The sequence below is a fragment of the Mirounga leonina genome, unplaced genomic scaffold (genome assembly GCF_011800145.1).
Source record: "Mirounga leonina isolate KUSES-001 unplaced genomic scaffold, KU_Mleo_1.0 Mir_166, whole genome shotgun sequence".
Classification (NCBI taxonomy): domain Eukaryota; kingdom Metazoa; phylum Chordata; class Mammalia; order Carnivora; family Phocidae; genus Mirounga; species Mirounga leonina.
In genome coordinates this window covers 32,897,874-33,028,762 of record NW_023270418.1, presented here as the reverse complement: position 1 = coordinate 33,028,762, position 130,889 = coordinate 32,897,874, and the positions used below count along the sequence as shown (strand labels likewise).

The 130,889-nt window shown below is 58.0% G+C and overlaps 13 protein-coding genes and 1 long non-coding RNA gene across 31 annotated transcripts in view; 6 read left to right on the top strand and 8 right to left on the bottom strand.

The window, feature by feature from the left end:
- Positions 1–2,228: 2,228 nt before the first annotated feature.
- On the bottom strand, positions 2,229–9,189 carry CABP4 (calcium binding protein 4). Its single transcript, XM_035013403.1, has 6 exons — positions 7,898–9,189; positions 7,479–7,509; positions 7,252–7,395; positions 6,096–6,205; positions 5,599–5,746; positions 2,229–5,488 (listed from the first exon to the last, which is right to left on the bottom strand). Exons 1-6 carry the CDS (start codon positions 8,270–8,272, stop codon positions 5,460–5,462), a joined length of 837 nt encoding a protein of 278 aa, XP_034869294.1. The 5' UTR covers positions 8,273–9,189; the 3' UTR covers positions 2,229–5,459.
- Positions 9,190–9,341: 152 nt separating this feature from the next.
- Positions 9,342–11,708, top strand: GPR152 (G protein-coupled receptor 152). Its single transcript, XM_035013757.1, has one exon. It carries the CDS (start codon positions 10,182–10,184, stop codon positions 11,706–11,708), a length of 1,527 nt encoding a protein of 508 aa, XP_034869648.1. The 5' UTR covers positions 9,342–10,181.
- Positions 11,709–16,187: 4,479 nt separating this feature from the next.
- On the top strand, positions 16,188–21,428 carry CORO1B (coronin 1B). The gene is made up of 11 exons (XM_035013401.1): positions 16,188–16,281; positions 17,056–17,258; positions 17,497–17,619; positions 17,699–17,828; positions 18,002–18,183; positions 18,271–18,390; positions 19,021–19,125; positions 19,207–19,352; positions 19,610–19,667; positions 20,526–20,804; positions 20,952–21,428. The coding sequence occupies exons 2-11, from the start codon at positions 17,058–17,060 to the stop codon at positions 21,075–21,077; spliced, it is 1,470 nt and encodes a 489-aa protein (XP_034869292.1). The 5' UTR covers positions 16,188–16,281; positions 17,056–17,057; the 3' UTR covers positions 21,078–21,428.
- Positions 21,429–21,816: 388 nt separating this feature from the next.
- Positions 21,817–24,011, top strand: PTPRCAP (protein tyrosine phosphatase receptor type C associated protein). Its single transcript, XM_035013402.1, has 2 exons — positions 21,817–21,931; positions 23,175–24,011. The coding sequence occupies exons 1-2, from the start codon at positions 21,929–21,931 to the stop codon at positions 23,793–23,795; spliced, it is 624 nt and encodes a 207-aa protein (XP_034869293.1). The 5' UTR covers positions 21,817–21,928; the 3' UTR covers positions 23,796–24,011.
- Positions 24,012–24,120: 109 nt separating this feature from the next.
- On the bottom strand, positions 24,121–29,714 carry RPS6KB2 (ribosomal protein S6 kinase B2). 6 transcript variants are annotated; one of them, XM_035013397.1, is made up of 15 exons: positions 29,581–29,714; positions 29,214–29,254; positions 28,996–29,116; positions 28,645–28,713; positions 28,002–28,149; positions 26,903–26,960; positions 26,699–26,799; positions 26,475–26,565; positions 26,300–26,390; positions 26,060–26,167; positions 25,414–25,476; positions 25,195–25,272; positions 24,998–25,105; positions 24,773–24,885; positions 24,121–24,544 (listed from the first exon to the last, which is right to left on the bottom strand). In XM_035013397.1, exons 1-15 carry the CDS (start codon positions 29,650–29,652, stop codon positions 24,355–24,357), a joined length of 1,452 nt encoding a protein of 483 aa, XP_034869288.1. In that variant the 5' UTR covers positions 29,653–29,714; the 3' UTR covers positions 24,121–24,354. The 6 variants fall into 6 exon arrangements, 4 of the variants coding, with proteins under 4 accessions (XP_034869288.1, XP_034869289.1, XP_034869291.1 ...); XM_035013398.1 differs by having other exon boundaries at positions 24,998–25,102; XM_035013400.1 differs by lacking the exon at positions 29,214–29,254 and having other exon boundaries at positions 29,581–29,668.
- A 1,135-nt stretch (positions 29,715–30,849) lies between these two features.
- CARNS1 (carnosine synthase 1) lies at positions 30,850–40,383 on the bottom strand. 4 transcript variants are annotated; one of them, XM_035013392.1, is made up of 10 exons: positions 40,335–40,377; positions 39,939–39,965; positions 38,314–38,587; positions 37,410–37,499; positions 36,663–37,150; positions 36,289–36,463; positions 36,112–36,197; positions 35,175–35,406; positions 34,784–35,064; positions 30,850–33,050 (listed from the first exon to the last, which is right to left on the bottom strand). In XM_035013392.1, the coding sequence occupies exons 2-10, from the start codon at positions 39,939–39,941 to the stop codon at positions 31,824–31,826; spliced, it is 2,856 nt and encodes a 951-aa protein (XP_034869283.1). In that variant the 5' UTR covers positions 39,942–39,965; positions 40,335–40,377; the 3' UTR covers positions 30,850–31,823. The 4 variants fall into 4 exon arrangements, with proteins under 4 accessions (XP_034869283.1, XP_034869285.1, XP_034869284.1 ...); XM_035013394.1 differs by lacking the exon at positions 38,314–38,587 and having other exon boundaries at positions 40,335–40,383; XM_035013393.1 differs by lacking the exon at positions 37,410–37,499.
- Positions 40,384–42,556: 2,173 nt separating this feature from the next.
- TBC1D10C (TBC1 domain family member 10C) lies at positions 42,557–51,325 on the bottom strand. Its single transcript, XM_035013391.1, has 10 exons — positions 51,301–51,325; positions 50,859–51,037; positions 50,061–50,160; positions 49,738–49,845; positions 49,545–49,651; positions 49,228–49,342; positions 48,614–48,679; positions 48,301–48,490; positions 46,395–46,549; positions 42,557–46,091 (listed from the first exon to the last, which is right to left on the bottom strand). The coding sequence occupies exons 2-10, from the start codon at positions 51,008–51,010 to the stop codon at positions 45,744–45,746; spliced, it is 1,341 nt and encodes a 446-aa protein (XP_034869282.1). The 5' UTR covers positions 51,011–51,037; positions 51,301–51,325; the 3' UTR covers positions 42,557–45,743.
- A 1,163-nt stretch (positions 51,326–52,488) lies between these two features.
- On the top strand, positions 52,489–55,809 carry PPP1CA (protein phosphatase 1 catalytic subunit alpha). Its single transcript, XM_035013390.1, has 7 exons — positions 52,489–52,649; positions 53,158–53,289; positions 53,448–53,678; positions 54,273–54,377; positions 54,842–55,065; positions 55,149–55,283; positions 55,358–55,809. The coding sequence occupies exons 1-7, from the start codon at positions 52,595–52,597 to the stop codon at positions 55,466–55,468; spliced, it is 993 nt and encodes a 330-aa protein (XP_034869281.1). The 5' UTR covers positions 52,489–52,594; the 3' UTR covers positions 55,469–55,809.
- On the bottom strand, positions 55,586–61,535 carry RAD9A (RAD9 checkpoint clamp component A). 3 transcript variants are annotated; one of them, XM_035013388.1, is made up of 11 exons: positions 61,383–61,535; positions 61,225–61,295; positions 60,648–60,776; positions 60,094–60,208; positions 59,906–60,005; positions 58,193–58,305; positions 57,985–58,094; positions 57,839–57,903; positions 57,610–57,747; positions 56,654–56,858; positions 56,015–56,567 (listed from the first exon to the last, which is right to left on the bottom strand). In XM_035013388.1, exons 1-11 carry the CDS (start codon positions 61,414–61,416, stop codon positions 56,472–56,474), a joined length of 1,176 nt encoding a protein of 391 aa, XP_034869279.1. In that variant the 5' UTR covers positions 61,417–61,535; the 3' UTR covers positions 56,015–56,471. The 3 variants fall into 3 exon arrangements, with proteins under 3 accessions (XP_034869278.1, XP_034869279.1, XP_034869280.1); XM_035013387.1 differs by having other exon boundaries at positions 55,586–56,567; positions 57,839–58,094; XM_035013389.1 differs by lacking the exon at positions 61,225–61,295.
- A 12,099-nt stretch (positions 61,536–73,634) lies between these two features.
- CLCF1 (cardiotrophin like cytokine factor 1) lies at positions 73,635–84,108 on the top strand. Of its 2 annotated transcripts, none has more exons than XM_035013384.1 (3): positions 73,635–73,837; positions 80,121–80,287; positions 82,140–84,108. In XM_035013384.1, exons 1-3 carry the CDS (start codon positions 73,822–73,824, stop codon positions 82,632–82,634), a joined length of 678 nt encoding a protein of 225 aa, XP_034869275.1. In that variant the 5' UTR covers positions 73,635–73,821; the 3' UTR covers positions 82,635–84,108. The 2 variants fall into 2 exon arrangements, with proteins under 2 accessions (XP_034869275.1, XP_034869274.1); XM_035013383.1 differs by lacking the exon at positions 73,635–73,837 and adding an exon at positions 74,443–74,519.
- Positions 84,109–90,988: 6,880 nt separating this feature from the next.
- On the top strand, positions 90,989–92,783 carry POLD4 (DNA polymerase delta 4, accessory subunit). Of its 2 annotated transcripts, none has more exons than XM_035013385.1 (4): positions 90,989–91,305; positions 91,559–91,648; positions 91,768–91,924; positions 92,282–92,783. In XM_035013385.1, exons 1-4 carry the CDS (start codon positions 91,209–91,211, stop codon positions 92,304–92,306), a joined length of 369 nt encoding a protein of 122 aa, XP_034869276.1. In that variant the 5' UTR covers positions 90,989–91,208; the 3' UTR covers positions 92,307–92,783. The 2 variants fall into 2 exon arrangements, with proteins under 2 accessions (XP_034869276.1, XP_034869277.1); XM_035013386.1 differs by having other exon boundaries at positions 90,993–91,305; positions 91,813–91,924.
- A 15,036-nt stretch (positions 92,784–107,819) lies between these two features.
- On the bottom strand, positions 107,820–111,033 carry LOC118016123. The gene is made up of 2 exons (XR_004680760.1): positions 110,814–111,033; positions 107,820–108,220 (listed from the first exon to the last, which is right to left on the bottom strand). It is a non-coding gene; the product is annotated as an uncharacterized LOC118016123 (long non-coding RNA).
- Positions 111,034–114,086: 3,053 nt separating this feature from the next.
- SSH3 (slingshot protein phosphatase 3) lies at positions 114,087–121,993 on the bottom strand. Of its 4 annotated transcripts, none has more exons than XM_035013379.1 (14): positions 121,807–121,993; positions 121,282–121,322; positions 120,471–120,702; positions 119,454–119,572; positions 119,300–119,371; positions 118,886–118,951; positions 118,598–118,786; positions 118,422–118,515; positions 117,884–118,012; positions 117,755–117,801; positions 116,918–117,064; positions 116,521–116,721; positions 116,151–116,424; positions 114,087–115,081 (listed from the first exon to the last, which is right to left on the bottom strand). In XM_035013379.1, exons 1-14 carry the CDS (start codon positions 121,870–121,872, stop codon positions 114,818–114,820), a joined length of 1,941 nt encoding a protein of 646 aa, XP_034869270.1. In that variant the 5' UTR covers positions 121,873–121,993; the 3' UTR covers positions 114,087–114,817. The 4 variants fall into 4 exon arrangements, with proteins under 4 accessions (XP_034869270.1, XP_034869272.1, XP_034869271.1 ...); XM_035013380.1 differs by having other exon boundaries at positions 114,818–115,081; positions 121,282–121,319; XM_035013382.1 differs by having other exon boundaries at positions 114,825–115,852.
- A 983-nt stretch (positions 121,994–122,976) lies between these two features.
- The window catches only part of ANKRD13D (ankyrin repeat domain 13D), a 9,526-nt gene continuing 1,613 nt past the window's right edge, over positions 122,977–130,889 (bottom strand). For all 3 annotated transcript variants that reach the window (XM_035013376.1, XM_035013378.1, XM_035013377.1), the window contains 12 exons: positions 130,637–130,682; positions 130,407–130,550; positions 129,955–130,144; positions 126,228–126,294; positions 125,745–125,826; positions 125,466–125,527; positions 125,232–125,362; positions 124,325–124,482; positions 124,110–124,226; positions 123,867–124,030; positions 123,694–123,785; positions 122,977–123,346 (listed from right to left, as the gene is read on the bottom strand). In XM_035013376.1, the coding sequence (XP_034869267.1) occupies positions 123,133–123,346; positions 123,694–123,785; positions 123,867–124,030; positions 124,110–124,226; positions 124,325–124,482; positions 125,232–125,362; positions 125,466–125,527; positions 125,745–125,826; positions 126,228–126,294; positions 129,955–130,144; positions 130,407–130,550; positions 130,637–130,682 (1,467 nt within the window). In that variant the 3' untranslated portion in view covers positions 122,977–123,132. The remainder of the gene's footprint in view (positions 123,347–123,693; positions 123,786–123,866; positions 124,031–124,109; positions 124,227–124,324; positions 124,483–125,231; positions 125,363–125,465; positions 125,528–125,744; positions 125,827–126,227; positions 126,295–129,954; positions 130,145–130,406; positions 130,551–130,636; positions 130,683–130,889) is intronic.

Here is a 130,889-nt window from a genome sequence, read left to right as displayed (position 1 = left end):
AGAGCTGGGCTTGGGACTCTGTCCTGCAAGCCTTTTGGAGGTCCTTCCAGCCTCCCATCTCCCTCAGCCCTTAGCAGAGTTGGCCCTGCCCATTCTCTACCTGGAGGCCCTGGCCAAGGGCACTCAGATGACGCAGGCCTGGGGCCTGGAGGCTGGTATCCTGGTTGCAGCCTGGCTCTGGGGCCCTGGGCTGCCACAGCCAGCTCTGAATGTGGGCCATGACGAGGCTGCAGCCCAGCCCTCTCCGCCCACTGGCCTACTTCCCAAGTCCTGGGATTGGGAGAAGTAGGGGCAAAGACTAATGGGAAACAGGGCCCATATCACAGAACCTCAGTGATCAAAGACTCTTAGAACCACAGAACATTGGAAACACACCATCTCAGACTTTGGGAAAACCCAAGCATCTCAGAATCTTGAGAGCCAGGAAATAGAATCTTCGAGAACCCTGAAATCTATAATCCTAATAGCTACCATTTATCAAGCTCTTAGAAGGCAGCAGGTCCTGTGCTAAGCACTTAACACAGGTGATTTCTGGTAATTACCACCTTTGCCCTATTTTACAGATGACGAAACCAAGGTCCAGAGAGACTGATTCACGTAAGGGCAGAGTTAGGAACATAACCCAAGGCTTCCCTGACACCTGGGTGGGGGAGGGAGAGGAGAGGATACAGAGCACGGGTGTCCCCAGCTGACCACCCAAGGGGCTGGCTGAAGGACTATGGGCTGAGGTAGATCCTGTTCATATACTTAGATGTTTACAGTACACCATGAGTGCGGTTGAGAAGAGATGCGGCCTGGCCCCCACTGTGCCTGCAGCAGCCAAAACAATATCTATAGGTTTCTGTGACTTTGTTGAAAGAATTAACCCCCAGACCTGCTCTCCTGGCCCACCCAGACTTCCCACCCTCAGCCCCTCAGCCCCTCAGCCCCCAGTCAAGGCACTTTTAAGGGCACCAGTTGGATGCAGGAATTCCTAAATCCGTGGTTCTCAAACTAGCTCTGGTAAAGGGCCAGTTTTCATTTCTAATCCATCATGGACCAGTACTCTGGCAAGATAAAATAAAACCTGGGAAAGTGAAATAAAAAAAGACAGATAGAATATAAGCCCACAATCTGTATTACCAGACTAATCAGACATAAAATTACATTTCAATGAATATAATCAGAACAAACACAGGGAAAAAGGAAAATTATGGAAACCATTCATTGTGAGCAAATAGGCGATTAATACAGAGTTGCTACTATGCTCATAACTTTTTGTCGTTCCACGATCTTAACTAAACAGGAAGTTATTGCGGAGGTTGTGAGTCTCCGTATTATAAGACTACAGCAGGTGTCAGCAAGTGAGAGTCCACAGACACAATATGGTCCCCAAGCTAAAAGTGGTTTTTACATTTTAGTAATGGTTGGGGGGGAAAGTAAAAGAATAATACAATTTCATGACACATAAAAGTTGATAAAATTCAAAGTTCAGTGTCAGTGAATCAAGCTTAGTCAATTAATTACTAAATTTCCAGCCCAGCCACACCTATGGGTTTCTGTGTTGGCCATGGCTGCTTGGGGATACAGAGCTGAGCAGTCATGACAGAAACCATATGGTCCTCCAAGCCTAAAATCTACAGTCTGGCCTCTTACAGAAAAAGTTGACCAATCCCTGGTCTATGTGAACACATTGACAGAACACTAAATCACATTTAAAGTTTCAACATGACCAATGTGCTTGATTTTTTTTTTTTATAGATTTTATTTATTTATTTGAGAGAGAATGAGATAGAGAGCATGAGAGGGGGAAGGGTCAGAGGGAGAAGCAGACTCCCTGCCGAGCAGGGAGCCCGATGTGGGACTCAATCCCGGGACTCCAGGATCATGACCTGAGCCGAAGGCAGTCGTTTAACCAACTGAGCCACCCAGGCGCCCCAATGTGCTTGATTTTTGCTGGTTAATTTATGTAATCCAAACTGGATTGACACTAACACTATTCTCAGGGAATAATGAATATCTAAACTCTAACTTCTTTCTTCATTGAAAAATACATCGAGGGGCGCCTGGATGGCTCAGTTGGTTGAGCGACTGCCTTCAGCTCAGATCATGATCCTGGAGTCCCGGGATCGAGCCCCGCATCGGGCTCCCTGCTCAGCGGGGAGTCTGCTTCTCCCTCGGACCCTCCCCCCTCTCGTGCTCTCTCTCTCTCACTCTCTCTCTCTCAAATAAATAATTTTTTAAAAAAAGAAAAATATATCGTTAGTTGTGTCCAGACGAGGAACATTAGATTTCCTCAGTGAATTGTGATTCATTTTATCCCTAATGCTTTTTGCCTCGTAGCCCATTTCTGTCTGCTAAGCCTGTATTTATATGAGCTTCCTTTGGTTCATTTTCTCCTAGTAAATCTGTTTTCCAAGTCATCACTTTCAGCCTTTCGATTCTTGTTATGCTCTTAGATCCTGCACTCAGCTGTGGGGAAGAGCCTAGTATCTGCCCTTTGGTGTCTGCTCTCTGCCCTTACAGTAGAAGGACCTCTGGTCTTTAGCTGGGCATGTGGCCGCCCCAAATAAAGACCACATTTCCCAGCATCCTTTGCAGCTACGTGTACCAGGTGAGGAGCCCTACCTAATGGGGTATGAGTGGTTCACATCCTTTGTCCGCCTTTGTCCTTTGTTCCTGCCTCCAAACCTGCCACCTGGAAAATGAACAAACTTGGGCATACCCCAGGAATGGCAGGGCGGCTAACAGGAGCTTGGGTCCCTGAAGACCATACAGCTGGATTTCACTTAATAAACTTCTATCCTTTTAAAGCATTGTTATTTGGGATCTCTGTCAGTTACAGGAAAACCAGTCTCATACTGAAACTTTCCTCTGGGGCTGAGACACTTTAACCAAAAACTTAATCTACTCATAATTATTGGAATTCTTATTTTTTAAGGATTGTCCCTACCTTCTGTTTTTTGTGTGTGTGTCTTTTTTTTAAAGTAGGCTCCATGCCCAACGTGGAGCCCAACTCGGGGCTTGAACTCCTCATGACCCTGAGATTAAAACCTGAGCTGAGATCAAGAGTTGGATGCTCAACTGGCTGAGCTACTGAGCACCCCTTCCTACCTTCTGTTTTAATGTTTTCATGGACTTTGTTTTTCTTTACCTTTTTTCCCTCTTCTGTAGCCTTCTACTGGTTCAATCGAGAATTCTTCAATTTTGGGGCACCTGGGTGGCTCAGTCGGTTAAGCGTCTGCCTTGGCCCAGGTCATGATCACAGGGTCCTGGGATCAATCCCCGCGTCGGGCTCCCTGCTCAGCAGGAAGCCTGCTTCTCCCTCTCCCTCTGCCTGCCACTCTGCTCTCTCTCTCTCTGTTAAATAAATAAATAAAATTTAAAAAAAAAAGATTTCTTCACTTTCCCTCTATGGATTTGACTCTTGAACAAAGCATTCTATCTCTCTTTCTATACATTAATGATTACCTTTAAATGGTTAACAAATTCTAAAGCTGATCAGTGAATCTATCCTCCTCTAGGAAAGACGAGAAAAAGATTTCAGCATGTCTAAAGTATCCCCTCCCATCTTCCGTTTTATTTCGTCTATTATTTTAGTCCCTCTATTTTTAAAATCCTCCAAATTAACTTTTTTTTTTTTTTACAGTTAATGCTTCTTTGGATCCACCAATATGTTTACTGATCTCTTTCCTGACCATAATTTAGTACATACTCTGCCTTCGTTCTGGTCTGAACTTCCTTCTTACTGAAGCCATCCCTTCAACGAGAGCATGTGGGTGGGAAACTCTTCCCAGCCTTTGTTTCCTGAAAAAAGTAGGTGTTTTTGCCTTCATTCCTGAATAATGATTCAGTGAGGTATAGGCTTCTTGGTTGACAATCATTTCTCCTCTGCATGATGAACAGTTTATTTCATTGTCTTCTGACATTTACTGTAGCCAACGAAAAGTCTTCGCAGAGCCTAATTGCTGTTCCTGGATAAGTCATCTGACTTTTGTCTCAAGTTGATTGTTTATAGGGTTTTCCTTTTGTGTTCTGCAGTTCCACCAGAATGCATCTAGATATGCATTTGTTTTTATTTCTCCTTCTCAGGCTCTAGTGGGTACCTTTGATCTGGGTGCTTGTCTTTGTGGAAGCCTTTATGGAAAAGTTTCAGCTATCATGTCTTTGAGTATTGCCTCCTGCCCACTCTGTGTAATTTCTCCTTCGGAGGCTCCTAATGACTTTTAACCACTCTGTAATATTATCCCTCGGTGCTACCTTATGGGTGATTTCTCAGATGTAGCTTCCAGTTCATTAATCTTCTCTTGAATTGTGTCTAATCTGCTGTTTAACTTATCCCTTGATTTTTTTTTTTTTTCATTCCAATGGCTATATCCTTTATTTTTAGAAGTTCTATTGGGTCTTTCTTTTTAATCTTCCTGTTCTGTTTCAGACTATCCTGCTACTGCATATTGGCCTCTCTCCCTTCTTTTATCTCATTTTTGTTTGCATTTACTTTATGGTCCCTTTCAGATTGTCCTATTATATTCTGGGGTGCTGATTCTCCTGTTTGTTGCATCTGCCTAGTCCCCCCCATGGTGACTTGTTTTCTTACGTGATTTGTAATTTTTTATCATGAGTTCATCTTCAGAAGTGACAGGGTTGTTTGTTTAAGTCCATTGCGTCCTGGGTTGAAGACTGCCCTTCCAGTAGTTTCTCCCTATTTCTTCAGCCTTCTTGCCTAATGTGCAAGCCTGAGTTTCAGGTTCCTTAGGGCAGCTTTTTCCACTCAAGGCCCTGGACACCTGTACCCTTGCCATTTCCTCAGGCCAGTAGGTGGAAATATATTTTGATCCCCTTTTCAAGACCAGGGTAGCCCTTTGAGACCCTGGAAGGTACTCGGGCTCATGTTCTGTTCCTCAGCCTCTCACAGGTCTTCTGTCACTCATAAGTGTCAGAGCCCAGGCTCCCGAACCTCTCCATGGCTGAGGCCCCCATGGTGTCCCCTCTCTCCCCCCACCCAGCTCCAAGTTCTTGCTTTGTCTTTAGTACCGGGGGTTATCCCTGGCCTTCTTTCAAGTTAAGCTTTTTTTTTTCTTTTTAACATTTTTACACAAGTAGTGGGAGGCACCCAGCCACCCTCCCCATTCGCCATGTTACCAGAATCCCCCCAACTCTGTCCCCCTGTCTTTGAATGCTATAGCGCCAGGGAGCTTGCTACCTCCCAAGGGTCTGGAGAGATCCAAATCTTGCTCATACTGGAGAATGTTAGGCCACTGGATGCAGGTTTCCTCCAGGCAGCTCAGGTGGGAGGAAGGTGAGGATATAGGTGGGTGGGTGACATCACAAGGCAACTCTCCAGCCAGATGTTGTCAAGGTTCTGAAGAAGCCTGGGAGCTGCTGGGTCTCTTCCATTCGGGGGCTTCGTGGGGAGGGTGTACAGCATGAACCCTGCTGTCCTGGGGCCAGAGGGGCAACACATTCTCCCTTCTGGAGCCTCAGTGGGTGAGAAGCATCATCACAAACTCTGGAGGAAAGAAGGGGCTGGGCTTGGGCCAGTCCTGGTCAGGAATCGCAGGAAATGCTGGGCTCCCCCTGGGCGCTGGAGGGGTGGGGTTGTCTGGGAAGGAGACTCACCATCAAAGTCTACGGTGCCATCCCCATTGAGGTCCACGTCTCGGAGCATCTCGTCCAGCTCAGGACCCACCAGTGGCTCCCCCAGCAGAGCCGGGGCTGCCTGTCGCAGCTCTGCCACTGTGATCCGTCCATCTCTGTCCCTGTCAAACTAGGGTCCAGCAGGGCTCAGCCCCTCCCACCCAAAGCTGGCTCTGCCTGGACATGTCTTCATCTTGCCACATCCTGTGCCTAGATGCTCCCACCTCCGCCCATCCAAACCCTCCACCTCCTCCCAGGCCGAGACACAGGCTCCCCCTGCTCCAGGAAGTCTCCTTGGGTGGATCCCACAGCTGAGAGTGAGCTGGACCCCCTCCAACCCCTCCCTGGCCCTAGCCCCACCATTTGCAGGGCTGTGGGCCTCCAGAGGTTGAGGGCCCCGTCTCTCTGGCCTGGATGGGAGACCAGCAAGTCTGCTGTCCAGCCACCCACCCAGCACCCGACTCGACCACTCTCCACACCTCTCGGAAGGCGATGCGCAGCTCCCGCACCCCCAACATGTGCGCCGTCTCCTCCCTCAGCTTTGGGCTCATCAATTCCACAAACTCCTCGAAGTCCACGCGGCCACCCACTGTGGACCCAGGCAGAGCATCACAATGGAGAGGGCTGGGCCCGAGGAGGGACGTCACAAGTGTCACAAGCACCAGCCCCTCCCCAGCTCTGCATCCAAGCCCTTGGGGGGAGGAGGGAGGAGGCGGGAGTCCCGTTCTCCATGGGGATGACGGGGCAAGGTGCTTGGGTGCTCTCAGTGAAGCACCGAAGTGTGGGGGAAGGAGACCAAGGTTTGGAACCAGGCAGCCCCAGGTTCAAACTCTGTCTCTGCTGCCAAAGGGGCATGGCCTTGGGTGACTCATGAACCCTCCTTCCTCATCCTGGGGCGAGGATGAGAGGACCCACTCTTGCGTGCCATTGGGGTTGCAGTTCATGGCTCTTATGTGCTGGGACCCCATTGGCAGCAATAAATACCCTTTAAGGAACATGCCCATGTAGTTCCTTGATTCTAATTGTAAAAAGCACCAAGAGCCAAATAGCAGGTTTGGGGGAAAGAAAAGAAGCATCGCACTTAATGTTCACATCAATTGTAAGAAACCATAGAAAAAGCAAAGGCAGGTGGCCTGGAATGAAGGGAATCTGATATTTGACAAATTAGCTAATGATAATCACAAGTGCCTGTCCATCCGACACTTAACCACAAGGAAAGGCCAGGGTTTGGTCACACTAGGCCTCACTGAACCTCCGGAGGTTCTTTTCAGGGGCCTCGGGAGTCAGAGAGACAGAGACAGAGAGCCAGCTGCCTAGTACCAGCAGGGAGCATTTTACCACATGTACCACAGGACAGAGGGAGTCCTCAGCTGAGCCCCAAGGGTCTCTTGGATCACTGGTACGTTTCACGACCCCTGCATCTGCCAAGGCTAATGTCAGACGGTCAAAATGCCCTAGAAACCGTCGCACACTCCCACCATCACCCCCGCGGACTCCCAGAGCCACCTCCCGCCACCCCCTCGTCGTCCCCCAAACCATGAGACTCAGAGAGGCCCAGGGCTGCCCAGCCTCGGCACAAAGCCAGGTGACTCGTGCCCCACCCCGCCCTGGGGTGGTGGGGGGTCAGCCACTGACTCCGCATCTTGACGTGCTGGGAAACCTCGATGAGCTCCATCTCGGTGGGCATGTAGCCCAGAGTCCGCATGCAGGCGCCCAGGTCCCGGTAGCCGATGTATCCATCACAGTCAGTGTCAAACTCCTGGAAGGCGGCCTGCAGCTCTGCAGGGGAGGGACGTCAGGCCCAGGCAGTCCGGCTCAGGGATACCTCCCACCTGCCACTGCCACCTGCAAGGGCCACTCACCATCCAGCTCCTCAGGGCCCAGCTCGCGGTCCTGCAGAGGCACAGTCCAGCATGTCCCTGGGGCCCATCCTTCCTCCTCCTCCAGCCCTGGGCCACAGCGGCCTGGGCAGGGCCAGTCCCACCAGGGCAGGAGAAGGCAGCTGAAGTCCCATAGGCCCCCAGAGAAGAGATGACCACCCCCCCTTCCCGCTCCTGGGGCCCAGAGCTCTCACAGAATGCTGGGTTTGAAGTCTAGCCCTGCCCACTCCCCAACCCTTCCCCCAAACCGCAGAAACCCTGCCCCTACAACTCAGGCTCCTGGGTCTGGAGCAGAGGTGGCAGGAGGCCCGAGTATCAGGGACAGGGTGGGCTAAGTCCAAGGGCACAGGTGTGATCCCCACTCCACCCCCACCCCCGTCCCCTGCCCAGGCCCCCCTGACCTTCCCGAAGATGCGATTGAGTAGGGGCCCGTAGGTCTTCTGAGCAGCATCGTGCTGGGGGATGGGGCGATGCCGGTGGGACTGGCGACGGGAGGCTGGCTCAGAGGCTGCAGGACCTGTCTCCCCCTGTCCTTCTCCAGTCCCAGAGGGGTTCTTGCTGCTCCCTGGGGCCTCGGGGCCTGGGATGGAGGTCTGTTCCTGAGAACCGCCAGCACCCTTCCGTGACCCTCGGAGCCCCCTCTCCTTCTTGCTCCTCTTCCTGGTCAAGGGGAGGCCCTCAGCACCACTCCTGGAAGGCCCGACCCCCACAGGAGGCTTCTGAGGGCCGGGGGCCTGGTCTGGGCCATGCTGCCCCCTCGCCTGGTCTGTGGCCATGTGGGGAGGGACAACGGGGCTCAGAGATGCAGTTCCAGGGAGCACCCTTGGTTCTCAGGAACCATAAAGCTGCTTATGCACCCCTACGGTGAGAGCTGATGGCCTGGGATGAGACTTGAGGGGGATTAGGGTAAGTGAGGCAGGCAGCCCAGGCCCTAATCCCAGCCGTCTGCCTGGGGGCAGAGCCAGATGCGTGAAGAGAACTGTCCTCAGCCACAGCGGTGCCAGGACACGGGGTCACAAGGAGCATCGGACTCTGGCTCTGCCACTCATGAGCTGGGAGGCCCAGCAATTTCACCTCTCAGTCGCCTTATCTATAAAACGGGGACCATATTGCTGAAGAGTCGGGAACTCTTTGTTCTCGACTCCAGTCCCCAACTCCAGTTGCATGACGTGGGCGGACTTAGCTAAGAGAGGACAAGGGAAGTCATGTCAGGAGGCAGAGTGTGGGCAAAAGCTGGGAGGTGGGAAAGGATAGGACGAGTTGCCCACTGCAGCCCCTCAGGGGGGTACATCGTGGCCGGAGTGGAGGGTGTGTGAAATTGAGGAAGCGAGGCCAGATCGCAGAGGCCTTGATGCCAGAGTGAGGGACATGGGGGAAATATCAGAGGAGGTGGACCATGGGCTGGGGGGGGACCCAGAGCCTGCCCGGAGGCAGCAGGGCCAGGGTGAGAAAGTTTTAGCCATCTGGCTCTGTCAGGGATGGGGTGGCCTGGCTGGTCACTCGGCTCTGCTAAGCCGGGGTTAGGGTTTCCCAGCGAGCAGCCCCATGAATGATTGATGTCTTCTCAGCTTGGGTTTCAGGCCCGCCGCCTTAGCGCCGCTGGGCACCGTGCAGCAGGCCCCGCCGGCGTGGGGCCCCACGGATGGCGGGACCACTGTGCAGGCAGGCACGCCCTACTCTTTCCACCAGCAGCCCGCACCGCACAGGTAAGCCAGGCCTCACCTGTTGGGGCTCAGGGGAGCCCAGGGCTCTGATCCAGTAGAGGCTGGAGCTTGCAGAGCAGGGTCTGCCTGAGGAAGAGCCCTAGGGAAGAGGAGAGCCGAGGGGCTGGAGTCACGGGCCACAGGTAGGAGCCAGCCTTTGGGGGGCATCTACTTCCTCCCCTGACTCAGCGCTGCCACCAGCTCTCTCTCCACCCTCGGAGGGAAACTCCCTCGGCCTGTGAGGGAAGGTGGGGGCGGAGAGGGAGCAGCATCAGGCCTCTGGGTCCCAGCCACCCTATCCTCATCACGCTGCTGAGCCCCCGACTCCTTCCCTGTCTGGTGGCCTCAGAGGACCGCTTTCTGCCTGAGCTGTGAGAATGTGGACAGGGCCACAGGTGGGAGTCGAGGATGATGAAGAGGCTCGAGCTGCTTCCAGGACAGGTCCTGGCCTGAGTTGCAGACCTACCCCTGAATTCATGAACCGCACTTGCTGGGGGGACGGGCCTTCTCTGGCCCAGGCTCCTGGGACTGCTACGAGCCCATGGGGCCCTGAGCCCCCCACCACTGGGAATCTTAAAACCCTCGAGCCCCAGGATACCAGATGGGAAGGGGCCTGCAGCAATGTGACCAAGCAGTTTGCACAAACTGTCCTCCCTGGAGCCCCAGGGGTGCTCCCCCTCCTCTAATCTGAGCACTCCCTTCTAGTTCATTGGGAGCTCCACTGTAATATTTCATTTGAAGAAAACATTCACCAGCTTTTAAAATTTGTTTGAAAGCCAAGTCTACTTGGGCACGCTGGGATTCCGTGTGGCAAACTGATTAGGTCTGAGGTCCAGGCCTGGTGCCTCTGTCCTACCTCTGACCTTGGGCAAGTCACCGATCCTCTGAACCTTCCCCTCCTCACCTGTAAAACGGATTGTATGAAGACTAGGTGCCGTCATCTACTTAAAGGCTCTGGCAGAGGCTAACTACCCCAAAGGTGATGACGATGGCTCAGAGAGGGACAGTGACGTGCCTGGAGAGAACACAGCACCCTCTCTCTCATACTCAGTCCCTCATGATTTCATTGGTTCATCAGGCCCCCGCTCTGCAGCCGACAGCACACTGGGGACCTCAGAAGGACACTGCGATGGAAGCTGACCTGGGTGCCGCGGGCCTCGGGCCCCGCACAGAGCTGGACGATGAAGACTACTATCCCCAGGGCATCTGGGACACGGTCTTCCTGGTGGCCCTGCTGCTCCTGGGGCTGCCGGCCAACGGGCTCATGGCGTGGCTGGCTGGCTCGCAGGCTCGGCAGGGAGCGGGCACGCGGCTTGCCCTGCTCCTGCTCAGCCTGGCCCTCTCGGATTTTTTGTTCCTGGCGGCAGCGGCCTTCCAGATCCTGGAGATCCAGCGCGGAGGGCACTGGCCGCTGGGGACGGCGGCCTGCCGCTTGTACTACTTCCTGTGGGCCGTGTCCTACTCCTCTGGCCTCTTCCTGCTGGCGGCCCTCAGCCTGGACCGCTGCCTGCTGGCACTGTGCCCACGCTGGTACCCGGGGCACCGCCCGGCCCGCCTGCCCCTCTGGGTCTGCGCCGGGGTCTGGGTGCTGGCCACGCTCTTCAGCGTGCCCTGGCTGGTCTTCCCGGAGGCCGCCGTCTGGGGGTATGACCTGGTCATCTGCCTGGACTTCTGGGACAGCGAGGAGCTGCCGCTGCGGATGCTCGAGATCCTGGGGGGATTCCTGCCTTTCCTCCTGCTGCTCGTCTGCCACGTGCTCACCCAGGCTGCCGCCTGCAAGACCTGCTGCCGCCACCAGCCGAGGCCCACGGCCAGCCGTGGCTTTGCTCGTGTGGCCAAGACCATTTTGTCAGCCTACGTGGTCTTGCGGCTGCCTTACCACCTGGCACAGCTGCTGTACCTGGCCTTCCTGTGGGACATCTACCCGGGCTACCTGCTCTGGGAAGCCCTGGTCTACTCCGACTACCTGGTCCTGCTCAACAGCTGCCTCAGTCCCTTCCTCTGCCTCCTGGCCAGTGCCGACCTCCAGGCCCTGCTGCGCACCGTGATCTCCTCCTTCGCGGCAGCTCTCTGCGAAGAATGGCCCGCCAGCTTCACACCGGCCGAGCCACAGACCCAAGTGGATTCTGAGGGTCAGACTTTGCCAGGGCCTATGGCAGGGGCCCAACCCCAGGTGACCTCCACGGCCCAGCCACAGGCAGACCCCACAGCACAGCCACAGTTGGATTCTGTGGCGCCCCCACATTCAGATTTTGTGGTCCAGCCTCAGCTGAACTCCTCAGCTCAGCCACAGGTGAACCATGAGGCCCAGCCACAAGTGAGCCCTAAGGCCCAGACCCCCCGACCCGCTGCCGGCTCAGCCCCCAGTCCCTGTGATGAAGTCTCTTCTGCTCCATCCACAGATCCCACCCCAGAAGCCCCTGCGAACGCAGCTGTGCCTGCTGTCTCTGAGGGAGAGAACCCCAGCAGTGTCCCCCCAGAGGAGGCCCCTGGAACAGGCCCCATGTGAGGTTCCAGGAAAGCCCAGGCCCATCAGGGCAGTGGAAGAGCTTGAAGGAGACAGACTAACCAGCCAGCCGGAGAGGAGGGGAGCCGCAGAGGAAGTCATCATGGAAAACCCCACCCAGTCCCCTGGGCCCGGCAGGAGGACTTTGGGGAAGTGAAAATGAAGCACCAAAAAGTCCCCAGCAGTTTGTCATGAGCGTCTTGTCCCTACCCAGGTCCCACTCCGGTTTTCCACGCTTGCCCCCTACACCCAGTGGTCCAGCAGTCAGAGCTGACGTTCTCCTGCTGGGCTCTGCCCCTAGGCAGCCCGGACCCCACCGACCCTAGTCTACCCCTAGCCTCAGTCCTGCAGGAGAAAACCAGCAGGGGTGACTTCCCAGGGCTTGAGCTGACCTCCCTTTGATCCTTCCCTCCGCCCTCTCCTCCCTCACCCTCTAACTCAGCACGAGGATGCCAACGGAGGAAGTCCCTGCAGAGAAGGCAGGCATTCAAGAGCCAGCAGGAACCTGGGGCCCTAGGAGCCCACACAGGCTGGCCTGGCCCCCTGCCCCCAGCAGGTCGCGAGACCGCGGTGGCGGCGGGCCTCCATCAGCAAGGCAGTGGGAGCGGGAGAGGAGGCCAGAGCTACCAAGCCCGGATTCCACTCAGGCGCTGGTGACTCCGGAAAAGCCGCTTCACCCTCTGAGCGGCTGTTGCATCCGCCATAGGGAGGGTTCAGTCAGAAAGCGTGTGAGGCACTCGGCTAGAGCCTGGCACACAGTAGGGCCTCAGTAAACAGAAGTGGTTCCCTCGCTCCCATCCAGAGATGTCCCTGCAGGGGCTGGAGTCGGACGGGAGGAGGCAGCGCCTAGCCTTGGCCTCCGGGTGGGGGCCTGTGAGCTTTGGGGCAGATCAGCTGTGCCCACGACCAGTTTGGGGCCTGAGAGAGCACGGGGCTGACTCTGTGCCTTGGATGGCTCCAGAGGACTTCAGCGTCTGCTCCCTCCACTCAAGGGTTCAACTACTGTCCACCTGCCCCCCCCCCCCCCCCCGCTTGGTCTAGAGAGTGCCCTGGTCCCGCCTCCAGCAGAGCCCCTTCTATGCACTCAGCCCCCGGGGCCGAGAGGGGGCTGTCCAAACAGAGAGCTCTGGGGACTGAGAGCCAGTGGCTCCAGAAAGGGTACAGGCCCCCAAGAGGTCACATAGCATCTCCGGGCAGAGCCCCGCTCTTCCCTCTCAAGCTGCAGACAGTGCAAGAAAAAGTAGGAAGCGCTGAAGTTCTCATCCCTGCCCCCTTCCCTTTCACACCAGCGCTTCCTTCTGGTGCCCCCAACACCCAGCTTTCTGTCACCCCGCTGTGTTCCAAAACCATGAGCCCTTCACCCTTTTAACGCCCCCCACCCCCCCACCCCCGGCCCTTTGCCACTGCCAGTAGCCGAGCGCTGCCCTGACCAGCAGGTGTAGATGAAAAGACCTTTCTGTGCGGCCCTTCTAGGGCTGCTTCTGTCTGAAAAAGGCAGCGGGCAGGGCCTGCGGTCTGGAGAGGTGCAGGGTGCAGGTCCTGGGCTCTGGTTGCTAGCTCCCTCTTCACTTCGGTGTTCTCCTCTGTGGAATGGGGTGGTAGAGTTCCCCTTGCAAAGGCTGCTGCTGTCATGAACGGGGCCCTGGGGATGGAAACACGCTGAATGGTGACAATGCGGGGGCTGGGGGGCAGAATTCTAGCATTTCCTGCTGATGGGACTGTGGATGCTGAGGCTGCCGGAGAGAGATTTCTGAATGGGCACAAATTTGTTGAATTCATTCATTTATTGAGCACTCGCTAGGTAATCTTCCGGCCAACCCTCCATTGTGGGGACACATGAGTGGGGTGAGGGGCATGGCCTCGGGTGCCCCTTGGGGGTTTTTTGAATCCCAGCTCCACCACTCACCAGCTGTGTGATCTTCAGCAAGGCTCTTGGCTTCTTTGGGACTCCGTTTCCTCATCTGTAAAATGGGGATCATATCAACGGTCCCCATTTCCTAGGAGTGTTCATATCTATGAAGTACTTGGATCCTTTGCCTGGCACAGAGTAAGTGCTGAATAATTATTAACCATTAATTTAATTATGCCAGTGGGCATCCCCAAACCTCACCCAGGCCTGGGACCAACACTCACCCAAGGGCCAGAGCCCACGTGGCAGCATCCTGCCCACTAGGCATTGTCCCCTCCACCATACTGCCTCCTGTTCTGCAAGAAATGCTTTCCCACTGTCCCACCCCTTTGGGTGCACACTCCCTGGAGGCAGGGTCTGGACTGGTGTCCCCCTTGGGGCACTCTGCAGCGCTCCTCCCTCTTCTCCCAGAGAGGGGTCCCAAAGCTTTTTCAACAGGACAGGCAGATCAGACACTAAAACCCAAGTGCCCACCACCTGCCTTCAACTCTGGTCCCCATTCCAAACCCAGCCTTTGGGAGAGTGGGCTAGCCCCACCTCCAAGGTCCCTGAAGGGAAATCTCACCCAGAACGGGGAATTGTTATCCAGGAGAAAGAGCAGTGCTATGAAGGGTTTTGTGGGATAAAGAGGAATTCTACTGGTGACCCCAGAAGAGGGTTTTGTGTTAGAGGAAGCATGCGCACCCAAGGCCAGAGAGGTTGAAGGGAGGGCTCATCCCTGACATTCCACAGTCCATCTACCTCACCCCTAACACCCCAGAGGGCGGGGGCTCCTGTTGCCTTCTAGGAGACTCACCCCTTCTCCAGCTGAGAGGTATGTTTATTCTGAGTTGTGAATATGAACATTTTCAATTCTACATTCGGGACTGCTGTTCATTCATTCATTCAGGTACGGGACTTGACCCCACGCTGTGTGCTAAGTCTCATTCTAAGTGCTGGGGATACAGTGGGAAACAGGACAAAGTGCCACCCACAGTTTGCTAACATTCTAGTGAAGTGGGGCAGACAAAATGCAAACACACAACTAATTACATAATAGAACATCAGATACGGATTAAGAAGGATACAGGAGGAACAAGTAAGGGCAAGAGAGTGATCAGTGAGGTGTTGGTCTGAGACCTAGAGAAAGTGAGGGATGGGGCCTTTTCACAAGCTGGGGGGAGAGTTTCCAGATGGAAAGAACGGGACGTACCCAGGTCCTGGGGTGGGAAAGAAGGTGGTTTGTTTCAGGGACAGGAGGATCTGTGTCACGGGGCCACATGCAGGGAGAGGACAGAGGAAGGTAACATATGGGGGGGACGGGGCACAAGGACTATGGGGATTATTTCAAGCATGACAATGAGGAGCCGAGGGGAGGGTTTGGGGTACGGGGTCTGGTTTGGGCTTTAGACAAGCCCTGGCTGTTGCCTGGAGGGCACAATGGAGAGAGAGGCTTAGTGGCAGCATTCCCTCTTCCAAAGCACCCTCATTCCTCTCCTTTTTTGGAAGGGCCGGCCTGTCCCAGGGTGTGTGGAACAGAGGAAAAAGCAAGGACTTTGGAGCCAAACAGATGGGGGCTAAATCTTGGTGGGATGACCTGGGGCAGGCACCCTTCCCCTCTGAGCTGTTTCCTCATCAGGGAGTGGGAAGCGGGGTGAATAGGGTATAAGCCCCAGCCAGCGTGAGACACACAGTGGGGCCTCCTGCTGCCCCAGATAAGACTCCTGGCTTTGCTCTTCTCTCCTCTTCCCCCCTACCTCTTTTTCTGGGAAAGAGACCCTGACCATCACCTCAAGGAAGATGAGGGAGGTGGCCAGTGTCCCAGGGACACCAGCCCCAGGCAGAATGGACAGATTCTGCCTGTCAGACCTACAGGGACACCCAAGTCCCCCCAGGGTGGGACACGGACAGGGATGGGGTAGATCTGAGGAGGCCAGTCTGGGCTTCTGTCCCAGGAGCTAGCTAGGAGGGAGACATCTGCGGACAGACCACTAGGCTGGGATCTGGCAGGGGGCATGTCCCCATTTCTATTTTTAATAAAGAGGCCCAGCAGGCCCCAGGGGTGTTCATCGGAAACAATGAGTTGGCTGGGCCTTCCACGCGCCCCTTAAAACACCCTGTTGTATTTACATTGTTCATCACGAGCGTGTACTTTTTTAACCTTTAAAAAGAGACACGTGAATATATCGACTGTCAGCCTGGATACTGTATTTTGGAGTCAGGGGTGGACTGGGGCACCCGGAAGTATGCACTGGGATGGGGGCTTGGCACCGCGGGCTCCACCCAATCCTGGTACTCTCGAGGGCACCGCCAGAGGAGCAGGACCGGGAAGGGGCCGCGGTCGGCGGGCGGGCTGCACCCCGCACCTACAGCCCCTCCGGCCCGACCCCCACCCCTCTCCCTGCCCCTTCGCCCCGGAGGGACCCGGGCGCCTGAGGGGCGGGGCTCGCCCAGGCGCCGCCCCTGCGCTCCTCTAGCCCCGGCGCTCGGGGCCTCCGGGGCTCCGCTGGCAGTCTCCCGCCCCGCCCCTCCGCGCGTGACCTCGGCCCCGCCCCCGCGAGCCCCCGCCCCGCCCCCCCCGCCCCCTGCCCCCGGCTCTTCTGTCACTTCCTGATTCCCGCTTCCTGCTTCCCAGAGGCCGGGATCCGGAGCCGCCCGAGGCCGGTGCCGCAGCCCCCGGCGTCCCCGGTGAGCGCGGCTGGCCGGAGCTGGGGGCGCGGGCGGGGGACCGGGCGGGGCTGCGGGGCGGAGCCGCGGGAGGCTGGGGTGGGGGGTCGCGAGTCCGAGGAGCCTTTACCCCCTGCGGCACTCCACCCTCAGTCCCAACTCCCTGTGGCCGCCCAGCCTCTCCGCGCCCCCCCACGGTTCACCTTGGACCCCGCTCCGAGGGCGCCCTGGGATGGTCTGCGGCCGGGAGCGGCATCCAGACCCCTGCCCCCCAGTCCTGCCAGGCCCCCTGGACTGGCCTGGGGCTCCCTGCAGCTCCCTGCACATTCCTGCAGGCGCTGCACATTCCCCGGGGCTCAGAACTGGGGCCTGGCGCGGCTCCACACTGGAGACCTTTCCCCATCACCCAACTTCCAAATCCTGGGCAGGAAGGAGTCTGCTTGGAACTGACTGGGACCCACAGAGGAGCTAAGCTTGCCCAGGCTTCGGCACCTCCCACCTCCCCCACACATACCAGAGCCAGGGAGGGGCCTGGGTAGGGTCCTGCAAAGCCCCTCGGGACTCAGCAGTGTGGGCCTTGGGTCAGTGCACTCCCCCCGCTCCACCTCAGATGCCCCCTTGGTGGGTGGCAGCTGGGGGCTGCCCCTGTGACCCCATTCTGTAACTGGGGAAGCTGAAAGTCAAGAGGGTTACCATGACCGGGTTGCAGCCTCCCCGCCTCCCTTCCTGCAGCCCTGGGAGGGTTGGGGGTTGTTGGGATGGGTGAGGGCTGATCGAAGTCTCTCCATCCTACAGACATGTCCTTCCGCAAAGTGGTTCGGCAGAGCAAATTCCGGCACGTGTTTGGACAGCCAGTCAAGAACGACCAGTGCTATGAAGATATTCGAGTGTCCCGTGTCACCTGGGACAGCACCTTCTGTGCCGTCAATCCCAAGTTCCTGGCTGTGATTGTGGAGGCCAGCGGTGGGGGTGCCTTCCTGGTGCTCCCCTTAAGCAAGGTGGGCCCCATCAGGGCTGGGGGAAGGACTGGAGACTCGGCCACATCTACCAGGTCTCTGCTCACCTCACTTTCCGTATCTTGCCCACGCCCACACTGCTGGGCAGGTGTCATAACCCAGATTTATTGTCTAAAAGAGGTGTTAGCCCAGATGGAGGTTTTTTTTATTGCCAGCGAGTCAGGGTCAGAGGCAACAGGCGCTTCCCGCTCACCCTTGACCGCCCCTCTCATGCCCGCAGACGGGCCGCATCGACAAGGCCTACCCGACGGTGTGCGGACACACGGGACCCGTCCTGGACATCGATTGGTGTCCCCACAACGACGAGGTCATCGCCAGCGGCTCAGAGGACTGTACAGTCATGGTGAGGCTTGGGGCTGCGGCCGCGCCTGGGTGGCAGGTGTGGCTCCAGGCCTCAGCTGGCATCTCCATCCCTCCTGCAGGTGTGGCAGATCCCGGAGAACGGGCTCACGTCCCCGCTGACAGAGCCGGTGGCGGTGCTGGAGGGACACACCAAGAGGGTGGGCATTGTCACTTGGCACCCGACCGCCCGCAACGTGCTGCTCAGTGCAGGTCCGCACCGCCCCCCCCCCCAGCCCCCAGCCCCCCTGCCCCCCTCTGTGCACAGCCCCGGAACCCACACCCTCTCCCAGGCCCATCTGACAGGTGGTAAAGCCGAGGCCCACAGAGGTCAAGGGGCCAGGTGTGGCCCCCGGAGGGTGGGCTGATGGCCCCCTGCCCGGCAGGCTGTGACAACGTGGTGCTCATCTGGAACGTGGGCACGGCGGAGGAGTTGTACCGCCTGGACAGCCTGCACCCCGACCTCATCTACAACGTCAGCTGGAACCGCAACGGCAGCCTCTTCTGCTCTGCCTGCAAGGACAAGAGTGTGCGCATCATCGACCCCCGCCGGGGCACCCTGGTGGTGGTATGTGGCCCGGGGGGCCTAGGATGGTAGTGGGCAGGCCGAGGGGCTCTGTCGGGTGCCGCACTGACCACTCTGTCCCCCGGACAGGAGAGGGAGAAGGCTCACGAAGGGGCCCGTCCCATGCGGGCCATCTTCCTGGCGGATGGCAAGGTGTTCACCACGGGCTTCAGCCGCATGAGCGAGCGGCAGCTGGCGCTATGGGACCCGGTGAGTGGCCATGGCCAGCTGATGGGACAGGCTTGATTGAGCCTTGGACCCCACCCTGGGCAGGGAGGGCGGGAGTCACCCCAGAGAGGCCTGTGGGCCGCAGGTTCTCAGCCTGGCAGCTGAGGCTCTCGGGACGTGGAACTCTTGTCCCTCGCTCTCCAGCCTCCCCTGCTGCCTCCAGCTTCCTCCAGGCCTTAGCCCACGTTGTTCTTCCAACTGAAAGGCCCTTCCCTCCTTTGCTTGCCTGTTCCAATCTGGCTGTCCTTCGGGGCCCAGTGCCGAGGCCCTCTCCCCCAGGAGGCCTCCCAGCCCTTCTCCTGAAGTGTTCTGTCCCACAGCCCTGTGGCTTCTGTATAGTGACCTCCGTGGATCCCTCTGAGACGGGGGGTACTGCTGCCCGGCACCCTCCACTCCCACGTGGTAGGGACTAAAGGCCTGGACTAGGCCAGGGAAGAGGGATCCTGGGAGTGGAGGGGATCCAGGAGGGGGGAGAGAACCCATCTGGCGTTGGTGGGGACAGTGCCCGCCAGCATGGGAGGCTGCCTGGGGCCAGTCCTGATGAGCTGGGACGGTGAGGAGAGGGAAGGAAAGTCCTGGCCTGGCCTCACTGCCCACCACCCCATGTGCCAGGAAAACCTTGAGGAACCCATGGCCCTGCAGGAACTGGACTCGAGCAATGGGGCGCTGCTGCCCTTCTACGACCCTGACACCAGCGTGGTCTACGTCTGCGGCAAGGTGGGGCCAGGCAGGGTGGATGGGGGCAGGGAAGAAGGCTGCATGCCTGAGTGCTGACCCCTGCCGCCTCCCACTCCACAGGGTGATTCCAGCATCCGGTACTTTGAGATCACAGATGAGCCCCCCTATATCCACTTCCTGAACACATTCACCAGCAAGGAACCCCAGAGGGGCATGGGCAGCATGCCTAAGAGGGGCTTGGAGGTCAGCAAGTGCGAGATCGCCCGGTAAGAAGGGCCCCCCCGGGTGGCTGGCTGCAGAGGGATGAGTTGGCCCCAGCGGCAGAGGCCCAGCCATGGCCGGGCAGGGTGAGAGGTCAGACCTTCGGAGGCTGCTGAGGAGTGGGAACCAGCCCACCGCAGGGCCAGGGTCAAGGTCCGACCGTGGAGGGGCTAGGGTGAGGCCTGGAAGTGGAGAGTGCGGGGAGCCAGGAGAGCCTGTGAGGGGGAGGTTCCACCCACGGTCCCTCCCTCCCCTTTCCCAGGTTCTACAAACTGCATGAGCGCAAGTGTGAGCCCATCGTCATGACTGTGCCAAGAAAGGTGAGGCCACCTGGTCCCCTGCCCACCCAGTCCCTTCCTCAGCGGACAGGCCCTGTGGGGGTGACCGGGCTAAGGCCTGTGAACGGGACGTGGTTGAGTGTGGATATGGTCAATGGGCTGGACAGACACCAGCAGGGGTTTGGCCTGCCGCCATGCGTTGGACTGTGCCAGGCGGGGGATAAGACGGGGTGAGACAGGGTGAGCTGAGGCCCTGCTCTGGAAGAGCCACAGGAGACAGATGTCAGGCCACCGTGAAGGGCTCCCTGTGGCAGGCAAGGCAGGACCCAACAGCATGGCTAGGGTGGGGCCCGCCAACGGTGGGTCAAGGCCAGGCAAAGGGCACAGAGGTAAGAACAGAGAGAGGGACGGGAGTCTGGCTGTGGTGGAAACTCCCATGAAGAGGGGATCAGTCCACGTGTGGCCTGGCCTCAGATGCCCAGCCAAGAACCTTGGACGAGCTTCGTTCTTCTCCAGCCAGCGTTCACCGAGTGAACCATTCGGCGTGCCAGGCACATCCCAGGGAGGAGAGCCGTGAATGAGGCTGGCGGGGTTCACAGTCCCTGGGACACAGACAGGGCTCCCAGAATCCCATGAAGCCACGTGGCTGACCTCTGCTTAGGAGTGTTAGGAAGGCTTCTGAGAAGAGTTGTTGGCCATATCCCGAAAGGAAGTGAAACGAGAGATTTGTGCTTTAGAGAGGCTATTTGGGGCCAGGCCATTGGAGGATGGGTTGACAGGGTTCAGGCCTGGAGGCCAAGAGAAATCAATGAGGAGGTGGCTACCCAGGGTCCAGACAAGAGAAGAGGACCCTGCCACTGGGCCCCCGGCTGATCCAGACTTCCCCCACCCCCTGCCCAGTCGGACCTCTTCCAGGACGATCTGTACCCTGACACAGCCGGGCCTGAAGCGGCCCTAGAGGCAGAGGAGTGGGTGAGCGGGCAGGATGCCAGCCCCATCCTCATCTCCCTGCGGGAGGCCTACGTGCCCAGCAAGCAGCGGGACCTGAAGGTCAGCAGGCGCAACGTACTATCCGATAGCCGGCCTGCCGCGGCCCCGAGCTCGGCCCGCCCCGGGGCCTCCATCTCTGCTGCGTCCATCCACACGACCGTCCCCAGCGGAAGCCTCGCGGGAGCCACGGTACGTTCCCCGCCCAGCTCCCCCCAGGCGGCACCCCAGTCTGCTGTGCGTGCGCCTGAATCCTTCCCGGGCTTAGGCCCTGGCCTGGTAGGTTGGGGGAGGGCTGCAGCTCCGCACCCCCTGACTCGTGCCCTCACGTCCCTGCAGGAGGCCGGGAAGCTGGAGGAGGTGATGCAGGAGCTGCGGGCGCTGAGGGCGCTGGTCAAGGAGCAGGGGGAGCGCATTGGTCGCCTGGAGGAGCAGCTCGGCCGCATGGAGAATGGGGACGCGTAGGACCACTGGCCCAGGGGATCCCACTCCCCCCCACTTCCTCCTCCTCCGAGCTCCCTCCTCACCCAGCCTCTGCTGGCAAGTCACACCACTAGCTGGCTGTCTCCTGCCCCCTGCCCCCTGCCCCCTGCCCAGGGCCTCTGGGGCAGGTTCAGGGGCAGTCCACCCCAACCCATCCTGTGGGCCCCGGGCTGGAGCCCCCGCCTGGCTGTCATTGTTACTGTGGAGGATTTTTGTATCAAGGCAAACTTATACTCTGAGGGACCATCTCCCCCCAGCTCCCTGCTCCCTCCCGGAGGAAGTGGGAGGGACAAGCTCTATATTTTCATTCCAAATAAAATTCTCTTTCTAAAAGCCAGGTTTGCCCTCTGCAAAAGGTGGGGCTGGGAAAAGAAGTCTGCAATGCTGGGGGCAGATGAGGCCGGCCCACAGGGATCACAGATGGGGGGAAGGTCTTGGGGGCCATGAGCATCCCCCCCGCCCCGCCAAGTCGTTGCTTCCCTGAATTCTGCCAGCTAGAGAAACTGAGGCCACAGAGCTGTGGATGCCCAGGACTGCATCCTGCTTTGAGCTGGTGCCTGGGTCCTCCTTTTGGAGGCCTGGCCACAGGCTCCACAGCCCCGGCCTCACCTGGCGAGAGGTCTGTGAGGCCCCCTAGTGTAAGGGTTAGGGTGGTCCCGAGAGGCCCGCGGCCCCCAGCAGGGGCCTATGGCAGGGAGGGCCGGGTGGGGTACGTGGGCAGGAAGCGGAAGCACCCAGTAACCCCTAGCTGCGGCTGAGCGCGCCAGAGCTCACTTCCACTCAACACAGCCAGAGCTGGTGGCGGGCGCCCAAGCACCGAGGCCGGCGGACTGATGGTGAGCACGGGAGCCCGCTGGGTCCTACGGTGGGGGCCACAGGAGGTCAGAGCCGGAATGTCTGGGCCCTGGGCACTAAGGGAGGACCCCCACATTGGAGCCCAGGAGCAGCAGGAGCTGGCCTAGGGCAGAGAAGGGAGACCCAGGGCAAGCGTGGGGCAGAAGCTGGGCCTTTCTCTTACTTCGCCTCAGAGGTGGGCCTCCCCGGGACTCAGAGTGTACCCCCCAGCACCCCTCTCCAGGCCCGGCCCCCCTTCAGGAACCTCTGACAGACCCTCTCACCTGTTCTGCTGGTGAGCTGGGACCTGGGCACAGAACCTACCTGCGTCCCTGGAGCCTAGGCAAACAGAGCCCGGGGTGAAGGGGAGGCTTGCTTGAATCTCGGCACCCCTCCCCCCACCAACACCTCCCACCTGCCTTGTTCCAACCGCAGGCTTCCTCTGGTAGCGACGCCCGCCTCCCCCAGCCCCCGAGCCCTACAAGCCTGAGGCCCCGGGGACGGGAGCTGAACGGAAATGCTGCAGCTGGGGCAGTCCTGTGGGTGGGAGAGGAAGAGGGGTGTCAGGGACGCCCCCTCCATCCTGAGACCTGATCAAGTGGAGGGTAAACAGTTGTCTCAGAGTTGGCCCCTCCATTCCCACGCCTTAGGAAGAGCCAACCCCAACAGCAGCCTCGCTGATTCCTTCCCTCCCTCCACATCCCATCCCCACCCCCAGCCCGTCAGTCTTGACACGTCCGACCAGTGTTTACTGGGCACCTACTGTGTGTGCCAGAAATGAGTGCTTGAGCCAGGAAGACCCCCGTCTCCTTGCTGCTTGCTCCGGTGGGGCAGATAAGGCAGGCTGCGTGAGGAGTACGAGGGAGAGCCAAGTAGAGCCCGGCCGGGCCGGCCACAGAGCTGAGAGGCAGGGCAGTACTCCAGGTCAGACTGGGCCTCCCGGAGAGCCTCTCGGGGACGGTTTGGGCCGAGGTGAGCCGGCAGCCGTGCGGCTCTCGGGGATGGAGCATTCTGGGTGTAGCCAGCACGCAGGCCCGTGGCAGGCGCAGGCTCATGCAGGGCGCAGCCGGGGTGGCAGGGGGGGCGGGGGCGGGGTCAGAGGCTCCAGGGCCACATCTCGAAGGACCAGGGCCTTGCGGACCCCGTAGGACGTGGGCTTTCCCGCTCGATTGTCCCCACTTTGCCCAAGAGGCAACCAGGGAGCCGGTCACCTGGCCTGACCGCCCCCTGCCCGTCTCCCCGCAGGACCTGCCCTGTGCCCTAGGGCTCGGGACACTGCTGGGCCTGCCAGGGGTCCTGGGCTCGGGCAGCGGCGCCAAGGACAGCGGGAGCTCCAGCGCCGTGGCCGTGGCCGTGCTGCTGCTGGTGCTGCTGCTGCTGGTCGCCGGCCTGGCGCTGGCCTGGCGCCGCCTCAGCCGGGACTCGGGGGGCTACTATCACCCGGCCCGCCTGGGCGCCGCGCTGTGGGGCCACACCCGCCGCCTCCTCTGGGCCAGCCCCCCGGGCCGCTGGCTCCGCGCCCGGGCCGAGCCGGAGTGGCGCGACGGGGCCCTGGAGCGGCGGCAGCACGAGCAGGACGCGGAGGAGGACTGCCGGGCGGCGGGCGGCCCGGCGGAGACACCGTCCCAGCAAGGGGAGCAGCGCGGCGGACAGGGGCCCGGCCCCCAGCAGCTCCGGGAGCCTGCTGAGGACGCGCGTGACAGCAACAGCGAAGGGGGCCTGGGCCTCAGCTGCCAGGGGCCGGCGGGCTCAGGGGGCAGCGCCGAGGCCCTGCTGAGCGACCTGCACGCCTTTGCTGGCAGCGCGGCCTGGGACGACAGCACCAAAGCCGCCGGGGGCCGGGGCCTCCACGTTACCGCACTGTAAGCCAGAGTGGCGTCCCGTCCCCGTCACTGCACCTGTGCGTCCCGAGCTGCCCTGGACCCAGCGTCACCCACACCTGCGCCCCCCCATGTAAGAGTCTCAGACGATCGCTCCCCCACCGGTTCTGTCCCCCAAGCTGTGCATCCCTGTCCCCACCAGGAAGGCCGCCCACCCCTGGGGCCCTGGGGTCATCTGAAATAAAACCCCTCCAGCCCTGTGGCTCTGTGGTCCTGCAGCGACCCTTCCCATCTCGGAGCAGGGGCTCCTCCTGGCACAGCCCCAACCCAATCCTGCCCCCAGAGGTCCAAGGGAAGAGCCAGGTCAGGGCCATGATTCAGTATTTTAATTCTCCAAGGGCACAGCTCCACTGCGGGCCAGCTGGGCGGCGAGGCCACTCCCCTGACAGCCAGAGCCTGTGGCCCTTCGCGGGCATGGTTCAGGGCCACAGCCACCCCCGACAGAGACACGTTCTCACGCACACTCACTCCTGCACCCCTAGACACACCTCCAGGTCTCTGGGACTGGCCCAGGGCCCCGCTTGCCCTCATGGCCGCCCATCCTCCTAGCGCCCTGGGCGCCCACGGCCCCTCTTAGACTTCTTGGTCCCTGAGGGGGGTCGGATGGGGAGGGGAGCAGTGCTCGAGGGTGGCGGTGGCGGCGGCGGCGGCAGGAGAGGAGGTAGAGGGGGCTCCGAGGGCTCCAGTGGGCCAGAGCCGGGCCGGAATCCCTCAAAGGGCGAGAACTTCAGCGGGCTGCAGGGGAAACCAAGGTGAGTCAGCACAGACTGGCGCCGGGGTCAGAGGGCCGATGTCCCCCCACCCCCACCCCCAGGCACAGAGGCTGTGAGGTCAAGCGCCCAGCCAGGCAGCCCCCACCACAAGGGGTCCCCAGCTGTGGGTGGGAAAACAGAGACTAGCACTGAGAGGCAGCCCTGGCCGGACCCCTGCCTCAGCTACACGCTCCCCTCCGTCCTGTGGTACCTGACCGGGGTCCGGGGGCTGCTGTGGAGGCGCCTGGGGGAGCGCAGCTTGGGCTGCAAGGAGAAGCCCTCCTTGAGGCTGTCCAGGACGGAGGGAGCCACATATGTGAAGCCCTGGGGGGGTGGGGGGGGGGCGAAGGCAGGGCCGATGACACTCAGTGTCCACCACTCCTTAGCCACAATCCTGCCCGGGCCCCCATAACCCTCAGGCCCCCCAGGACCTCACCAGGAAGGCCTGGTTGGCGCTCTCGCTGAGGGCCGTATCATCGGGACTGTCCACTGGCGTCTGCCGCGTGAAGTGGGAGTCAAACTGGCTCACGTCCTCCTCTGACTGCTGTGGGTAGACCCGAGCGGGGAGGAGGGGTCGGGGGCATCCAGGACGGGTCCTCCACCTGCCCCCAGACTGATGGGTCCTCCGCTTACCAGAGAAGGCCTGAAAGGGGGGTCGATGCGGCGAGCCAGGAGGTCGTCCCAATTAATGTGCCGGAAGAAGGGGTGCCTCTGTGGGTAGAGGGCCCCCAAACATCTCATCATTTCACCCTCCTTGGCTCCCTCAGTAACTCCCTCTGCCCTAAGGCCTTGCCTGCCCCCTGGCACCTTTGGGGGCTCAGCCCTGCCCCCTCCTGGTGGTCCCAGACCCACCTGCACATCAGCAGCATCCCCAGGGCCACCCCCGATCCGTTGGCCAGGATTCCGCTTCAGAAACTGCGCGACAAGGGCAGAGGGTGAGGGTCTGTCTGGGGGAGAGGCACTGACTATGTGTTCCTCCATTTCCTGGAGACTGGCCTGGGCAGGGAAAGGTGAGCTGTGTGTGTGTGTCTGTGTATGTGTGTGTGTGTGGTGGTGGGGAGAAGGCCTCCAGAGTGTGGTCTCCACCTACGGACAACCTTAGGCCTTCCAAGGTTTGGTCTAACGGGCCCTTCCGCATGAAGCCTCCGCAAAGGCACCCGGTCACTGGGGGCACTAGGGCACTGCAGTGGGATCCAAACTCCAAGCCTCGCCTCCCACTTTTACCCCCAGCGAATGCCTTCTCGATGGGAGAGCAGCTAGCTCATCGTGAATGTTCTACTGATTAAGACTTGGGACTAGGGGTGTGTGCAGCAGGGTCATCAGCTGGTCTGCAACAGAGTGAAGGCCCAAGCTCAGCGTCTTGGACCCCAAAACCAGTGCTCTTTCATCCCAAAGGCATACTGCACAGGCCGGGGTGTCCCACAGCCCAGAGAAACTCAGGATTCCATGCAGGGCCTAGAAGACACTGGGGGCTGGGCCAGGCACTGGAGGAGCCCACCTTTTTGACAAGGTCCCGGGCATCCGGGGTGAGGTAGGGGGGCAGCGTCAGCTTCCCTTTGATGATCTTGTCCATGGTTTTCTTCCGGTTCTCTGCAGTGAAGGGTGGCTGGAGAAAGCAGAGGGTGAGAGGAGACTTGCGGGCCTCCCCCCAGGCCCCGGCCCTGGCCCTGGCCCAGGATGAGGACCCCCCTCCCACCCCCCTCCCCACCGCCCCTCCTCCCAAGGAGGCTGGACTTGCCGATCCAGTGAGCATGTCATACATCAGGGCCCCCAGGCTCCACCAGTCCACCGCCCGGTTGTGGCCACTGCGTACCAGAATCTCAGGGGCCCTGGGGGCCAGGGGAAACCATCAGCCAGGCCGGGCCCTTCCTGGCAGTCCTCCCAACCCCTGGTCCCAGCCAGCTGCCGCTTACATGTACTCAATGGTGCCACAGAAAGTATGGGTGACGGCGCCCTCATGGATCGACTCCTTGCAGAGTCCAAAGTCTGTCAGTTTGATGTGGCCTGAGGAAGATGTTGGAAGGGGTGGTCAGGGCCCTGGCCTACTGTGTGGTGCTCCTCAGCCCTCCCTGCAGATTTCAACCCAACATATGCAGCTACACAGGGTTGGGCGGGGCGGGGGTGCACACATGCGCACCCTGGCTGTTGAGCATGATGTTCTCAGGTTTGAGGTCCCGGTAGATGATGCCTTGGGAGTGGAGATGGCCCAGGGCCAGTGTGATCTCTGCCAGGTAGAAACTGCAGAGACAGGACAGAGTGAAGGCAAGGGTAGGCAAGGGACTGGGCTCTGGGGGAAGGGGATCCCTGGAGCCCCTCCAGAGAGGCAGGAAGGAACACCCACCAGGCCGTGTCTTCCAGGAAGATGCCCTCTCGCTCCAGATGCGTGAAGAGCTCACCGCCTGTGATACAAACATGTCAGCAGCTGTGTGCTGGGAACAAGCATCTTTGCTCTCTGAATCTCGGTTTCTTCTTGGGGAGAGTGGGACTCATAATTCCGGCCCTACCTGCCTCACAGAGCTGCCGTGGGGATTCAATTCAATTCAGCAAACATCTACCGACGCCTACTCGGGTGTCTGGCCCTGTGCTGGGTGAAGCTGGGGACACAGAGATGAGGAGACCCAGCCATTGCCCTCAGGATGCTCAGTCTAATGGGGAGACAGACATGCACACAGGTGCTCTAATATGCCAGACTGAGGCAACAGCTCCAGGAGCTTAATGCAAAAAATATCACAGAGGAGGCAAAGGACTCCCAGCGTGAGGGGACACAGCCCATGGTAACAGTGAGAATCGAGGGGCTGCTGAGATGGACACGGGCACTGGAGCTCACAGGACTCATCCGTGCAGACAGGACCTGGTGGCGAGTGGGCCCCAACCGCTTCACGGCCAACAGGGAGCACCAGGCCAAGGAGGCCAGGCTTCACCGGGGCAGTTACAAAGAGCCGTGTGATTGTGAGTAGGAGGGTCGGGGCCAATTCCGTGGTGAGACGATGACCCTGGGCTTTCATGGAAGAGGGTGAGCTGAAGGCCTCAGGCCCAGTTAGGAACAACTGTGACCCCTGCCCTCCCTCAGGAGAGTGGAGAGTATGAAGGACACTGCTAAGAATGAACCAGCGGGATCTGAGACCCAACTGGGCACAGGGCATACAGGAGAGAGGAACAGGCCATGAAGGGGTAGTGGAAATGGACAAAACAAGCCACTGGATTTCTGCACGAACTCCCACCGTTCCCGTCCACCCCCAATACAGGTGAGGGACAAAATAGGTGCTGGACAGACGTTTGCTGAATGAATGAATGAAGGGACGGATGGACACACGAATGGATGGGCGTGGGGGCCCCCTAGCCATTCTACACACCACATCTCTCCAGGCTTCCCCCAGAGCTCCCAGTGCTTCCTGGCTGGTTCCCTGGCCCTGGTTCCCTGGCTGGGCCCCTGCTCATACCACTGAGACACTCGAGGATGAGGTAGAGTTTGCCACCAGTCTGGAAGGCATAGGCCAGTTCCACAATGAAGGGGTGCTTCACTGACTCTAGAATGTTCCGTTCAGCCCGCGTGTGTGCTGTGTCCTTGGCGTTGCGCACAATTTTGGCCTGAAGAGGCGGGATCAATCAGAAGGTGGGCACCCGGGGCGCCTTTAGTCCCTCCAGCCATTACCCTCCTGCCATCCTTTATCGCTCCATTCTATTTCTCCATAATTCCGCTACCAGTGATCATCCTTCTCAAGGACTGATTTCTCCTCTAGAGGTACCTCTCTGCTTTGCCACTAATGACATTTCAGGCAGATAATCCTTTGCTGTGGGTGCTGTCTTGTACATCGTAGGATGTTTAGCAGCAGCCCTGGCCTCCACCCACTGAATGCCAGTAGCACCCCTATTTAGTCGTGACTCAAGAATGTAGAGGCAATATTGCCCACGGTTGGGAATTACTGCGAAACAACACAACCACAACTGACAATAAACCAGCCAATGCCCGAGACAGGGGCCATCTCCTCCATCATGTTCACTACTGTCTTCCGGAAGCCTGGAGTAGTGCATGGAGGACGGCAGCCACCGAGCAAGGATTTGTTGGCTGAACAAATGACTCACCTTCCTCAGGACTTTCATGGCATATATTTTGCCCAAGTTGGTGCCCTGCACCTTTCGCACTTGGAACACCTGTAGGGCAGGGGAGACAGGATCAACCTCCCTCTCCACATCCTGTCTTCAAAAAGCTCCACCCTGAAGCTCTGGCATTGAGACCCAGAGGCCTAGGCCCACCCAAGGGTGGGGCAGTAAAGATGTCAAGTCTGATTCTGAGAGGATCGGCCTTTCCCTGCTTTATGTTTTTACCTCAGCGTTCTATGGAGGCTCAGCTGATTTACAAGTCTAATTTGTTTTGAGACCCTTTGCTGCGGCAAGACTGAGGCAGGGAGACCAGTGAGGAAGGAAGGCCAGTACCTTGCCATAGCCCCCCTTGCCCAGCACACGCAGCAGCTCAAAGCAGTGGGGCCCGATGCGCTCAGGGCCTAGGTTCACACTGGTCTCAGTCAGCTCCACCTCCTCACAGTGTCCCACAGGCCTATTAACACAAGAAGTTAATGGGGGCAAGGCTCCAGTACTCCCCACGTCTCCCTCCCCAGCCCATACCCTCCTCCCCCAACACAACCCTCACTCACTCCAGGCCAGCCGCCCTCGACTCGGCAAGGGGACACACGTCCTGTGAGAAACCGAGGGGTAAGAGCCAAGGAAGGCACCGGGATCCCTCCCCCTCAAGCTGGACTGCTTGGCCCAGGAGAGGAGGGGGTCAGGAATGGGAGCTGGCGGGCGATGGGCCAGCAATGGGGAGGAGAGGTCCGGGGCAGAAAAGGGAGAACCAGGGTAAGGGCTGGGGCCTGGAAGACAGATCGGGGCGAGTGAGGGTGGGTCAGAGCTTAACAGGGGCCGGGCTCAGAGACGCTCTGGCTGGGGGAAGCCAGGGCGAGTCCACCGCCTGGAGGATGGGATCGGCTCCGGGATCGAGCCGCGCCCGGGAGGACCACTCACCGAGGGGCTCAACTCTGGCTCGCCCTCGCTGCCTTCCTCCGTCTCCAGGTCCAGGTCAAACACGGCCGCCATAGCGGCGCCGGCCCGGCGGGCCCCTCGGCCCGTGCTTGGCCGCGCTCAGACTGACAGCCCGGGGGGCGGGGCGGGGGGGGTTGCACGTTATCACTCCGCGACCGCGGCCCCGCGCGCCGATGACGCATGAGGCTCCTCCCTCCCTCCAGCCGGCCCCTTAGTCTGGCGGGGCGAAAAGATGGCGCCCGGCGCAAGGCCTCTCGGGAACTGTAGTCCCAGAGTGCCGGGCTGCCAAAGCCGGTCTAACACTCTTTGACGGGACCCTCAGTCTTCGCAGCACTGCTCCCCGGGGGTGGCACCGGACAAGGGAAGCCTAGACGGCGCTCATCTTGGTTCTGGGGAGAGTTTGAGTTTGGATGGGGCAGAAGCACGTGCGGGTATGTGTGTAAATTTAATCCCCAGCCCGGTTTAAGCTGTGCGCTGGCTGGGTGGCGGGGCCGCGAAAGGCAGGTCGCGTCTCTCTGTTCGCCCGAGAGGCGGCTGCATCACAGTCTCCCTAACGTGACACCTGCCTCAAGGACCCTGCAAATCAGAACACTTACGGGGTGACTGCCCCACGCTCAGGTCAGGCTGGGCTTTTTTGCCAGGTTCTTGCCAGAAAGGGTTTGGCTCTCACTGATAACACCCGTAAATATGGGTTTGTGCTGGAGTTTGCTTCGTTGCCAATTTAAGTACATTTAGTAATTTTGCTATCTGATACAGAATAGGCACGTAATAAAACTTCGTTAAAATAATGAATGAATGAATGAATGAATACACAAAACCTGGTCTGTGATTTAGATTTGGGCATGGATTCTCGTTGCCTGGAGCTCTGTAGGGGTGAATTTGGGCCACACTAGGTCTTGGATGAGTTCTGACTGTTGGAGGCTGTCTGGATGTGCATTCCAGTTGGATGGGAAGGCTAAATATGAACTCAGCTGGACAGAACTCAGGAGTCTCCAGGCTGGAAGAGGGTTGTTTAGTTGGATGTGGCCCTCTGGTTGCAATTCCACCCTCCAGGGACCCTCAGGTTTGGGTCCCGTTGTGAGTGACCATGGCAGGCCCCTCCAACACAGAGGCCTGGCCAGTAGAGTGTTTTATCCTTAGCTCCAGATGCTACAGGTGTCCCCTAGCCACCTCTCCCTCCTCCCATCCCCAACTCCCATCTAGCTGAGCCTGAGGGGTATTGTCCAAGTTGCAAGAACCACATGCCAGACCTTTCATTAGTTCATAAGCCTTTATTTGGAGAGGGATGCTTGTGGAGCGAGCCCCAGGTCCTGCGCTGCACAGGGGCAGAGTTATTGAAGCAGACTCCCCTGAATCAGGAAGGGAGTGTAGACTCTCCTCTGCCAATGCCGGTTAGTTATGCCAGAGGCCAAAGCACCAAAGCTTGGTGGAGAAGGTGTGTGCTGCATGGGAGGGGGCGTTCACTTGTCTTAAGGTCACATATGAATGAGGGCAGGGAGGTGAGTGGGGTTTAGAAGCTGAGCGGGCACATAAGACTTAGTAAAAGTGGAAACCTGGACCCTGTATCTTGTCCCTTGACCCCCCAGCTACTGTGGTGTGACCTTGAGGCAATGGTTGTTCCTCTCTGAGCCTGTTTCCTCATCTGTAGAATGGGGCAATAGTGTCTGCCTGGAGAGGAGATGGTTCCTGCTGACCCCAGGGCACCTGATTCTACTGCTCAGGCCAAATGAGGCAAGCAGGGCACTGCCAAAAGTTGTCAGCGGGCTCTAGAAATATCCTGGAATTTGTTAAATGAGGGTTAAGAGTAAGAAGACAGGGCGTTTCATCTCAGGCTTTTGTGGGATTTGTCCAAGGCCAGGGGCCAGCCAGCTTCTCTCTTCCTGTAGGCTGCAGGAGGAGAGACAGACCTGGAGGGATGACAAAGAGGGGCTGAGTTTGGGCCCACTCCCGCCTCCCTGCAGTGTGTGCGTGCGCGCGCGTGCGTGTGCTTGTGTGTATGCACGCAGCTGTTGCTGTTTCTCCATGGCTAGACTCGTGGGGCAGGACTGGGGCCTGTGCTGGACTGACAGCAAGAGGGGCCAGTGGGCCCCCCCCCCCCAGATACTTTTTTTGTGGCCCTCAAGCTCAGGAGGCCTTCGTGTCAAAATGCCCTGTTATTCTGGAACAGACCTGAGGCCTTGGGGGGGCCAGGCCAGGGTTGGGGCAGGTGTCCAGGAAGAGAGGCACTATTTGAAGTGGGACAGGAAGTGGGCAACAGGGTAGTGGGGCCCATCGATGCCCAGACCCTGGCAGAGGCCCAGCAGGCGGAGGCGAGCCTCAGCCGGGCTGGACCCAGCACACGCCACACTGCAGTAGGGCTCCTCGTATTCGCCCGGCACCAGGACCTCCTCCAGCCAATTGAGGCGCAGCAGGCCCTGGTCATGAAGAGCCTGCAGGGTCTCACGGCTGGCGGTGGAACTCAGCACCTGCAAGTGCTGGGACACCAGGCACATGACCCCCACCAGGTGGCCACGGGCACGTGGGTGGGTGGGCAAGGCAGGCCGCAGGCCGCAGGCCACCATAGCTGCTGCCAGCAGCAGGTCCACACCATAGAGCTCCAGGATCCAGTCTCTCAGGTAGAAGCCGCCCATGCGAGGGTTGATCTCGATGAGCTTCGGCCCAGCCCCAGTCAGCTTGAGCTCCACGTTGAACACCCCATCCAGCAGCCCACAGCCCAGGCAACAGCGGAAGGCTGCCTGCACCAGCTGGGCCTCCTGCTCGGGTGCCAGCCCAGTGGGCATGCAGGCTGCCGTCTCCGTGAAGCCGGGCAGCCTCGTGGGGCCGTTGTCGGACACGAAGGCAGCCAGCAGTCGCCCACCAAACAACACCAGGTCCACATCGTGCTCGGTGCCCTCAATGAACTCCATCAGCAGCATGGCGTTGCCCCAGCCCAGCCCAATGCCGGGGTGGTCGGCCTCCCCCTGCAGGTCGCGGGCGATCTGGGAAAAGTGTTCGTGGCACTGTGGCGCGTCCTCCACCAGCCGCACACCCACTGCGCCTGCCCCGAACTCCAGTTTCATGACACCTGGCAGGGGCACCTGGTGGACGGCCTTCTCCACATCGGCCTCACTCTCCAGCGGGCAGCAGGGCACAGCGTGGAGGGAGGGCGCAGGCCAGGGTGGGCCATGGCAGCGCAACAGGTGCAGCTGGGTGCAGCTCTTCTGCTTGGCCAAGCGCATGGCAGCTGGGGGGCTGCAGGGCAGCCCCAGCTCCTGGCAGAGCAAGGCCGTGAGCACTAGGCAGTCATCCCAGTAGGAGAAGCAGCCATCCAGCTGCAGGCCACGGGCCCGCACCAGTTCCGCCAGCAACCGTGCATTCTCTTCATCCCGCCGGTGCTCCGTCACATCAAAGTGGATGAAAGTCTGCACCAGTTGGGATGCAAAGTGGTTGGGGTCCGACTCCACCAGGTGCAGCTGCAGAAAGCACCAGAGCACAACACACCCAGGTCAGCCTGTGCTGGACACTGGGGAGATTGGATGGGGCCTAGAACATGGTTTTGGCCCTCAGCGGAGACCGACTCACCAGTTCTAGGGGCTCAAAAAATATTTGTTGATGATTGACTAAATGGAAGGTGCAGAACTGGCACATCTAACCCAGCCTGGAGGGGAGGGAAGGCAGCCGAAAGGAGGCAATGCTTAGGCTGGGAGCTGAGTAAAACTCAGCCAGAGGAAAGATGGCGGCACAAGGGAAAGGGTGTGATCTGGGCAGGAGGGGCTGGAGCAAAGAGAGAGGGCTGGTGGGCTCATTCTCACTCTGATCACAGTTTGTAGGGGAACCACCAGGTTGGGGGTAGGGACAGGTGGCCTGGTGTCTTTGGGCATCATGCTCTTGGTCGTCATTCACCCAAAGAGTTCTGACCCCAGGGGTGCCCACGGAGGAATCCAGTGGGGCCCTGTGCCCCAAATCTCACTGCCCGCTGGGGGAACACAGACACAAAGCAGCTGGTTCCCCGGGCAGAGGCTGCTCCTGAAGAGACAGGGGAGCGTGGCTGTGAGCACTGTAACACTTGGCGGCATGAGGAGTAGAAAGACGTTCCAAGTGGAGAGCACAATGTGCAAGGCAGGGAGTGAAGAGGCATAGGAATGGCTGGAGGGGTGGATTCCCAAGGGGGTGTGGTACTGTAGAAGAGGGGAGAGGAGACCATTGTGGTAGATTAGAGCCAGGAAGAACCTGGCCTCTGTTTTCTTATCTGTTCAATGGGGGATAAGAATGCCTACTCTGGGGGAGGCTGGGTGGCTCAGTCGTTAAGCGTCTGCCTCCGGCTCAGGTCATGATCCCAGGGTCCTGGGATAGAGCTTCTCTCTCTCCCACTCCCCTTACTTGTGTTCCCTCTCGCCTGTCTCTGTCAAATAAATAAATAAAATCTTAAAAAAAAAGAAAAGAAAAGAATGCCTACTCTGCCTGCATGGATGGCTCCAGATTCTTTAATGTGAGGCCACTGCTGTGACCTTGATTCGGGACCTGTAAGCTGCTCTCCAGCACCCTACTCGTGCCCTCAGGAATTCAACCTCGAAGGGCCTGCCCTTCCTGCAGGATAGGCCAGGCTCCTTAGCCTGGCATTCAAGGTCCTGGTTCTGGTACTAACCCTGAATGACGCCCCCGCCCCTCCAGCCCATCTGCGCTGGGCTCTTTTTGCCCTGGAGGGGGCTCTGTGCCCTTCCCGAGGTCCTCTTTCACCTCGCTGAAACAGAATTCGGCCAGAGGCCAAAAAGAGTTTAGACTTCTGGGGTGCCTGGGTGGCTCAGTCAGTTAAGCCTCTGCCTTCTGCTCAGGTCATGATCTCGGGGTCCTGGGATCCAGCCCCGCACTGGGCTCCTTGCTCAGCAGGGACCCTGCTTCTCCCTTTCCCTCTGCTGCCGCCTCCCCACCCCCGCTTGTGCTCTCTCACTCTCGCTCTCTCTCAAATAAGTAAATACAAAAAGTTTAAATTTCTAACCCCGGTGGGGCAGCGGGCCCCACCCCTACTCCTGGGCTCTAGAGCCCCCAGCGGGCACGCCCAGCGCAGGCTCCGCCCCCAGCGGTGCTGGCCCGGCCCCGAAGCTCTCCGCGCCCGGGCGCCCAGGTTGCCGCCTCCACCACAGGGGCCGGGACTTCGGACCGGCCCCGCCCGCGCCCCGCCCCGCGCCCCGCCCCGCGCCCCGCCCACCTTGAGCCCGTAGTCGCGCGCCGCCTCCCACACGAACTTCTTGCTGACGCCGCCGGCGCCGATCAGCAGCAGCTGCTTGCCCTCCACGAGGCAGTGCGCGGACCGCCGCAGCATGGTCTCCACGAGCGGCGCGGCCGCCGCGTCCTCGGCCGCCGACCGCGGGCGCTGCGCGGCCCACAGCCCCTCGAGCGCGCCGCACGCCTCCAGACACAGGCCGCTGTTCAGCTCCAGGGCCACGGGGGTCAGCACGCGGCCTTCCACCGTCAGCGCGAAGTCCACGCCTGGGCCGGGCGGGGGGCGGGGGGCGCGGGCTCAGCGCGGGCTGCCCTCGGCCTCGCCCCCGGCCCCCGGGCCCCGGGCCCCGACCCCCGCCCGGGCCGTGCGCACTCACCGAGGAAGTCCGTGCGGGCCCGGCGCCCCCCGCGCTGCTCAGCGCTCAGGCCGGCCTCCAGGGCCAGCACGGCGGCCAGCGCGGCCTCGGCCGCCGCCTTGACGCGCCGTCGCACGACCGCCACCTGTCCCGCCTCACCCAGGCCGCACCGGGCCAGTGCCGCCTCCAGCGTCTGTGGCAAGGAGCTCTGGTGCCGCAGAGGCCGGTCCTCACGGCCCACGCTGCACACCACCTGGGCAGGGTGTGGCTGAGGGTGTTGGCCCAGGAGGAGCCGTCCCAGGACTAATACCACCCCCCACACCCTTCCCCTGAACACCTACCCTGGTGCCGAGGTCCAGGCCAGACCTCTTACTAGCCATTCAAGTAGCCCAGTCCTCCTCTGTGACTTCCGCTGCACAAACCACTTTCCCCCGCCACTGCCCCTCTGGTCCTTAGACCCTAAGGGGATTCTACCCAGGCTTCCAGGCCCAGCGGGGTCTCTGCTCCTTGAAGGCTCCAAGCACGCTTGCTCCTAGCTCCTGCAGGCCCTGGGGCCTCTGCCACCCTAGACCTCCACGAGGGCAGGGTTGACAGACTGTCCCTCAGGTTGGCTCAGAGCTGTGTTCCCAGGAGGGTCCTCAAGCTGCCTTGAGTTCCCCGCTTGGAGGCCCCTCCTAAAGGACTCCAGACACTGGCAGTTCAGAGACCCTGGGTCAGCCTCTTCTGTGGGTAAGAGGATTCAGCCCTGGGCCCTGGTACCCCGTACCAGGCAGAGCTCCTGAGGCAGGAAGGGTGGAAAGGGAGGGGAAAAAGCGTCAGACCCAGGAGTCCTCCTAGAGGCCACCAGGATTCCCCCCCAAAGATTATGCCTTCTCTCTGCCCGGGGCCCTCAGCAGTTCATTAGGGCTGGGCTGGGGTGTGGCGACAGGGCCAGGACCTAAACCTGGGCCACGCTCACCTTGCTCAGCAGGGGCCTGTCACCCTGTGTCCGACATACCACAGCACAGATGCGCACAGCCAGCTCAGGGCCAGGTGGGGGGCTGCCTGGGGAAGGACGGGGAGGCCTGAGCCCGGCACAGAGCAGCCAGGAGGGCGAGCCAAGCTCCCACTCCCGGCTGGCCCAGGTGGCTCTCACCTGGGAAGGGTAGCCGGGCAGGCGGGCACACAGCCTCCACCAGGACACTCTCCTCCTCCTCCAGTTTCTCCAGCAACGCCAGCACCGTGTCCACCACTGTGCTCAGCTCCACTCGAGGGTAAACACGCAGTGCCTGCCGCCCCCGCCAGCGCCAGCCACTGAGCTTCACGGCCACCTGCAGCAGGGAGGGGAAGGGGGTCTCCTTACCACGCCATGGACCTGTGGGGTACCGTAGGATCCGATGTGTAAACGGAGGTAAGAAGGGAGGGGATTGCCCCAGAGAGAGACGCCAGCAGGAGGGCTCCAAGTTGGGGACAACTGCCCAGCAGGACTGGGTAACCGTGCATGGGTCCTCGGAGGCAGGAGCCTGTTACCTGCAGGGCATCAGCCAGGGCCCCGGAGTGCAGAAAGGCCCCTACTTCCTCCTTCACCAGTGTCTGCTGGTCCTCTTTGCCACTCAGCTCCACCAGCCGTAGGCCCGGGCTGGCCTCCCACCCCCGCAGCAGTGCCGGGGGCTTATAGGTGAAAGCAAGGGTAGCTGGTACAGCCACACCTCCGTGCTGAGCCAGCAGTCGCCTTGTCAGCAGCCTGTCCTCCAGCAGCCGGGCCAGCTCAGCCGAGGCTCCGGTGGGACAGGTCAGGTCACGGGCAAGTTCAGCTGCCTCTCGACCCCGGCCAGGTCCCAGCCCCAGGCCCGCCAGGAAGTAGGTGGCTCGGCGTGGGGGGACAAAGTCATCCAGGAATGTCAGGCCCCCTGGGTGGAAGCTCACAGCCTTGGACACCAGCAGGACCGCCTCGCCCGGCTGCCCAAGTGCCGGCACCTTCGTCAGCCAAGTAGGGGACAGGCAGAGGAGCATGTTTCCTGTGGGCAGAAGGAGGAGGGTTGCTGGCCAGGGAAGGCCGGGGAAGGCTTAATGCCCCCATGTCCTTCGCCTCCAGCCCGGGGCCCTGGGTAGTGGGGGGCAGCTGCTCCCAGAACCCACCCCCACTCAGAGCATGGCAGCCGGCCCAGCAGAATGCAGGCACTTGCCAGAGTCAGTGGGTATTTCGGGATGTGGCCGGGCCAGGGCAGGGCTGCCCTTTCTGTAGGAGCGGGCGGGGGAACTTGGGCACATACTCACCCGGGCTCTGGACCCCACCCTCCAGCAGCACAGACAGAAAGGTGCTGGGGGATCCCAGAACGCATAAGGTCACCTCCGCACCAGGGCAGCCTGGGGGTGGGGTGGGGGTGGGGAGAACATTGCCAAGCTCAATAGGGACTCCCCCTGCTATCTTTCTGCCTACCCTTCCCTGCCCATAGCCCCGCCCTCCCCCCCCCAGGGGCCCCCAGGTCCTTGCCAGTGTGGGATGAGAAGGGTAGAGAGGACAAGAAGACGCTGGAAAGGGAAAGGGAAACTGCCTGCCCATCCCGCCCGGTGAGGCTGCTCCCTCCTCTCTGCAGCTAGCCTGGGAGGTACTGCAGGCTGAGTGACTGGAGAGCTGGGTTCTAGCCTGGGCTTTGACACTGACTTTCTCTGTGACCCGTGGCCCCCATGCAGTGCGGTGGGGGGGGAGTCCCTGTGCCTCAGTTTCCCAGTCTGTGATTTTCATGTATTCTGGCTGTGAACCTTCTGTCCACACAAAACCTTTGTGGCCACCCAATCTTTAAAACAGACGTAAAAATTAATAAATAAAAATAAAACAGATAAAATAGGGAAGGAGTTTTGGGTCCCAACTGTTAGCTGCTTCCACAGCAGCTCCCAAGACACGTCTATAGAAGCTCTGGCTCCACAGAACATGGATGACAAATCCCACGGCTCGGTCTTCTGGGGACAGGAGGGAAGCCTTGATCTCTGACTTTACTGGTGCCAGATGCCCTTTGAAACAATGCTCGTCTGCCGGAGGTTGACTGGCCTTGCCTCCCTGGCTCCAGATCCAGCCAGAGCCTGGGGGAAGGGGCTGACCTTGACAGGGATGGGAAGCAGGCTGGGCTGGGGGTGCCCCCCTCCCCCCCAGGGCTCCCCCCTCCCTGGAGCCCTTGGGCACCTGTGCGGGGGACCTGGCTGCGGTCCTGGGTCTCCGGAAGGCCGGCTTGCTGCAGACAGCTCTGCAGGAGGCTATAGTAGTAGACAGTCCAGGCCCGGGCCTCCGCCCCCTCGAGGGAGCCCTTGCAGTCCAGGCCCACGTCCTGGTGCCAGGAGCCAGGGAAGCAGCCTGGGGGCGGCAGGCCAGAGCCTCCTCCCCATGGGCCCTCCTCTTCCTCCAGGTCCTTGGAGCCCAGGGGGCAGTCCCACTTGGGACCCAGCGGATCCAGGGAGAGCTGAGAGGGGCAGAAGTGGTGGGTCTTGGGCAGAGTGGGCAAAGGGCACATTAAGTCACCCAAGGGTATAAGCCCTCCACACCCCTAACCTTGGGTTATGTTCAGGGCAGACACTGTCCTAGGAACCAGGAGGGGATGGAGTTGGGCTAGGGGATGAAGGCCTGTCACCAGGGACATGTAGGTAGAGGTGGTTTGTAAAACATAAGTGCAGTGCTCTGGGGGGGGGGGCGTAGAAAGCAATGTGCGGCTGGGGGGGCCCCTGCCCCCCCCCCCCCCCCCCCCATCCCACGCCAAGGTCTGCCCTAGCTTCGTTCTCAGGACCAGAGGTTTTGGTCTGTTTTGTTCATCGAAGCAGTTCTAGCACACCATAGCTGCTCAATAAACGTTGATTGAGGATAAATGAACGAACGAACCAAGCAATCACTTGAGCTGCTCATTTCTCTCTGGCCTTGGTAACCTATCTACCACCATCATGGAGCTCTGCTGAGACCTAAATGTGTAGGTGAATCTTTCCACTGCCACCTAAGTAGGCCTTGAGGACCTACTGTGTGCCCAGCCCTGTGCTAGGCATTGGTAGGGGAAAAAGCCCGTGCCCTTTTTTCAGATGTTCTGAGTCATGGAAATGCTTTCTTTGGATGAAATTTTACACCCCTGCCCCTCTCTGAGGCTGGCTGACTCCCACATGAGGCAGCTCAGAGGCTCTTTGTGACCACAGGTGGGGACAGAGGTGGGCCTGTCCTCCGGGGGACAGCCTGGGTGGGCTACCTTAGGTAAGTTACAAGGTTTCTTTGGGCCTTGTGGGGGCCTGGCACCTGCCCTGTCCCACCCCAGGAGGCCGGTGAGGTTTCAGTCATGGGAAGCCAGTGTGCTGTGGCCGGGAGGGCAGGCCTGCGCTTGAGATCTGGGCTGGACTCCAGGCTGACCAGTTCCAAATTCTGAGCCTCGTGCCTTCTCTTAGAAGGTGTGTATGTTCCAAAAAGAAGAAGAAGGTGTGTGTTCCCTGAGAGCCCAGACTGTTCATGCATTGCTATGTCCCCAAACCGGGAATGGTGTCAGATGCATAGTAGGGGCTCAGTGAATGTTGCAGAATGAATGAATGCCAAAGGGGACCAACAGTGCCCATCCCCGGAGCTGGTGGGGGAGAGAGGAAGTGCCTGGCACACAGCAGCTGCTTGTCCCATGTCACCCGGAGCGGAGAGTCAACCACAGTGCGGGCCGCTGGTCATAGGTCTGAGCTGTCTGCACAGGGGAGCCCCCAGGGTGAGGCTTTTGGGTGCCAAACCCTGCCCTCTGGGCCCTCCCTCTGGCCAGGGGCTTGGGCCTTTTGGGGGAAGGAGCAGAGGAGACTCACCATCTTACAGGTGCAGCGGCTGAGAGACTGATGGCAGAGACGGAGGGAAAGAGACAAAGGAGGGAGTCAGGGCAGCCGGGTCTGTACCCCACTGCCCAGCCCCTCAGACTCAGGGGTGGAGAGGTGGCCCCCAAGGCGCCTGTGTCCTGTCCCTGACAGGTGTCCACGGCTGCCCCACCCCCACCCAAGGAGGCGGTGGGATTTCTGCCGCCGGGACCCCAGGGGTCCTGACACCCCTCCCCCGCCCCCCAGCTCACGCCTCGCGGGTTGCGCCAGGCAGCGCTGGGGTCCTAGCACCCCGCCCTTCCAGCGGGGGGCGCGCTGGGTCCCCGCGACCCCTGGCCCCGCAGCCCCCCTCCCTGGCTCTCCCCGGGGCGCGGGCAGGAGCCGGGGTACCTGGAGGGCCGCAGCGGCTCGGCGGGGCAGGCGGGCGGCGCGGAGCGGCCGGGGCTCGGCGGCGGCGGCGGCGGCACAGCGGGAGCGGGCGGCTCCGCTTTATATAGAAGCGACCGGGACATGCCCATTGCGGGGCGGGGGCGGCGCGGGGCCCCAGCCGGCACCCCCCCCCCGCCGCCCCGCCGCCCGCGTCCGGACACCCGCCCCCCAGCCCGACACCTGGGCTCCAGGGTGGGGCCAGGGAGAGAGACCGACCAAGTGGAACAGAGGGTCACAGCCACAGGGCTGCGGTGAGGGAAAGACGGAGCCCGGACGGGGACAGGAAGAGACAGAGGGAGGCAGAGGGAGAGACAGTGCCGAATGGAAGGGGGATGGAAGAAAGAGAGAGGGAGAGAGGAGGAGCGGAGGGAGAGAGCTGGAGAGGGCAGAGACCGCGGCAGCGCTGCCCTTGGCCTTTCGGGGAGGGGTGGCCAGGAGAGCAGTCGGGGCCCACAGTCTGGAGTCCTGCCCTTGGATGGAGTCCTGAGCTCCCTAGCACACCCAGCCCCCAGCAGTCTGCCTCAGCCATGAACACTCTGCCCTGTGGCAGACTCTCCCAGAAAGGCCGGGTTGGGCAGGGGTCCCGTACATCTGTGGGGTTCCTGCCTCACCTCTCCTGGCCCCCACCAGAGTAGGGACCAATCAGTAAGAGGACCCCACAAGGGCAGTCCCAGTTTCCTGGGAGACCCTCTGCCCTGCAGGGGGCCAAGAGGGAAGGGGGTGCCCAAGCTGTGGGGTTCCAGTGGATGTGAGCCCAGGAAAGGGGGTGTGTACGGGATCTGTCTTGCCCATGGACACCCACGTCTGCTGGACACCGGCAATTACACCCAGTCTCCCCAAGACACACAACCTTACACCCAGGTGCATTCACCCAAGCACCCACAGAAAACACCTCAAGAGACCTGGCTCACGGCCACAAATTCGGAGACTCACACCCTCTCCTTGAGTGTCACAGTAGGCAGGTGTCAATCCTAGCTCCAGCCATAGGACCTGGGCACGTCCCCTTTCTGGTCTGAACCTCACTTTCCTCCTGCCTAAAATGGGGCTAGTTCCCATCTCACAGGGCTGTGGGGAGGATTAGTACATGGTCCTGCGTGCACCCACCACATGCAGGCTATTATGACAATTCCTCCACCTTACAGCCTCGAACCCACACCTTCTCCCTGCCTGTCTCAGAGCTGGAGACTGACTCCCTGGCTGTTCCCTGGGCTCGGGGGAGAGAACCGAGGGGCCTGTGGCATCTGTAGGGGCAGAGGGGACAGCTTTGGGTATACAGAGGACCCACCCCTGTCTACCACTGAAGGGACTCCGAGGGGAGAAATGATTCATCCAGAGTCCGTCCAGCCCAGCCCACATTCCCCACACAGCTTTCCGGGGCTGGCTGCTCGGCGCCCTCCCTGGAATTAGGTGTGGCCACTCGAGAAGTCCATTCTCTTGCTGCAGGGGTAGCCTGAGCACCACGGTGGGAACAGAGGTAGGGCGCAGATGTCATCAAGGAGCATGAGCTTTTGGCACTTAACAAGAGTTAAAAAACTGAAATTCAACTGAATAATTTTAAAGATTTGATTGGCTTTATTCAACGATTCATAGGAGCTGTGCAGAATGAAAGACTTATAGGCAGAAGGGAGCAAAGACAAGGAAGTTGTACTGGGCAAAACAGCGGATTGGGTTCTGCAAGGTCGCTTTCCTTTAGGGGATGGCAGAGGTCTATCAGACGACCTAACTAGTGCTGATAATTGAGTCCTGATCCTGGTTTAAGATTCCATTTCTGGGGGCACCTGGGTGGCTCAGTGGGTTAAGAGTCCGACTCTTTTTTTTTTTTAAGATTTTATTTGGGGGCACCTGGGTGGCTCAGTTGTTAGGCATCTGCCTTCAGCTCAGGCCATGAACCCAGGGGTCCTAGGATCGAGCCCTGCATCGGGCTCCCTGCTCAGCGTTCTCTCTCTGTTTGTGTTCCCTCTCTCGCTGTGTCTCTCTCTCTCAAATAAATATATATTTTTTTAATTTATTTGAGAGAGAGAGAGAGTACACAAGCGCGGGGAGGGAGAGAGAGAATCTCAAGCAGACTCTGTGCTGAGCAGGAGCCAGATGCAGGCCTCGATCCCACGCCCCTGAGATCAGGACCTGAGCTAAAATCAAGGGTCAGACATTCAACCGACTGAGCCAGCCAGGCGCCCCATGTGTCCGGCTCTTGATCTCGGCTCAGGTCTTGAGCACACTGCTGGTGAGAGGCAGAGCTGGGGTCTTCCATCTGCCAGAGCGTGTGCACACATGTATGGAGAGCAGTGTGGTTCTGTGCCCACTCCCAGAGGGCCTTGGCCGGGCACCAGCTCTTGTGGCGTTTGCCTTGTGCTTGCAAGGAGGAAAGGTAAGGTCTGGGACTTGGGGCAAGCGGTCTGGCAGAGCGCTTCTGCTCTGTCTCTAGCCAGCTAGTGGTGGGGTGAGGAGAGGCAGCGTGTCAGCTGTGGCCCGGATCAACTGAACAATCATCCTCATAATACTGTGACTGATAGAGCGATCTTGGGGCTGGGGTGGGAACTTTTATCTCGTTATCTGTAGGAGAAAATCAAGCTCAGAGTGCAAGAGGACAATTCCTATGCAGGGACTTTGCAGGGAGTCTGAGTCTGGCTTCTGGACAGCGTGGGGATGGGGAACCTCAGGGGTGGGTGGCAGTGCAAGATGGAGACCATGGGCCCTCCCCACGACCAAGGTGGGGATCCATCTGCCCTTCTGCTTTTTAAAAACGTGTATTTATTTATTTTTAAGTAATCTCTACACCCAACATGGGACTCAAACTCAACGACCCCAAGATCAAGAGTTGCATGCTCTTCCAATTGAGCCAGCCAGGGGCCCCTGTCCTTCCACTTTTTTGCTTGGCCCCCACTCCTGTCCCTGGGGCTGACCCAGGCCAACAGACATCTCTGGGTGCCATCCCAGCTTCAGTGCCTGCAGGCTGAGTGCCATCAGATACATGGTTTGCCTTCCCTGAGCCGCCTTCCAAGCAGGTTTGTTGGGAGCGGGGGCTGCCAGGTTTACTGACTATGGTTGTTCAGATTGCTCACTGCACAAAGGTACCCAGCTGAGTGGTCACTTCCCCTTTGCCACACAGGGCTGCATGTGCCTGGAGGAGAGGTGTCTTTTCCCAACTAGCACACGGGTGCTGTAGGAGCTAGCATGGTCTTGTGAAGATAATGTGTGCAGAAGTGTTCACATGAGGAGGGTGCTAGTTCTCTCCTGGTCTGACACCCCCACACCCTACCCAGCTCAGGCTCCCCATGTAGATGTTTGATAATGGCACCTGCCCAGAAAATGCTTCCCTGAGCTGAAAAGGCATTGATTCAGCCCTAGCTGGAGGAGTCCTGCCGGAGACCATTTGCCCCTAAGGTCTATAACCAGTGGGACCCACTGTCACCATGGCCCCCCTCCCAGCCTCACGACAGATTCCGGGGCCCAGGGCCGAGGCTGCTGCTTTCCTGCTTCCCCACCCTCCGAGCAGAAGAACTGAGCCCTTGGAGGGCAGGGAGTCTAGGAGCAGACCCCAAGGGTAGGTCCCCCCACCGTACCTGCTACAGAGCCTGAGACTGCATTCGATGCCCTAAGGCTAAGGTGTTATCCAGAAGGCACAGAGCCCTGAACTCTAGGGGCTCTGCCCTTAATGGTGATCTTGGGCTGGGCACTCCATTTCCCCTTTCTCTAGTGAGGCGATCTGTGCTGCCTGCAGAGGGGGAGGGGATCTGAGAAAGAGTTCTGGGAAGTGCAGGTGAGTGGGTTATCGTTAAGCTACAGGTACCTTAGTGGGGCAGGGAGGAGGGAGGGAGGGCCCTGGAAGCTCTCTTTAAGGCCAGGGGGCCCAGCTGCTGCCCCACACTCCGAGGGGCTGGGACTCAGGCTGGGGCAGGGCCGGGGGAGTGGGTGGGAGCAGGAGAGAGAGCACCCCCAGGAGGACAGACCTGAGTGGGCGCCCAGTTGTAGGGGGCAGCTTCATGGCTGCTGATGTGGAGGCAGGGGTAAACCTGGGGTCTGCCACGGGCAGCGAGATCTTGGCTAAATCCCCTCCCCTCCTGAGCCTCAATTTCCCCCAGGAAACTCCGCAGACTTGGGTCTAGACCTCCGTGTTCCCTCCTCCAGGTGGTAGGCTCCTTGGGTACGGGATGGTCTGCCCCAGAGCCGGGCCCTGGCCAGGCACATACTAAGCACCAGATGAACATATGTTAAGAGTGAGTGTACCCCCACAACCTGTGGTGCTTTCACCAGAACATTCCAAATCAGGGGTCTGACCAATGGCCAGGCCAGTGTTCCAGCACAGCCACTGGGACGAGCAAGGTTGAAAAATCCACGGTGGAAGTGGGAGTCCAGATGCTTTCTCCCAGTACTCCGGAGTCCTACCATGCCCTGCCACCCTCCCGCCTGCAGGGCAGGGCCCCCAGGGAGGCAAGGCACCCGGGAAGGGGCACTGTAGGGACACAAGCCGGCATCGGAGCCAGCCCCGTTGTCCTGGTGATGGCTCATGTCTCAGGCACCCCAGGCACCCACAGGGGCAATTATCAAGTGTGGGAGGGAGTTTCCATGGTGGCAGTCCCGAGGGGGTACGACCAAGGCTTTGGGAGTGGGCAAGGGCCTGTGGGACCTTTCTCCTTTGTCCCGGCACAGTAGGCTTTTGTTCTCGCCTGGCTGTCTCTGAGGACGGGAGCAGCACCATGGGTGGGGGGCAGACTTGGGTTAGAGTGCCCCCGCCCTTGGGAGGCCTGAACCAACCTGGGAGGAGGGGAAGAACAGGGGCTAGAGCCCCACTTCTGGGCCCAGCATCCACTTGGGGAGCCTTCCTCCCACAAGCGCCAGAGCCTTACCTGCCCCCAAGAGGCTGCGCGAGGCGGCTCGCCATTGGCTCCTGCTGCGGGTAAACAGCTTTCAGGGGCCAATGGGCAGCCGCGGTGCATCCCGTGGGAACCCGGGCCGGCCGGACCCGCAGGGCTGGGAGGGGGTGAGGTCTAGAGTTGGGGGTGGAGAGCGTTCAGTCCAAATCCATCAGGCTTCTGCTCAGTCCGACTTTATTCGAGGCCTCCCCAGGAGCGCTCCGGGGTCCGCTGGCCCAGCCAGGTGCCCTTGACCCCACACCTCTTCAGCGCCAGCTTCCACGCTTGCAAGGGCCCGGGCACCAGGACGGCTCCGTGGGAGGATGGCAGGCCGGGGCCCCTGAAACCGCACTCGGTGATCTTCCTTCATCCTCGGGTCCGACAGTCCCTGGGCAGGGAGCTGAGCCGCCAGATCCCAGCCGTAAAGTGCAGTGCCCATTTATGAGGCGGCCATCAGTCGATCGGGCAGTTGGGGTTAGGGGACACTGAGTCCATGATGCCCTCAGAAGTCGAACCTTCAGAACCGGGTATCCAGGAAGGAGGCGGAGCCTCGATGAGACCTGGGGGGGCCCTCGAGAGGGGGGCCCCTGGACCGAGTCAGGAGCCCGTGGAAAGTCTTGCCTCGGGTCTGGGGCTTGCGTCGCGGCGGCCTGGGCTCTTCTGGGGGCTGCACCACTATCTGGGGCACCTCGGGCCTGGTGCCTCCCTGCACCCCTGCCAGCTGCTGGGCCTCAAAGATGGCTTGGGCCCCAGGCAGGCGGGCCTGAGGCCTGGGGGGTGGCCCGGACGTCGACTCAGGCAGCCGGGCCAGCTGGACCTTGATCTCCCGCTGCAGGTCCTGCTCAGACAGCGCCACGCTGTGCACCTGCGGGGAGTGGTTGGTACTGAGTGTGCCCAGACTCGGGGAGGGCAGGAAACCATGAGGTCCCCACAGGGCGGGCAGGACACAGCCCCAGGAAGTGGCTGAGGGCTGAGGGACTGAAAGCCAGACTCACTAAGGGAACCATAGAAATCTACTTGAAGCCTGGGGTTTTCACATTCTCTGCTGCTCAGAGGACAGGAACTGGGCCCCGGGTCTCACACTGACTTCCAGCTGTGAGACTCGGTCTCCCCACCTGAGCAGCAGGGGCTGGGCCATTGTGGAAGGCAAGGCAGGGGGGGCACCCACCTGGGACATGAAGACCTCCTCCTGCAGCTGGGTGGGGGGGATGGCTCGTAGGGCACCAAGGGTCTCCAGGAGCCCGGGGCAGGCCAGGCGCTGCTCAGTGGTGCCTAGTGCCAGGCGCACCAGCGTCAGCCCCACGCGGAACAGCACCTTCACACCTGCCGGCCGTGGGGCTCACTCAGTGCAGGGCCAGCCCTGCCCCTCCTCGGTTCTGTACCTGAACCTGCCCTCCGCCAGGCGCCTTCCACCCCCCTGCAGCTCCGCAGCCGACTCAGACCAGGAGCAGTGAGTGACAGTGGGACTGCGATGTGGGGGTATTGATGAGTGGGTGACTGCGGCCGCAGGCGCTTCCGGGCAGAGCAGCCTCCCAGCAGTCAGGGGCTACGCCTCCTCACGCCCGCTCTCTGCGCCTCGGCAGCTCATCCTTGCAAGGAAGGCCTTTCTAGCTCAGATCTGTGACCTTCTTGTTCTAGAGGGATTCTCGCCAGCCTCTTCACGGCTAAGCCAAGAGCATAGTGCACGCGTGCAAACACCCATGCACGCTCGCTCACGGGCACGCGCGGGTGTGACCTCGGGCTGTTCCCGCAGCCTCAGAATCTCTTCCGGGCAGCCTCGAGTCTGGGGACCAGTGAGGTCTGGTGACAACCATGCCTTGTAAAGACATGATCACAACCATTCGTGTCATCATCATGACGAAACGGAGCTCGTGACATTGCTTGTCCAGAGGGCTCCGCCTGCCCTGCCCGGCCCCCAAGGTGTGAGGCTGGACGGGGTGGTGACACGGAGATGGCAGCTTAGACACCTGTGACCAGAGCTCTAAGGGGGCCTGGAACCAACTGGGCACACAGCAGGTGCTCAATAAATGTACTGATTGATTTCTACCATTTTTCAGTTGTAACTGCCAGACAACCCATAGAGAACAGAATGCAGGTGGGTTATCTATGGGGGTACCGAGGCCGAGCCCCCAAGTCCTAAAACGTCCAGCTCAGCTCTGCCCCGACTGCCCCCACTCTTGGCCTGACCTCTCCGGCTTCATCTCTGTCCACGCCCACACCCCCAAGTCGTCAGTGGCCTGGCCCTGTGGACAGTGTCTCTCCCAGCCTCCTGGCCTCCACATGGGCCCCGCAAGTCTGCCGCCCCCACGGAGAGGCCAAAAGCATCTTGAAAACAGCACTCTCCTCCCACTGTTCCCCTAACACTCTGGCACATCCCTTGTTGTATTTTCTTCATGGCACTTATGACAATCTAGAAATACCTTTTTTTTTAAGCTCTATGCCCAACGTGGGGCTTGAACTCGTTGACCCGGAGATCAAGAGTCACACACTCCACCCCTGAGCCAGCCGGGCACCCCTATAAATATCTTGTTATTTGGTTACTGTTGGCTCCCGTCCCCACCCCCACCAGAATGTAGGTCTCGTTCACACAGGGGTCCCAGCATCTACAGCCATGCGGGGCACCAGCGAGGGCTCCCCGAGTGCCTGTGGGCTCCAGGGATGAGCGCTCCCCCACTCCCCCCACCCCGTCCCTGCCACTGGCCGTGCCCACTGAGCCCAGTCCCCGAACAGCTGCACCGCTGGGATCTCCCCAGCTCTGCCCCGCCTCCCTGGGGGGGGGCCTCCCTGGCCCCAGCCCGCCCTCAGCAGAGCCTGCCCTCCCTCGGGGGCGGCGGTGTCTCTCGTCACAGGGGCAGGAGCGCCAGCCATCACACCAGGGACGTGCAGGCAGGGGCTGGGCTGCTCCCCAGAGCCAACCCGACACCATCGCCCTTGGCACCCATTGGCACCCACACCAGGGGCCAGGATTGGCAGTGGCAGGTGGGGCAGAGCAGAGCTGGTGTGCTCGTCCCTGTGTGCACCCCAAGGCTCCCAGGCCAGGCCGCGTCTCCCCCGCCCCCCAGCTGCCCACTCACCCTCGCTGAAGAAGGCGTCCCAGACGCGCAGCACGGTGGGGAAGGGCAGGGAGCGGGCAAAGAGGCACAGGAACCACTCGGGCAGGTAGAGCAGAGGCCCGACGCCCACCTGCTGCAGGTGCTTGTGCACGCGCGGGAGCAGCCGTCGAAGCAGGGCCATGAATACCTCGGCGTCCAGCTGCACGGCCTCCTGCAGCCACGTCCGTCAGGGCATCCGCTCCCGAAGCCCAGGCTCTGCCCCTCTCCGTCCCCAGGCCCCTGCCCGCCTGCCCAGTCCTTCCCGGTGCCCTCCGGCCCCCTCCCAGCCTCTCACCATGTGGGGCCCGTAGTAGCCGGGGAGGTAGACCTCGCAGATCTGTACCAGGCACCAGAAGGCCTCCTGGGTGGGGGCACAGAAGGAACCGCGGGGTAGGGGAAAGGAGCACAGGGGAGGGCCTATGTACCCTCTGGGGTGACTCTGGAGCCCGGAGCCTAAACAGCCTAAACTTGGGCTCTTACCAAAAGTCTCCCCACTACCCAGAGGCCTACTGATGGGTTTAGGCGGTTGGAAGTCATAGGGTTCATGATGTCGAATTTCAGAGTCACAGAGCTGGGGTTTGCTGGTCAAGGGCTGGGAGGGTCCCAAAGTTCAAGTCCTGAGCTCTTGGGGTCATTGAGATCACGGTCACAGGGCTCAGAATCAGGAGTCGTGAGGTCAAGGGGACAACGTCCAGATTCTTAGGTCACTGGGGCAGGGGGCAGGGGCGAAGGGTCCCAGGTTCCTGGAGTCAAGGTTGTTGGGCTTGAAAGTCACTGAGGTTGGTGGTCATGAGGCCCTAGGTCACTAGGACAGGATCTGGGAGTCAAGGAGCCCAGTGCCTGAGTCCAGAGTCCCTGGGGCTGGGGGTCAGGGTCTCGAGCCCCTGCAGCGGGGCCGGGGGCACTCACCTCTGGGGGCAGATGCATGAGTAACACGGCTGCCACAGGGCCTTGGGCCTGACAGTAGCCCTGCTCGGGCCGATGCAGCGTGTAGGCCTTGAGTACCTGCAGGAGCCCCTGCTGCCTGTGCCGGGAGACCCCATCAGGGGCTGGTCCTCCAGGTACCCCTTCCCCACCCTCCAGGGGCCTCTTCCCAGGCCTCAGCCCCACCCCGGGCCTTGCTGGGTCCCCCCAAGAGGTAAGGCTATAATGCTGAGGCAGGGGTCTAGGCTGAAGGCCTTGGAGGTTGTGGGGCTGGAGGTCCCTGGGTGTAACTGGCCACCTACCCGTGACCCTGAGGTGACACAAACATCTCGTGTAGAGGGAACTGACGGTGCAGGTCCCTGCTGATGGTCTCCATCCACTGTGGGTCTCCAGGGGCCTTGGCCAGTTGCTGCGGGGGGACAGGAAGGTGGTGGGCAGGGCTCAGAGTGGCGAGGGGCTCTGGAAAGGGGAGGCGGGGACCCCGCCAACTCTTACCTCATAGGTACAAGGGTTCTTGTTCTGACACACGTGGGCCCCGCACAACAGGGGCCAGCACCGGGGCCTCAGGGCCGAGGGGATGCCTTTCCGACACTGCATCTTTACCTGCAGGTGATGCCAAGGGGCCCCGTTAGATCAGCCAGGCCAGCTTCCCCTGCTCCTGTTGGCAGGTCCCAGGCCCCAGTCTGTCATGGGGCAAGGGTCCCTTTGGGTCGCAGGGGGAAAAGACAGGAGGTGCTGGGACACAGGAGGGGTACAATTTGCCAGGGTGTGGGCAGAGGCAAAGGGGGATGAGCCAGGGAGCCCCATCCTGCCCTCACCTTCTTGTACCGCCGAGACATGGTTTTCTCCCAGTGCGAAGTCATCTCTACCCACTTCATCTCCCGCTGGCGGATAAGGTCTGCAGGAGGGTGACCTGGCCTACGGGCACAAGGCACAGGCATGGAGGTGTTGGCTAGCTGTTTCCCAGGGCCCACACCTGCCACCCTCCATGCTGCCCCAGGGAAGCTCAGCTCCTGGCCGTGGAGATCTCTGGGGGGTAACCTGTAACCCAGGAGTTGCCAATGGTTGTCACAGGGACGGGAAAGGATGTGACTCTGATGTGGGCAGAAGCGGGAGAGACTGAAGGGGGTGTGTAGGTACGTGGGGGGGGAGGGGCCGGTTGGCTGTCCCCCAGGATGGGAACACAGACAACTCATAAGAGAAGAGAGGTGGACAGAGCCGTGGACTAGAAGCCAGTCCCGAGTTCTCTGTCTGATCTGCTGTGTGACCTTGAGCCAGTTCCTATCTGGACTTGTTTTCCTATCTATATATTGGGAAAGGGGAGGGGTAGAGGTATGGGTTCTTTGGTATGGTTCTGGGATTACTGGGGCAGATCAAAAGGTGACGGGTATTTGGCCCCAAGGATAGGTGCAAAGCCTGGGAGGTTGGGGGAGGAGGGACACCCCTGCCTCAGCTCTGCCAGCTTTAGGATTCCACCTGGAGCACGAAGAGGGGTGACACTGGCTGAGTCCCCACACCCCCCAGGACCCTCGAAGTTCAGCCTCACTCTAGAATTCAGCCCTCAGCCCCCAACCTCAATCCCAGCACCCTGCCGCCCCCATCCCTTCCCCACTTACCCTGGCTCTGCTGAGCTGCCCCCAATGAAGCCATAGCGGTCAGCCTGGCGATATGGGCCGGGCCCACTCAGCTCTGAGTCGGACCCCAGAGAGCTGGAGTCGTCCTGCTGCTCTAACGTTTGCACCAGGTCCTCCCCCAGGGCCTGGGCCATGGTGCCCCAGACCCAAGCTACCACGGGCTGTAAGGTGTGGAAGAGCCGGTGTGAGAGGCAGCTTCTGGCCAGCCTGGAGCCTGGGCTCCCATCCAGCCGGTCCCCAGCCCAGGGACCCGGCTGCAGTGTTCAGAGGGGAGAGGCTTCAAGGTATCTCACCAAGCGCCTTCTGTCCCCTCTTTTATTGGAGGGGGGGATGGTGGGCCCTGAAGTAGCAGAAAAGCCAAGCCTCTGTATGGAGGCCCAGCCCCAGACTCAGCCCCTGCCCGCCCCCCCCCAGACCAGCTTACCTCCCTGCTGCACCTCACCTCCTCCTCTCACTTCCTCCTCTGGCAGCTTCAGCAACCCGCTGGGGGCCCCTCCCACACTCCCACAAGTGTGGGGGGAGTCACCCCTTCCTCTCTGAGGCTCTTCCGGCCTGCCCCAGTGCCCCCAGGGCCGTGGGCTCCTCCCCTCCCCTCTCCTCTCCTCCCCTCCCCTCCCTTGGGCTGGACGGCTGCAGGCTTGGGTTCCTGCGTTGGGTGTGAAGGGGCCAGGACCCACCCGAGGTACAGAGGGCAGGCCCCCTCCAGTTTTGAGGTTATCGGCTTGTAAAACAATTCAGGATTCCAGGGACGCCTGGGTGGCTCAGTCAGTTAAGTGTCTGCCTTTGGCTCAGGTCATGATCTCAGGGTCCTGGGATCAAGTCCTACATAGGGCTCCTTGCTCAGCGGGGAGCCTGCTTCTCCCTCCGCCTGCAGCTTTCCCTGCTTGTGCTCTCTCGGGCTCTCTCTGACAAATAAGTAACATCTTACAGAAATAAATAAAAATAAAAAAATCAAGATTCCAGTGAGAATTATGATTTAATATTTGCTCTTTACAAAGTAATGCTTTGAATATGCACATAAAGCAGCATTATTATGCACTCAGCAGGTAATAATGGATCTTACCAAAAAATATTAATTTAGCGTGCCCCACAGTGTGAACCAAGTTGGGTTCAGAGTGCAGCAGCAGGTATCTGGGTCTGGCCAGCTGCCTGGGGGCCACAGAGGCTCAGGAGGTGGACGCCGGGGTCTTGGACCAGCCCCTTGTTATCCCTGAGCCTCAGTTTCCTCTTCTGCACTTCGAGGACTTAATCCGCAGTGTTTGGGGAATCGGTTATTAATGTGCTTACACCACACTCCCGCCTAGGGTGGGAAGGGCTGGTTAGCCTTCGATAGAGAAAAACAACTTCTACAGTACTTCCGGCCCCATATTCTCGGGACGGGACTCGCATCACTCCTCAGGGGTGGGACCAGACTCAACCCCGCCCCACCAAGCTCCACCCACCGACCAGGCTTCGTTTTAGATAGACCAAACTCAGCCCAAGCCCCGCCCCGCCCCTATGCCCCGCCCCCGGACCGCCGCGGCCGCTGCGCCCGGCGCCCAGCGGGGGCGCTAGAGCGCGGGGGCAGCGCGCGGGGCGGGGCGGCAGGCCCAGGAGGCGGGGCGGCAGGCCGGGGCGGGCTGGGGCGGGCGGAAGGAGCGCCAGGCCGGAAGGAGGCAGCGGGAGGGCGGGCGGCAGGAGCGGGCCCGGAGCTGCTGGGCCGGAGCGGCGGAGCCGCCATGTCCGACAGCGAGAAGCTCAACCTGGACTCTATCATCGGGCGCCTGCTGGAAGGTTGGCCGGGGCGGGGGAGGTCGGTGCCCGCCGCGCCCTGGCCCTCTGCCTGGCCCGGAAGTGGTGCGCGGGCGGGCCTGCCCCTCCCAGGGCCAGCTTAGACTGGGCGGGGACGGGCCTCGAGGTCCCGCGGCCATAGCCGCCCCCCCAGGCGCGGGGCGCCTGGGCGGTTCTGGGGACGCTCTGGCAAGGGGAGCAGCCCCTTCTCCTGGGCCGGGGGCGCACAGGTTGGCCTGTGCTCTTGGGGGTGAGGGAGAAACCTAAGAAGCCTAGCTCCACCCCTCCCAGGGGTCCTGCGCTATGGGGTGGGGTGACAGGCCCCCCCCCGCGCACAGCAGACCCCCCTGGAGGGGTCCCATCCTGGGAGGCTCACCAGCAACAGCTGCCCCTGGGCAAGGAGGGGCCCAGGAGGCCCAGGCGCCCTCAGATGTGCCCACAGGGCCACTTGTGTCGCCCACCTTCCTCCTGCCTGAGGGACCAGAGGCTTGACGCCCCATTCCGCCCCCAGTGCAGGGCTCGCGGCCTGGAAAGAATGTACAGCTAACAGAGAACGAGATCCGTGGTCTGTGCCTCAAATCACGGGAGATCTTCCTGAGCCAGCCCATTCTTCTGGAGCTGGAGGCACCCCTCAAGATCTGCGGTGAGCCCTCTGCCCAGGCCCCTTTTGCTTTCTGAAAGCGGCATTCCCCCCGCCCCGCCTCCCAAGTCCTTGCAGTGCTCCTCCTCGGAGCCCAGACTTGGCCCTGGGTTCAAGTGTAGCCCCTGCACGTCGCGCTGAACCCGTTCCCTGGGTCACAGGTGACATCCATGGCCAGTACTACGACCTTCTGCGGCTATTTGAGTACGGCGGCTTCCCTCCAGAGAGCAACTACCTCTTCCTGGGGGACTATGTGGACCGGGGCAAGCAGTCTTTGGAGACCATCTGCCTGCTGCTGGCCTATAAGATCAAGTACCCCGAGAACTTTTTCCTTCTGCGTGGGAACCACGAGTGCGCCAGCATCAACCGCATCTACGGCTTCTACGATGAGTGTGAGTAGACAGAGTATCTGGGGCTGCCCAGTCCTTAAGGGACCCCGCTGTCCAGTGAGACCCTCACGCTGGGTTGGCGGTAAAGATAGCAGCGTCCGACGGATACCTGCAGACTGGGCTCTGTGAAGCGCACGCCAGCCCGTGTCTCCCTGCCCTGCCCTCCTGGCACGGGGCCTGGCGCTCGGAAGGGGTCTGGCGAATGGCTGCTGACTGAACACTGCCCAGTGTTCTCCTGCGGGGCCCTGCCTGATGACCCTCCCCTCCGGTACATCCGGGAGCACTTAGGATGCCTATCTGGACTGGCTTCTGCCGGCCAGAAGTTGAGATAAACCAGACCTGGTCTTGGCCTGGCCCTGCTCACTGGGTGGGGGTGGGTTGTTCCAGATTGGAACTCAGGTTCCTGTGGGCTCGGCTGCCTTAGAATTCTTCTAGGAAGGCTGGTAGGCAGTGGAGTGGGGGGAGGGGCTTCTCTGGCCTGCCACTCTCTTCTCCCAGCTGTGTCTGAGGGGCCCACGGGGTGCCCTGGAGGGCCCAGAGAGCCAGGCTGGGTGTGAGGCAGACGGGCCTAACGAGGCCTCTCCTTGCCCCCGGCAGGCAAGAGACGCTACAACATTAAACTGTGGAAAACCTTTACCGACTGTTTCAACTGCCTGCCCATTGCTGCCATTGTGGACGAGAAGATCTTCTGCTGCCATGGAGGTGAGGGTGGCTCTGGGGCACAAGTCGAAAGGAATGTCCAGGAAGGAAGAGCCCCGGGCCACATCCCTGGGGGCCTTGGGACGAGGCTGGTAGCTGGGGGGGGATATAGTCCCAGTCACCTGGAACAGCTCTCCCAGTGCTCTTGCTTTGCACGTCACTTCTTCCAGGAAGCCCCCCCGCCACTCCCACCCCAGTACTCGGTTCCGCTCACCCCCGTTTTGGCCTTGGCATTGTGCATGGACTTTGTCTCCTTTGTTCAGAGAGCTCTGTGGTCCTTGAGGCAGAAGGGGATGACTTCTGCCTGCCTGGACTCCTGGGACTTTGGGAGGGAGCCAGGTGGTGGCAGGTAGAGGGGAGGCTGACCTGCAGAGGCTTTGTGGAGCGGGGGGTGGGTGGGTGGGAGGTGTCTTTGTTTTGAGGCTTGAGGAAGTGACCTGCCCCCCCCCCCCGCCTTGCTCCCCCAGGCTTGTCCCCAGACTTGCAGTCCATGGAGCAGATTCGGCGTATCATGCGGCCCACAGACGTGCCTGACCAGGGCCTGCTATGTGACCTGCTGTGGTCTGACCCTGACAAGGACGTGCAGGGCTGGGGCGAGAATGACCGTGGTGTCTCCTTTACCTTTGGGGCTGAGGTAGTGGCCAAGTTCCTGCACAAGCACGACTTGGACCTCATCTGCCGGGCGCACCAGGTGGGCTGGCAGCTCTGGGGTGGGTGGGAGCGGGGGCTGGGTAGCCAGCACCTGCTGAGCTAACTGCCCCTATCCTCATCCAGGTGGTGGAAGATGGCTATGAGTTCTTTGCCAAGCGGCAGCTGGTGACACTCTTCTCGGCTCCTAACTACTGTGGCGAGTTTGACAACGCAGGTGCCATGATGAGTGTGGATGAGACGCTCATGTGCTCCTTCCAGGTGGGGATGGGGAAGGAAGGGGCCTGTGACCCCGTGGCTTAGCCTGTGAGCCTGACCAGCTCTGTCTCTTTTAGATCCTCAAGCCCGCTGACAAGAACAAGGGGAAATACGGGCAGTTCAGTGGCTTGAACCCTGGAGGCCGGCCCATCACCCCGCCCCGCAACTCCGCCAAAGCCAAGAAATAGCCTCTGCGTGCCCGCACTCTGCCCCAGATGGTGGATTGTACAGAAATTATGTGGCCTTTGGGGGGTTCACGCTGGCCCCCCAGGCCCACCTGTCACGGGGAACACGGAGCCTTGGTGTGTTTTTCTTTTTTTTTTAATGAATCAATAGCAGCGTCCAGTCCCCCAGGGCTCCTTCCGCCTGCACCTGCAGTGGTCGCGAGCAGGATCCTGGGGCCGAGGCTGCAGCTCAGGGCAAAGCAGGGCCAGATGTGGGTTTCCAGCCTTGCTTGGCCTCAGGGCTGGCAGACAGATCCTGGGGCGACCCATCTGGTCTCTTGAATAAAGGTCAAAGCTGGATTCTCGCCATGGCCTCCGTCTCCCTTGTCCCAAATACTGGGCCTGGCAGCCCTTCTGTCCAGGGCCACTTGGGAGGATAGGCTTGCTGGGCATGGGGCCCCAGCCAGGGTAATCCCAGCCACAGGCTCAGGTACACAGGGGCTTAGAATCCCAAGCCAGGGCCAGACAGCATAGAGAAAGCAAGAAAAAGTTTGCGGGCCACAAGGGATCCCAGAGGTGTGCCCAGGATTTGGGGGAGGGACAGGTCATGATTGGCAAAGAAGGTAGACCAGCAGGGGCCAACAGCCCCTCTGTGATTCCTGTCTTAGGGAGGTACGCTTGGGGAAGGCAGGTGTCCAGCCCTAGCCACCTGGTTGGAGTCTGGCCTAAAGGCCTACTGGGAGGGGAATAATAGGTGAGGGACCTCCCATCAGGTGGTGGCTCATTGCCAAGCCTGGGGACAGACATGATTGGTTGGGAGTTGATGAGAGAACACAGGACCCAGACTAGTCACAGATAGCCAAGAGGGACCTGGGGTGGCAGCAGGACCAGCGCTCAGCTCCAGCACAGCCCACCTTGACCACCCAGCAGGGTGGAGATCAGCCCTATCCCTGGGCTGCCCCTGGGGGAAGGGGGAGGCTGTGGCTTCATCTAGTCCAGAGCCTCTGGACACAGGCTTGTTCTCAGTTCAGCCTTCACCCTCACTATCTTCAGCCAGCACAGGGCTGGGGCCCGGAGGGGAGTGTGCAGGGGCGAGGATGGAGCCAAAGAACAGCGAGCGGAACTGGAAGGTGAACAGAGGAAGCAGAGTGAGTTCTGGAGGCTGCTCCGTCCTTGCCTCCCACCCCTGCCTCCATCTCCAGCCCCTACCTTCTTGGGTGGGGGAGTCCCAGGCTGTGTACCGGCCTCAGCTTCATTGTCCTCTGAGTAGGGGCCAGGGCTACAGGGGGGCCGGAGGCCGGGAAAAAGGGAGACGGAGGGTACCGCCCGGGAGCCCTCGCTGTCCGCAGTGGTCTCCATGGCAATCATGTAAGAGTCGATGTCATCGTTGGCAAAGTCATCCAGATGGGGTGTGCTGCAGGCAGGGACAGGGTGTCAGCGAGCCACAGGGAGAGAAGAGGGTACAGAGGCAGGACCCCACTTTAGAGGACTCGGAGCGGTGAAAGCCTTGCGGCCACTGGTGACCTCTTGGCTTTATTACTTTCTCATTTGGTTGGAGGGGAAAGATGCTGTGGTTACGTGGCGGCTTCCTGCAGGGTGTGGACCTGGAATCCGTTTGATCAGAGTTCAGGTAGGGGCCTGAGGGAAGCATCCTGGGAGCCAGTATAGCTCAGCTGGGGTAGAGAAGCATCGAGTCCTCCGAGCTAGGCCACCTGGGGCCAAAGCCTCCGCCCTCCCAGGAGACAGAGCTGGAGAGCACTGGGGCCCAGGGACGTGCTGGGCAGGGGGCCAGACCAAACTTCCTCTGCTTCAGCTACACTGGGCCCATCCGCCCCGGCCCACCTGCCCTTCCAGCCACCTGCCTCCCGGCAGCCTGTTCCCTCCTTGGCCTGAGAAGAGGCTCGGAGAGGAGGCCTCAGCCAGAGAAGGAAGCCAACCCGACCTTGGGGACACTTCTTCCCTGGGTGGGAGGGCTCTCTCTGAGCACAGCTGACCAGGAAGGCTGAGCCTGCAGGGCTGGAAGGGGCTGTGAGCACCGGAGGGGCTGGGGCCTGACAGGAAGTGTATGTGCTGGGGGAGGTGCACGAGCTGCAGGCAGGAGGCTCAGGCCGGGGTCCAGAGAGATGGGAGTGGGGAGGGGCGGGCAGGCATGTGGGCAGCCTCACCTGTGAGCCTGGAGTGGAGGCGCCAGCCTGCGGAGCTCTGGGGAGCACAGGGCTGGGGAGTGCGGGTCCGACTCCGACAGTGTGGCCAGGACAAAGTGTCCATCCAGCAGAGAGTCACTGACGGCAAAGATGGCTGGCCTAGGCAGACGACAGGTCCCGGGCAAGGTCAGGGCCCTTCAGTTCCCAGCATCCCAGAGCCTCCCCTCCTGGACCTGAGGCTGGGAATTACCTGCCTGGTGCATCGAAGTAAACGCTGAGAGACAAGTTTGCAGATTCCGCAAAGCTCAGGAGTCCCTGGGAAGGGAGAAGCAGAGCAGTGAGGCCCCGGGCAGGGCAGGGAGGACGGGGTGGGGAGTGTACTGGGGGAAACCTCACCCGGAATTCCTTGAGGCAGAAAGTGATGGCCACCCCTTCCTGGGCCTGCAACTGCTGGAAATCCTCCTGCCCGATGCTCATCTCGGTCACCATGGCTTTGACAGTGCTGTCTGTGGAGGCAGGAACAGGAGGGACCTAGGCTTCTGGGCCCTACCCCCTCCCACCCCAGCTCTAACCCCCTGTCTAAGGCCATGTCCGGCTCTCTCACCTGCCTCCTCCTCCTCCTGGTAGCTGCGCAGGATGACCCTGCGGCCACAGCCAATGCCCAGTGTCACTTCTGCCAGCGCCGGGGGGAAGGGCAGAACAGCCTCCCCCAGGACCCTGTGAGGGGGGTACAGCATCACAGCCAAGGCTCAGGCCTGCCCCATGGCTTCGCGTTTGCGGAGACCAGTGTCCAAAAGGACCCACCATGTGCTGGCCCTAGCATGCCCTGGGAAGAAGGACAGGGTGAGCAGGACATGGCTCCTACCCCATCCAAAGCTTTCAGGCTGCTGGGGGAGAAAAAGTCCACTGCAAGGGACGGGGCAGACAAGAGTAGAGCCCAGAGGAGGCAACAGAAAGGATGGGCTGTTCGCACTGGGCCAAACCAGGCCGGCAGCACCTGCCCCTCCCGGGGGGAAAGCACACCAGGCCATCCCTATAAACTCAGCCTTCAAAAAAGACCTTTAATCTTTGTCTTTTAGAAACACATGTTGACAGGGGCGCCTGGGTGGCTCAGATGGTTAAGCGTCTGCCTTCGGCTCAGGTCATGATCCCGGGGTCCTGGGATCGAGCCCCGCATCGGGCTCCCTGCTCGGCAGGAAGCCTGCTTCTCCCTCTCCCACTCCCCCTGCTTGTGTTCCCTCTCTCGCTGTGTCTCTGTCTGTCAAATAAATAAATAAAATCTTAAAAAAAAAGAAACACATGTTGACAAATATATACATATGAAATAACATCTGAACTCTGTCTCACGGCAACTGGAACAGGAGCAGGGATTCGCTTTTATACATCCTTGAAATTGTCCATGAGAAAAAGAAAAACAATTGCTCATTTTAAAAAAACCACCACCAAAATCCAGACCAGAGGTGATAGATACCCTTCCCTCTTTCTCTACCCAAAGGAGTCCTGAGCAGCATCACCTCAACAGAACTCAGAAAAACAGATCATCAGGACCCAAAGGGAACTTCAAATTACCACACCCTATGGCTACGAAAAGAAATGAACGTGACCTTGGGCTACTCAAATGCCAGGAGCATACAGCGAAAGGTGGGAGGGGAGCCACCCCTCTCTACACTGATCTGCTGCAGGGACCCTTGCCTCCACTGGAATCCCCATCTCCTGGGCCCGGCACAGCCCCCCGGGTACTCTGATTTTCCTGGAACAGCCCCATCCCCACAGATGCTCATTCAGGCGGCCCTCCTGGACCATGACCACCCTGTCCAGCCTCCTTCCTCGGCCTGCGGACTCCTCAAAGCTACAGCCAAAGCAGACAGGAAAAGAGGCTGCCCTTGAGTGGAGAAGAGTCCCAGAAAGATGACCACACCAGAGAAGGATTTTGAGCCCCTGAGTCACAAAGCTAGAGATGGATGTTCAAGGCTGCTCAAGCCAGAGAAAGAGGACTTAAGAGCAACCCAAAGACATGCTTTCTAAAAGAGGAGTTGGAAGGGGTCTTAGTGGCCAGAAAGCCAAGCTGGATCTTTGGGGTGGAGAATACGGGTTCCTGAAGACAGTGAGGAGCATGGAGCGATGCCCTCCTCCATTCCAGCCTCAGCCCCTCAAGAGCCAGCCCAGGACCTGAGAGCAGACCGGTCTAGATAAACTCTTTGAGGTTGATAGAAACTCTGCAGAGAAAATGAAGGAGGTGTCTTCTTAAATTGACCCTGGAAGCTCCAAAGAAACAAATGAGACCCACGCTCAGTTGGTAGCTGGAGGTCACACTCACCGTGCTGGGGCACGGAGCACATTCGAGCACAAGGCTGGGTCAAAGACGGCCTGCAGGGACTCGCAGTCCTGGAAGGACAGGTTGTGAGTCTTCCTCACCCCTGGATGGGCAGACAGGGTCTCAGTGGGTCTTGCTAACCTCCACGCCTCCACGCCAGGGACCCCTTGGCCGGCCAGCAGCCCACTCACCGTATTTGCAGTGCAGCTGGACCACCAGGCGGCTGCTCCTGCCACCCAGTGAGATGCAGCATTTCTCCACGCTCCTCTCCACCGTCGCCAGTGAGCGGAAGACGGCCAGGAACGACTGAGTGGGGGCAACACATCAGCCCAGTGCTGTGCCTCCACCAACCAGCTCTCACCCCCACGTAGGATCCGGCCATCCCGGGCTCAGCACTGTCCCACTAGGAAGGGAGTTCCCACAACATGCAGCACATTTACGCCTTTCCAGGCCTCTGTTCATGCTGTTCCACACCTGTCTGGGATGCCTTGAAAGATCTGCTTACTTTTCGAGGACCAAGGTGAATGTCACCACTCTCTCCAGGTCCCTGGCAGAAATCAGTCTCCCTCACCGTATCTCCCATTACCCTCGGTGGTCTTTCCTATGCCCCTCACTGCATTTTACACCTGCTTGCTCCTGCATACATCCCTCTCCCCAGTTAGCATCTTCTGAATGCCCCAGGGCAGACACATTCCTGGGGGGGCAGAGGGGACACAAAGCACCGCCGATGAGGGAAGGGCCTCACCTTCATCAAGATCTTACAGCGCAGGGCTTCCTGACCAGGGGCGGCCGCCTGGTACTGCTGGAAGAAGAGGGGGGCAAAGAGGAAGCAGGCATAGGCAGAGCGAGAGGAGTTCACCGTCCGGAGAGAGAGCTGGGCCAGGAAAAGCAGGGAGAGGGATGCGGTCAGGGCGCAGAGACAGGCCCTGCCCTCTGGCCGGCTTTTGCTCACACACTTGTCCTGACGTCCTCCTCCTCCTCCACCATCACCTGTTGAAATCCTCCCTCTCCTTCCGGTCAGCGGGTGCCTTCATGAAGCCTGCCTTCCCTGAATCCCCGGCAGTGACTGCTCCCACAGCAAGGGCCCTACACAACCGTCAGCACACTCCACCTTTCCCCCCAGTTGCCCCCACCCGCCACAGGCACTTCAGGGGGGGCAGTGGCTCTCGATTCACATCCGGCCTGGGAAGATGACAGGGCCCAAACTGACGCCCCGACAACGGGAGGCGGGGGACAAACTCGGCAGACAACTCTGCCCAAGGGCATCTGGCCCGACGCGAGGAGAAACTGGCTCCCGGCTGTAATCCCACCCACCCCCTCACCCCGTCTTCCAGGGGCTCCAGGTAGAGCTCGTCCCCGATGCGGGACAGGGAATGGACGGCCTTGCCGAGCACTGCGGGGAGGAGAAAAGGGACGGGGCTTAGGCTGGCGTCTCCGGCGGTCCCACGTGCCCCCGCGCCCCCCGGTCGCCCCAACTCACCCTTCACGTTGCCGCCCGTGACCAGACACTTCATGCTGCCCTCGGCGCCGAGGCCGAGTCTGGCCTCCGACCGAGCTGAGACTGGCGGGCGGCCCGCCGCTGGGCTCCGGGTCTCACCCGCCGCCGCGGGGGCCGGGAGTTCCCTTCCCGCGCACCGCCCCCCGGAAGCCCCGCCCCCGCCTTCTCATTGGTCCCCACCCCGGCGCCTCCGTCACGTGAGAAAAACGCTCGCCCGCTCCGCCGTCACGTGACGGAGTCCACGGAGACCTGGGGCGGGGGGGGGGCGGGTCGCGGTCACGGGAGCGGGGAGCGCCCGGCCCCGGTCTTTTCGCGGCCTTGGGGAAACGGCCGGCTCGGTGGGGCCTCGGCGGCTGTGCAGCCGAACGCGAGGAGTACGGAGGACGCGGCCGCAGGGCGCGAGGCACCCGGTACGAGGCCGCGAGCACCGGGCTCGGAGCCCTGAAATGTGCGGGCGAGCCCTCCTGGGTCGCTTAGTACAGATCTTCTGGGCGCCTGGATACGGGGTTGAAGCTGGACCATCCGCACGGACACAAGCAGCAACCACCAGCTCTAAAGAGATTAAAGCAATTTGCTGCAGGATCCCAGGGTGGGAGAGTGGCTGTTCACTCTGGCTTCGAGGAACCCCATCATTGATCCTTGAAGACCAGAAGATTCTCGGGGCTGAAGGGGGTAGAAGGGTGTACCTAGCAGGGGGAAGCGAGAGGAAAGGGTCATTGGTACGTGGGCCTTGCCCCTTGTGGAGGGAAGTGGTCTGTGAGCCTTGCAGAGGGATGGAGGCTGCCAAACGAGGAGGGACGCCAGTGGGAAGCACTGGAAACGTTTTACGAGGGTGGAATCGCGTTTATGTGGCCATCTAAAACAAAACCCAGGGGGTGCCTGAGTGGCTCAGTCAGTTAAGCGTCTGCCTTCAGCTCAGGTCATGATCCCAGGGCCCTGGGATCGAGCCCCGCATTGGGCTCCCTGCTCAGCGGAGAGCCTGCTTCTCCCTCTGCCTGCCACTCTGCCTATCTGTGCTCTCTCAAATAAATAAATAAAATCTTAAAAAATAAATAAATAAAATAAAACAAAACCCAGGACTGTGCAGAAGGAGGGGATTCATCAGTCAGGGAAGTTTTCCCCTCGCCTTCGGCCCTGGGCTGCAGGTCTGCAAAGTGGAAGGGAAGTCCCAAAGGGACTTTCCGACCTCCAGCTCCCATAGCACCAAGCTTCTGTAGTGCTTTGAAGGGCCCTGGGCATCCCTGCATTCCTTAGGGCTGGCTTGGCCTTACTAACCCTCTGGTACTGTCTGCAGTGAGGAGTCGTGTTTGCCTACCAGCCTTTTGCCCTCCAGCTCCTGGCCTGAAATTCTGGACCCTGCTTCTTTGTTTCTCCCTCTCCTTGCCCTCAGTGTCCGTGCATCACCAGACTTCTCTAGAGCATTGCGGGAGGCTATTCTTGCCTTGCTGGGGGAGCGGGGAGGCAGTGTAAATGGTACTGCGTCTACCCAGGCATTTAAGTCGGGTCCGCTGGGAGTCATCCTTGACCCTGTCCCTCATCCCACATATTACAGTCCTTCAGCAAGCCCTGACTGCTCCATCTTCCAAACAGATGGCACCCTCTTCCATCTCCACAGCCACCCTCCTGGCTCGGGCCACCATCCTCTCTCACCTGGACGACTATAGGAGCTGAGTGGTCTCTTGCCTGGCTTCTGCAGTCCACTCTCCATACAGCACCAAAGTGACCTTCCTAAAATGTCCCCCTTCTCACATGCTGGCTCCTTCTCTTCCTAGGGCTCAGCTTTAGTTGCTCGTCCTCAGAGAGGCCTTCTGTGCACCGGCCCCCACCACTCATCACAGTGCAACAGTATTTCATTTGTTTCTACCTAAGGTGCTGTCGCGAAGCTTCCAGCGCCTTCCCACAGCCCCATCCTTCCCTGGACAGTAGCTGCTTCCCCTCCACACTCTGTCCAGAAAACACAACCCACAAAAAATAAATAAAACCCACAAAAGAACCTCGTGTTAGCTATTCTCTTCCTTTCCTCTCCTCTCTCAGTCTCTCTCTCTCTCTCTTTACCCCAGTGTGACTGTGCGTGGCCTTCACAGCTTTGCCCCACAACTGTTACATGCACAGCCCGACTGGTACAGGAGGCAGCCGCCAAGGCTCCCTGGAAGGCAAGGTGGGGGACAGTTACACGGTCGCACCTCTGCCCCTGACCTCTATGGGGCTGTAGGGTCCTGTGGCCTTGAGGTCTTGGAGGCAGGGCCCTGGGGAGGGAGAGGGGAACATAAACTCTTCAGGTGGTGGTGGTGGTTGTTGTTGTTGTTTATTTGTTTAAGAGAGGACGTGGGGCGGGGGGAGGGTAGAGGAAGAAAGAGTTTTAAGCAGACTCCACCCCGAGCGCAGATCCCGACTCAGGGCTCCATCTCAGACCTGAAACCAAGAGTCGGATGCTTTTTTTTTTTTTTTTAAGATTTTATTTATTTATTTGATAGAGACACAGCGAGAGAGGGAACACAAGCAGGGGGAGTGGGAGAGGGAGAAGCAGGCTTCCCGCTGAGCAGGGAGCCTGATGTGGGGCTCCATCCCAGGACCCTGGGATCATGACCTGAGCCGAAGGCATACGCTTAACGACTGAGCCACCCAGGTGCCCCCCAAGAGTCGGATGCTTAACTGACTGTGCCACCCAGGCACCCCAGACTCTTCAGGATATTTAATGAGTCTTCAGACATACACACACACACTCTTTAGGATTTTTTTTTTTTTTAAGTAATCTCTGTGCCCAATGTGGGGCCTGAACTCACAACCTCAAGATCAAGAGTTGCATGCTTTACTGACTGAGCCAGCCAGGCGCCCCTCTTTAGTATTTGTAATGAGTCTTTGGACAAACACACACACACACACACACACACACACACACACACCCTACCAGAGGTCTGTTCTCACCTGACCCTTTTGAAGGGTTCAGACACCAGAAAGGAGCTGTAATTGGCTGTCCTGCTTCCCCCAGTCTGCGGGACTGGAAGGAAGATCTCCGAAGGCAAGCAGCCTCTCCAGGCTCGCACTTGGCACAGGCAGTGATGCCTTTCAGGTCCAGAGGGAGGACGCACAGTGGAGGATGAGGGCCTCATCCCCCGCCAGGAGCACTTTGTGTTGGCAGAGGAACCCAATTTGGGGTCTGGGCCAGAAGTCGAGAGACCTGTATAGCTCCAGCCCTACTCACAAGAGTCTCAAGCAAGTCAAGGCCCTTCTTTGGGCCTCAGTTTCTTCCTTGGTAAAATGAGGGGGTTGCACGAGCTGCTCTCTCCGGATCCTTTCAAATCCCAAATTCTTAGCCTCACCCCATATTCAAGGTGGCCTCCCACAGGTACATAAGTATGTAAGTATGTGGGAATATGTGTGTGGTGAAGCAGATATGGAATGGAGGAAGGTGGTTACCATTTCAAACTTTTAAAATAATTGCCCGCTGGGAAATTTCCTCCGTTCAACCACCACCTCTTACCCAACTGGCTAGGTTTAAAAATGCAGGAATTCAGGGGAACCAGCTCGGTCCATGGAGCATGTGACTCCTGATCTCGAGGTTGTAAGCTTGAGCCCCATGTGGGGCGTAGAGATTACTTACAAATAAAACCTTTAAAGAAAAATGCAGGAATTCCCAGAGCACCATAATTTATCTATTCAACCTGTATTAGACACACTTCTCTACGGGAGAGAGTACAGGACAAATCCCCGTCCTCGTGGGCTTCCACTCTGGTGGCAGGAAGCTCTGCAGGAAGTCGGCTGGGCTGTGCACACACAGGAAATGGTGTATGTGTGGTCACTCGGGGGGACCCAAGCAGGCGAGGGAGCTCCAGCAACCAGAACAAGCTTGGCACGTAGCGGCAGCTTAAGAAGCATACGCTGGGGCGCCTGGGTGGCTCAGTTGGTTGGGCGACTGCCTTCGGCTCAGGTCATGATCCTGGAGTCCCGGGATCGAGTCCCGCATCAGGCTCCCTGCTCGGCGGGGAGTCTGCTTCTCCCTCTGACCCTCCTTCCTCTCATGCTCTCTGTCTCTCATTCTCTCTCTCAAATAAATAAAATCTTAAAAAAAAAAAGAATCGGGCGCCTGGGTGGCTCAGTTGGTTAAGCGACTGCCTTCGGCTCAGGTCATGATCCTGGAGTCCCTGGATCGAGTCCTGCATCGGGCTCCCTGCTCGGCAGGGAGTCTGCTTCTCCCTCTGACCCTAACCCCTCTCATGTGCTCTGTCTCATTCTCTGTCTTAAATAAATAAATAAAATCTTAAAAAAAAAAAAAAAAAAAAAAGAAGCATACGCTGAATGACAGGAGTATAGCGTTCAGCCAGTTGGCAAGACTCGAAGCCAGGTTGCCCGCTGAGGTGGACTAAGGGCATTCGAGGCACCGGCCTGCCTCCATCTGGCTCCACCACTTTCAGGGTGTGTGCAGATGGGACACGTTGCTCGTTTCCTCTGAGCCTCGCCTGTACGTTGGCGGAGGGGTGAGACCCAGGCCTTCCCTCAAGGGGCAGCTGTGAGGGTTCGCTCCGTCAGTGTTCATGAAGCTTCTAGGACGCCTCCCCATACTTTAGGGTCAGGACCAGAAACAAAACAAGCCCGCGTGGACAGAGCCCTGGTGCATCCCACCAGGAACCTGGGAGGAAAGTCCCCCCAGAGAAACATTCCAGAGAAAGGCCTGGAGGCCGCCAGGGACTGGGGGATACTAGGAGGACTCTAGTGGGGGTGGAAGTCGGCCCTGAGAAGAGACAAGAGAGCAGGTCTCTTCAGGCTGCAGGGTAGAGGTGGAAGGAGGGGGACGGGCTGGAAGTTTTTAAGCCCACAGCAGGGATGTGAACAGGGAAGCTCCAGCTTGTTCACCACAACCTGGCATGCTGGAGTTACAGGGCTCCCTTGGAGTGCAAGTGAGGTAAGTTTAGGACAAATCAAAGGCAGCATGCTTCACCCAGCAGGGGAGGACACCGATGGAACTCATTACTCCAAGATGTGGTCGCTGCTGGAAATATAAATAGCTTCACAAAAGGTTCAGATAAATCCATGGATGACAGCTCCATTCATGGGTTGGAAGGCGAAGGAGGCTGTTTGGGGCCTGCTGGCCTATGGGGAAGGCAGACCCGGAGGCCACCCCTCAGGGCCCCTGTCAGAGGCCCGCTGCAGGCCTCCCAGGCCCAGGAGGCAGTGTCGGGTTCCTGCGGGCTGCGGCCGGGCCTGAGTCCCCCCTGGGCCCTTTGCTCCACCCTCCAGTGCTCACTGTCCCCCCCGCTGGGGTAGACGTTGGACACCACCAGCTCTGTGGAAAGCATCCTGGCCGGGCTGTCCCTTAAGGGACCAGCAGAGGGAGACAGACACCGTGTACAGTCCCAGCTTCCAGACCAGAGACCCGGCTGCCCGGGCCTGAGTGGGGCAAGCAAGTGCCTCTGGGTACCAGCTCGGTCCCCAACGCGGTGCCACGCACCCAGGGAGAAAGGGGACCAGGAAGCCAACATCCCTGGCTGAGATGGGCTCACTGCAGTGGAGGGGGAGGGCGGAGAGACTTCGGGCCACTGGGGTAGGGCAGGGAGGAGGCCCTAATCAAGAGCAGGGCGGCTCTGGAACCATCCTGCCCGCTGTCCCAGCAGTGCCGGAGCCCCTGGTGGGCACGGTGTGGGTCTCTAGAGGTCCACACTGTTCCTCAGGGTACATAGAGGAGGTGCTCCTGAACACTGTGGCGGGGGCTGCCCCCCGTGGGCCTGAGCGTCAGCTCCGCCCCAGCCCCGGGCACGGGTCCCAGGCCAGGTGTGGCCTTCCCCTCGTCGCCACTCAGCCCCTCCTCAGCCCCTTCCCAAGCCCCTTCCCAAGCCCTCCCGGCCCTCTCCTTCCTCTGCACAGATGCCCTTTGTACACCTTCTCGAATTCTTGAGCCTTGTATCATTTAACGCGTTTTGCAGCGGGCAGCAGCGGAAACTCAGGGTGCTCTGGGGAGAAGTGCAATGGGACCTCTGAGAGGTGCCTGTGGGGGCCGGGGAGGGGTGAACTCCTCACAGCCCCAAACCACTCATGTCTTGCAGATGGACCCACGGCTGGGGAGCCCAGGACCGAGTGACTGTTCTCATCCCCTCAGAGCTTCCTGTGCCCTGAGTGTCCGCCCCCCGCTTCCCCCTCCAGCCCTCCGTCAGTTCATGGAACCCCAGTGAGAAGACTGTCTGGGATGCAAAGGCAAATGTTCAGGAATGGGTTATCGTGGGAGGAGAGTTGAACAAGGAATGGCCCAACTCTAGAACTCTCGATCCAGCCTGATGTCTGTGCCTTGTGGGGAGGGGTCGGCGCGGAGGTTGTGGGGACTGGCTTCAGGAGGAAAGCAACATCTAAAGAACAGGAAAGGTGCAGACGTGGGCATGGGGGCTTGAAAGAGGAAGGGGGCATCATTAGCCGAGACAGGAGGATAGGGCATGAGGGGCAGATAACAATAATATTCAGCACGATCAAGTGCTGAATGCCAGATTTGACTTGTATATATTTTTTAAAGATTTTATTTATTTATTTGACAGAGAGAGACACAGCGAGAGAGGGAACACAGCAAGGGGAGTGGGAGAGGGAGCAGCAGGCTTCCTGATGAGCAGGAAGCCCGATGCGGGGCTCGATCCCAGGACCCTGGGACCATGACCTGAGCCAAAGGCAGACGCTTAACGACTGAGCCACCCAGGCGCCCCCAGATTTGACTTGTATTAACGCAGTTGTCCTCAGTTGTCTGAGGAAGGTATCATTATCATCCTTTCTGTTCTATGCAGGAGACAAGTGAGATGAGAAGGGCCAAGTGACTTGCCCAAGGTCACACAGCCAGTAAAGGTGGAGGACACCCTCACTCATTGTCACTGTCCCCACAGTGCTGGGATGGCAGCCACTTGGGGTGGGACTGCGAGTCGTCCCAGGGAGGTGCTGCTGTCCTCTGACCCCTGGAGACCCTGAGGAACCCAGACACTCTGGAGAAAGCCTGAGAAGTCTGAAGGAGGGAGGCCAGTGGGGAGGGAGGGGACCAAGCGGGAGGAGCCGGCAGTGACTCAGCAGGGCAGGATAAGGATCTTCCAGCCCAGGAAGAGGTAACCCCACTCCTCTGCCAGGGGAGATGGAGTCACGGAGCCCGAGGCATGGGTTGGCCAGGGCAATGGAACATCCTGGGAGAATGGCAGGGAAAGCTCCTGGCAGGCAAGGGAGGAGTCAAGCACCTTGGGGTACCCCTTTTGCCCCTGCCTTCCTCACTCACTCATCACCCAGACATCCTTGGGATGGGAAGACAAAGCCTAGATAGGGCAGGGGAGAGGCAGGCAGCAGGACTGGGCTCCTCTCAGCCTCATAAGCAGGGGGCAGGTGGGCGCGGTGTCCCCCAGGAGGCTGAGCCCGTCCAGGTGTGGGTGGGGGATGCAGGGCAGGGTAGGGCCAGGGCTGAGGTAGGAGGAGGTCCTCAGCACCCCTGGGGTTTCCACTGACATCACTGCCAGCTCAGGGTGAGGCAGGCCCTCTGGGCTTCTGCCCACTAGAGGGAAAGGGAAAGTGGACAGCCCTGCTGCCTTTCCTCCTGCTCCTGCCCTCGGTGGCCCCCAGGCCTGCACTCCGGGCAGCGAGCACGTGGTGATGGAGAGGAGGCTGCCTCAGGGATGCGGATCCCAGGGAGCTTCCTCTGGCCCCAGCAGCCCAGGCAGGGCTTCTGAGCCTACCTAGCCCTGACTCTGCAGGGGGAAGAGTCAGGGCCCTTGGAAGCCTGGGGAAGCCCTCCCCTTGGCTGTGGGCTGGGGGCTACCTAAAAGCCGGTTCAGTCCTCAGTCCGTGATTCAAACCCACTTGGCTGCTCGTGGAGTCTAATTCTATCTGAGGGCAATGGAGCGCTTTCAGGGTGCTCTCACCGACCCAGGAGGGCCCAGGTCGGGTGCCTGGCCCAGCAGCGCACTGTCCGTTCGTGTCAGCAGTGGGCGGTGGGTGGAGGGCATGAGAGCCCAGGTCTCTGGCTCTCTTTCTGTCCGAGGATCCCGTCTGTCCTGTAAAGACAGGCTGGCCCAGCTTAGCTACCTCATAGCCAGGGGGCGCTGACAAGTCTTGTTGCCTCTGGAGCCTCTCGGCACCCAGCCCCTTCCCTTTTGGGGGGGGGGGGGGGGGGGGCATGTTAGCAGCTGAGCGGTGTAGTTAAAAGGGCAGACAGTGCTGGGTTCCAGTCCTTGTGTGACCTTAGGCAAGTGACTTCAGTGTCCTCACATATAAAATGGGTAAATCCCAGTTCCCATCTTACAGGGTTACTGTAAGAATGAAATGATACTGTCCCCCCAAAACCTGAGCCCAGGACCCAACATGTGGTGAGAGCTCAGAATGTTTAAACTATGGTCAGTATTTAAGTCTCAGAGCCCTAAGCGGAGTAAAGGCGTCACCAAGAAATGCCGGGCATGGCAGCAGGCACCAGCAGGCCCCTGCCTCTGTGGCCTGCACACGGGTCAGCCTCCATCCCTCATCCCCATGGCCCCATGGGGCTCCTCTCTGTGTACCCAGGGAATGTTTGGTGAACACATGCATGAATCAGTGAGGGTGTCCTTACTTACCTCTGTGAGCTTCTCCCACACCACACTCCTGCTCACCCATCAGGAGGACTGGACCAGAGGCCTCCCTCATTCAGGAATCCATGACATCCTCTGGGCCAGGACCCCTTCAATGCCAATCCTGCAGCTGTGTGGGACATGGTGTTTTGGGGGTGTCTGGAAGGCCTTCCCTGGGGATCCCAGTTATGGCTGTAGCGAGGGAAGGGAAAGGGAAGGGACAGGGTCTAGCCTGTCCCTCAGCCAACACTGACTCACCCCCACCCCCTGTGAAGGCAGCTCGGGCATCACCCGGTGCCAGCCCTGCCCCCCTCCCAGCCACATCCCTTGGGGCCTGGCCTGCCACCCCCTGTGGATGATAAGGCCTGGACTCTGAAAGGCCAGGGAAGGCAGCAAAGCAGCGTCCTTCTCATGAGCTCACTGATCTCCCATCATCCTGTGGTGGGGGGAGGGCATAGGTGGTCATAGCCCATTCCATGGAGAGATGATGGGCTTATCCCAAGACCACGCTGGCCAACTGGAAGCCCCTCATCCTGACTCCCAGCCTGGCCCTCTGCCAAACACAGGGAACCGCTTGGGCTAGCGTAGGATGTCACTGCCCCTCCTGCCATCCAGCCACATTTCCGCCCTGAGGCTGCACCTCCTCCCAGGGCTCTCCTGCCCTCTCGGTCCTCTGATCAGGGTGGGTTTTCCTTGTCCCCTCAGTCCTGGGCAGCGCCTAGCACCCAGCAGGGGTTCAGGAAGTGCCTGCACCACGTACCAAGACAGATGGCTCTGGGGCTCAGGGGGCAGGAGTCTCCCATAACCTCTGCCCTGCCCTCAGCAGCAATCCCACAACGAGAGTCACTTTCCGAGAGCCACAGGGGAGTGGGAACTTGCCTGAGATTCCCTAGCTGGGAATCAGAGGGCAGTCACCTGTGCCCCCACCCCACAGAAACACTGGAGGGGTTATTCCTGCTCAGCCTCTCCTTTCTTCCTTCTCCCGCCGCAACCGAGTTCCGACAGCCCACCCTATCTGGGATTTGGCAGCAGAAAGGCACGGTCTGTATTCCAGCCCCCACCCCAACCCAACTGGCAGCTCCTAGCCTGCTGTCTTTGCCCGGACATGGCAGAGGGGTACTAGCAGCTTGGAGATGGAGCTGATTTTCCCTTTGGCAGTGGGGAAGATGGGGGGGGGGCTTGGCCACCCCCTGGGTGGGGGGAGAGGGCAGGGATGCGAGTCTAGACAAGAGGCAGAGGGAGAAGGTGACTTCCCCAGCATGTGGGGTCACTGTATCAAGCTGGGAGGCAGGGGGCTGTGTGTAAAACCAATTGTCCCTGCACTCACTTGGCCTGGGTCCCCATTTCAGAGCCCTGGCCCTCAGTTCCTGCAAACCAATAGTTTCTGGACTCCTGGGGTGAACATTTGCTGTGTGTGTGTGGAGGGGGGCGGTGCAGCATGGTGAGCTTCTCTCCCCTTCCACTGCTGAGTCTGTGCCTCTTCCTCCTTGGGCTCCTGCCTCCTCCCCTCCTTCCCACTCCTACCCATTTATTTGCCTCCTTGCCTCTCCTCTTTCCTGCCCTTCCCTTCTCTCTTTTCCCTCCTCTTCTCTCAGCCCCCACCTTCCTCCTTCAGCTCCCCTCTCCCTCTTTTCCCTTTCTCTCCCGGCCCCCTCCTCCTCTCCCGTGTGGGGGCTGCTTTCTCCCTGACTCAGCAAGGTGCTTTATAAGGTGCTGAGGGGGCTCAGCCAAATCCAAACCACATTGTGCAGCACTCTCCATAAGGAGCAGGCTGCAAACCAGGGGAGGACGGACTGCACCCCCGCCCTCCCCCCCACCCCCAGCCCTTCATGGCTCCCTCCCTCTGAAACGGAAGCTGCTTGAGGACCTCATGGCTGGCCTCAGTGCCAGTCACCCACTGGGCATCTGCCTTCTTGACCTTGGCATGGGCATCAAAAGATCGCGGGGCTCACCGGCCAAGAATGTCATTGAAACTCCAGAGTTCTGGCTGGGGTGGAGGGGTGAGGGGGAAGAGGTCCCCCCCCCAGCACTTTTCAGAAGGAGCCGCGCCCCCCCCCCCCAGCAGGTTTCATCAGAGCTGCTACTGATGCCCTGGAAAGCCCCCTGCCCCCAACCCCAGGCCAGCTCCCCTTTCCCAGCTCTTTTTCTCCTTGTTTAGAAAAGAAAGAAAGAAAGAAGGAAAAAAAAAAAAAAAAACCAACAACAAAGTCTGTCCCACTCCAGTGAGGTAATTGAAAACAAACTTCTTCCCCACCCCCCCACCCCCCCACCTCAGTCTGCACAGAGCAGAAAAGGGAAGAGCTGCCTAGGAACCCAGCACTGGTCCTGACCACGCCGCCTGGCTCTGACCTGCAGCCTGGAGGGGCTGTGGCAGGGCTGGCAGGGCACCCCCCTCCTTTCTCTGGGGGCACCGGGGCAGGAGTGTGGAGTGGAGAATCTGATGCTAGTCCAGAGAGAGGAATCACCTTCCAGGGCTGGCCCACCACTGCCTCTCGCACTTTGTAAAAAAACAAACAGCAGAAGCAACTTATTACCAAATGATTTAATCGGTGGTCTGGATCTAGAGCACTCAAGCCTCGGAGACCAAAGGACTGTCCCCCAAGAAGTCACCAAGAGGAGATGTCTGCAAGCCCCAGTCTCGAGCCTTTTCCTCTGCACTCCCCTGGCAGCTCTCTGGAGGGGGAGAAAGGGGGCGGGAAGGAGACCCTCTACAGAGGGTCTAGGCTTATGGGTCCCCCAGGTATCCTGCCTAGCAAGTCCCCACCCAGGCCTGAGGGAAGGAAGGAGGGAGAGACTCCGCAGCCATCCCCCACCCCGTACCCCACCACTGGAAAACACCAACAACCCCACACCCCAAAGGCGAGAGAAGACCAAAAGTCTTTAGGGGGAAGCATTTCACAAATGGGGACTCTTGGTCTGTCCATCGCCTTGAATGGGAGCATTCCCGCTGAGTCACCCACGCAGCCTCTGGTGTTGAAACTGGTCCGGTGCCTCGTGCTGATTAATGAAGTACAATTCCCCCACCCATGTGCAGTCTCCCGGCCACTGGGAAGAATGAAGAACCTTGTGAACCTGAGGGGAAAACCCTCAGCCAAGTGCCCTCTACTTTCCTTAGAGCTGGGCAGTGGGCCTGTGGTGCCCTCTGTCTCCCCCACCCCAGGGGGCATTGTGAGCCAGTTAGTCACCTGCCCCAGCGCCTCACTTAGCCCCAGCTTTTGGAAATGGCACAGGCGGCGGGACAATAGGCAAGGGGGGCGGTCAGCCCAGACAAAGGGCAGCAGGAAAAACACCATCACTTGCTACGAAGCCAGCTCGCTGGCATTTGGGAGAATGTGTCATTGCATTTACTCAGGGGGAGGGGGAGGGGAGGGAAGGTTAGAGATGAGGAGTCAGAGGTAGGGCGAGCGCAGGGACCCCGCACCCCAGGTCGACGCCGTCGGAGAAGAAAAGGAGCGGGCGGCTCCCTCCCCTCGCTCGGGGAGTCTGCAGACGGACTGATGCCCTCCCCGCCCCCTCCCCCAGGAGGCCCAGGGTGGTACCGCCGCAGCCTCGCCTCACCTCACCCCCCCTCGGTGTTGTGGGAGGGATAGGAGCCCCAGAAGCCCTCCCTTCCCTCCTCCCCCCTCCTCCCCCCACCCCGGGGAGGGCCGCTACAATTTGTGGTTACAGCTTTACACGTCAGAAAAAAAAAAAAAAAAAAGTTTGCAGAATGTCCCACACCGAAAAAAAAAAAAAATCCGAAACCGAGCGAAAAAAACCTGCGAGTGGGCCTGGCGGATGGGATTATTAAAGCTTCGCCGGAGCCGCGGCTCGCCCTCCCACTCCGCCAGCCTCCGGGAGAGGAGCCGCGCCCGGCCGGCCCGGCCCCCAGCCCCATGGACCTCCGAGCAGGTAGGAGCTTGGCGTCCGAGGCCCCGGCCCCCGCCCCCGCCCGGGAGCCGCGAGATCCGGTTCCCGTGCCTCCCCCGGGAGCCCCGAGCCGCGGCCGGGCTGGGGAGCCGGGAGCCACCCCGCCAGCAGGGCTCGGGCCGGGGGAGGCACGGCTGGGCGCCCTCGAGAGGGGCCGGGCGGGGACGCGGCATTCCTGAAGTCCGCCCGGCGGGCCAGGAGGTGGCTGGGAGCGCGGCGGGGAGCCCGCGCGACCCGCTGGCCAGGGCAGCCGGCAACCTGGAGCCCCTGCGAGACGGGGTCCCGGGGATCCCGGCGGAAAGCGCCCCGCGCGAAAGTCAGGGAGAGCGAGTCCCAGGCGGCGAGCGGGGATGCGGGAGGGAGACACGGCGCGCGGGAAGGAGGGGGCCGGGGAGGAAGAGGGGAGAAGGGCGGGGAGCCCGAGGCCGGGCCGGCGGGAGGCGAGGGGAGGCCGACACCTCGGGCCCGCCGCGCTCCCTCCCCGGCCCGCCGGGAGGGGAGGGCGGGAAGGAGGGCGGCGAGAGGAGAGGAGGGCGGAGGGCGGAGGGCAGAGCCGAGCCTGGCTGGGCCGGGCCGGGCCGGGCTGCGGGACTCGCGGCTTCCTCGCTGCGCGCTGCGCGGCTGGAGCCCACCATGCTGCCCGCGGCCGGGGAGCCGGCGGCAGGTAGGGGCCGGGCGGCGGGGCGGCGGCGGCGGCGGCGAGTCCCCGGTCCGGCCCGCCGTGGCCTGGGAGTGATTCGTGCGGGGGACGGGCGCAGCCCGGCCGGACCGGGCAGGAGAAAGTCCGTCACCGGCCGGGGAGCGGCGGCAGCGGCCGCTCGGCTCCGGCGGCCCGCGGGAGGGCGGGCGGGCAGGGCAGGGAGTTGACGCGCGGGAAAGGGCAGCGGCCGGGCCGAGCCCGGCGCCCCGGACCCCGCCCCCGCCCCCGCCGCCGGGAAGGGAGCGACCGGGCGGGAGCGGGCCGGGGGCGGGGCCGGGGGCGCCGAGGCCACACAAGGGGAAGGCGCCGCCGCTGCGGGGAGGGGGCCGAGAGCGAGAGGTCGCCGCCGAGGGGGAGGGCCCGCGAGCGGCCGCCGCCGCCAAGTTCTCGGGCCGAGCCCCTCGGGGGAAACCCCAGGTCCCCCGGGCCTCTCCAGAGTCCCCTCATCTCTGCCTTTCCCACCTTCCTTCCCAGTGGCTCCACACTGCGCTCCAGAAGCCCCCACCCCCACAGACCCCCAGTCCCAGAGGACCCCGTCCCAGGTTCCCCCAGCGCCCGGCCTGGCCCTCCTGGCTGGGGTAGGAGGGAGCTGCCAGGAGGGGAAGGGAGGGGAAGCTGGAAGTCCCCAGCCTTGGAGACAGAGGCTGGGGGTGAGGGCACTGGACACACACCTCTGTCAGACACTCTCTGACCCTGACCCTGACCCTGAGGGGCTGACACCTCCCAGCTTTCACAACCCCCACAGACCCCGTTTCCGGCTCTAAGCACACACTGCCCCTCCCTAGGGACACCGGGACACATTCCTAGGAGACACCAGACAGCAACCCACCCCTCCCCCCACAGTTTGGCTCTGCCACCCTCACTGCCCTGAGCCACACACTCAACCAGGGGAGAAAACAGGCACCAGGGAGATGGCAGCAAGTAGTCACCTTGCAGCCCTCCCGTCCCCAGTCTCTCCTCCAGACTGGTGTAATGGCTCCCTCTCCCCTCCACAGAGCCCCGCACTCCTCCCCGTTCACACTTGTGCACACCACCTGGCCACACCAGCTACTCTATTAGTGACACTTCACATTCCTCCCCACAATCCAATCCCACCTGCCTATTCACACCGGGGCTCCTGCCCGCTCCCTCCCAGCCCCTCCCACACCTCTGAATAACAACACCCTTTCAAACTCACCCCTACACTTGCCCAGACTATTTCCTTCTCTTGGTCCCCATGCCTGGCTCTTAGCTGGCTGCTTAGCTCCCCCAGCTTCATCCTGCACCCCTTGGGAACACCTGGGATCCTCTTGCAACACAATCCAGAACCCTCTCACTCTGACAGCTCAACTCCTGTATCCATATTGACTTCACAAGGCAGGGTGGCCGGCCCACCTGTCTGCTTCTTTCCCTGGGCCTCAGTTTCTTCTGTCATTTAGGCTGGAAGAGAAGGGCAGGGAGGGGGCTGCTGAAGATGACAGCAGAGATGGGGCCGACGCGGTTCTGCTGAGAGGGACTTCAGTGTGCATAGCGCGACCCTCGCGCAAGCCCCGTCACCTGATGGGTTGGTGGCAAAGCTCGCGCTCCTGACTTCTGGGCCTATGTGTACTCACTCACTAAGCACTTCTCAGTGACCTGGGGCAGAGGGAACCAAGGAGAGGAGGGAAGGGAGAAGAGACAGAGGGGAGGGCAGCCAGCCCAGAGGACAAGGAAAGATGGGCTGCTTCTGTGGGCCTTTCCCTGAGGAGGCAGGTCAGGAGGAGCCCCCGAGGGCCATTTCCTACAGTTCAGTGCCTGGATCTCCCACTGCAGTGGACACACCAGCCCTAAACCACTTCCTTCCCCCAACTCCCCTCACCAGATCGCTCCAAGGTCACCGGGGAAGCTGGTCCGGGGCTGGCCTGAGGGCGGAGCCTTTCCGGCTGGCTCCCACATTTTTCAGCACCTCTGGAGCTCTGTGATGCCTCCCTGGCTCCTACATTTTTGGCTGATAGCCCTTATGCACCCGTCCCAGGTGCCGAGTCTCCTGGCTGATTTGTCCTGCCCACCCTGGCCACCCTGGCCCATCTGCCCCACTGAGCCCCCCACCCTCACTGAATGAGGTCAGCCTGGAGGATACAGGTCAGGGATCAAGGGGCGGCTGGCTAAAGACATGCGAACACGGCTATGCCTGCCTGTGCTGCCCTGTCAGGGTGGCCATGCGCTTGCGTGGGCTGAGTGTGTGTGTGTGTGTGTGTGTGTTCACGAGGGGGGCCTAGGTTCCCAGGGCCCAGGGATCTGGATGGAATTAGGGGCCACCCGGGCGGGGGCCAGGATGGGGGGTGGGGGGCTCCAGCAGGAAACGTGAGCTGCACTCATTAGCTCCTCACGTGCTCAGCCGGATTTATAAACACAAGGGAAGACGGGATGTAAACAATCAGTGGGCAGCAGCCAGAGGCAGAGCTGGGGTGGGGGCTGGGCTAGGGGCCAGGACTGGGGGAGGGGGCCCAGGACACAGCCCCCAGTGGCCCCGTCCACCTGCACACCGTGAGCCTGGCCAGAAGGATGGAAGAGGGCTCCAGGATGCCCACCTAGTTCTCCCTCCCAGGGATGCAGGCAGGCTGCAAGCTGCACTGAGTTCCACTGCTTACAACTAAACCACAGGTGTTCTTTGCCCCAGATGGCTATCAGTTTGCTGCCTGAGATGTGGGGACATCTTGCCCAGAGTGGAAGCTGTTGTAATCGAGAGTAGAGCCCTGGGCGCCTGGGTGGCTCAGATGGTTAAGCGTCTGCCTTCGGCTCAGGTCATGATCCCGGGGTCCTGGGATCGAGTCCCCCATTGGGCTCCCTGCTAGGCGGGGAGCCTGCTTCTCCCTCTGCCTCTGCCTCTCTCTCTCTCTCTCTGACTCTCATGAATAAATAAATAAAACATTAAAAAAAAAAAAAAAAGAGAGTAGAGCCCTGTCCCCTTTCTCCTCTCCTAGCCTCTTCTCCCTCTAGATACCTGAGACTCCTTCCTTCTTTCTGGCTCTCTCTATGGGTCGGTCAGTACGATCCTTCTGCTCTTTCCCCTGCCCCCACCCCCCAGCCTGCAGTGACACAGTTACCTCAGAACTGAAATATTCCTGGAAACACCGGCCCCGTCTGGTTAATTTCATGAGCCGTTTTTCTGCCCAGATGACTTAGCTCTTGTTTATCCAAAGGCTTCTCCCCCTCTTGTCCCTGTGTAGGGAGCCGGTTCTCCCCAGGGATGTCCCACAGGGCCCAGAAGGGGAGGGGAAAACAAGGCCCAGAGTTGGGGTCCTGACCCCATGCCCCCTCCCCCATCCCCCTCCATGCCATTGGCCCAGTCTCAGAACTCTGGCCAGAAGGGCTGCCCAAAGCAGGGTGGGGGAAAGAGGTGAGCCCAGCTCCCAGGGTTTCAGCTGGGACCCTCAGCATTGCTGCTAATTCAAGGCTGGAAGGGCCACTGCCCACCTCAGCATGTCTCCAACCTCCAAAACTAACCCCATATTGTACCCTTTGGATCTTGGAGGTGACTCTGCCAGATATTGAGGCTGAGGGTAGCCCCAGGCTTCATGCAGAGGAGAAGGGCCTGGAATTCTCTTGGGATGTGAGGAACAGTGAATAGAAAGGAACACAGAGTCAGCAGGAGCTAGGCATGGAAAGGCAGAATAAGGAAAGGAGCACCAGGAGGGAAGCCACGGGCTGCAGATGGGGACAAGGACAGCGGGGTCAGTCACCTGCCTGATGCTGCTCTCTGTCTACACACGCACACACCCACCCACCCACCCATGCTCTCAAACCAAGAGCCCCTCATCCCCAGGGGCAGGGTCTCTGAGACTGGTGCTCTCCCCCACCCTGCCCACTCCCATGCTCCATCAATAAAGTTGCCAACCAAGCATCTCAAAGAGTCAAGACTGATGGACTGGGCCACTGCAGAAGTCCCTACCTGACCCCTACACCCTTGTAAGAGACATTCTCTACAGTTTCAGTCTTAAACCCTCTCTAAAACCCTGACTCAGCATTACGACTAACTCCAAACTTCCCCTAACTCTAAGTAGTCAAATTGTCAAACGCATATCCAACTCATTTCCATCACATATGTCATTATGAAACTTTGAAAGTGGAAAAGAGAAAGTAGAAGAAACGACTCATGATCTCACACCTACCCAAGCTTAAAACCCAAACCAGCCCTCTCTTTGTGATGTGCCATGTGTTACCCCAGCTGACATCTAAATCAACACATTCACAGACCTTGGCCCCAGCGAACCCTGTGCCTGTCCAAACCTAACCACATCCCCCAGCTGGACTCAAACCTCAACCACACTCAATCAGCCAAATCCTAATAAACTAACCTGAAACTTTAAAAGTAACCCAGTCCTTAAACCTAACCTAGCCCAATGCCAATTATAGCCTTACCCCAACCCAACCTTAATTGCCTTTACCCAGTCCCAATGCCCACTGAATCCTGGCCTCGTTCTCTTCACCGTGGACCTCACCTAAAAGCTGGGAAAATCACGTCTCCCAACTGCCTACGTCTGTCCTCACAGAACTGAACCCTGGGCTCTGGTATCTCAAGATGTCCAAACTCTCCAGCACTGTTGGCTGACAAACCAAACGCTTCAAATACATCATATTCCCTCTCCTCCTCCCTTTCACTTCCCCCACCCTCCCTCTTCACTGCAGGCTGATCAAAGGACCTCATTCAAGGGGCACCTGGTGGCTCAGTTGGTTAAGCATCTGACCCTTGATTTCGGCTCAGGTCATGATCTCTTGGGGTCCTGGGATGGAGCCCCCAGTCAGGCTCCACGCTCAGCAGGGGAGTCTGCTTCCCCTCTCCTCCCTCTGCCCCTCCCCTGCTCACGCGCACGTGCGCGCGCTCTCTCTCTCTGAAATAAATAAATACATCTTAAACAACAAACTCATTCAGGTCAAACTTTTCCCCATCCAACCTCCTAGATAGGAATGGGGCAAACCTCCACCCTGCGTCAGTCCACACCCAGGAATCCTATGCTAGAATGTACCCACCACTGACGACAGGAGCCAGCCCTGTGTCCTTCAGCCTGACGCTGGGGATCTAACCCTACCCCTTGCCTCCTGTGGCTCAGCTTGGACTTGTCTCGGGGCAGCCTCTCTCGGGCCCTTCCCAGGGCTGACTGCTCTCAGCCGGCAGCGGGGACATGTGCTGTTTCCCACCCCTTGGCTCCAGTGGGACTGGGAGGCTGGGAGAGGAGGCTGAACCCAGGAATACTGATTCACAGACCCTAGGCCTGGCCCCGTCCCTCCACGTATGCACACATTTTATGTGTCGGCATACGAATGGTGACTCTCAGCTGACACACTAATATACTCTCCAATATGTGCTCATAGATACACACACAGAGGCCAAGTCCTGGTCCTCAAACACATACATACCTCCATCCACACACACCCCGGCCAGGAACACTCCCTTCCTCCACCCCCCTGCCTCCCATCTGGCAGCTCCCACTCACCCGCCTCCTCCCCCACCCCAGCCCAAGGTGGAGACAGACACCTGAGGGGCTGCCAGCTGAGTCCTCCACTGGGCCCGCCCGCCCTCATGCTTCTTGCCCCTCCTGTCCACAGGGGACTCGTGGGGGATGCTAGCTTGCCTGTGTACTGTCCTCTGGCACCTCCCTGCAGTGCCAGCCCTGAATCGCACAGGGGACCCGGGGCCTGGCCCCTCCATCCAGAAAACCTACGACCTCACCCGCTACCTGGAGCACCAACTCCGCAGCTTGGCTGGGACCTACGTGAGTACCCAGGGCGGCTGAAAGGTCTGGGAGTTGGGCAACGAATGAGCAATTGGTGGAAGAGAGACAGAATGGTGGAGGCGTCCCAGTGAGCACCGGTGACCAGGGGGGCCCTTTGGTTCCAAATGGTCCCCATGTCTGGCCCATCTCCTGCCCTTCCCTCTTAGGTGCCCCCCTCCTCCCCATCCGTGGCCCCAGGACCAGGCATGTGGGCAGGCCTCGCACCCGCACCCACCTTGGCCCATTGCCCCACTGGCTGCCGGCCCAGCCGCCCGCCTCCCCCTGGGGGCTGGGGAAGTCTCTTCTGTTTACACCGTGTCCTGGTGTCTCTTGCATGGGCGGGGCTGGGTGGGGATGGAGGGGCCCCACCTCCCATGCCTGTGTTCCAGCTCGCCTCTGCCCCAGACCTGGGGCCCTGCTGCTCTGGACCCATGGGCCTCCCCTCTGTCTGCCTCTCCCATCCTAGCTGGGCCTCCTAGGGGGGACTTGGGGGAAGGGGGCTGCAGGGAAGCCAGGCCAGTAGTGGCAGGAGGTTCAGGGTGTGGATGGAAGTTGTGCCATAAGGATTTGGGGGCAGTCCAGAGGTGTTCTGAGAGCCCAGGAGGGAAGGAGAGAGGGTCAGAGTTGCCGAGGACCATGGGGAACCGGCCCCCTCTTCCCGTGTTCCTCTTCCACATCCCAGACCCTACTCTGGAGCCAGGGAAAGAAAGGGGAGGAGGGTGGCGGGGGAGCTGGCTCCAGCCCCAGGATACACCGAGGAAATTAGTTTGTCTCTGTGCTTGTCAGCGTGTGAACCTCCCCCTGGGCCCTTGCCTATCCCAGGCCTCGCCCCTCTCTGCTCCCTTTCTCTCTGGCTGCAACGTCCCCCTCAGCCCTTTCCCTGGGCCCCAGGCCCCTCCCTTGAGGGTTGGCCAAGCTCTGTCCTCTTCCCTAGACTGCCTCCTATACCCTTCCTCCAGCCCAACTCTTGAGACTGCCTCAGTTTCTTCCTTCTGCAGCCCTGCTCCTATGAGCCCTTCCTTGGGGCACTTAGTGCTTCGGGAGCACTGTCTGTCCCCTGCCCTTCCGCCCGTGGGACCAGGCATGGAGGCATCGGGAGGCAAATGGAGCTCTGATTCCCACGGGCCCCTCTGCCTTTCCACCCGCCTTTCCCTCCCTGGCCAAAAACCTTTGCTTGACTCTGCTACCCCCTCCAGCTCCCGACCCTTTTTCTCTCCTGGCTTTCCCTGCCAGATTTCTCGAAGGAGAGGTCTACACCCTCTGCCTCCGCTTCCTCTCCACCCGCTCACTCCTTAACCCCCTGCAGTCTGGCCTCCGGGCCACTGAAGCGGTCCTCTCCAAGGTCCTCAGGCAGCTCCTTCTTGCCAAACCCAGTGGAATTTCCTAAGGCTCACTCTCCTCGATCTGTTTTGCAGCCATGCTCCAGTACTGCTGCCTTCCGAACTCCTCTCCTTGGCTCTGCACTCTTCTGGTCCACCTTCCACCTCTGCAGCCTGGCCTCCTGGCTCCTCCTGGCTCCTCTTCCTCTCTGCCCTGCCCCGCGGCGGGCCCACTCCCAAGGCTTGCACACACAGCCAATCAGCACGTCCTCTCTGAGTATCTCCTGCGAGTTTTTCTCTTTCCACACCTCTCCATAGGGGAGTTCATCACCCCCACTGCCTCAGCTGTCACCTCCATGCAGATGACACCCCCAGAGAAACTTGGGGGAGGCCCTGGAACAGAGAGGGGCCTAGTGTGGAGACGGGGCCAGTGTCAGGGGACACAGGACATAGCAGCTCTGGGGGCAGGTATCTCCTGGTGACCGCTGGCTACTCGGCCCTCCTCCTTCCCCATCGCCCTCTCCTTTTCACAGCTGAACTACCTGGGCCCCCCTTTCAACGAGCCTGACTTCAACCCACCTCGGCTGGGGGCAGAGACCCTGCCCAGGGCCACCGTCAACCTGGACGTGTGGCGAAGCCTCAACGACAAACTGCGCCTGACCCAGAACTATGAGGCCTACAGCCACCTGCTGTGCTACCTGCGAGGCCTCAACCGCCAGGCGGCCACAGCTGAGCTGCGCCGCAGCCTGGCCCACTTCTGCACCAGCCTCCAGGGCCTGCTGGGCAGCATCGCAGGGGTCATGGCGGCTCTGGGCTACCCTCTGCCCCAGCCTCTGCCCGGCACTGAGCCCACCTGGGCCCCTGGCCCTGCCCACAGCGACTTCCTCCAGAAGATGGACGACTTCTGGCTGCTGAAGGAGCTGCAGACCTGGCTGTGGCGCTCAGCCAAGGACTTCAACCGGCTCAAGAAGAAGATGCAGCCTCCCGCGGCTGCAGTCACCCTGCACCTGGAGGCCCGTGGCTTCTGACCTCTGACCTTCGCCACCTCCCCACTCCCCTGCTCCTTCAAACCCTGCGCCCGCTCGGGGAGGGAGAAACCTGTATGCCAACACTCGTTGAGCCAGGAGACAGAAGCCATGAGCCTCTGGCCCTCTCCGGACTTGAAAGAGGGTGTGATGCAATAAGGCCTGTCCCCTCCCTGCTTCCCAAAGTCGTGCAGGTCTGGGGAAGAGGTGCAATAGGCCCTGTCCCATCGCCACAGGAAGGAATGCTCACGGGAGCCCCAAGGGGCTCAAGTTGGTGCAAAGGCTCTCCCAGCTTCCTGCGTCCTGCCCAGCACTGGCCAGCGCCCCACTGCCCCTCCAGTGGCACTCCCGGGAAGCGTGCCTGTAGGGCAGGGAGGGTGGCCACCACAGCATGTGCCTTTCTGGGGTGAAGCCCTTCAGCTGCCCCACTCTTCTTCAATGGGTGTTGTTCCCCTGTCCCCAAATAACTCAGTACATCCGATTCAGGAAACGTACACAGTGGCAAGTCCAAACAGGAAAAAATGGGATTTAAAAGTGGAAGAGGAAGGGTCTGCATTGGAGGTGGTACTGAAAGCATAGGGCCAGGCACAGACCGGACCCAGGGGTCACCAAGGCAGTCGGTGGTACAGGATGGCAGCCAAAAGGACCTTGCCTTGCATCTTGTCGCCGGCATCACGGTGCCTCCTCCCCACCCCGTTTCCAGGCTGGCTGTGGGTTGCCCAGGCTGGGGAGGGCAACAGTAGCCACAGCCACGGGGTTCCCTGAAAGTTTACATTGCAGTAGCATTGCGGGGTGCGGGGGGCAGCCCCCCCAGGCCCTGCCCCCCAGCCTCACCCACTCATGACTCTAAGTTTGTTGTATTAATATTTATTTATTTGGAGATGTTATTTATTAGATGATATTTATTGCAGAATTTCTATTCTTGTATTAACAAATAAAATGCTTGCCCCAGGACTTCATCTCTTTGCTGGGCCTTGCTCCTCCTCCTGGCCCTTCTCCTCCTGGGCTCCCGCGCCCCCACGGGCTCGGAGCCTGCCAGTCCAAGGGGTAGCTCGGAGAGGCAAAGAACTTGGGGAAGAGGCTCTGCCCTGTCCACAGGGAGGGTGTGCACGCAGCACACTCTGTTCCTCCACCCATGGCGTGTTCCTTTAGTCCTTCCACCATCTTGCCTGCCCCCTCCCAGCCTTTGCTCAGCCCGCCTCACCTCTCAAGATTATTTTAAGGGTCTCGTAGGTCTGTCTCCCTAAGCCATCCACCTGTCCCTCCGGTCAGCCATGCACAGTCAGCCCTCAGCTTCGCCAGTCCTCCCACCCCTGTGGCAGCCCACTGGGGCCCCCAGCTGTGACCTTCACCTCAATACCCTTCCTCTCCTGGGGAGCGTGACTGACTGCGGCCAAGTCGCAAGTCTCAGCTGTGGCTCTACTCCTTTCTTTCCAGGGTAAGTCAGCAGGTTAGGGGGAAAGAGAAAAACTCAGATTGGTCTGCAAGCGAATGGGGTAGATGCTATTCAAGGGATGATCTCAGCTCCAAGCCCAGCCTCGAAGCCTCCTAGAGTGACTTTGGACAAGTTACTTAAACTCTCTATTCTCCGTTTTCCCCATCTGTAAAATGGGGATGATGAAACAGCCGTCTAAGATTGTTTGAAGGATGAGAGAAACAATAAAGGTGAGGTGCCTGGCCACAGCAGCAGGGATTAGTAATCAGGTGACATGGGACGTGGGACAGATCGGCCTGCCGGGACACTCTAGCGAAGACTGCGGAGTAAGTTGGGCTGACTGCTCCCAGCTAACACAGAGGTATTTTACCAGGAGATGGTGCCCTAAGCAAAGGAAGTAACAAATGATGGTCCTGTCAAGCAATCTACAAATACTTTAAAGACCTGCCCATCATTACGCTAACTGGAGTAGGAAATCCAAGAGAAGTCTGAGACCTAACTTGGCTCCTGCCCTGACGGAGCCTGTGATCCATCTGGGGAGAGAAGACCGTCGGTAGAAACTACCGTCGGTAGAAACTACCGCCGGGTGCGTGAGTGTAGGTGCAAGAGCTACTGGACTTGCTTATGGTCGAGCCGGGTTCTGCTGACTGTCCCACAGTCACCTGGCCCAAGTTGGAGGGGACATGCCCCATAGAGGGGTCCAGGCTCTTTGGGCAGGGACATCTGCCCTGGCTCTGGCTAGATATCCTGTAGGCCTGCTTCCTGTCTAACAAGATAGGAAGGAGAGGGCATCTGGGCTGTCTCCACGCTGGGGCAAAATGAGTAGCAGCCTGTCAGGTGTAAGGCACCAAGCAAGGGGCTATACAGAATACCGGGAGAAGGAAGGCATGTCCCACACTCCTGTACTGCGAGCTTCTTGGGGGCCGACTTTGAGTTTTCCCCATCTCTCTATCCCAGGTCAGGCGCAAGCCCAAAGAAGGTGTTCAATTAGCGTGTTGAACCAAACCACGTAGAAAAGGGATCCCTTGCCCCAAATGCTAAACTCCAAGGCAGAATTTGATTAGCTGCGGAAAGACCCGGATGAAATCCCCGGGAGACAGGGAAGGCAGGCTGGCATCCCTCCGCTGGGGGTGCTGATCTGTAAGCCTCACGGGAAGGCAATGGTGTCTGCCACCACCGCCGTCCTTCCAGTGCCCAACACACAGCAGGTGCCGCTGCATGGCCTCTCCAGGTAGGGTTTGGGCGAGGGCAGGACAAGGGTCAGTTCAGTGCGTCTGTCTCCCTTTTAAGCGGATAGCATCTCGAGGGCACGTTCCATAATTTATTCGTCTTTGCATCCCTACAGCATTTTAGCACAATGCCTGCACCGAAGTAAAGTACTTGCGAATTTAACGTAAGCTGATTTAAAGAGTGTCAAGCAATAGTGTGTGAGAAGTTAAGAGAAGTGAGTTTTTGGGAGGCCACCGATCAACAGTGTCAGAGGCCCCAGAAGCCCTGGGGGAAGAATTCGGGGGGAAACCCACTGAGAAATCAGGAAGTCACAGGTGACCTTTGCAAGAGCAGTTGGGAGGCAGACGCCAAATTGTGAGATTAAAGGAGGTGGTGAGAAAGAAGAAGGGGTAAGTGTATTCTCCCGGGCTTTGGTGGCAAAAGGAATACCTAGATGGGTAGCAGGAGCACTGATGTATGGGTTGGCTGGTTTGCTGTTGTTTCAAACAGAGAGATCTAAAGACGAAATTGCTGTGGGAGGGGTGGCAGCTGGAGAAGAATGTAGAGAGCCTTAGGGAATGGAATCAGGGACAAGCAGAGGAAGGGAATCAAAATCGTTGCTGGGCAGCCTCGTGGAGCCAGGTGACGTCAGCACACGCATCTCTGTCATGGGCTGTGACATTCTCCATCAAGCCACAGATGGCCAGAGGCGAGGACAGAGAGAAGACAGGGTGCTTCCCATGGCCCAAGGACTGATAAAGCAGGAATGGCAGAGAATTGAGGGTTGGTTGAGACTCCAGAGGGTTAGGAATGGTGCTTTTGAACACCATTTGAACACAGGGCAGGTAGCAGAGGGAAAGGGAGGAGAGTGACCGGGAAGGGTGGGCAAGTGCTGGAGGTGGCTCCCGTGGAAGATGCAGAGGGGGCACCCCCAGCAGCAAGGTGGGAGAGGTAGACACAGAGGAGAACCGAGCCAGAAAGGGCATTTCAGAGTTCTTGAACTCTCCCCCAAATAGCTCCCTACTGATGGTGTCGGGGTGTGAGTCCCCCCTTTGGGTTTTGGAGCTGTGGACCAAGAGGTAGGTAGCTCTTGGTAAAGGACAAGTCATCAGGCTTTTCTCTGAATTTGTTTGTTATTGGTTCTCCACCCACGGCAGCTCCAGGAGGGGTGATGAGTTAGTGGTGGTTATCCCAGGTCCCACCTTTTAAGTATGGCCTGAGAGTCAGGGGCCCAGGGATGCAGAGGTCAGCTTAAGAACCTGGAATGCCTGGGGCCCTGCAGTGCCACAGAGGAGAGGACATCTCTAGAAGTCCTTCTGTTCCAGGGAGGCTGGGGAGAGTAGGAGTGGGGAGCGGGGAGGGGGTAGTGAGAGTAGGCTCTCTTCCTCCATCATCCCCATCCAGATGGCATGGAGTGGATTAGAAATCTCAGCATCATCTTGAGTATCCAGAAACGCACCTGCGTGTGAAAGGATGTGCAGAGGATGGAGAGCTGTCACTTGGGAGAGGCAACGTCACTGGCAGGGGTAGGAGCGGGTACAGGAGAGGGGGAGGGTGGCTAAAGGGTAGTGATACCTGGCCAGCTGCCTGCTTTTGCAGAGACTGGCCCAGCACCCGAGGACTTGGGGCCCTCTCAGTGTGTGAAAAGACTCATTCAAGCACTCATCTTACAGACACGTGCACACATTCACCCACTTGCCACGGCCACCCCAAATGGGGAAGGGCCAAAAGGAAAGCCCTTGTTCCCCTTAACCTGCAGGGTGAGGGCCAGTGATCTAGGCCATTGGCTGAGTGCTCTGATGGATTGCTGCCTCTCAGCTCCCCCTTCTTCTCTGGAGCCACAACTGTCTCTGCCTTTGTCCCTGTAGTTCTTGAGCTCCCTGACTCAGCCTGGCTCCCCGATTCCCAGCAGTAGACAAAGCCCTTGTCAGTGAGGTGGGGGTGGGGACAACGAGGGAGTAGCTGTGAACTGTAGGACCAGAGTTCCAGCCCTTTCTTTCTCCCAACCTTCAGGGTCTTTTGGCCTCCCGAGTTCAGAGGTCACCTCCAGGCCCCTCCCCAACTTGCCCCCATCTCTAAGGCCTGGCGGATGAGGTGGAAACTAACTAGGACCTTCCTCCCAGCTAGACAAAGTCTGACACCTGGTGGCCAAGGTGAGAAATGGCCAGAAGGATCCCTTTTCAAATGTCCCCAGAATTTCTCCAGGGCCAGGCTGGCCAAGGTGAAAGGGAAGGTGATGGGAGCTTTGGACGGGGTGGTTGGGACAAAGCAGAAGAGACAGCCAGTGGCAGAAAAACCCAGACGCAGGAGAACTTTTGCCTTCTGTCAGCCTCCTGCCCCTTAAGCCCACTAGGCCGGAGACCCTGGAGCAGGGAGAGGTGGGGTGTCTGGGAGGATCATGATGGACTAGGAGGGGCCGCCTGAAAGAATTTTGGCCCACAGGGTGGAGAATGGGGCCCAGGGCGTGTGAATATGTGGGGGCTGGGGATATGAATCTGGCTGCCCAGAATCTCCAGCTCAGGGTGGGTGGCAGGGCCTGAGGGCCTGAGGAAGGGGGTTGCTGAGGAGAAGGAAGGAGAGCAGGAAGGAGAGCAGGCTACGCCCCACAGCCTGCTGGGCCCCAGGCAGCTGCTTCCTTCCCTCTACCTGCCCCCACCTTCCTAGCTCTAGCTGGCTCTCTCCAGAAGCCCCATTGTGAGCAGGGGGAGGGGGAAGGGGCTCCCAGGGCGCCTGCGCAGTGCTGAGGCCCCCCACCCTGCCACATTGTCTGAGCTAAGCCAGGCCTAATCCCCCTTTCCTTTGGAGGAGTAGGCAGTGGGCCTCAGCCCTCAGGAAGGTGCTGGGCTCCTGTTCCAGTTCTTTGCTCTCTTTTCTCTCGGGTTCTCCCAAGACTTTGGCCTTGGCCTAGAGCAAGGCCCTTGGGTGTTCCCAAGCCGAGGTCACTCCTGCAAAGTGCAAAGGTCACTCCTGCAAAGTGCAAAGGTCACTCCTGCTAGTCCCATCACCAGCCTCTGGGGGTCAGAGCTGACATAGAAACAGGCTCCTGGGTCTCAGGAAATTCCCTGAAGGAGGGAGAACTTAGCTCCCAACTCAGACCTCTGACCTGGCCCTCCAGCCTGACGCCTGACTTGTGATAGGCCCCACCATAGCAGTTTTGGGGATAGGACAGGAGGCTGTCTGAGTCGGGACAGGGGTTCCAGGAAGAAAGGTGAGAGGGGCAGACAGGGTTAGAGGAGTGAAGAAGGAAAAGACCTGAGGATGGCAGGCCAAGGTTCTAGTGGCCAGCACACCTCAGGGATCCAGACACCAAGTTGGGGAAGGATACCAATTAGACAGGGATGGTTCCAAAGCTCCTGGGTGCCAACTCCTTTGAGTCAGGGAGCTCAGTCCCACTACTGTCTGACTAGGACAGAAGGGCAATGCTGCCTGTGGACAGTTCTCTCGACTCTAGGCCAGAAAACCGGTCCTAGGCCACTTGCCCTTGAGCTGACCGCCCGGATTCTTTCTTGGGGCTGGGGGGACGCTGAAGGCCAAGGGAGACATCTTCCAGGCTAGGTGGGAGAGGCTAGCAGGGCCTGGGCCAGGCAGAGCTGGGGGCAGCCGGCAGGGATGGCCCAGACAGTGCCCACAGAGCAGGTCCGGGTGCCAGAAGAGAGAGGGAATGCGCCCGGGCGGCGGTAGGAGCCACTGTGGCCGCCCAGAGGCACACCCCATTTCACGCTCCCTGGGCGGTGGCAGGGCCCCACGGCTATCAGCTTTCAGGGGTGGGAAGGACCAGGAATGAGGAGGGGTCTGCCCCACCCATGGCTTCCTACTCCCTCAAGGCTCTGTGGGCTCAGGAGTGAGGTGCCACACACCTCTGGGATCGCCCTCTGGGGAGAGAGTGGTCAGTCCCACAGAGCCTGGGCACCATCCCTCTGTAGAGTGCACAGGGCCTGACTGGACCCCACACCTCAGCCCTTCTCAGGCATGTGGAGAGGGCCTCCCTGTTTTCCTTCCCAATGCAGCAGGGCCCCCGTCTCCCTCAGTGTGGGCCCCACTTAGTCCACGAGGCAGATGGGGGATTAGGCCAGGCCCAGCCCAGAAAATAAAGCAGGGAAGGGCCCTCCAGCTCTGTGCAGTGCATTCAAGAGCTCTGACTCCCACTCAGCCCTCCTCAAGGAAGTGCATGGGGAGAGCCAGGCAGGAGGAGGCCCCTGAAGACACGGCTGCTCTCATTCCTCCCCTTTGGTGGTCTCCTGTCCAGAGCATTTCCTCTCTTATGCCCACCTTACTCCTAACACAGAGCACCGAGGCCCCGGAGCAGTGGGAGAAGGGGAGGCAGAAGTGTCTGGGCAGGCCCCTGCTCTCCTGGAAGAGCTGGATGGGATCTCTAAAGGGCACTTAGAGCTGGGCTGGCCCCTGTGCTGATTCCCAGACTCCCACTGACCAGCACTTTTGCCTGCTGCCAGGAAGTTGGTGAGGGGGAGGCGGGTGAAGGGGTGACTCAGCGATGACAGGAGCCCAAGGGACAAAGGTCATGGGTGGAGAATTGAGAGACACTGTTTACAGCAGCCCGCCTCCTCCAGGAGGTCTTCCAGTGCTGAGCCAACCCTGTGGTCCAACTCCTCTCTGACCCACCCTTCTCCCCTTTCCTGTTTGTTAGGAATTTTATCCTTGCACTGACAACTTGTGTATCCTATCTTCCTACCCCACTAGCCTCTGAGCTCCTGGGTGGGGAGGGCACAGAGGGACTGTGGTTTAACTGGGGCCCCACAATGCCTGTGACAATCAGCACTTCCTACTTTGAAAAACCATTTTATGGGGCGCCTGGCTGGCTCAGTCCGTGGGGCGTGTGACTCTTGATCTCGGGGTCATGAGCTCAAGCCCCACGTTGGGGGTAGAGATTACTTAAAAAAAAAAAAAGGCAGCATTTTACATCTAGTTTAGTTGAGTGAATATGTAGGAAAGCGCTGAGAACAGTACTTGGCACACCGTGCCATGTAAGAGTTTAGTTTATCATTGGTATTTTCTGCTCATACTGTCACATTAGTGAGACAGGGCAGATTTTACTGCTAAAGACCTGGGGATACAAACACTCTGGTCTCCTGCTCACTGTGGAATCTTCCTGACTAGTAGGGTAGGCATGTGCAGGCTACGGGACCCCCGGAGAGTCGACAAGGCCAACGCTTGCCTGGACGAAGAGCGGGCAGGGTCTTTGGGCACAGACTGTGAGAAAGGAGCTTTGGAACCCATGGGCTTCTCCAGCCAGGTCTCCTGGGGCCGGTGGGGGTGGGGTGGGAGCAGGGAAGGGGATTGGATTAGCCCAAACGCTCTTCAGACCTCCAGACCTGCCCCCACAAGGCTCTGCGGGACAAGGGGTGGGAGTGGAGGCTCCAGCTGGACTCTGGGGAGTTACCAACCGGCCACGGGGATTACTGAGGCTGAAAAGAACATTTGCCTAGGAAGGGAAAACGGGAAGTGAGAGCCTGAGGATAACGCTCTATAAGTCCCCTGAGACCCACGGCAGACCAATGGGGAGGAGCGGGGCAGGAGGAGGTGGTGCAGTCTGGGGCATCTTGACAGGTCCCCCACCCCAGCCTCACCCCTTCTCCCCCAGAACACAGCTGCAGCAGCTGTCCCGCCCCCTCTGCCGTCGCCGCCTGCCATTGGCTGGAGCCGGGCCCCGCCCTGCAGAGGCGGCCAACCATTGGTCTAGGTCTTTGTGTTTGTGCGCTTGTGGGGGTGGGGGACAGGCGTCATTCCCTGGAACCAGCGGACTTCCTCTCCGCTTGTCTGGGTCACCCTGTCTGCCCGTCGCTAGCCCCAGGCTCGCTCTCTGGCCCCAGCCCTCTTCTCTCTCTCTCCCTCAGCAGCTGTCTCTCTCGTGCCCGCTGGCCTGTCTCTCTCCTTCCCCGCAGTCGCCTCCTTCTCTGCCTGCCTGGGTGGCCGCCATGGGCCGGAAGCGGCTCATCACTGACTCCTACCCTGTAGTGAAGAGGAGGGAGGGCCCCGCTGGGCACAGCAAGGGGGAGCTGGCACCAGAGCTAGGTCTCTTACGTGGGGGGGGGGGCGGGAGTAGTGGACACCGCTGAGGGGCATGAGAGGACGTGGGCGGACGTGGGCAATGGAAGGGGAAGTGAAGTATGTCCTTTACTTCCTACTCCAGGCCTGGCAGTGGCCGGCAGAGGCAAAGGGGTGGCGAGGGCCGGGGAGCAGTGGGGCAGCTGTGAGGCGATGGGCAGGGGACTGGCCTTGCAGGGCACAGGCCTGGGCAGGCCTGAGGAGCAGCATGTCATTGCAGGGGAAGAGCCCCAGCCGCTGAGCGTGGATGAAGCAGAGCTGGAGCTGCTGAGGCAGTTTGATCTCGCCTGGCAGTATGGGCCCTGCACAGGTGAGAACCCTCTCAGGCCCCTGAAGCAACCCAAGGCCCTGCCTGACCCTCTTGGGCACGGTCTCCCGAGACTAGGGGGCGTGGAGGTCCTGACACACCCCTCCCCGCGCATTCTCTAGCCCGCGCCCCCCACGAGGTGCCCGTGTCTCCTTCCCACCCCGCAGGGATCACACGGCTGCAGCGCTGGTATCGGGCGGAACAGATGGGCTTGGAGCCTCCCCCAGAAGTGCGTCAGGTGCTACAGACCCACCCTGGCGATCCCCGCTTCCAGCGCAGGTCAGAGACAGGCCAGGGAGGGTTCTCAGGGGAGCCAGGCACCGCCAGCCTGCTGGCCCCCGGGGTGGGGGCTGCCCTGACCCGAGGAGGACACGGATACGGGTTTGGGGCCTTGCTGAACAGGCAAGAGGATTCTCTGAGGTGCCTGGCTCGGGAAGGCAGAAGATGGCTTTAATAATCCTTATCGCTGAGCTAATGGTGGGGGAAGGGTGCACCCAGGGCCCAGGGGACTATCTACTTAGTACAGAGGGGTTGGCCAAGGACTATAGACCATGGCCAAGAATTGGGGCTGGTGAACTCAGATCAAGGACTTAACTGATTCGGGTTTCTCCCTCCCTGTCCCCTCCCCTCGCACAGCCTCTGGCATCTCTATCCCCTTTGAGGCGCACCTAAGACCTCCTGCCCGCTATCCCAGAACCTCAAGACACAAGTGAGAGCTGGTTGCTGCCCCCTTGGCTCAGTTCTGCTGTGAAGAACTTTTGGCAGGAAAAGAGCCTCATAGAGAAAAGAGGCTGAATCTGGAGGTCTCTGAGGCTCAGCCCTCCATCTAACCAGCAGGCTTCTGGAGCCCCCTCTGAGAGCCAACACAGCTGAAGCTTGCACTTCCTACGTGGAGAATGGTCTCTGAGGACAAGGACCTGGCCATGACCTTTCAGATGCCTGCTACACGCCTCCCTGACCACAAACACTGTGGTCCTGGGAATAGTGTGGCAAATAGGCACAGCCTTGACATGGTCAGACTCAGGCAGATATCCATCTACGAGGCAAAGATGCACTCCCCACTTAAGGCTGGGAATCTGAGGGCAAAACTGGCAAGAGGTTCACTAATGCTTATCAATAAAGAACAATGAGTCTGGAAGCCTGACCTCCAGTCCCTTAATGTGGCCCTGCGTGGGCTGGCAGCCACCAGCAAGTTGATAGGTGGGAGAGAACCAGCACTACGCCTTCCCTCTGCCGCCCAACCCTAGACCTGGGACTAGACACGTCTATAGACTGTGAGACAAGTCCTCATTAGAGCTGATCAGCCTCTGGCGCCCCCTGGTGGTGTAAAGGGAAACTACTCTTTTTTTTTTTTAAGATTTTGTTTATTTGACAGAGATGCAGAGAGAGAGAGAGAGAGAGAGAGAGAGAGAACACAAGCAGGGGGAGTGGGAGAAGGAGAAGCAGGCTTCCTGCAGAGCAGGGAGCCCGATGCGGGGCTTGATCCCAGGACCCTGGGATCATGACCTGAGCTGAAGGCAGATGCTTAACGACGGAGCCACCCAGGCGCCACGGGAAACTACTCTTTAGCCACCTTCAGAGACCAGCCAGAGAAAAACTTACCTGACCTGCCACCTAGCCTGGCATCAGCCTTCTCTCACCCACCCAAGCTTACAAAATGGGTCTTTGTCGGAGGAGGATCCATAGGGCCCACGCCCCATAAAGTCCAGACCTACGGATTCCCGGCAAGCACCTCTGCTTCCCACATTGAGGCCACCTGGATCCAAAGCAGGGTTGAGGAGGCTTTCAACCTGCAGGTCCTGCTCAGGGATGGCCATCATCTGATGCGCTTTGGTGGGGAACTGGGTGGAGCAGAAACAATGCTTAGGGGACCCCGGGATGGTATGACATGGAGAATGGGGTCAGTGTTCCTTGCACTGTGTTTACCTTCACTGGCTGTACCAGCCCTCCATCCTGGGCAGACAGAGACAGCACTACTAACTCCTTGAGGACAGGCCTACAGAGCAGCCAAGTAGCCTCTTCAACCCCCACTGTCCTGGGCCCTGCCCGTGCCTCAACACTTCAAATGAATCATCTCTAAAATTGCTAAAGGGCTGTCAAGGTAGATTTTATAGTGAGGGGGCCTGAAGCCCAGAAGAGCTGTGTGGCACTGCTCAGCAGCACCAGCAGGTATGTGGTGATGAGAGGCCATGTGCACAGGCTCTTCCTGTCTACACCCAGGCACCTGCTCATCTGCTGAGCACCTGCTGTACGCCGGGCTCTAGAGTGTTGTTAGTTGGGTGTTGTTAGTGGTGAGGAGATCAAAGAAGACATACAGGTAAATATAATGCCACGCGGTGGTCTGTGGTAGGCAAAGTTAGGGTTAGAGGTCAAAGAATGCCAGGAGTGCTGAGGTTGACCATGGAGGCTCTCTGACAGGGTGGCATCTCAGCGGAGACCTGAACGAAGTATAGGAATGGGCCTTGCACCTACGGGGGTGCTCTGGATAGAAGGAACAGCAAGCACACTTCCCAAGACAGGAGTGTGTGCACCCTGGTCCAGGAACAGCATGGAGGCCAGCGCAGCCAGGGCAGAGGGCGCGAGAGGAGTATGGTGGGAAATGAGGCCAGAGAGGTAGCAGGTCGCTCCCACAGGGCCTTTCAGGCTGAGATAAGGAATCTGGATTTTAATCTGAGCGAGACAGGAAGACACTGGTGGGTTTTAAGCCAATAAATGACATAATCAAGCTTATGTGTTGAAAACCCCACTCTGGCTGTTGGTGGAGAATAGACTGTGGAGTTGGGGGAAGAAGAGGCAGCAACACCGTGCTCAGGAGGCTTTCTGGGGTCAGCCTTGAGAGAGGTGATGGTGATTTGGACCAGGGTGGGGAGATCAGCTGGCTGTGGGTCAGAGAGAGAGGAGCCAAGAAGAACTCCAAAGGCTCTGGCCCGAACAGCTGGAAAGCCAGAGTTCCCACGACTAAGACGGGAAACACTTGAGAGGGGTGGGGAGGGCCGGGGAATCAGGAGTTCGCGCTTGACACCCAAGCAGAGCTGGGGAGTAGGTGGTGGATACGCAAGTCTGGAGTTCTGGGAAGCTCTGAATTTGAGCTGTAAATGTGGGCGTTTTTTAGATGGCATTTAAAGCCCTGAATGTGGGGGCGCCTGGGTGGCTCAGTCGTTAAGCGTCTGCCTTCGGCTCAGGTCGTGATCCCAGGGTCCTGGGATCGAGCCCTGCGTCGGGCTCCCTGCTCCGCGGGAAGCCTGCTTCTCCCTCTCCCACTCCCCCTGCTTGTGTTCCCTCTCTCGCTGCCTCTCTCTCTGTCAAATAAATAAATAAATAAATAAATAAATAATCTTTAAAGCCCTGAATGTGGATGAGGTTACCTGTGCGAGTACAGATGGAGACAGAAGTGGTCCAAGGACGGGCCTGCACCTTCTATGCTTAGAGGCGAGGAAGGAGGAGACTGGGGGTGGCAGGCTGGAGGAAAATCTGGAGGCGTGGGCCTGGGAGGCCCGGACGGAAGGCATTTCAGAGTCTCAGATGCTTTGGAGAGGCTCGTAAAGTGAAGCCCCAGGGCAGCATGCTGGACTTGGCAATGCAGAGGTCACTGGGGACAAGAAGTTTCCATGAGTGCCAGGGTAAGAGTGTGCCTGGAGTGGGCTCAGAGTGAATGGCAGTGGAAGTGGAGACCAGGAGCATGCCAACTCTTTCAGGGACTTTTACTGTAAAGGGAGCAGAGGAATGGTGGTGACCAGAGGGACGTGGGATCAAAGGAGGGTTTGGGGTTTTTTTTTTTAGGATTTATTTATTTGAGAGAGAGAGCATGAGTGCCAGTGGGGGAGGGGCAGAGGGCGAGAATCTTCAAGTAGACTCCTCGCTGAGCTCAGAACCCTGTTGCAGGGCTTGATCTCAAGACCCATGAGATCATGAAGATCAAGACCTGAAGTGAAATCAAGAGTTGGTCCCTTAACTGAGCCACCAAGGCGCCCCTCAAGGGAGGGGTTCTGATGTGTCGTTTTGTCTTTTGTTTTAAATGTACTTTTTAAAAAGATTTTATTTACTTGAGAGAGAGAGAGCACAAGTGGGGTGAGCGGCAGAGCAAGAAGCAGACTCCCCGCTGAGCAGGGAGCTGGACTCGGGGCTTGATCCCAGGACTCCAAGATCATGACCTGAGCCAAAGGCATATGCTTCACCGACTGAGCCACCCAGGCACCCCTTGTCTTTTGTTTTAGATAGAGTGACACTAGAGCATGTATAGTATGAAAGTGAGCCAAGAGGGGACAGAGGTGGTGGTCTTATGAGTGAGGCTTTTGTGAAAGTGACAAGGGCCAGGACCCAGGGAGAGGGTGGCCTCAGGCAGGAGCATCCAGCTCGACAGGAAGGGAGGCCAAGGATGTGGGAGTAGATGCAGGTGGGAAGGTATGGTATCGGTGGGAACATTCGAGAATCTGATGTTTGCTGAGAGCCTCATGCAGCAGGGAGGAGTCTGACGTTTACCAAGTGCCCTCCGTGCCATCTGCTGGGCTGAATGCTGCACATTCCTTATGTGGTTGACTGGAGTGACTCAGAACACTGTCATTAGGTAAGTATTAGCCACGGCTCACAGATAAGGCACCTGAGGCTGAGACTTGCTCAATCAGGAAACACCAGGCTGGACTCACACGCAGGGCTACCTTCCTCATTGCATCACCCCGCTCCTGCACCTGCGCTCCAGCTTGGGGTGCTGCTGAACAGAGAAGATCTACCCGTGTGGAAAGTTAAAAAAAAGCAATGTGATACAGAGGCCACGTCGTCGGGGCAACTAGGAGTGGTAGCGACACTGAGTTCTCGGGAAGGAGAGAGCATGTGTGTTAAAGAGACCCTCACTGTGGGGACCCTGAGCCCAGGACAGCCCCCTCCTACTGCAGTGGTTCCCTCTGTCTGACTTCAGTGCCTCACCACACCCCTGCTCCTCAGACCCTTCTGCTGCAGAATGAATGCAGAGCCCCCCAGTGCAGCAGGAGGTGGGCCCAAGACACCTCCACTCTGAATATTCTTACTACTTGTATCTTTTATCCGCAAAATCTCCAGCCAGTTTTGTATTCTATTCCATGATATGCTCGAGTAGTTGCCGTTACATTAAAAATGGATGAACTTGGGCGCCTGGGTGGTTCAGTTGGTTAAGCAACTGCCTTCGGCTCAGGTCATGATCCTGGAGTCCCGGGATCGAGTCCCGCATCGGGCTCCCTGCTCAGCGGGGAGTCTGCTTCTCCCTCTGACCCTCTTCCCTCTCATGCTCTCTCTCATTCTCTCTCTCAAATAAATAAATAAAATCTTTAAAAAAAAAAAATGGATGAACTTAGGGGCACCTGGGTAGCTCAGTCGTTAAGCGTCTGCCTTCGGCTCAGGTCATGATCCCAGGGTCCTGGGATCGAGCCCCGCATCGGGCTCCTGGCTCAGCAAGGAGCCTGCTTCTCCCTCTCCCTCTGCCTCTCTCCCTGCTCATGCTTTCTCTCTCTCTCTCTCTGTATCTCTGTGTCTCAAATGAATAAATAAAATCTTAAAAAAAAAAATGGATGAACTTACTTACCAAGTAAAATGGACCCTCTGGGAAGAACGTGCCACGTGTGGCCTCTGGCTGGCTTGATCTACCCCAACGTGCCCACGGCCACCCAGCCAGGCTGAGTGCACGGCAGGAAGTGGCAAACAAGGGTTCATTGGAAGCAAAATGGGAGGTCAGTGGCCCATGAAGGGTGGGGAAGAGTAGGTGGGCAGAGAAGAGCATTCTAGAATGAGGAACTGGGCTGAGCAAAGGTAACAAGGAGAGGATGTGTGCGCCCAGGGGAGAGGTGTGCAGACAACAGCACTTGCTTATGAAAACCAGGGCAATAAAAAGCTAGCATTTCAGTGCTTACTACATATGCAGCACTGTTCTAAGTGCCTTCTTTCCCCTAAAAATGATGATACACTTTTTATAAAGAGATTTTAAAGAGGAGATTTAGGCACAACAAGGTTAAGTACTTGCCCAGGGTCACACAACTCGTTAAGTGTTGGGAATAGAATCTGATGCCTGCAGGCATGTCATGTGGGCTAAAGCCAGCAAGAGGGGCTGGGACCAAACATAGGGCCTGGAGTCTGGATTTATCCATGGTGATGACAGTGCTAGAAGGCTGCTGAGCAGGAGAGAGATAGGATAAAAATAATCATTCTGGAAAATCTGTCTGGCCAGGTAGAAAGAAAGACTAGAGGGGAAGGAACTGCAGGCAGGGAGACCACAGGGGGAGCTATTAAATATTCAGGACATGGGAGTTTGGGTGGCTCAGTCTGTTAAGCGTCTGACTTCAGTTCAGGTCATGATCTCCAGGTCCTGGGATTGAGCACCGTATTGGCGGGAGTCTGCTTGTCCCTCTTGCTCTGTCTCTCTCGCAAATGAGTAAATAAAATCTTAAAAAAAATATTCAGGACATGGGTACGGAGACCCTGGATTAGCAGACAGAATGCAAAGGACAGAGAGTTCCAAGAGATGTTGCAAAGGCAGGTGGCAGGGCTTGCATTTGGGAAGGGACAAGTGGGGAGGGAGGCGTCAAAGATGACTCAGGATGTAAGCTTGGGTGGGTGAGAGAAGGCTGATGCCATGGACAGAAAAATGGGAACTGGGAGGGAAGGCAAGCTCGATCTCACGCATGTGCAGTTTAAGATGATGACAGGACTCCCAAAAGGCAACATGCAGGAAGCAGTGGCAGCCTAGAGGGCAAGTCCAGCAGCGAGGTCAGGGAGAGGTGGCATCCAGGGCACAGGGGGATCACCTGCATAGAACCGACAGTCAAACCCATGGGCATGGGTGGTTTCTCAGGGGGTGAAGAGGGACAGGGAGAGGGCGTGAAGACAGGACCAAAGATGGCACTCAGGAAATCCTCTCTAGAAGGTGGAAGACCAGCCAAGGAGATGGGAGAGTGGCCGAGTGGCAGGAGAGCCAAGGCCGAGCTGGCACCAGGCGGTTCTGAGAACTTCGTGCGTGGCTGGTGGCATGCAGCCAGAAGATCTCACGAGGAGGAGGTGGAAAGGAGGAGGATGGCCCGCCCTGAGTGTCCTCACACTTCCTGCACCCCTCTGTGTGCGTGTTGTAGTTCTCTCTGCACCCCCCCACACGGTGACTACCAGGGCCACACCCGCCAGTGAGGGTCACGCAATTCCATCTCTGTTGACTTAGGTGTGGCAGCGTTTATCTGCCATCAAACTCAGACAAATGCACTAATAACACAAAGGCTTCAGGAGCTAATTTGCCAAGAAACTCAAGGAAACAGGGGAAATGCACACGTTTCCGGACTGGTCTAGAAGTAGACGGAGGCCACAGCAGTGGCGGCTTGAGGTGGATTTGGGTTCACACGACCTCTAGGACTTAGGCAATCCTCAACACGGCTGCTGGGTCTCCAGGCCACTCACCCAAGCCCTAAACTAGAAATCGACAACTTCATGCCAGTTCCGGCAGGTGCAATGGTCAGAACTGCAGTGCAGAAGCTCCGAGGGACTCTGGGGCATGCGCGTGGGAGAGAGGAGGACCTGCAAGCGAATTTCAAACCCGCCACGAGACGGGTGTGGACATGACACTGTGGGAACTCGGACTCCCTGAAGACGGCCCTGTGGCTAAGGATTTTAGAACGAGTAGAGTGGACACACGGTGGACAAGGTCCCTCATCTTTCCTGAGCCCTACTTTGGCCCTTAGTCTCTTGAAGGAAAAGGCATTTCCCAGAAGCCTCCCCTGGGGCAGATGCCTCCTTCCCCTCAACCAGAGTTTGCATGGCTCCCAGTCCAGCGTGTCCTACCCTTGACTACATGCTGTTTCTCTCTGCGCAGCCTTCCCTGAGAAGACTTAAGGGTTTCTCCTCTGCTCTCCATGGTAATGTTTCTATTTTATGAGAGCATGTCGCGTGGCTACATTTCATCGCCTCCTCTGCTAGAGTGTTTCATCAGGCCCTCAAAGCTGACAGAACCTTCCCACTTCATTCATACCTCCTGTTTGGTCTGTTGGTCCTGTCCAGCCTGTGAGAATCGTGTAGGCATCAGCTGAGTGAAATGTGGTCTCTCTCTAAGTCACTTCTGGGGGTTGTGTGGCCTTGAAGGCAGGAGCCATCTTATCCTAGAGCCTTCTCAGCAAGGGACGCATCACAGCAGTCAACTTCAGAAGCGGGCTCCTTTTCACAACCTGTTTTGAAGCCTACGGCTGCACTCAGCTCCTCTGAGGCGCTCTCGGGTGCAGGGTAGAGAGGACCATCACATCCAGAGCACACAGGACCCTGCAGCCCACCGCTCCCCAGGCTCTCGGGAGGATGGCTGCCCAGGATGCCCCCACACAGTCAGTCCTGCAGTGCTGGGTGTAGACTGGTACAACTCCGAGGATGCCGATTTGGCATTATTTGTCAAAATGACAAATGCACACATCCCTTTCAGTCCATATCTAGAAGTTTATCCTCCAGATATACTTGTATGTGTAAAATAATATATAGAAGGTTATTTATTATCTTATCATTTGTAATAGCAAAGACTAAAAACAGCCTAAATGTCTACCAATAAGGCACCAGTAAAGTAAGTTCTAGTCCATGATGGATACCACACTGTGAAAAAGTTCAAGCAAGCTCTGTATGGATTGGTATAGAATAGAATGAGCTCTAAAATATATGTGAAAAAATTGAGGTGGGGAAAAAGAGATTTATGGAACAGTGTATATAATATGCTACTATTTGGGTAAAAAATGTATGCATTCACCTATATTAAGTATAAATATCTCTGAAAGGACACTCAAGAAATTGATACCATTGGTTGCCTTTGAGAGGGAGGTAACTTGGTGGGTTGGAAATAGGGAATGAAGGGAAATTTTTTATTAACAGAGCTTTTGCATTTTGAACTACGTGACTATATTACCTATTTAATCAATCAGTAAGAAAAACAGTCTTACCATGTTCATATTAACAGTACTAGAGACAATTCTACTAAGGTAAAAGGGGCTTTGTACCACGTATTGCAATGGCTTCGTGGACTCCTAATGCTGCACTCTTTTTACTACATTCCACTGGGAGAGAAGGCTCTTCTGCCTGTCCTTGGTAGTGCTAATAAAACGACAGAACATTTACCCTCTGATCCAGCAGTGCTATTTCTAGGAACTGATCCCGAAGATTCACTTCCACAGACATATAGCAACATAGGCATAAGCTTAATCACTGTGGCATTAATTGTAATAGAATATTGGAAACCACCTAAGTTCCCATCCATGGAAGCTAACTAAATAAACCCACCAATGTAGCTATAAAAAAAAAAGAGAGAGAGTGAGAGAAAGAGATTTCTGTTAGCTGATACAAAGTGATTTCCAGGATAAATTGCTAAGTATGTAGTGTGCTACCTTTGTGTAAGAAAAAAGGGAAAATAAGATATAAATCTGAAAGAAGAAACGTAGGAAAACTAGAAATGAGTAAAATGGATCCTTTTGGGGGTAGGTAAGAATGGGGTGGAAGAGAGAATGGAAGTGAGATTTGTCTAAGTATTTTTTTATATAGTCTCAGCTCCTGAATCATATGAATATTTTACAAATCCAAAAATATATCAGGAGACTTTTTTCAAATCTCAAAATTGACTACAAATAGTAATAACTGAACCTAATTGTATATCAGATTGATAATATAATCATACAGAAAAAATAATATAAGAATACAAATAAATTTTCAATATAGTTCATGGGCTTCCTAAAGACTACAAAAAAAAAAAATCTTGAACTTTACTTAATAGGTTTGTTGTTGATAATGGTATTGGTGTAGGAATTCTAAAACTGTTTTGCTGTTTTTGTATGAAGGATACAAAAAAAAATGAATAAATATATAGATGTTGGAAGTCAGAGATTGCACTGTGGAAAAAGGGAGATATAATATGGAAGGAAGGTGAGGAAAAATCCTCAAATGTCAGATTTGAATTGGAGATAACAGTATGTAGATTTTTGTTGTTGTTGTTAAGTAAGCTCTATGCCCAAGGTGGGGCTTGAACTCACGACCAGAGGATCAAGAGTTGTGTGCTCTACGAACTGAGCCAGCCAGGAGCCCTAGAATTTTTTAATTTTTTCATTTTATTGAAATATAATTCATCTACAGATGAATTTATAGATTTTAAGCATACAGTTTTGGTAAATGTATGCACTGATGTAATCATCAACCCAATTAAAATCTAGAACATTTGATCTCCCCAAAAGTTTCCTTACTCTCCTTTGCCCCTTTTCACTCTTTTGTTCCCAATACTTGGTAATTTGCATTTTCCCTCTTTTTTTTCTTAATCAGTCTTGCTAGGGGTTTGTCAATTTTATTGATTTTTTTCAAAGAATGAACTTTTGGTTTTGCTTTCTCTGTTCTTTGCATATTTCTGTTTCACTGATTTCTGCTCTCATTATTTCATTTCTTGGGGTTTAACTTGTTCTTTTTTTTAAGCTTGTCTTATTTTACTCTTTGAAATATAACATAATACATAAAATTCATCATTTAAAAGGGTACAAATCAGTGTTTTTAGTATACTCACTATGTTGTACAACCACTGCCATTAATTCCAGAACATTTCCATCACTCCAGAAAGAAGCCTGTTAGCAGTCAGTTCCAATCCCCCCTGCCAATCACTAATCTACTTTCTGTCTCTATGGATTTGCCTATTCTGAACATTTCATACAAATGGAATCAAACAACATGTAGCCTTTTGTATCCAGCTTCTTTGACTGAGCATAAGGTTTTCAAGGTTCATCCATGTTATAACATGTAACTACATTCTTTTATGGCCGAATAGTATCCCATTGTGTGGATAGTATCCCATTGTGTGGGATTGAGATTGAGAGTTGCATGTCTTCATCTCTGCTAATTTCCCTTGTCTGGACATTTACTGGGTCTGATATTAATGTAGCTGTACCAGCTTTCTTGTGCTGTGTGCCCAGTATATCTTTTTCATCCTTTCACTTTCTGTGTCTGTAGAAAAATTGTATCTCTCTTACATATTATCTAGTGGGGTCTTGACGAGCTCTGTGTTTTAATTGGAATGTTTACATTTAATGGAATTATTCATACGGTTGGGTTTAAGTCTGTGATAGTTTGCTAGAGCCCCATAACAAAGTATCACAGACTGCATGGCTTAAACAACAGAAACTTATTTTCTCACAGCTTTTGGAAGCTAGAAGTTTGAGACCAATGTGTTGACAGAATTGCTTCTTTCTGAGGGCTGTGAGAAAGGGATCTATTCCAGGCCTCTCTCCTTGGCTTGTAGACAGCCAAGTTCTTCTCCCTGTGTCTTCACGTTGTTTTCCTTCTGCACATGTCTGTATCCATTTCTCTTTTTTTTTCTTTAAGATTTTATTTACTTATTTGAGAGAGCGAGAGCGAGCGCATGAGTTGGGGGGGAGGGGCAGAGGGAGAGGAAGAAGCAGACTCCCGCTCAGCAGGGAGCCTGATGCAGGGCTCAACCCCAGGACCCCGAGATCATGACCTTAGTCGAAGGCAGACACTTAACCGACTGAGCCACCCAGGCGCCCCCAAATCTCCCCTTCTTGTAAGAGGATTAGGGTCCAGCCTAATGACCTCACTTTAACTTAGTACCTATGTAAGGGCTCTATCTCCGTACAGTCATATTCTGAGGTGCTGGGGGGTGAGGATTTCAATATATCATGTCAATAGTAGAAAAGTCTATCATCTTGCTACATTTTTTAAATTTGTCTCATATGTTCTTTTGTTCCTCAGTTCTCCTTTTTCTGCCTTCTTCTGAGGAACTGAATATAATTAATATTATATTTACATATTATAATTCAATAGTCAGTATATTAAATGTCATTAATGTTATATTTTACTTCCTTTCTTTGCTTTGTAGCTATACCTCTTTTTATTATTTTTTAATGGTTGCCTTAGAAATTATAGTATGTGAGGTGCCTGGGTGGCTCAGTGGGTTAAGTGTTTGACTCTTGGTTTTGGCTCAAGTCATGATCTCAGGGTTGTGAGATTGAGCCTGGCGTCCACTCAGTGGGGAGTCTGCTTGAGATTCTTTCCCTCCCTCTCTGCCCCTTTCCCTACTTGAGTGTATGCTCGCTTTCTCACTCTCTCTAAAATAAAATCTTTAAAAAAAAAGAAATTGCAGTATGCATCACTAATTGATCACAGTCTAACTGAACTTCTTCACATTTTGCAAATATAAGGATGTTACAACAATATAACTTTATTTGCTCTCCCACTCTTGGTGCTGTTGTATTTTATTCCTACATATATCATAAACTGTACCTTATGATAATATTACTTTTGCTGTAAATAGACATTCGTCTTTTATGGAAATTAAGAAAAGAAAAAAGCAATGCTTTTAAATTTACCCAGATATTACCATTTCTGTGGTGCTTCATTCCTTCCTATGGATCCAAGTTGCCAAATTTCCTTTCAGCATGAAGAACGCCCTTTAGCATTTCTCATAGTGCAGGCCTGCCAGCAGGAAATTCTCTCCTCTGTCATTTTTCTTAAAATGTCATTACTTCTCCCTCCTAGTGCAAGGTATTTTCATTGGCTACAGAATTCTAGATTGAAACTCTTCTTTGTCGGCACTTTAGAGGTGCGATCCCACTGTCTTCTGTCCTCTGCTCTTCCACATCACCATTCCCTGATATGTAACCTACCTGCTTTCAAAATGTTTTCTTTACGTCTGGTCTTCAGCAGTTTGACTATGATGTGCCCACTCCAGGTGTGATTTTCTTTGTGTTTATCCTGTTGGTGTCTTGCCAAGCTTCTTGAATCTGTAAGTGAATGTTTCTTACCAAATTTCAGATTTTTGTTTTTGATCATTATTTCTTCAAATATTTTTTTCTGTCCCATTCTCTCTCTCCTCTCCTTCTGGAACTCCAGACACATATGTCAGGCTGCTTGATATTTTCCCACAGATCACTGGGCACTGTTAATTTCTATTCAATACTTTTGTCTCTGATTTTCAGATGAGATCATTTCCCCGGACCTGTTCTTAAACTCATGGCCTTTTCTTCTTCCAAGCCTTCTTCAATCTTCTGTTAAGCCCCTCCAATGGATTTTTCAGTCTACTTGGTTCTTTGTTATAGTTTTAATTACTCTGCTAAGACTCCCCATTAAGACCACCCTATTTTCCAGGGGTCCTGGGTAGCTCAGTTGGTTAAGCATCTGCCTTCAGCTCGGGTCATGATCTCGGGGTCCTGAGATTGAGCTCCATGTCAGGCTCCCTGCTTAGCAGGGAGTCTGCTTCTCCCTCTCTCTCTGCCCTCCCTCTTCTCCCTCCATCCCCCTCCCCCTATCCCTCCCCCTTCCCCCTCCCTATCCCCCTGCTCATGAGCTCTCTCTCTCAGATAAATAAAATCTTAAAAAAAAAAAGACCACCATATTTTCCTTTAAGTCTTTAGTCATATTTATAGTAACTGGTTTACAGTTTTTGTACATTAATTTCAACATCATTGTCATCTCATGGTATATTTCCATTGATTTTTTTTCTTGATTATGGATAACGTTTCCCTCCTTCTTTGAATAACTAATAATTTTTTATTATATGCTGGACATTGTCTGGATAACACTGTCTTCCTTTAAGAAATGCTGAGTTTGGGGCGCCTGGGTGGCTCAGTGGCTTAAGCATCCAACTCTTGATTTCAGCTCAAGTCATGATCTCAGGGTTGTGAGATCGAGCCTTGCAATGGGCTCCGTGCTGGGTGTGGAGCCTCATCCCCCCTCACCTGGCATGAACACACGTGCCCTCTCTCTCTCAAAAAAAAGAGGAGACAAGAGAAAATTCTCTTTTACTGAAAAATAATAGCTTATTATGTTAAACACATAATAGATGTACAAGGTATGATATAATTAAAAGAAACAAAATGAAATAAATAATTTAGGCCAAAATCATTACTTGATACTAAAACCAATGACTGACAAGATTGCTGGGGACAGGATATTCACACAGCCTCAACTTACCACACAGTTCATGACCGTGAAGGGAAAAGGACAATGGAAAGATCTAGCTGACGGCATCTTAACCAGCACTCGAATTCAGCGTCAGCAATAATGAGATAAAGCAGCATTAAATGGCTGAAGTAATGAAGCAGAAAGAACATATTGCTCATATTGTTCATTTGCAAGTATTCTTGCAAATAGGTTTCACCTGAATCTAATTGTGAGGAAACATTCAAACAAATCCAAATTGGGGAATATCCTATAAGACAACCAGGGTGGATTCTTCAAAAATGCCAGTGTCATGAAAAAGAAACAGGCAGAAGGACTATTCTAGATTAAAGAAGAATCAAGAGGGGTGCCTGGGCAGCTCAATCAGTTAAGTGTCTGCCTTCGGCTCAGGTCATGATCCTGGGGTCCTGGGATCAAGCCCTGTGTCCAGCTCCCTGCTCAGCAGGGAGTCTGCTTCTTGCTCTGCCCCTCCCCCTGCTTGTGCTCTCTCTCTCTCAAATAAATAAATATAATATTAAAAAAAAAAAAAACGAATCAAGAGACATGACAACTAAAAGCAGTCTGTGATCCCTGACTGGGTCTTGAATCTTTTTTTTTTTTTAAAAAGCTGTAATGGAAAATTTAGGGATATTTGGAGAAATGTAATTATGGTAGGCAATCTAGATAATAATATTGCATCATTGTGAAGTTTCTTGGTCGCTATGAAAACAGTTTGGCAGTTCCTCAGAAAGTTAAACATAGACTTACCATATGATCCCCAGGCCTGCTTCTAGGCACATGCCCTAAAGAACTGAAGCAGGGACCCAAACGGATACTTGTACACCCATGTTCATGGCATCATTCGCAGTCACCAAAAGATGGAAACAACCCACATGTCCATCAATAGATGAATGGCTAAACATAATGTGGTCTATCCATGTAGTAGAATGTTATTCAGCCTTCAAAAGGAATGAAATTCTGGCACTTGCTAGAAGCATGGACGAATCTTGAAGATATTATGCTAAGTGATATAAGCCAGACACAAAATGACAAATACTGAATGATTCTACTTACATGAGGTACCTAGGATAAGCAAATTTATGGAGATAGAAAGTAGAATAGAGGGGCGCCTGGGTGGCTCAGTCGGTTGAGCGTCAGACTCTTGACTTTGGTTCCAAGCCCCACGTCCTTGGCTGCATGCTCAGCAGGGAACCTGTTTCTCTCTCCCTCTCTCCCTTCCTTCTGCCCCTCCCCCCACGCACTGGCACTCCCTCCCTCTCTCGCTCTCTAAAATAATAAGTAAATCTTTAAAAAAAAAAAAAAAGAAAGAAAGAAAGAAAGTAAACTAGAGGTTACCAGGGGGGATGGGATGTTTGATGAAAAAGTTCTGGAAATGGACAGTGGTTATGGTGCACAACATTATCAATATAGTTGATGCCACAAGCTATGAAGGTCTCCTGAGGCCTTGGGCCGTTGGGAGTCGGTCCATCAAACCAAGAAATGCGTGCTGCTGGGGTAGACAGTCGGCTGCTGCCCCAAGCACGCTCGCCCAGTTCCAAGCCTTCCCAGGCCACGTACATTCTGTGGGGTACATACAAGCAGCTCTGTCTCTCTGGCCTTGAGAAGCATCCTCCTTCACCCAACCTGTCGCCCACCCCCACAATTATGTCTGACTTGAGCTAGGCCAGCATACGGGGCCTTGCTTGCATCTGGGCTTGTTCTGTGCGCCCCTTTCTGACGCCTCCCTCTCCATCTTTACCTCTGAGGTTCACTGGCTGGCTGCCAGGTGTGCCAATGGGCTGGAGTGCGGCATTTCTACCCAGGCCAGGGAATCTCCCTGGGCAAACTTTGCTGACTTGCCTCCCCACCAATGGGAGAACAGTTTTGTATTCTTACTCTTCCAGCCCAGACATAGAATCCCCTACAGTGTCCCAGTGATCCTGGGAGCAGGCGGATCTGGCAGAGTAGGGGGTGGAGCACCAGCTCTCTGCTGCGACATGCTGCCATGGGAACAAGTCAGTGTCTAGTGAGGGCATGGCAGTGACAGCCTCTGGCCAAATATGTCTCATACCAGAGAGCAGCTGGCCCAGGCTGGAAAACTGAGGAAAATGGGTAGGAAACTCTGGCTGCAATGGGAAGGAAGGGGAGTACAGGCCTACTTTCAGGTTAGCCTATGACCACAGCCTTACCTGGAGGCAGATGGCACCCTTTCAGTGACAGCCAAGGCAATGGAAAGACCACTGGTCTCGATGCCACCATTTAGTTCTTTGGTCTATAACCTAAAAACTCAGATCGCTCAGGTGGAAAAGGGAAAGTCATAATGTTAAGACTTGCTGGCCATTGTAAATTGTAAAGGACCAGCATGGCCCTGACGTAGGCTGACGTAGGCCTCCGTGGCAGGCACTGAGCTGTGGTAACCTCCTCTCGAGCATCAGGTTCTAGAGTTATTAAAGCTTTACGTGGCACTTAGCCACTCAGGAATCCTGGCACACCCAGCAGGCACTTACCTGCGGCCTGTGGAGTGGGAGCAAACTGGAGGGGCAGGATGGAGAGGAAGAACAGGACTCCACGGCGAGAGCACAGGCTGCCAGGGAGATGAGGTAACAGCTCACTTTGGGTCCCATGTTCAGGAGGAGGAGCATCTGTGGCCTCCAGAAGTCCTGCACCATCCCACATCTAGGGACAAAATCGGCAGTCACTGGTGCCCCATCCCTTCTTTGTTGAACCCACTTAAACTTTCCCCAGCTTCCTCATTCTGAGGATGACTTCACCCTTTGTGAGCAATAGAGGATCTCAGAAGGGAGTCTAAATAGGCAGGGGGAGAGTTTGCCCTGTCCTCGAGCCATTCTCCTCTCAATAGTCTCTGCTTTGCCCTCCACAAGGGACTCCTCCATCCCAGGTCCTAAGGTAGTTCTCCGCTCCCCGGGGTCACTGGACAGCTGTTCGGATTGGTCAGCTTCAGTGCCAGCTCCTGGCACAGGGTCAAGCCCTGGGCAGGACTAGAAGGATGGGGCCCAGAAGTCAGCCTGAAGATGGCGCTGCTGAAGCCAACCTCATTCCTTTGCAGCTACTATAGGCCTTGGCACGGTGGACATGGTTTCCAGAGATGGGAGAGAAATTTCTCTGAGGAGGAGTGGGCCACAGACAAAGAAGAGCCAAAAACAGACACAAATGCTACAAGACAGACCCAAAGGAATATCCCTCACTGGGCCTCAAGACCATTTCATAATCCTGTGCTGCAGTGTCCTCCCCTTGTGGTTGTCAGCTCCCTTCCAGGGAGGGAGGCTCACAAACCCTCCTACCCATTCACGAGACCCTATTCACTCGGCTCCCAGTTACTGTACTAAACAGTACGTACCAACAACAGAGCCCTTGCCCCATAGTCCTGCCTATTCACATTCCTCCCCTAGAAGGGTGTCTGTAAGACAGCACGGAAGCTTAATAAAAGAGTCTCAGGATAACACAATGACCACATCTTGGCTCCTCTCTGCAGAAAACTCATAGCCCTTGTTCCTTCACTAATAACTCCTACGTGCCATCCACATGCCATGCTGAGAGCCAAACACTGACCAAAACCCAGTCCCTGCCTTCTAAGAGCTCATATCCAGTTAGGGCCCCAGACATTTCCCCCCATGTCTCAAGGCTGCCAGGACGGTGCTCACAATAACTTTGCCCTACTTCTTGGCACATCCACCTTGTCCACATCCTCCAGGGCCCGGCTGAAATGCTGTCTGCTCCTTACTGCTCTCATGACACAGCCACTTACCGGTGGGGTCTCCTGCCTCTCCATGAGCACAGCAGACTCCGTGATGTATCTCATGACACATCACTTCCCTCCTGCATTATGTGTTTTGTATGCATAACTGATCTTCTCTATAGACTTTTTTTTTTTTTAAGTAGGCTCCATGCCCAGCGTGGAGCCCAACGAGGGACTCAAACGCACCACCCTGAGATCAAGAGTCAGACACTTAACCACTAAGCCACCCAGGCACGCCTACAGACTTTTCTTGAGGGCGAAGATCATTTTATACATCTTTGTACCCTTCAGACTACCCCACACAGTACCAGGTACATACAGGTGGTCAAAAACAACTCACAGAATACAGCTTACACATAAAGATGCCTGTTGGATGAGTGAAGGCTTGTTTGTGAAGCCACTGGGAATTCCCAGACTTAATAAATAATACATTTTCTCACTAATTTAAAATTCCTTGTAAGGGTTTTCCCAATTAATACAAAGTTTGAACTCAATGCAAGTAGCATAGGATTCTTATGTATTCCTTATAACTGTGTGTGTATCCAGTCCTATGTAAATGTTATATAAATAGAATTCAATATTCAGCTGTTTCTTCACCATAGCATGTAAGTGCTCACATCCTCTATGAATCTTAAGAAAGGGAAAGGATCTTCTGCACTGCATGGTGTTGGGCTTTGCACCCTCCCTAGATGCTGTGTGGTAATGATATAACCCAAACTACAGCTGAAGGGAGGAGATACACAGCTTGAGCATCCAGGCGTGGCTAAGAAGACTCGGGCTTCCCCAGCGGAATCAGCCTATAAAACCATCCTGCATAAGAGAATGGATTTGCCCATCAATAGAGGAAGTGACTCCAAAATTTAGGAAAAGGTCTCAAGTAGCTAAGGAATGTTTTTTAGAGTATCGGAAAGGCTGGCTGGGACTCGGGACAACACTCACTAGACGCAGGCCTGGGGTTAAAAACTTACACGAATTATCTCATTTAATCTTCAAACACCTGAGGCAGCACTATCCTTACCCCCAGTTTTGCAACTGAAAAAACTGAGGCTCAAGAGATGTAATAACTTTGCCCAAAGTCACAAACCCAAGTTTCTCTGACTCCAGATTCTGAGCTGAGACTGTAGCTCGAACCATCCAGTTCCCCTTCTTCTTGCACGAGGTCTGCAACGAGGGGGCAATGATCCCGTATCTTCTAGAAGAGACCGTAAAGATCATCTGCTCCAGCCTCTTTACAGAGGAGGAAATGGGCTCGGAGGGATAAAGGGACTTGTTCCCCAGGCAGCACAGAGCCAGAGGCCGCTCTGCAACGCTATCACAAGGTGCCCTAGGATTCCAGCCCGAGCCGCACTGACAGAGGGGGGATGGAAGCCCCGAGCTGGGAGCCCCGGGTCCCGGATCCGTGACACGCAGAGCCCGATCCAGCCCCAGGCGCGCTCGCTGCCCCGCCCGGCTCGCGCTCCCGTCCACGTCCACCTGCCGCGCCAACCATTCCGGCCCGCGCCCCGGGAGTACCTGTCGGCGGCGCGCAGGCTCTCGGCCGGGGACCGGGCGCTGGCGCGAAGCGAGCGGGGCTGCGCGGGCCAGAGGCGGACACCGGCCTCGCCAACCCGGGCCTCCCCGGGCCACCGCGCCTCAGAACGCCGAGGCTCCGGGAGCGCGCGGACGGCCGGAGGCCGAGAATTTGGGAGCGGTGGTCCCGGGAGGCAGAGCCGCCTGGCTTCCGCCCCTCAAGCCCCCTACTCTGCCCCTCAACTGTCTGCAGACCCCGTCCTAGCTCGACGGCACCTGAAGGGGAGCAACGGCCACGCGGTCCGCAGAGCCAAGCGGCTGGGACCCTCGGGGGCGAGGTTCCCATGGAAACGAGAGAGGCCCTTCGCGCCTGCGCGGACGCGCTAAGCACGGTGGGAAATGTAGTTTCCGGGCTGCTACCCGGCGGCCGAAAGAACAGACGCAAGATGGCGCCCGAGCGTTGTGGTGGGTTCCGAGCTTCTGGATCCTTTCCCCCCGCCACCCCCAAATCCCCGCCCGGGCGCTGCCGGCGTAGGAGAGGCCGCGGAGGCCTGAAAGGTAGTTTCTCTTGGCAGCCGCGGCCCTGAGGCGTCTGGGGTGCAGGGTGAAGCGGCGGGGCACGCTCTCTTCGGCGCGTACAGTTTGGCCGTTTGAAATCTAGTCCTGAGGAGGGGCCGCCCTGGCTCGGGGCGGGTCCAAGCCCGGCCGACCCGGGCCCGGCGGAGGGAGGACCCGGTGAAGGTGGGCGCTGACCTAGGAGGCACCTGCTGTGCGAGGGACGCGAGCTCCTCGTGGCACGAGGGCTCACGTCCGGGCTGGGCGGGCGGCCCGGCGCCGGAGAGACTCCTGCCCCGGCTGGGGGCCGACTTGGGATTCCGGGCGCGGGGGTCGTCCCGCCCCTCCCTCCGGCCGGCCTGGGGCAGAACTGGTGGATCCGGGCGAGCCAGCCTGGGAGCCGCCCTGTCCGTCGAGGTAGGCCTCCGGGCTGAGATCTAGAAGCTTGGGACCTATTTGAGGCCTCATCAGAGGCTCCGTGACTTCTCTGAGCCTCAGTTTCCCGTTTCCAAAAAGGCAATGATAATGCCTGCTCTTTCTCCTGGGAGTGTTACAGGGTTCGATGGAAAGGACATTGCGTGCCGGACATAAACAGGCATTCCCCTTTGCTGTACGTTGGTGCAACTTCTTGGAAGGAAATGAAGCAATGCCTTTCAAAATTAAATGCAAATAGGCTTTGCTTCAGCCGTTCTACAGGTTTCGTGGCCATGTGTGCACAAGAAAGTATGTATGAGCACTTAAGCATTACTTGGAATGAAAAAAAATTTCATAAACAACCTAAATGTTCATCAGTAGATGACTGCTTAAATAAAATAGTGGAGTCCATAGAAGAGAACATGTATTGGGGCGCCTGGGTGCTCAGCAGGTTAAGTGTCTGCCTTCAGCTCAGGTCACGATCTCAGGGTCCTGGGCTAGAGCCCCACGTCAAGCTCTCTGCTCAGCAGGGAGTCTGCTCTTCCCTCTCACTCTCTGTGCTCTCCCCCCCCCCCGCTCAAATAAATAAAATCTTAAAGAAAAAGAATATGTATGATTATTGTAGAAATTAGGCAGAGCTTCCTGAATTGATAAGCAACTCTTTGTGCTATGAAACAATTTTTCAAAGTGCAGAATGTTAATAGAGTATAATTTATGTTTTTAAAAGAATAAATATATTTGATGACAGAAGCATGGAATGTCTTTGGAGGGACTCGGAAGAAGCAGTAACAGTGGTTGCCTATGAAGGATTGGAAAATAAGATCAAAGGGACACATACTTTTTCTTCCCCCCCTTTAGCAATTTGCGTGAGCTGTGTGTGTGTTTCTTAATCATTAGTCTGCATTTTTTCCAAGTAATCTCTACACCCAATGTGGGGCTTGAACTTACCACCCTGAGATCGAGAGTCAGATACTCTACTGACTGAGCCAGCCAGGTGCCCCTGTCTGCATTTTTGATGCAGTTTCCCCTCCAGTTTTTGTTTTCCCAGGTGCTGAATTCTTACTTCTCAAAGAGTCCTCCACAGATTCTGGTTAGCCCCAGAGCTCAGAGTTCATGATAGGAACCCCCTTCCCAGCTGCAGAGGCTGCAGGAGGGCAGGGCCTGGCTTTGGCTTCCCTCCTATCACCCTACCTGCCCCTAGCATGGCTTAGGACCACTGAAAGGGCAGTCTGGGTGGGACTCAGGGCTGGCTGTAGGATGGCAGGCAGCCCCCCTGTTTGCTCAGAAGGGTGGACCAGCCAAGTGGACCAAGAATCAGACTGGCTTCTCTGGACCCTGCCTGTGACCCTAGGCATGTCACCCACAGATAGATATAAATGCTTCCTCTTCTAGAGAACACGTTGAGGGTGAATTCTATCAGTGTATGGAGGACATATATTGTTGAACTATCAAAGCAGGAAGGGGGGCACTTAGAGATTTCCTGGTCTAATCCTTTTGTTTTATAGAAGGAAACAGAGACTGGAGGTGGAGTAATTTCTAAGTGGCAAAGCCAGGGCTAGAACCCAGGCTCCCTGCCCCCTTGGTACCCCAGGGCTAGAGCAGTGCTGGGGTCCCACCAGGGTCTGGATGAAAAATGCCCTTAAAATGGGTACGAGTTCTCCATCAATGAGAATATTTGGTGCCAACTCCTACCTCTGAGTTGGCTTTGAAGGAAGGAGGGGACAGAAGTGACAAAGATGGGCCCACTTACTCTTCTTGAACACTAAACCTGACCAAAAGGAACCTGTACCTAGAGGGGGAGGGCCCATTGAGGGGCCTGCTTCCTTGGCGGTGATGGGCTGGCTTGGAAAATCAGGCTCTGTTGCATTGTGGCAGGAGGAAGATTCTTGGGACCCAAAATGTGCTCGAGAACTGTCATCAAGTGTCCAAAATGAGCCTTAGCTTCTGGAACAGGCTTGGTCCTGTCAGATAGGCGTTGGCAGCTCCCACTTCCTCCTGGGTAACTCCCTTCAGCTGTCCCAACAGAGCCAAGCACCTGCTGCCCAGTGTAGGCTTGCCCGCCCCCTGCCAACCTGCCTGAGGGGCACGTGGGCAGCTAACATTTACCCAGGCCCTGCCCTAGGAGATGAGGGAGATAGCACGGGTCTCCCCTCTTCTCTTCCCCATTCTTCCACTCCACCCCAAACCCACCACTCCCCCAAACAGGCCTGTCACAAGACACCTGGGAGCTGTGAGGAGACCAGACAGGCTGGGAGAGACCAGACTCCTCGGGTAACCAGAGAAGGATCAGACTCACAGGCAGACGGCTTTATCATAAAAGTGAAAATAATATGAAAATGTTTTTTATTTCTAAGTACAAAGCCAGACACTATTAAGACTGTGAAAAACTGGCCAGAGGCTGTAAAGGACAAAAAGGAGACTCTCTCTGGCCTGGTGTCCTGTGACCCAGCGCAGTGCTGTGGGGGAGGGGTGGGGGGCGGGGGGCGGGGCAGCAGCAAAAGATGGGCAGGTTGTGGCGTGGGGGAGGGAGGCCGACCCGCCAGCCCCGCCTGTGGGCCAGCTCCCCGCTCCTCAGAGCCTCCGGGTCTGGGGACCGAGGTTACTCTCGGCCCTTAAGGGCCACCGGGTCCCTGGCCGAGCAGACCCCGGGAACGAAGGGCGCAGGGGTGAGGCAGATGGGAGGGGGTGAGGGAGGGAGCAGAAGCCTTTGTGCACTGGGAAACTTTTATTCTGTGGATGCAAGTGAATGTTCCCGGCAGCAACTGAGAACGAAGCAAGGTGTTCTTGCCCCCAAAGGTATCTTCAGTCTCCCGGTCACATCCCCGTTATAGACAGAGAAGGTCTTGAGCCCTTGGAAAGGAGGACATGTCCGAGACTTAAGGCTGCAGCAGCCGAGGCTGTAGTGATGGAGTCTTGGGGCCACCTGGGGAGGAGCTAAAAGGAATGTGCACAGGTTGGCAGGAGTGAAGGGTGCTCGTCCCAGGAGCTGTGTGCCGCCCCTCCATTTGTATCTGGGGGCCAGGGGCACGTGTGGGGGCTCAGGCCTCGCCCTCCTCCTCACTGCCATCCACGCTGGCCTGCCTCACCACCTTCCCCCGGAGCCTGGGTGTGGAGGCGCAGCCAGCCCCGCCCTGCTCCTGGAAGGCCTGGGTCCGGCTGGCCACCAGGGCAGCGCTGTTGAGGGCGACCACAGACTGGCGGGACTTCAGGGCAGGCCAAGGCCCCTTGTGGCCCCGCTGGCCTCCCTTGGCCTTTGAGAGCTGAGGGAGGGTCTCTGGAGGGTCTTCCTCTGAAGAAAACACCTGGCGGGGTCAGAGTAGAAGGATCACTGAGAAGTCTTTCCAGGGCAGGGGCACTGAGCACAGAGTCTGGAAAGGGGCAGGTGTGGGCTGGTAAGTGAATGCAGAGACACTGGGCTGCTCGAGGGTCACATTTCCACAGGAGAGCAGACGACACCCCGGCCCCACTGTCCCTGCTCCTCGGCATTCGCTTGTCTACAACCTCCTAGCCCCACAAGCCCTCCTGAGCCTCCCCGCACCTGCCACATCCTTGGGGCCCCCTCCTCCTCCTCTTGCCCCCTCTGCCTCTGTACAGTCAGTCCTGAGAGCCTTCCAGGAGCTGGGCTCTGAGCCGGGAGCCACATGAAGACACTCTGCCTTTAGAAACATCCACACTCACCCACCAACCATCCATACCCAGTGCCACCTCCTCCAGGAAGCCTCTCCCAAGCGTTCCGGCCCTCCCAGACGAGCTCTGGCCTCAAGTCTCCTGTGTGCGTGTGTGTGCGCGCGCGCGTGTGTGTTTAGAGCGGGGTGGCGTCTGGCTTCCTAAGGCAAAGGCCAGCCTCTGTTCTGCTCATGCCCTGCAGCACTTAGCACGGAGATGATGCTCAACTGCTCAGGCCAGTACTTGGTTGTGTGGGTGCCATGACCCCTCTGCACCCCATCCTCTGGTGGGTCACTTGCCCCCCAGACTTGGGAGGGGCTGCAGAGGTCATCTCGTCCACCTCATCTAGGGTCAGCAGTTGGTCGTCCAGCTCCTGGCCTGCGGAGGATGGCTGGGCAGCCCTGCCCCTTAGGAAGCAAGTGCTTTCATCAGGCTGAGCATGCCCGCAGCCTCCAGCCCAGGGCTGGCTCGGCCCAGAAGCCCCCGCGGATGCCCCTGGCCCATGACTGCTCTCCAGCTTCCATGAAGGACAGCGCTCACTGGCCCCCACTGGGTCTCCTTGGCCGCTTTGAGGGGACGAAACGGAGCCGCCCAGGAAGTGGTCCCCATGGGAAGCCGAGCGCCCGTCCTGATCTCTCTCCTTCCTCCCATCTGCCGCTCCTACTTTTGTCCCCCGCTGTGCCTCTTCCCTGGCCCCAGCCTCACCTCTGGCAGGTCACTGGCCCCTGAGGTGCCTTCCAGCTCCGAGGAAGGCTCCAGGAGGCTGATGGACCTCATGACCCCTCGGAGGTTGATGCGGGGCCGTGGTCCAGGCTCTTCTGTCGGGGCTGCCTGGCTCTCCTCCAAACCCATAGCCTCCATCTCCGCCCTGCCCCCTGGCTCTGGCGGAAGCGGTGGGGAAGGTATAGAGACATCGGGGGCGAGGGGCTCCTCTGGGGAGGCCCCACCCGCTTTCTGCTCCCAGAGATGGCTCTGCCGGCTGTAAGGAGGTAGCCCTGGGTCAGCTTTGAGGGACCCAGCAGCCACCCCAGCCTCGGCACCCACCTACTCGCTTCCCCTCGTCTCCCCCTCGAACCTGGCGGTCAGGATGCCCTGGTAGGTCTGCAGCTGGCGCAGAAAGCCAGGGTTGGGGCGGGCGATGGGCCGGAGCTCCTGAACGTGGCGCAGGGCCTGCTCCAGGCCCCAGCCGTACTGCTTCATGGCGTAAGCGACCACCGTGGCAGCTGAGCGGCTGACGCCCATCTTGCAGTGCACCAGCGCCCGGGTGCCCTGGGCTCTGTGGAGGCCGCACGGTCAGCTCCCCCGCCCCCCCCCTCCCTGCCCCCGTCAGTGTGGGGGAAGGGCGGGTAGTGCTCCACCCAGAGCAGAGGAGCGGGGCAAGGCCAGGAGGAGTCCTAGAGCTGAGGGCAAAGCCGGCAGGATGAAGCTGGGGTGGGGTGAGCCGGGGGGGGGGGGGGCGGGGGTGCCCCAACCTTGCGGCCTCCACGAAGCGGTGTGTCTCCTTCCAGTGGGGTAGCAGCTGGGCTGACTCCTCGTCCCAGAGGCGCACGTTGTGGTAGATGAAGCGCTCCGGGTAGAAGTTGTCAATCTCGCGGGCCATGTTCAAGATGTGGCTGACCCTGCAGCAGAGGGCGGGAGGCCTGGCTGACGTGGCCGGTGGGGGGACGGGAGGCCCATCGGCCAGCAGACCCGGCGGAGCCTGGCTGGTTCGGAGAGTCAGGCGGGGCGGAGTGGGGGGGAGATGGCGTGACCCTGAGCGAATCCTGTCGCCCTGCCGCGCTGGAGTTGTCCCCTCTGGTCCAGCCAGCGGCTCGGCTGACTGCAGTGCTGAGCCTTCTAGTATAAGTCAGAGAACAGCTTTGAGCGAAGCTGAGACCACGTGGATCTGCGGCGGAGCTGGGGTGACGGGGGCCACAGCGGGTTTCCTGGAAGCCCACGGTGGACAAATGGCAGGAACCTAGGAGAGCAGGTGGCCAGGTCCCCCGGGAGAGGGGCACGCGCTTCTCCCTTGCGACGCGGTCATTGGAGAGGAGCTTTCCTGCTTGGGACAGGCCAGCGGGACGCCCGCGGCCACCCCTCTTCTCCGTGAGACTGAGGCCCTGGGTCCAGGCCTTGCTTTACAGCGTGGGGAGGGCGAGTGGGCCCGGGGAGGCCTTGCAGGGGGAGCAGCCCCAGAGGCGGGATGGGAAGCGGAGCTAGCAGCCCTTCAGGGGGGCCTGGGGGCTTCTGGCCAGGTTGCCCCTTGCGGGGGAGGCCAAGTGAAGCGGGGAGACAGAGGGTGGGCAGCCCTGAGGGGCTCAGAGCCCTACCTGTTTCTCTGTAGCTCCTCCAGGTTCGCCGCATTCCACTCTGAGCCCTGCGGAGGGAGGGGAGCATCATCCTCCGTCCCCCCAGCTGCAGCGTCGCCCCGCCCCCCCACCCCTCCAGCTGCTGCTCACCAGGTAGAGGTGGGGGAAGATGCGGGAGGCGCGATCTTGCTGGGCCATGAGCAACAGCATCTGGTTGTCGATGAAGTCGCGGTACTGTTCCAGCGGCCGGCCCAGGCGCAACTCCAGGGCCTGGCGGATCTGCAGGCAGAGCCACAGGGGCGCCGAGGCTCAGGGGGTCCCTTGCGAGTGTCCTGATGCCCGACCCTTCCCTCTGGGGCCTCAGAGGGCGCACCCGTCCCATCTGGACAGAGGAGCTGAGCCAGGCGTGGGGGCCTGGCTCAGGGCAGGAGGCAAGCAAGGTGGGAAGAAAGAGAGGAAAGCTCTGCCCCAGGTGGAGGACCGCCCCCCCACCCCCCACCCGGGGCCCAGCTCCCTCCTCACCCCTGCTCCTCCCCAGCACCAGCCCACCTCTTTGGGTTTTCTGTGTTTTTGGTTGTTTTTTTTTTGAAAGTAAGCCCCACGCCCAAGGTGGGGCTTGAACTCATGACCCCAAGACCAAGGGTCACCTGCTCTACTGACCGAGCCAGCCGGGCGCCCCCCAGCCCACCTCTTTGGAAGTGACGCTCTCCAGGTCACTGGTGTCCAGCACATCCCACAGCTCAGCCCGGATCGCCTGCTCCATCTGCTCCTGTTCTGAGGGCCTGGGAGCCGAGCCCGTCAGTCCAGGGACGCCTTCCCCACTCTGCTGCGACACCCTCCCTCTCCTCCCCTCCCTGCACTGACCGGCCAGGCTTGGCGCTGGGAGGCCGCAGAGACTCCAGGTCGGCCATGGCCATCCACTCGTTGAGGCAGCTCTGGTCGGAGCTCAGTCTGTCCTGATAGTGTCCAGCCCAGGTCAGGGCACTGCCCCCCGGCACAAGGCCACTGCCGAGGGCCGCCTCACATGCCTGGTGTAGCACCTGGAGTGTGGCCCTAGGACAGGGGAGAGGCTGGATCACACTGGCCTCCCTGCCACCCCTCCCCAGCCCCTCAGCCATCCCTGAGAAGAGGACGGGCCACCCTGACCCTTACCACATGGTCTGGATGGAGATGGGCTTGAAGATCCGGCTCTGCCCACCAGACGTCACGCTGAAGCCCCTGAGGGAGATCGGGTGAGGGTAGAACCCAACTCCAGGCTCTGGCACAGAGCCCCTGAGAGGCCAAGCCACTAGCTACCTCATGAGGCTGCTCCACAGAATGTACGCACATCCCTGGGCTTCAAGACAAGCCCCATTTGCCAGATGTGGGGTAGCTGAGGCCCAGAGAAGCTGGGTGACTTGCCTAGGTTCACACAGCAAACCAGAGATAGAGCTGAGCAGGCCCAGGCGCCAGATGCCCAGCCCAGAGTTCTCCCACGGCTCCCCAGTGCCCAGCTGCCCCATCATACACATCGCCCCGCTGGCCCCACCCCTCCCCTCTCTCCTCCCCCTAGCTGCCACCTCTTACCCATCTCCATCTAGGTACACCTGGGTGTCACTCCAGAGAGGCAAGACCAGGCCCAGGGTGCAGCTGGGGGAACTGGCAGGGGACAGAAGAAAAGCCACTGTCCCCCAGCATCTCACTTCCTCGCCCCCACCCCCGTTCCTCTCCCTGCTCCCACCTGCTATCGGGGAAGTCCACCCCCAGGAGGACGGTCTCATCCCGGCTCAGGTGTTCTCGTGTGGAAACTACCAGCAGGTAGCGGAGCCGGGGGGGCCGGGCTGCTTCCAGCTGGGCTGCCTGGGGGAGATAAGGAGGGAGAAGCCCAGGGTCACAGTGGCCCCAGAAGACCCTGCACCCCCCACCCCCGCCTGACACAGTCCTGGGCCTAGAACAGACGTGCTGCCCGCCCTCCTCTTCTCAGACACCAGATTGGTGGTTATAATCTGATGGTTCCCCACTTGTGGATTTCACGGTCCCACAAAATGTTTAAGAAGATTTTTCTTAAAGGGGGTATGTGTGGAAAAAAGGGGAGAATGGGCCTGACACAGATTGCCCGTTTTCAATTTCTGCCTAGGAAGGAGGCTTAGAAAAAAACCTTTCCACTTGCCATCACCGTCACTGGATTCAAGAAAGGTTTCTCACCCGAGAAATACTAAGGACTCGATCCCACAATGAAGGATGGTACTTCAGTGGAATAAATCCAGCTTTAGAGAGACCACCTGCTTTTGTTTTTCCCATCTTGCGGCAGACAAGGAGGTGCCCCACAGGCATCTGGGAGCTGGTCCTCAAGCTCTCACCTGTGCCCCATGGCGCCTGGGCCCCCTCCGGCTCAGCAGGCCCTCCTGAGCGCCAGGCCAGGCCTTCAGTAGGCAGACAGCTCGCGGGGTCAGGAAGGGCTTGCGCGGGTTGCACAGAACCCCGTCTCTGTGTAACGGCCAGCTCTCGGCCCTAATCTGGCCCTATGGGCTCAAGCAGGACAGACCTCCTGCCACCGTTTCCCACACCGCCAGAGCCCTGAAGACTTGACTGTGCCCTGTCAAAACGACTAGCTGAGCCGGCAGGCTCACCAGGGCTTGGGGGTTCATATTACTGCTCCCCACTCAGACACACGGGCTAGCTCTCTTCCATCCTGCCCCCCCACCCACCCAAGGGCGGGCTCTCCCCGCTTCTCAGGGGGCTCTGGGCCGCCCCTCACCAGGCGGATGTCGTCCTGCGGCCTCAGCAACTCCACCATGAGATGCAGGTGCTGGCTCTGCTCCTGCTTCCTGGGGCTCTGGGGCCCATGCCCATCATCCGTCTGGTCCCCGTGGGGCCGTTCTTCACCTGGGGGTCTCTCCACCACCTCGGGGCCAGCCTCAGCTGCTTCTCCCTCGTCCTCTCCATCCTGCAGTCTCAGGACAGCCCCGCGAAGGACTGCGAAGCTCTGCCTGGCAGGGCAGCAGGGAAGCCATCAGGGTCCCTCATACCCCTAGGACAGGTGCATCCAAATCACCTACCAGGCTTGTTAAAACGGGGGTTGGGCGCCATCCCTGGAGAGTCAGTAGGTCTGGAGTGGAGGCCTGAGAATGTGCATTTCTAGCCGGTTCCCAAGTGCTGAGGCCAGCCCATTTGGGGAACTACAGTCTTGGAGGCTCTCAAGCCCTCAACCCACTTGTCTAAGGGTTGGGGGCGGGCAAGGGTTGCTCCCTTTCCTTCGTACCTGCCTAACTCAGGAGATGCTGTAAACTTGGTGGTGACCCCAGGAGTCCTCGGGCCCTATTGTCTCAACCTGCCCTTTGGTTTGTGACTACGGGCCTGAGCCAGGGTCCACGATGGTGGTGACCAGGGGGAAGATGGAAGCAAAGGCAGCCAAGTCAGTGCTGCAAGCCAACTGCGCCCACCAGCCGTGCCCACTGGCAACACCGCCCACAGATTCAGGAGTTGGCTGTGGCTGCGAGTCCTCCAGGGTGGCAGTGGCCAGGCCTGGCAGCTGGATGTGGGTGTCTGTGTTGGGGAGAGGCGCTCACCTTCGCTGGAGCCGGCTTCCCCGCTTGGATGCCTGGTCCTGCTGAGAAAGCAGCCCCCAGGGCAGGGTGAGGCGGGCAGTGGCAAGGACTCTCCTCTCTGCTCTCAGGGTGCCATCGCCCCCCCTCCCAACTGGGGACTGGAACCAGGAAAGGTGTCAGGTCCCTTCCCACCCCAGTCCACTCCGCACCCGGAGGCACTGGGGGAGCCTGGGCCCAGGTCCAGGTGGGGCAGCGTGGGGTGAGAGTGGGTGGGGGTGCTGGAGGTGTCCAAGGGGTTGGCCCAGATCTGGGCCTGGAAGTGGGTAGGGCCTCTGCAGTCTGGGCTGGCGCTTCGGGGTTCCAGATCTTTGGTCTGAGTTCCTGGGAGCCTCAAGACCCCCTCCCAATCCCCTCCAGCGTGATACTTGGGGTCCCCCTCCCCGCACCCCCAGGCTCAAGGGGAGACTGGCCGTGGGCAGGACGCGCTCCCCCAGGCGCAGCTGGCAGCCAACTGCGTGGGCCGGACCACGGCAAAGCCAGACTTACCGTGGGCCCCACAGGCGTGGAGTGGCCGCTGGTCGGGGGGGAGCGGCTCACGGTGACCAGGGCCATGGGGCCTGGCCGGGGACACCTGGGCCGGTGCGGGCACTTTGCCCTCCCACAGCTCTACGGACAGTCCCTGCCCCGCAGGACCAGGAAGGAGAGACCGGAGCCACCAGGGCCTGGCACCTCCTCGGGGGCGGCCCTTAAAGGGCCAGACACTCGTCCAGCCGGGCCTGCGGAGCCAGCGCGAAGCGGCTGCCGCCCCTCCCTTCGCGTCTCCTCCGGTTCGGCCGCCTCGCCCCCGCCCCCGGACACGTTGGGGGCGGACCCGGGGCGGGGCGCAGGTGCGGAGCGCGGCCGGGAGGGAAGTGTCCAGAGGTCCTGCAACTTGCAGCCTTCGTTCCCGGGTTGGGTCCCTCCTCCGGGGAGGCGCCCCTGCCCCTGCCCTCCCGGCTCCGCCCACTTAGGTCACCTGAGTTCTGCTTTGGACCTCAACCGCGCTACTACCTAGAAGAGTTGAGACCTAGGGAAGCAGGACTGGGGACACAGGTCTTGGAGAGGATCAGACACAGTCTTAAGTTGGGGGGGACCCCAAAATTATTTCTCCTTGCTGATTGGCCCTTCTGCACGAATCCTTGGGAGACATGCAGAGCTTCAGGGGAAATCAGGCGGGATTTAGAACTGACCCCTGTAGCTCACAGGGGACCCTCAGGGCCACCTTGGAGGTGCGCAGGGCAGAGCTGCAGCAGAGGGAAGTGACTTGTCCAAATCACTGGGATAGAACATGCTGGAGTCAGTGCAGGAATCCAGGCCTGGTGTGCAGGGGGCTCCTCCCAGATGGCTGGCAGTAGTCTGGAGGCCCAGCCTTCCCCCTCTCAGACAGGAGCACAGGTGGGTTCTGGTAAAGACCCAGTGAGTCACAGGAGGACTCCAGGGAATTGATGTTAATGGAGCACCTACTCTGTAAGGGACTTGACATATGTGGGTTCATTTCACCCTCCCAACAGCCCTGGGGAGTGGGAGGCGGTCTCATTTTACAGCTGAGGAAACTGAGGCTCGGAGAAACTGAAAGGGCTACAGCCAGGATTCAAACCCAGGTCTGCAGCCATTGCCCACAGCGTCCACCCTCAATGTCCCCTCCCCACCTTGTCTCCCCATTGAGCAGAATAAGCCTGCTGCTCAAAGTCTCTTTATTTCCACCTAGGTCTCCAACGCAAGTCCACCTCCAGGGCTCCAGGCCCCAAGCTTAGCAGCAGAGAGTTTATAAATAAATAAGTTACAAAAGCAGGTGGGGCAGCAGCCCAGACAGCCCTCCCAGGGGCCGGGTGCTCAGTGCTCTGTGAGCGAGAGCTGCAGGATCCTCTGTAAGTCCTCCTCCTCCTGCTGCCCCCGTCGTTCCTGCTCCTCGTGCTCCCTCGAAGACAACTCCAGGGCCAGGCGAAGCTGCTCCTCAAAGCTTGAGGGGGCTGGGGCCGGGGGGGTCCTGTGAGGGGATTCTGGGCCGTTGGGCTCTGTGGACATCCGCAGGCTTTCTTGGAGGGCCCTTCCAGACAAGGCGTGAGAGGAAGGGCAGACCAGTGAGCGCTCAGGCTGGGGAAGAAGGCTAAGGGCAGGATCATGGCTATGGAGGACAAGGGCAAGGACAGGGTGGCTGGGACCCAGAAGACCAGAGAAAAGAGACAAGGCGAGGGGCCCCGTCTCCCCCATCCTCACGCTGCCTTCAGTGGTAGGCAGCGCTGCTTATGGAAGGTGGCCTTGGAGAGGGCATGGGATCCCGGGCCTAGTGCCTCCCCACTACCCGCCGCCACCAGCCAAGGACCCCCTGGCTGGCAGGGTCCTCGGGGCAGGGCAGGCTGAGACACTGTCCTAGTAGGTCCTAGAGGGCCTCACCGCTCCAGCTGAAGCTGCTCCTCATAAGCGGTGGCCTGGGGAAGAGGGTGGGCACCAGGCCGGGTGTTGGTCAGGGCCTCCCAGACTGTCACCTGCAGCAGACGAAGCCCGGAGCTGTCACGCCTGCCACCCGTGCCAGCACCCAGGCGGGCCGGCCCCTGCCCGCGTCCCACCTGCTCGGCCTCCGCGCCTGCCTCCAGCAGGCTCTGCCGGATGGCAAACTGGAGCAGGTCGTCATCCTCGTCGCGAAGGGGCTCGCTGCGCTCTGTGCCCAGCACGCTGTACCCCTCGGGCACCTCAAACACAGCGGGATCCACTTCACACGGGAAAGGGCTCCCTGCGCAGGAGAAGGGCCACGCTCAGCCCCGGGGCTCGGGGACCAGGGAGCGGCGCAGCCCGCCTCCCTGCCGCGGTACCTGAGGCTGGGCCGCCAGGGCCAGGGGCCGGCACCCACACTGAGCTCAGGGGCTCGTCACAGCCACACAGGTTGCTGAAGGTGATGCGGGCATTGAGCACGTGGAAAAGGGGAATCTCTGCGAGGAGACAGCGGGCCTGAGCCACCGGGGCCAGCGGCCGGCCCCCGTCCCCAGGAGCTGCCCAAGGGCCCCCAGTGCCCCAGGCCACCCCTCACCAATCTTGACTGGGAAGCCAGGGGGAAGGCGCAGGGTGATGAAGTCACGCAGCTTGGCAAAGTGAGCGTTGCTGATAGCCATCAGGTCAATGATGGGCGTCACCTGGTCACCCAGGGAGAGCGGGTGCTCCTCACTCAGCCAGAGCGTGGCCTTGAACCTGCACAGGACGTGAGTCAAGGAACCTCTGGCGGCCCCTCTGTTAAGACCCACCCAGCCTGGACACCTGCCTTTACTCACACTCTCTGCCAAGACTACGCTGCCCTCTTGTCTGCTCAGCTGTCCCGCCTGCCTTCCCCAGGAGCGTGTGTCCTTCTGGCCCTACTGCCCGAGCTGCCCCCCAGACCCTGGGCCCAGGCTGGGGCCTATGGTAGCCTCAATTCGTCTGGATGCGGAGTCTACCTGTGGTCCCTGGACAGTGCTGGGCCCACCGTGAGCTCTATGTCATGGCTCATCAGATCCTCCCAGTGCCCTTGTGAGCAGGGGGACAAGTGTGACTGTTATTTTACTGAGGAGAACAGACTCTCAGAGGGGAAGACATTTCCTGGGGCCACAGAGTCAGGAGATGGCAGCGCTGTGAGCCCTTCCCCTTTGCCATAAGCTGGCCTCCAGCAGGTGCTCATTCAATTGAACAGAAAGCCATAAATGGGCGGTGCTGCCCATTCATTCATTCACCAGACAAGAGTAACCAGTGCTCTGGGCCAAGCCCCCGAGCTGGTGCCAATAACCACGGATAAGACAGACCTGGCTTCTGGACCCACGGAGGAGCATCTAGCAGGAAGCCAGCTGGGTGAGTGGGTCCCCCACTCTGGCGGGCCCCAAGTGTGACAGGAGTCTGCAAGGGCTCAGGGGGACCAGGCAGGGTCCCCGTCCCTGAGGGAAGTCCCAAAGCCAGCTCCAAGACCTCACCTCTGTACTTTGCTGGACATCTCAATGGGGCGGCCAATGTTCCTCGACTCCAGGCTGAAGTTGGGATCGAAGTATTCACTGGGGGAAATGGCTGTGGGGTTGGTGGGGCTGGCGGCCTGCTGCACAGGAGCCTGGGAGGGCCCCATGAACAGACTTAGTGCTCAGGAGGGTGCCTGCCTGGCCCTGCCCACCGGCCCCCTGCCCGTGACCCCCCCACCTGGGGGCCTGGCTCACCCCGCTGTGGGAGGAGTGCTGCTGGGCCATCCCGAGGAAGGACTGGAATGGAGTCTTCCCTCCTAAGGAGAAAGGGTGGGAGCCCATGAGGAGACTTTGGGCCACTGCCCCCAGACTGCCCCCCTGTCCACTCTGGGAGCCTCCTGTCGGGTGGGAGACAGAGCACATGGGAATGGGGAGGCCTCCCAGCTTGTCCCAGACATTGTGGCCCTAACCCCAGACCAGGGTGACCCCAGCATATGGTGTGACTGGGCAGCAGGCAGGCGCACCTCGGTTTACCTTTGCTCCTCGACTTGTCCTGATCAGAGAGGTGCTCCGTGCGAGTGCGTGTCACCAGCTCCACATTGGTGGCACTGTATACCTGGGGAGCAGGGGGGACACGGGGGGAGCTGAGGGCTCAGAGCCTGTTTCCCACACTCAGCCTCACCAGTACAGGACCCACGTCCTCCTCTCTGCAGGGACAGACAGGATCTCGCCCCCCACTGTGGAGGAGGTGGCAGGGTCTGAACCATGGGGGCTCAGTCATGAGGGGAAAGCGCTCCTCGTGTCATCTCGGTAACCCGAGTCGGGGCCCGTGCTGGGGTGATCCCTATGTGCTCGGCGGGGCCTGGGCACTCGGGCCCCCCTGAGTTCCCATGGCCACACGGGGCTTCCAGAGCCCACGGGCTACTCTGTCTCTCCTCCACATGGGTGGGTGTGGAGAAGCAGTGGAGTTCCTGGGCCTTGTCTCCTACCCCAGCCCCCACCACTAGCCTCTCCTGCCTTGGCCTCGTAGCCGCTAACGGTTTCCATCTTCTCAGACCGCCAGCCCCAGATACCACATTTGTTCCTGAAACAGACCAAACAGGAGCTCGTGAGGATCCGGACCCCTCGGCCCTAGCCAGAGCCTTCCCTTCCAGAGACCCCTTCCAATTCGCCTTCCCACTATGAAACGCAAGGGCCTTGAGAGGACGCCTGGACAGCTGGGGACAATCAAACAGGGACTGGGGACTAAAAAGTACTGAGGAATTATCATTAATTTGTTAGGTGTGATAATGGTGTTGGGGCTGGTCTTATAAACATCCTTATCTGTTAGAGTCATGTGCAGAAGCATTTACTGTTAAAGTGATATGGCATCTGGGATGTGCTTTAAATAGTCCAGGAAGGGGCGCCTGGATGGCTCAGTTGGTTAAGTGTCTGACTTCAGCTCCGGTCATGATCCCAGGGTCCTAGGATCAAGCCCTGCTCAGTGGGGGTCCGCTCATCCCTCTCCCTCTGCCCCTCCCCCCACTTCACTCTCTCATTCTCTCTCTCAAATAAATAAAATCTTAAAAAAAAAAAAAGTTTGGGGGCTCCTGGGTGGCTCAGTCATTAAGTGGCTGCCTTCGGCTCAGATCATGGTCCCAGGGTCCTGGGATCGAGCCCCGCATCGGGCTCCCGGCTCAGCGGGAAGCCTGCTTCTCCCTCTCCCACTCCCCCTGCTTGTGTTCCCTCTCTCACTGTGTCTCTCTCTGTCAAATAAATAAATAAAACTAAAAAAAAAAAAAAGTTCAGGGAAGAGGCACCTGGGGGGGCTCAGTCAGTTGAGGATAACGATGCTTGATTTTGGCTCAGGTCATGATCTCAGGGTCGTGAGATCGAGCCCCGCAGTGGGCTCCACGGTGGGCATGAAGTCTGCTTAAGATTCTCTCTCACCCTCTGCCCCTCCCCCCACCTCTCTCTCCCTCCCTAAAAATAAAATAAAATAGTCCAGAGAAAAATGGAAAAAAGCAAGGAAGGATAGACTCAACAAGATTGATAGAATGTCGGTTAAGTGTTGAAGTTGGGCGAAGAGGACATTCTAACTATTCTCTCTTCTTTCATACATGTTTGAAATTTTCCAGAATAAAAAGTGAAAAATAAAAGTGTGTCTGATTCAACAATAATAGTTACAAGACATCAATATCCCACTTTTGATAATGGCTAGGACAAGGAGACAAAAGATCAACAAGGAAACAGAAGACTTGAACAACCCTATAAAAGAGACTTAACAGACTTTCTTAGAACACTCCACCCAACAACAACAGAATGCACATTCTCCTCAGGTGGCACATGAAACATTCTTCAGGATGGACCATATGCTAGGCCATAAAAGAAGCCTCAATAAAACTGAAAGGAGAAAAGTCATACAAAGCATGTTCTCCAACCACAAGGGAATGAAATAAGAAATCAATAACAGAATAAAGATTTGGGAAACTCACAAAGGTGTGGAAAGTAAACACACTCCTAAAAAACCCAAAGGGTCAATGAATAAATCAAAAGAGAAATCAGAAAATGCTTTGAGATAAGTGGAAATAAAGATACAATACTCAAACTTGTGGGATGCAGCTAAAACAGTGGTTAGAAGGAAACTTAGAGCTATAAATGACAATATTAAGAAAAAAAATTAAAGACCTAAGTAAGTGGGAAATGGTCACATGGTCACGGAAGAGGACACTCAACATTGTCAAGATGACAGTGCACCCCAAGCCGAGTTACAGTTTCAACGCAAACCCTATCAGAATCCCACCCAACGATATCTTTGTAGAAATTGACCAACTGAATCTGGAATTCCTATGAAATTGCAAGGGACCCAGAATACCCAAAATAATCCTGAGCAAGAAGAACAAAGTCAAAAGACTCACACTTTCCAATTTCAAAACTTACCACAAGGCAACACTTATAAGACAGTGTGGTCCTGGCACAAGGACTGGCATATAGGTCAACGGAATAGAGCTGAGAGTCCAGAAATAAACCCATACATCTGTGGTCAACTGATTTTCCACAAGGGTGCTAAGACCATTCAGTGAAAAAGAGCAGTCTTATGCACAAATGGTGCTGGGACAAGTGGGTCATCACCTGCAAAACAATGAAGTCAGACCCTTTCCTCACACCATACACAAATAGTAATTCAAAATGGATCAAAGACCGAAATGTAAGAGCTAAACCTATAAAACTTTGAGAAGAAAACACAGGGGAAAATCTTTGTCACTTTGGATTTGACAAAATATTGTTAGACATGACACTGGAGGAACAGGTGACAAGAGGAAAAAATTCAAAAATACATAAATTGTATATTTCATGAAAATTAAAAATGTGTCGTCAAAGGACACGGTCAAGAGAGTGAGAACTCAGCCCACAGAACGGGAGAAAATATTTGCAAATCACATACCTGAGAAGGGACTTAGATCTAGAATATATAAAGAACTCTTGCAACTCAATAATAAAAAGACAACCCAATTTTTTAAATGCGCAAAGGATGTGAATAGACCCGTCTCCAAAAAAAGAGCTATAAATGGCCAATGAGCACATGAAAAGGTGCTCCACACATCATTCACCATGAAGGAAATGCAAATCACAACCACAGTGAAATACCCCTTCTCACACCCGCTAGGGTGGTTGTAATCCAAAAATAAATGAATGAACAGCAATGTTGGTGAGGACATGAAGGAACTGGAACCGTCAAACACTGCTCGGGGGGCAGGGGATGGAAAATGCTGCAGCCCCCTTGGTGAACAGTCTGGCAGTTCTTCAAACAATTAAACATCTGGTTACCAGATGAGCTAGCAATTCTACTCCCAGGTATACACCTGAGAGAAATGAAAACTATGTCCACATAAAACCTTGTATACTAATGTTTACAGAAACCTTCATAAAGGCGAAAGGTGGAAACCATCCTAATGTCCGTCAGTAGATGAGTGAATAAACAAAATGTGAGCTAGGCATACAATGGACGGGGTGAAGCAGTTACACACTAAACTGGATGAAGTGTGAAAACGTTCTCAGTGAAAGAAGTCACACAAGACCACGTATCGCATGATTCCATTCATGGGAGAGTCCCGAATAAGGAAATCTACAGAGAAAGTAAATGAGTGGCTGCCTAGGGCTGGGGAAGGGGGTGAGGGCACGGGAGTTGGCAGCTACAGGATTTCTTTTTGGGGTGATGACAATGTTCTAAAATTGACTGGGGTGATAGCGGCATTTCCGCAAACACGCTAAAAACCAGTGAATCGTACACTCTAAACAGGTGAACTGTTCAGTATACAAAATTATATTCCAATAAAGCTGTTTGTTTGTTTGGTTTTCAAAAAGGTTATTTCTGAAGTCTGTTCCAGGAACTGGGACATATGTTGTCAGAGAGAGAACAGCCTGGCTGGTAGGAATCTGACCCTACCCACAAAGGACTCTGGCCCAGAAACAGCCATACTACTGAGAAACCCACACTGGGGTGAAGAGCTGCCCTGAACCACAGCCTAAATCCTTGTTGTGATGGGAAAACACGTGAGGGCCCCCTGACCTAGCCTCCTTCCCAGGAAGACCGCTGCCCTCAGACAGACGTGCAGGGGCCTGAAGGTTGCCACGGGACCTGCAGGTGGTCTGGGTGGGACACTGGGCCTGCAGGGACCCCTGCCCCCACCTGAGCAGCCTCTGAGCGGCTCACCCTCCCAGAGGCCTGAACCGGGACCCGCGGTGTGGCCGGGCCCCAACTGACCTCTCGAAGGCCACATTGCGCGTGTCCAGGTGGGTGGAGACGATAGGAGAGGTGAGCCGACTGGCCACATGCTCTTCACTGGGCCGCATGGCGGCCAGCAGCGCTTCCGGCTCCTGCAGGGCGAGCCCCAGCGTCTCGGTGTGCACCACCTGCCGGTCGTGGTCCACTTCCATCACCAAGGCTCCTGCCTCTGCCAGCCGGCCCGGGTGCGTGAGGGGCACAAGTCAGTGCCAGGCCCCAGACAGCGGGGGAAAGGGCCACCACGGTGCCCTCAGCCACCTGCTGCTAAGTGGGTGAGGCCCCAGCCCGTGGGTCCCCTCCACCCTCAACCTCTGTTTCCAGAAAGTAGAGAAAAAGAACAGCACCGTTCTCACAAGCCACAGAGAATCCAGCGGGTGGTGGAGGGGGATCCCGGCCTGCCTCATGCCCACAGTGAGTCCCCCAGAGCTCACCCTGGCCCTTGAAGATAAAGCTCCTCCTGCCACGCTGCCAGGTCATGTGCTCGAAGCCCAGAAGACTGGTGTCCACCCGCAGGCTCTCCCCCCGCTTCCACACTCGGTACACGTCACTCGGGCACATCTTGGACACAAGGGGCACTGCAGGGAGTGCGGGGGTCACCATGGTTCTTTCCCATAGGATCCCCCCGCCCCGCCCCAGGCGGAGCCAAGAGGTCCTCACTCACCCCAGCTGGTGAACTCCCACTTCATCTCCACGTAGAAATCGGGGGCCTGAGATAGACCAGAGCACCTGTCAGGGCCTGGTGCTGAGGATCGGCGGGCCTAGGGAGCTCCTTGTCTGTAGCCCCTCTCTGGGAGTCCAGCCCCTCAGCAAGTCTTCAAGTGCTATGTCCTAGCTACGCCCCCACTACAACCACACCCCTCCCCCAGGAAAGGGTGGGCTAAGTGGGGCCCTAATAAGGTCTTGGGATAAACAGA

Bases quoted from the DNA above. Each gene is read 5' to 3' on its own strand.
- CORO1B (XM_035013401.1), top strand. From the start codon at position 17,058: ATGTCCTTCCGCAAAGTGGTTCGGCAGAGCAAATTCCGGCACGTGTTT. The intron at 18,184-18,270 runs GTATGTGGCCCG...TCCCCCGGACAG, and splicing joins GCCGGGGCACCCTGGTGGTG to GAGAGGGAGAAGGCTCACGA. The intron at 19,668-20,525 runs GTGAGGCCACCT...CCCCCTGCCCAG, and splicing joins TCATGACTGTGCCAAGAAAG to TCGGACCTCTTCCAGGACGA.
- CARNS1 (XM_035013392.1), bottom strand. The intron at 37,500-38,313 runs GTGCCCAAGGGC...CCCCACCCCCAG, and splicing joins CAGCCAGGTCCCCCGCACAG to GCTGCCCTGGTGCGGAGGTG. The intron at 33,051-34,783 runs GTGGGCGGGGCG...TGCTTTCTGCAG, and splicing joins CGCGCGACTACGGGCTCAAG to CTGCACCTGGTGGAGTCGGA.
- RAD9A (XM_035013387.1), bottom strand. From the start codon at position 61,416: ATGAAGTGTCTGGTCACGGGCGGCAACGTGAAGG. The intron at 60,006-60,093 runs GTGAGTGGGCTG...CTGCCCATCCAG, and splicing joins CCAGCTGCACTGCAAATACG to GGGTGAGGAAGACTCACAAC. The intron at 57,748-57,838 runs GTAATTCCCAGC...TCGTCTGCCTAG, and splicing joins TACTTCGATGCACCAGGCAG to GCCAGCCATCTTTGCCGTCA.
- RPS6KB2 (XM_035013397.1), bottom strand. From the start codon at position 29,652: ATGGCGGCCGTGTTTGACCTGGACCTGGAGACGGAGGAAGGCAGCGAG. The intron at 26,391-26,474 runs GTAAGCGGCAGC...CCTGGCCCCCAG, and splicing joins TGTGGCACCATTGAGTACAT to GGCCCCTGAGATTCTGGTAC. The intron at 26,168-26,299 runs GCAAGTCCAGCC...TGCTTTCTCCAG, and splicing joins ATGACATGCTCACTGGATCG to CCACCCTTCACTGCAGAGAA.
- SSH3 (XM_035013379.1), bottom strand. From the start codon at position 121,872: ATGGCCCTGGTCACCGTGAGCCGCTCCCCCCCGACCAGCGGCCACTCC. The intron at 118,013-118,421 runs GTGGGCTGGGGG...CTCTGCCTGCAG, and splicing joins AGAGCGTCACTTCCAAAGAG to ATCCGCCAGGCCCTGGAGTT. The intron at 116,722-116,917 runs GTTGGGGCACCC...CGGCCTCCACAG, and splicing joins CGCTTCGTGGAGGCCGCAAG to AGCCCAGGGCACCCGGGCGC.
- POLD4 (XM_035013385.1), top strand. From the start codon at position 91,209: ATGGGCCGGAAGCGGCTCATCACTGACTCCTACCCTGTAGTGAAGAGG. The intron at 91,306-91,558 runs GTCTCTTACGTG...ATGTCATTGCAG, and splicing joins GGAGCTGGCACCAGAGCTAG to GGGAAGAGCCCCAGCCGCTG. The intron at 91,925-92,281 runs GTCAGAGACAGG...CCCCTCGCACAG, and splicing joins GATCCCCGCTTCCAGCGCAG to CCTCTGGCATCTCTATCCCC.
- CLCF1 (XM_035013383.1), top strand. From the start codon at position 74,489: ATGCTGCCCGCGGCCGGGGAGCCGGCGGCAG. The intron at 74,520-80,120 runs GTAGGGGCCGGG...TCCTGTCCACAG, and splicing joins GGCCGGGGAGCCGGCGGCAG to GGGACTCGTGGGGGATGCTA. The intron at 80,288-82,139 runs GTGAGTACCCAG...TCCTTTTCACAG, and splicing joins GCAGCTTGGCTGGGACCTAC to CTGAACTACCTGGGCCCCCC.
- GPR152 (XM_035013757.1), top strand. From the start codon at position 10,182: ATGACGATGGCTCAGAGAGGGACAGTGACGTGCCTGGAGAGAACACAG.
- PPP1CA (XM_035013390.1), top strand. From the start codon at position 52,595: ATGTCCGACAGCGAGAAGCTCAACCTGGACTCTATCATCGGGCGCCTG. The intron at 52,650-53,157 runs GTTGGCCGGGGC...TTCCGCCCCCAG, and splicing joins CATCGGGCGCCTGCTGGAAG to TGCAGGGCTCGCGGCCTGGA. The intron at 55,066-55,148 runs GTGGGCTGGCAG...ATCCTCATCCAG, and splicing joins TCATCTGCCGGGCGCACCAG to GTGGTGGAAGATGGCTATGA.
- CABP4 (XM_035013403.1), bottom strand. From the start codon at position 8,272: ATGGCCACAGACCAGGCGAGGGGGCAGCATGGCCCAGACCAGGCCCCC. The intron at 6,206-7,251 runs GTCAGTGGCTGA...CTGGGTCCACAG, and splicing joins CCAGCACGTCAAGATGCGGA to TGGGTGGCCGCGTGGACTTC. The intron at 5,489-5,598 runs GTGAGTCTCCTT...TCTTTCCTCCAG, and splicing joins TGGCACCGTAGACTTTGATG to AGTTTGTGATGATGCTTCTC.
- TBC1D10C (XM_035013391.1), bottom strand. From the start codon at position 51,010: ATGGCCCAGGCCCTGGGGGAGGACCTGGTGCAAACGTTAGAGCAGCAG. The intron at 48,680-49,227 runs GTGAGTGCCCCC...GCCCCCACCCAG, and splicing joins TCATGCATCTGCCCCCAGAG to GAGGCCTTCTGGTGCCTGGT. The intron at 46,092-46,394 runs GTGGGTGCCCCC...CACTCCCCGCAG, and splicing joins AGGAGGTCTTCATGTCCCAG to GTGCACAGCGTGGCGCTGTC.